Consider the following 144,179-nt stretch of genomic DNA (forward strand, 5'->3'; position numbering starts at 1 on the left):
AAAAGTTAGAAACTTAGAAACAAGAAAGCAAAAAGTATTTAGTGATTTTATAAGAATATATGCCATGTCTCAAGGAGTGATATAAACTTAAATATTTTAAATGTTTACATTCTGCTAATTTCTCTCTTTATTGGAGCAAAATAATCATAACGCTATTCTTTAAGAATACCCATAAATTCACCTCAAGAAAAACGGAAGATTTAAGCAAAGATTTAAATAATGTTGTTTACTAAAATATTATTTGTAAAAGTTAATGATAAAGAGAAAAATTAACAAACATTGATTACACTGTTATTTCCAAAGAAGTAAATATGTTGCAGTAATTAAAACTTGTGATTTTTCAAAGAAGTTTTGAGAAAATAAGAAATGCTTATGATATAATGTTAAATGGAAAATAATTTAAAAGTATGAATATATAACATAAATATTCCCATTTTAATTATTTCAATTACTTTAAAGAAAAAATGGAAAGAAGCAACAAGCATCTCAGGATCACATTATTAGGAATTACATGATAGTATTATTGCCCCAAAATACATAGGTTTTGTGTTTTTTTTGTGTGCTTTCAAATTTTTCAACAAAATAAGGCTTCACTTTCACAACTGTAGGAAAACAAAGGAATCTCTACATGTACATAAATTCCAGTTTTCAGTAATCCAAACGCTATTCAACCAACTTCTTAGTTGAATTAATAATACAGCATCAATACAGTATCCATTTTAAAATCCTCATAGTAAAAAAAAACAAAGCTATTTCTCAAACATTTTGAGGAATAAAGTTGGCTACTATGCTCTGCTATGTAGCTGAGAAGACAAACAAACAAACAAAATCCTAAAGCTCTTTCCTGGCAGCACTGCAAACTCCCAACATTAATGAGGGGAAAGTGGCACACATGTTTATTCATAGTGCTCAGATTGTGTCCTAGAGATTAAAGCACTTGCCCAGAGCAAAACTGAAAGTTATTCACCAATAGGGAAACAACTGTGGCCTCCTGAGTGCTAACTGAACCTTTTTCTTTGTAAAGGAAATCACATTTTAAGGGTGTACATCATTTCACTTCTTGCCCAACATTTAGCCATAAGGAATGGTTAAAATGTGAGACTGGACTTTAAATCTCATTAACTTTAGTAAGGGACAATTTTTTAAAGCTTTTCTTTGAATTTAAAATTAAACTTAACAGCCAGGTACATACATTATCGTAAGTGACGAGTTGTTATTAAAAACTTATGTATTAGGCTCTTAAATGACCTGACCTTACTGTGGTCATACCAACTTCGACAGAACACTATCCAAACCTTTCATGAAGTATTTGGGATAGCAGCCCTTACACCTGTTGATGTTATAAATTCTAACAAGCTAGATTTAAAACAGAGTAAATAAAAGAATAAAGAGTATATTTACAGAACCTTCAATTAATAATAGCTTCTTTCAATAGAACTATTCGTCCTCAGAAGGCACAGTCTTGAATTACTAAACATTTTTTATTCTTTTTTAAATTTTGGTAAATTTAATCACTTCATTTTCTAATTTTGTTTTCTGTTGCTTCTATTTTTGTGTATTCCTGTTTTCTGTATGCCCAACAGCAAAAATTGACAGCCTGAGCCGTGAATTTAGGCCCGCACAGAATTTCCTATAGGACGCAAGCATCAACATTTATAACTGAAAAAGTCGATTATACTTACATATCATGTAACTTATATGTAAAATAAAAATAATAAAATATGTTGCAAAAGAAACAAAAATAGATGTAAATACTGGTAAACTTTAAACTACAGATAAATTGCAAAGTTCTATGTAAAGTATCTAAATCCCTCCTTTTAACTGGGACATCTATTTGAGAAAACCTGTCTCCAGCTCCTCAAATATAATTTGCATTGTGGCTGCCTGAATTCACAGTTTTGAAGCAATCATATAATGCTCCTGTCACTGGCAGTGAAAATAAAGTGTATTTAAGCCTATATTTTTGAAGCACGTGAACTGTCCTAATGCCAATCTCCTAATATCCTCATGCCAGGAATATTTTACTTTTATGTTTTGGTTTCACTTACAGAGCCCACACTAAATGAAAGCTAACTAAACAAATATTTGGGAGTTCCTAGAACCTACTCTTTCCCAACTGTCTCTCTAACTGGACTACCCTGGCTCCTCAAATTCTACCATATTAGGTCTTTTTAAGTTAACCATTGCTCTGCATTAAAACATCACTGAATTTTATTGTTTTTCTAGTGTTCATAATATGCTTTTATTATTTTTATCTATAATTCTGTCTCTGATAATTTCCCCTAATTCATTCGGCATTGCTTTTTCCTCTTCCTGAAACAGTCTTTCCTCAGATGTCTACATTACTCATTCCCCACGAGTCAAGTGTTGACTCAAATATTCCTCCTTCAGTGTGGCCTTCTTGCACCATCCTATTTAAAATTGCAACTATCCTCTTCCCCTTTATTTTGCGCCACAGCACTCACCATCATCTAACACACTTCCTCGTTTCCTATTTATTTTGAAATTTATTCATCTCGGCCTACTCTAATTAAACTTCCCTGGGAGCACGGTGTTTGCGCTATTATTTTTTTATACTGTGACATACCCATCATATTGAACAGGGCTCAACACAGTGTAAGTGCTCTATAAATAATGGCCTAAATAAATGAATGAATTCTCCATTTTGTTTATTTGTGTCTTATCTCTTGTTATTTTCCTCAACTAGTCAGTCCATGAATGTGTTCATTTTATTACTCTTTCAATAAACCAGCACTTAGGATTTGTTATTCACTTTTTAAAATTATTTTTATCTAATTTGTTGATTTCTTTTCTTCACCTCTGTCTGTTTGGTAGGGAGGGAGATTTGTTCCTCCATTTTTCCATGCAAATCTAAGTACATACATTTTCCTTTTCCCAACCTTTGTGCTTTCATTCCTGTGCTATCATAAGTATACAGCTTTGTCTCTTAAGAACCTGTGGCAATAAATACTCTTAGCCTCATTCTTGACTGTAATTCAGCTGGCCATTCATCGCATAAAAAAAAATAGAAGTATAAATTATGTAACAGTTTTTTTAATGCCCTAGAAAACTGTGATCTGTGTTTTGATTCATTTTATTCATTATTTCTTTTTTCTTTTTTTGGTGAATGACTATTCAAATAGTGGTACCCAGTGAGTTAACAGCTGTAATCAGACTTGCATTTACTGCTGCTTTTAAAAAATTGATTTAACGGGGTTGAACTCATTTTACCACATTTGATTATTTAACTGTAGCTTTTCAGTCTATAGGTATAAAAGGTCAAATGCTAAATTTGAGTACTTAAAGTGAGGAGTAATTGAGGTTGTTATATCAAGAAAAGATTTAATGGTTGGTGATGACACAGTATTTACATGACTAATGTTGATTTTTTTTATTTTAAGATTTATTCACTAATACTCTATTGCCACAGGAGAGTTCTAGGGCTCGATATTATTCAGATGAAATGAAAACTTTGAACCTAATCAATTTTAAACTGTTCATTTGAATATCTATTATAAACTGTGTACAGTCACTGCCATAGTTGTAATTAACTTAGCTTTATGCTCAGTTTTAAGCTTTTTTATTTAATCAAAATATACCCATTTTATGTTTGCATGATGAAGAATATAAAATCTGTCTGTTGACAGTGGAATTTTGAAAGTAAACTGTTATTTTAAAACTTTTAAGTATAGAGTAAAAAAAAAATATGTCTTACAGAAAGGCAGCCAATAAAGCTGATTTCAGCATAAACATGAAAAGGCTTATGTGTTATTTATGTTAGGGATATTCATCATTGGATGCTGGTAAAAATCTATAGAGTTCATTTTCTTAATGTGACACTTTATATTAACTGAATCCTTTTCTTAAAGAAGGTAGGATTTCAGCCTGGTATAGAAAGAGGATTTTAGGTTCAAATAGGAACTTTTTGGGTCATGATTACAGCATTAAACTATCTGTATTTCCTCTGATTTTGAACCAAAGAAAATTATTAACCTTATGTAATGATATGGTTAGGCATATGAAGTATAAAAGTGAATTAGTACAGAAAATTAAAACTAATGTGAGCCTGTTATGAACTAAACATTTGTCCTCCTCCCTTCAAATTCATATGTTGAAATCCTAACCTCCAATGTGATGGTAGTGAGAGAAGGAGACGTTGGAGGTTATTAAGTCATAGGAGTAAAGTCCTCATGAATAGAATTAGTGCCTTGATAAAAGTAACCCAGAGAGCTCTGTCGCTCCCTTTCTACCATGTGAGAATACAAGAATGTAGAAGTCTGCAATGGGAAGGGAGCTCTCACCAGAATCCAACCATGCTGGCACCCCGATCTCAGACGTCCAGCCTCCAAAACTGCAAGAAGTAATTTTTTGTGGTTTGTAAGCCACCCACTCTACGGTACTTTGTTATAACAGACCAAACTGATTAAGACAGAGTCCTTGAATTTTGCAAATTCATTTCGTATTCAGATCATATAATTTCATTGCTAGAAATGAATATAGAATATACTCAACTAATCCCTCAATTTTAAAGATATAAAAGAAGACCAGCAAATGACCAGGGCGAAATTGCACAGAGAGGAGCCAGTTTTCCAGAGATGAAGGTCATGAAGTTTCCTGTCTAGACTCCATCATTTAACACTGAACTACCCTGAGGAAGCCACTTTTCCAAGTTTTTACATTAGTGAAAGAAAAACGTAGGTAAGATAAAGTGATTATGAAGATAAAATGAGTGGCAGACACTCTGTAAGTATTTAAATGTAACAACATTTTATGTATGAACTCATTTAATTTTTACAATAATCCTGGGAAGTAGGTAATATTAACTTCCCTGTTTTAGGTTAACAAACTAATGCATAGAGAAGAAACTAGCCCAAGATAATAGAGCTGGTAGGAAAGAGAGTCATGATTCAAATCGCAGCTGTCTGATTTCAAAGCCCAGGCTGTTTGCCACTATATACTCTGACCTACAAATTGGAGAAGTGTCTTAGCAAGAGAAATAACAAGAAGCCAGGTATATGTATTTTAATTGTGACTCTTGTTCTGTCCTTTGGACCGCAGCCTTTTCAACTTCAGGCTTATAATTTTCTCCCATGCCTTTCATTCTTTCTACTCTCCTAGCAATGATGTCTCACTTAGTTATTCTTTTAATGTTTTAATTGACAAATTATAATTGTACATAGTCATGGGGTACACAGTGATGTTTCAGTACATATAATGTAGGGTGATCAAATCAGGGTAATTAGCATATCCATCATTTCAAACATTGATCATTTTCTTGTGTTGGGAACATTCAATATACTCCTTCCAGCTATTTGCAACTATGTAATATATTATTGTTAACTATAGTCATCCTACAGTGGTATAGAACATTGAAACTTATTTCTCCAGCTAGCTGTAATTTCATATCCTTTAACAAATCTCTCCCTTCCCTCTCCCCTTCCCATCCTCTAGTATTCTCTGTTCTACTCTTTACTTCTATAGATCTCTCAAATCCTATCAACCCAAACCTGTGCCTCAGCATTTTCCACCACCATCACCCTTTCAAAACTACCTCCTTTTATGCTGGGAAAACGGCAAAAAAAAATTTCTTGAACCCATCAAGGACCCGAGGTCACAGCTAATCAAATAATCTGAATTCCAAAGACAAACAAGACACTACAAGGAAATATGAATGGTTCCTTCAGGAAGTGTAAAATCGTGTCAAGTAAACAAAGGTATGTTCAACCTCCACTGAAGAGTGAAGCACTGCAACTTAAGCAAAAATATGTCATCTGTTACAAAAAAATATAGCTGTCAGGCTATGAAGCTGGAATGGGTTGGGTTCCTATATAATAAGCGAACCTAAGCCCAACTCAATGCAAACAGTAAGATGGAATTTATGCTTAACCAATCAGAAGCTGCCAAACTAATCTCTTACTAGGGACTTTCCACTTTTATCAATCAAATATATTTTCATTTGCATTTTATAAAATTTTCCATTCTACCCTCCTCAATGGAGGGCTAAAGCATTTGAGGTTTGGTACTACCAGGCTCGTGACTAGTTTAATGCTCAAATAAACCCCTTAAAATTCCAATGTACCTAAGTTTATCTTTTAATACAATTTGTACACATAAGATTGGTAACATAAGAAAGCTGAATAACGACAAGTATTCACAGAGAAGTATGAGAGGTAGAAACCTCAGGTACTGCTTCTGGGCATGTAGGCAGAAATAGCTACACCAGAGATAAGTTGGCTGAACTTAGGAGGATAAAGAGTAAAGTAGAAATCATGGTTCCCAGAATATGCCCAAGAAATTTCAACAGGACCATAATAGGACATGTGTAAATATCCTCATAAAATTCTTGTTTGCTAAGAAGACAATTGATAGATGTCTATCACAGAGAGAATTACGAACATACAATAGCTTTTTACTCAAGTTAGATGGAATGGGTATAATATAAAACCTCAAATTTCAGTAAATCTTAAATGACTAATGTGTGAAAAAGTAAGACAGATAATAATATTTACCAATTCTTGACTTTCTCTCTTTTATAGTGCTTTAATTTCTGCTTGAATCTTTACAAAAACTGCTTTTCTTCATCCTAATAAGTTTTTGTTTGGCGGTTTCAAGGCATTTGTTCATGAACTAATTTCCAGAGTTAAATGTGTTAGCTCATTTATTTTTATTCATTTTTGTTTAATTTTGTTTAATAATGAAAGTTATTCAATGACTTATAATTTGCCTCTGGTTTTTGGTTTTGTCATAGTTTACATGTTTTAATACAAAATGTTGTAATAGAAATATTGTGTAATTGCAAATTAATTTCTTTTTTGACCATGAAATTATTTTGCAATATGTTTCATACTTCCACAGGGTAATAAAGAAGTAATTTTTAGTCTGTTGCTATTTTCCAGGTCTTTTACTGTAGTCAGACAACATATCAAATTCAAAAAATTCACTTCTTTAGATTTATTGGCTTGCTGAATGTGTGATTACTTTTAAAAATATATTTCATGGGCTTTTAAAAGAGGTGAATTCTTGTAAGAAACTGAAATTGGCATATACCATTAAGTCGAACAAATAGTTTAATATTATAATTCTCAATTTCTTATTTTCTTTTTTGATCCAATGAAAATCAAAAGTATTGCATTAAAGTTTAATATCCAGTTGCATTCCTGTTCCTTTCTTCTTATATTCTAGTAACTTATTATGAGAAAATAAAGTATACTTAGTAATTTATTATGTTTGTAATAGTTTATTTCCTCAATACTATGATTTTTCAAGAGTGATATTTTGATTAAAAATTGACTTTTTGTTATTATAAAAAATTGTTTTTGATCTAGTTTATTAATATTGGCCTATAACTCCTTGTAACATTCTGCTTTTTGTTTGGTGCTCTTCTTATTTTCATATTTCTATTTTTAATTTGTTTTATCACCTTATTTTAGGTTATTTACATTAACCAAATCATCACTAATGAAATGCATCTATTTTGCATTTGAAAAGAAAAATAATTTGCTTAAGTCAATATATTAATTACCCTAGAACCAAAAGGAGAAGAAATAGATACATTGATTTGAAACTCTCCTGTCTAACCAATAAAACACAGAAACTTAACCAACAAGCACATACAAACCCTAGATTGGATACTGTTTTCTGCTGAATATCAATAAATAAAGTGATAGATGGTTGCATTTCAAAGCTGATTACATGAAACTTATAAAGTCTGGATATCTACAAGGAACTTTTATCTACAAATAACCCTTCAAATCTTATTGTGCAGATGTAAATCTGATACCTAAATTTTTATTTCTCATCATGGATCAGCACATACATTCTTTGTTTCTCTGTTCAAAGACAAAGAATATTTTCAGACTCTAGCTCCTCATTAAAGTTCCCAAATTACTTTATGACTTAGAATCCTGCTTTTCACACTCTCTGATTAACCAAATCATATCTTAGAAACCCATCTTGCTACATGTGCTAATTATAAGTTCACAGACTCTGGTTCTAGTCATTATTTTATTAACCATCTTTGGAAAAGGACAGAGAGAGTGTGTGTGTGTGTAGTGATTATACTTTCTATGTTAGGAAAATGTAGGTTTATGATGTTATAATTGTTTACCTCTAGAGCTCTATAGTCTTAGACTTACTTTAGCCCCTTTTCATCATTACTGTACCTTAAACTAGATCTGCATAAATTTATCTCTTTTCTGTCTCTGAGGCTGGTTCTTCCATCTTATTTCTAAATACATAGCATGTATTAAATTTATTGCACCTCTTGAGATACTTCTTGATAATGCTTTTCTAAAAGTTGCTACTTATGCAATGTTCTATAATTTATATAAGCTCTACTACCACATACAATCAATTATTTCTAATATTACTACACAAATGTATGCATTTCTTTAAAGATTACCAATGCATAACAAATATATCCTAGCTCTCAGGCTGGAGTATCTTACTGACTTCAAATGAGACTTGATAAAACATGAGCAATATTTGCCCTCTTTTATTGACAATAAATCTAGATCCATGAAATTTTGTATACAATCCATAGTCTTCTTTCTTTCTTCTTTGTTTCTTTGTTTCTTCCTTTCTTTCTTTCTTTTTAGACAGGGTCTCACTCTTCCACCCAGGCTGGAGTGCAGTGGCACTATCATGGATCACCGAAACCTCGACCCCTTGGACTCAAGTGATCCTACCACCTCAGCCTCCTGAATAGCTGGGACTACAAGTGATTGCCATCATCCCCTGGATAATTTTTCAATTATTTGTAGAGATAAGGTCTTGCTATGTTGCCCAGGCTGGTCTTAAACGCCTGGGCTGAAGCGATCCTCTTGCCTCGGCCTCCCAAACTGCTGGGATTACAGGCCTGAGCCACATCACCCAGCCTACCACAGTCTTAGCGTCCACTGTTTTGGAATGAGTAGGCTCACAAAGCCAGCAGAGTCAGCGCTAAATTGTTTTAAAATAATAGTATGTTCTTTATCTCTATGCAGTTCCATACATTGGAAATGTTATTACCTAAATCATTGCTCTTGAATTATACCATGGCTACAAGCCTTCAGTTTGAGTAAACTGGGGAGGTGATATATAGCTTTCAATAAATTATTTCAGCTTTTTGTTTGTCTCAAAATATCATTACCTTCACTTTGAAAAATAATTTTTCTGGCTATAGAATGGTGGACTAACAGGTTTTTGTTTGTTTTCAATATTGTTCTACTGTCTTCTAACAAGAAGACTCTTGTAATTGAAATATTAGTTTCTCTGTATGTGTTTTAACCAAATCCCCCACTCTCTTTCTCCTCCACCCTTCTCCTCTCCTCTCAATATTTTATTTTGACTTTGATTTTTGGCAGTTTTTTCTCTTCTATAACTATGTATCTCACCAGCAGTATATGAAAATTCCATTTGCTCTGCCTTCTTGACAATACTTGATCTTGCCTAGGTATTTCATTTTAGTCATTCTTGTGGTTACATATAGATACCTCACATTGACTTTAATTTGCATTTCCATGATGACTAATGATATTGCACACTTTCTCATATGTTTGTTGCCTACTTGGAGATCATCTTTTGTAAAGTGCCTGTTCAAATGTTATTCTTCTCTTTTAGATTGACTGGAGTTTTCTTTGCAGAAATCATTTTTATATATCGTTTGCAAGTTCTTTGTGAGATATATGTACTGCATATGCATCCTCCAAATTTTTAGTTTGCCTTTCCTCTTTTAATGTTATCTTTTGGTGAACATAATTTAAATACAAAAATTTATCATTTTTCTTTTATGGGTAACATATTCTGTCTAGTTTGAGAAATATTTGCATAATGCATAGGCATAAAGATATCCACCTATGTTTTATTATAAAAGTTTTATTGTTTGATCTTTCACATTCAGATCTGAAATCGATTTTTGTAAAAGATGCAGGGAAAGTTTGTTTTTTGTCTGCATATAGATAGACATCTAATTGACTCAGCTTTGTTTATCAAAAAGACAATCTTTCATCATTGCCTCTTATAAAACAGGAGACTGTATTTATTTATATTGGTTTCTGGCCTCTTTATTCTATTTGTTTATTTTTTGCCAACATCATGCATGTTAATATCTACAGTTCTTAATGTCTTCATGTCTGACACGGTGAGTATTCTAGCTTTGTTCTTCCTGAAAGCCACCTTAGACACACTTGACCTCTTGTATTTCCTCATGATTTTTGAATCTATTTGTCAGTTTCCACAAGATATGATTACAAGTGTTTTTATACTTGTAGTTGCAGCTTTTACACAAGTTGCATTGAATGTCTAAATCACTGTGGAGGAAACTGACAACTTTATAACAGCAAAGCTTTTACTACACGAACATTGTATATTATTCCATTTAAGTAGGTCTTCTTCAGCCTCTCAGCAGCAATTTATTTGTAGTTCTCAATATCAACCTCTCAAACATTTTTATTCTGTTTATAGATACTTGGTATTTTATGTTCCTCACATGATATTATTTGTATATTTTATTTTCTATTTGCTTATTGATGGTATATAAAATATGGTGTGCATCCAGCATACTTTCTAAAATCACTCAATACTTTAAAGTTTGGAAATTCTTTAATAGTTCAGCAGTTTGAATCTTCTTCACACACTATTGTGTTATCTGTTTTGTAAATTGATTGTATTTCTTGCTTTCTAATATTTATACCTGATTGCGTAACAAGTTTTCTTATCCATCACTGGCTGGAAAATCCCATACATTATTGAATAGCAGAAGTGATAACAGATGTCCTAATTTTATTCTTGGCCTTAGGGAGAAATCTATTAATATTTTACCACTAAGTATGGAGTTGGCTGTAGGTTTGTTTTTAACTACTCTTTAGAAGGATTACTTCATTTATCTTTCTAAGAATTTTTATTATGAATGATTGTCAAATTTTCCAAATATATTTTTCTCCATCTGTTGATATGCTTATATACTTTTCTCCATTTTCTGTTGAAATTTGGAGTTACATTGATTGAGTTTCACCTTTTAATAAACTTTGAATTCCTAAAATAAAACCAACTTGGTCTTGATGCATTCAACTTTATATATATTGCTGAATTAATTTTTCTAAGATTCCTTTAGATTTTTGTATCCATAATCAAGAGATTTTGATCTGCAATTTTCCTTTCTTGTAACGACTTAAGTTTCAGTATCAGGTTATAGTACCCTCAAAAATGAATTTGGAAACTTTTTTCCTTTTCTGTTCTCTAGAAGATGTGTTGTTCCTTATATCTTTGATAGAATTCTCTTGCAATGCCATATGGTTTTCATTTGAGAAAGTTTATAAGTAACAGCTTAAATTTATTTTTAGAAAAACACAGGCTTATACTGGCTTTCTTGCATGATTTTAAGGTTCAGTTTTTTCAGAACTTTGCCCGTTTTATCTCAGTTGTCAAATGTATTGATTGATGTTGTTCAAAATCAGTTGATTGTCTTTTTGGGGAAGGAAGGGAGTTAAATTTTTCCTTTAAATAATTATGGCTTCACAAGAAGTTGCAAAAAAATGTACATAGAAGTCTCGTTGACTCTCACCCAGTTTCTCCCAATGGTAAAATTTTGCATATCCATAGCACAATATTAAAACCAGAAATTAACACAGATACAATCCACAGAGATTATTTGAATATTACCAGCTTTACATGCACTCATTTGTTCAAGAGTGAGAGAGAGAGAGTGTACGTGTGTGTGTGTGTGTGTGTGTGTGTGTACAACTTTGTCACACAGATTAGCATCACCATCACCACAATGGGGGTTGCAGAACTGTTTCATGATACAAAGCTTCCTTGTGCTACCTGTTTATAGCCATGCCTATCTCTCTTTCCCCAATTCTAACCATGGTGACCACTAATCTGTTCTCTATCTTTATAATTTTATGTCAAAAGTTAGATAAACTGAATTATATGCTGTGTAACCTTTTTAGATTGGCTATTTTCATTCAAAGATACATCTAAGTTATTGAGTGTTATCAATATTTTGTGTCTTTTATTGCTAAGTAATACTCTATTGTATGGAAGTATTGCAATTTGCATAACCATTCACCTATGACAGGGTATCTGAATTGTTTCCAGTTTTTGAGCTATTATCAATAAAGCTGCTATGAACATTTACATGCAGGTTTCTATGTGAATATCATTTTCGGTTTCTCTGAGATATATGCCTAAGAGTGTAATCGGCAGGTCATTAGGATAAGTTTATGTTTATTCTTATAGTACACTACCAAACTATTTTCTAGAATTCTGTACCATTTTATATGATTATCAGCAATTTATGAGTAATCTAGTTTCTCCACATCCTCACCAGTATTTGGTGGTATCACTATTTTAAATTTTTGTTATTTTAGCTATTCTAATAGATATGTAGTGATATCTCATTATTTTAGTTTCCATTTCCCTAGTGGCTAATAATGTGGAATATCGTTTCATGCAGTTATTTGGCATTTTTATATCTTTTTGGTGAACTGCCTGTTCATGTCTTTTGTATATTTTCTGATTGGATTGTTTTGTTTATTACTCTCAAATTTTCAGAGTTCTTTATATGTTATGGATACAAGTCCCTTGTCAGATATATGGTTTGTAAATATTTTCTCCAAGTATGTAGCTTGTGTTTTCATACTCTTACCAGGGTCTTTTATAGAGAAAAAGCTTGAATTTTTATGATATCCAATTTATCAGTTTTTTCTTTTTTAAATCATGCTTTTGGTGCCAACTCTAAAAGCTGCCTGGCCCTAAGTCTCAAAGTCTCTTTACTCCTCTCTTCTAAAAATGTTTTAGTTTTACATTTTACATTTAAGTCCATGATTCATTGTAAGTTAATGTTATAAGGTATATTTCTTAAGTCAAGCTTTTTTTTTTTTTTTTTTTTGCCATGTTGGAAAGGCTATCCTTTCATTCAACTGTTTGTGCACCTTTGTTAAAAATCATTTGGGCCTGGGTATGGTGGCTCATACCTGTAATCCTAGCACTCTGGGAGGCCAAGAAAGGAAGGCTGCTTGAGCCCAGGAGTTCGAGTCCAGCCTGGGCAAGATGGTGAAACTTTGTCTCTACAAAAAATTTTAAAACATAAAAAATATTAGCTGGGCACAGCAGTGCACACCTGTAGTCCCAGCTACTCAGGAGGATCACTTGAGCCCAGGAATTTTTTGTTGTTGTTGTTGTTAGATGAGTCTTGTTCCGCTGCCCAGGCTGGAGTGCAGTGGCACGATCTCGGCTCACTGCAACCTCCACCTCCCGGGTTCAAACAATTCTCTGCCTCAGCCTCCTGAGTGGCTGGGATTACAGGCGCCCGCCACCACACCCAGCTATTTTTTTTTTTTTTTTGTATTTTTAGTAGAGGCAGGGTTTCAGCATCTTGGCCAGGCTGGTCTTGAACTCCTGATCTCATGATCCACCCGCCTCGGCCTCCCAAAGTGCTGGGATTACAGGCGTGAGCCACGGCGCCCGGCCGAGCCCAGGAATTTAAGATGGTAGTGAGCTGTGATCACACCACTACACTCCAGCCTAGGCAATAAAGCAAGATCCATCTATTTGAAAACAAACAAACAAAAAGCCCATCATATTAGCAATATTTGTGAGGGACATTTATTATGTGTTCTTTATGCTCTTCCATTGATCTGTGTGTTGATCCCTCTGCCAGTATTACTTGATGCTGTTTTGATTATTTCAGCTCTATGGTATTTTTTCAATTCCAGCAGGATGTTTGCTCCCACTCTTTTATTCCTTTTTAATATTGTCTTAGGTATGTCACTTGCCTTTTCATATAAATTTTAGGCATCATGTATTGTCTTTTTAATGTCTGTAGGATCTATGATTATGTTCTCATTTTTATTCCTACTATCAGTAATTTGTTTCTTCTCTTTTGTTCTTTATTCATTTTAAATTTTGTATTATATTTAATATTTCAATAGACATATATGCTATATTAAATTAATACCTTAGTATTAATTATTTTTATTTATTTATGCCAAAGTTCATCCGTTTTATTTCTCTTTTTGGAGAACTAAACTTTGATTCTATTGGGTTACATATTCTTTTTAAAATTACTGATTTTACCTTTAGTACTTATTATTTCCTTTCTGCTTTCTTTGGGTTTTCTTTGCATGCCACTGATAGCCTCAGTTTATTGCTACATAAGACATCTCAAGTCTCTAATCCTAACTGGGCATACTATCCAGTTCCTGAGTTACCTGTGGTGGCTGCACAGTTGTCTTAGTTTTCTCCCATTATCTCAAGTAACTCAGTGCGAAACTTTCCTCGGCCCTAAAAAATAGATCCCAGCTTTTAAAATTATCATTATTTTTAAGTTTTCATTTTTTGGTGAGAGCTGTGACCAGGACTATTTTCACAGCCAAGACAGTCTCTACTTTTTGGCAAGGGTCAGTACACATTGGTTCCAATTTTCTTTGTAGGAGCTGAATTCCTGGCGATCTATGCTTATATTTGGTCATGTAGAACTCAGTTGGTTTTGCACTTCAGTGCACACTTACTGTTTTGCACTTCCATTTAGACTAGTCCACTGACATGATTTGTCATGGATTTCAGCCTTTATGTCTTCTTTAAATTTTCCAGTTTATCAGTCATTGCTGTGTGATAGAAGAGACAGGGTGGAAGGTCTGTCTCTTCTATACAAACCTTCAGTGTTTCCGGACCAACTACTTCAAAGGGTATTTTTGCAGTCACACAATCTTACGGGGAAAAATGAAGAGAAAAAAATAACTGTCAGAAATATTTTGAAGTTATTCCATATAAGTGGAGTCTGTGTTCCCAATATAATATCAGACTTAGAGGCAATATTTTAGGGGACAAAAACCACAATCTGTAGAAGCTGAGCCCTCTACATTGCAATATACATTCAGTGTGGCAGGGATTTTGCAGGAGGAAGATAAAAATTTTGTTAGTTCTATTATTTCTTAAATCTTTAATTTTGTTGATGTAGATCTTGCTGCCTGGTTCATTTCGGAAGCAAAAGGAAGAGGGCCCCTTTAATATTTAAGTCATAAAATAGAGCTCATTCATCCAGAAGTAGTGATGCAGAATGTGCAGTGGGAATGGCTATCAGGAAACGCAATGATATTACATTTATCCCTTTTAACAGATAATTCCGATCTACTTGACACAATTAGGGGAGAAATGAAAGTAAGTACAGGCTTAGAAATTCTATCAGTAAGATAAATGCTTTAAATGAAGATCAATTAAGAGCCAGGGAGAGCGCTCAAAACAAGCGTCGGGAAGCGGGCAGATTGATAGAATGAAAGCTATGAAAGTCACTAGGAAAAGTTAATAGGTTGGCAAAGAGAAGCAAGCCAATTATTTAGCCAAAAAGCTAAATAGTTGTGCTAAGAACAGAGTGACTCACTGAAGTACAGAATTCTTATTTCTTTTAATATTTTTCTGACTGTTTGTTTCTATTAATACTGGTTAGAGAGGAGGCAGATATACTCCTGGGAATAGGTAAGAGGATCTCTGGAGTAAACGATAGGAAGGAGGGCCACATATAGGTAGATTGAAAAATGGTTTGAACTACTATTTTAGACACATAAAATACTGAATGTGAAGTTCTGCAAAACATTAGTGACAGTTGAGAATATATTAAAAATATAATTGCAAAAATGATTGCTAACATTTTTAAGAATGAGAAATGACAATTCACTGTTAAATAAAATTATTTGCTAATTTTTCTCTAACTTATCACCAGAATGAACAAACGAACCTACTGTATATGTGAGTATAAACAAAAAATGCTCTGCCTGCTTAAGGTAAGATAGGCATTGTTCATATGACATATTTTTCAGATACCTAATCAACTTGCAGCAATTTACACCATATGAAAGGAAAGTGCTTTGGTGAATTTATAAAGCCCTCTAACTCCAAAACATTTGTATTTTTTCTTTATTGAGGTAGGCAAAGATTTGCGTTGCTCATAGCCATAATTTCAGGGCATATAGTGATCATTATCTGAGCAAAGTCACTATAATTTTTTACATAATTATTTATCACTTTTTATTCCCATACCCATATATTATCCAATGTACAGTGTTTTTTTGTTTGTTTTTTGTTTTGTGTTTTTTACTTTAAGTTCCAGGATACATGTGTAGAACGTGCAGGTTTGTTACATAGGTATATGTGTGCCACGGTGGCTTGCTGCACCTGTCTACCTGTCACATAGATTTTAAGCCCCACATGCATTAGCTATTTGTCCTGATGCTCTCCCTCCTCTTGCACCCCCCACCTCCAACAGGCCCTCATGTGTGTTGTTCCCCTCCCTGTGTCCATATGTTCTCAATGTTCAACTACTCCCACTAATGAATGAGAACATGCAGTGTTTGGTTTGCTGTTCCTGTGTTAGTTTGCTGGGGATGATGGCTTCCAGCTTCATCTATGACCCTGCAGAGGACATGATCTCATTCCTTTTTAAGGCTGCATAGTATTCCATGGTGTACATGTACCACATTTTCTTTATCCAGTCTATCAGTGATGGCCTTTTGGGTTGGTTCCATGTCTTTTCTATTGTGAATAATGCTGCAATAAACATACGTGTGCATGTGTCTTTATAATAGAATGATTTATATTCCTTTGGGTATATACCCAGTAATGGGATTGCTCAGTCAAATGGTATTTCTGGTTCTAGATCCTTAAGGAATCTCCACACTGTCTTCCACAATGGTTGAACTAATTTGCATTCCCACGACAGTGTAAAAGCATTCCTACTTCTCCACAGCCTCTCCAGCATCTGTTGTTTCTTGACTTTTTAATAATCGCCATTCACTGGCATGAGATTGTATCCAATTGTGGTTTTGATTTGCATTTCTCTAATGACCAGTGATGATGAGTATTTTTTCATATGTCTGTTGGCCACATAGATGTCTTCTTTTGAGAAGTGTCTGTTCATATCATTTGCCCACTTTTTGATGGGGTTGTTTTTTCTTGTAAATTCTGGATATTGGACCTTTATTGGATAGGTAGATTGCAAAAACTTTCTCTCATTTGGTAGGTTGCCTCTTCACTCTGATGTTAGTTTCTTTTGCTGTGCAGAAGCTCTTTAATTAGATTCCATCTGTCAATTTTAGCTTTTGTTGTAATTGCTTTTGGTGAATTCATCAAAAAATATTTGTCCATGGCTATGTCCTGAATAGTATTGCCTAGGTTTTCTTCTAGGGTTTTTATAATTTTGGGTTTTACAATTAGGTCTTTAATCCATCTTGAGTTAATTTTTGTATAAGGTGTAAGAAAGGGGTCCAGTTTCCGTTTTCTGCATATGGCTAGCCAGTTTTCCCAGCACCATTCATTAAATAGGAAATCCTTTCCCCATTGCTTATTTTTGTCAGATTTGTCAAAGATCAGATGGTTGACGATGTATGGTCTTACTTCTGAGGTCTCTATTCTGTTCCATTGCTGTTTTGGTTACTCTAGCCTTGTAGTATAGTTTGAAGTCAGGCAGTGTGATGCCTCCAGCTTTGTTCTTTTTGCTTAGGATTGTCTTGATTATGCGGGTCCTTTTTTGGTTCCATATGAAGTTTAAAGTAGTTTTGTTTTTTTTTTTCTAATTCTGTGAAGAATGCCCATGTTAGTTTGATGGGAATAGCCATGAATCTATAAATTACTTTGGACAGTACTGCCATTTTCATGATACTGATTCTTCCTATCCATGAGCATGGAATGTTTTTCTATTTGTTTGCGTCCTCTCTTACTTCCTTGAGAAGTGGTTTGTAGTTCTTCTTGAAGTGGTCATTCATGTCCCTTGTTAGCTCTATTCCTAGGTATTTTATTCTCTTTGTAGAAATTGTGAATGGAAGTTAATTCATGATTTGGCTCTTTGCTTCTCTATTGTTGGTTTATAGGAATGCTTGTGATTTTTGCACATTGATTTTGTATCCTGAGACTTTGCTGAAGTTGCTTATTAGCTTAAGGAGTTTTGGAGCTGAGATGATGGGTTTTCTAAATATGGTATCATGTCATCTGCAAACAGAGATATTTTGACTTCCTCTCTTTTCTTTTTTAATACCCTTTATTTCTTTCTCTTGCTTGCCCTGACTAGAAATTCCAATACTATGTTGAATAGGAGTGGTGAGAGACGGCATCCTTGTCTTGTGCCAGTTTTCAAAAGGAATGCTTCCAGCTTTTGGCCATTCAGTATATTAGCTGCAGGTTTGTCATAAACAGCGCTTATTATTTTGAGATATGTTTCATCAATACCTAGTTTACTGAAAGTTTTTAACATGAAGGAATGATGAATTTTATCAAAGGCCTTTTCTGCATCTATCAAGATAATCATGAGGTTTTTGTCATTGGTTATGTTAATGTGATTGATTTTATTGATTTGCATATGTTGAACCAGCCTTGCATCCCAGAAATGAGGCTGACTTGATCGTGGTGGATAAACTTTTGGATGTGCTGCTGGATTTGATTTGCCAGTATTTTACTGAGGATTTTTGCATCAATGTTCATAAGGGATATTGGCCTGAGGTTTCCTTTCTTTGTTGTGTCTCTGCCAGGTTTTGGTATCAGGATGATGCTGGCCTCAAAAAACGAGTTAAGGAGGAACCTCTCCCTTTCAAATGTTTGGAATAGTTTGTAAAGGAATGGTACCAGCTCCTCTTTGTAATGTCCAGTAGAATTCAGCTGTGAATCCATATGGTTCTGGGCTTTTTTTGGTTGGTAGGCTATTTATTGTTGTTGGTCTATTCAGTCTTCTTCCTGGTTCAGTCCTGGGAGGGTGTATGTGTCTAGGAATTTATCCATTTCTTCTAGATTTTTTAGTTTATTTGCATAGAGGTGTTTATAGTATTCTCTGATGGTAGTTTGTATTTCTGTGTGGTCAGCAGTGATATCCCGTCTGTCATTTTTTTATTGTGTCTATTTGATTCTTCTCTTTTCTTCTTATTTCTTGTCTTCTGCTAGATTTTGGATTGGTTTGCTCCTGCGTCTCTAGCTCTTTTCATTGTGACATTAGGGTGTCAATTTGAGATCTTTCTAGCTTTCTGATGTGGGCGTTTAGTGCTATAAATTTCCCTCTTAATACTGCTTTAGCTGCATTCCAGAGATTCTGGTACATTGTCTCTTTGTTCTCACTGGTTTCAAAGAACTTCTTGATTTCTGCCTTAATTTCATTATTTACCCAGGAGTCATTCAGGAGCAGGTTGTTCAATTTTCATGTAGTTGTGTGGTTTTGAGTGAGTTTCTTGATCTTGAGTTCTAATTTGATTGCACTGTGGTCTGAGAGACTGCTTGTTAAGATTTCATTTCTTTTGCATTTGCTGAGGAGTGTTTTACTCCCAACTATGTGGTTGATTTTAGAATAAGCACCACGCAGAACCGAGAAGAATGTATATTCTGTTGTTTGGAGGTAGAGAGTTCTATAGATATCTATTAGGTCCACTTGCTCCAGAGCTAAGTTCAAATCTTAAATATCCTTGTTAATTTTCTATCTAATTTTGATCTGTCTAATATTGACAGTGGGGTGTTAAAGTCTCACACTATTATTGTGGGGGAGTCTAAGTCTCTTTGTAGGTTTCTAATAACTTGTTTTATGAATCTAGGTGCTCCTGTTTGGATGCATATATATTTAGGATAGTTAGCTCTTCTTGTTGAATTGATCCCATTACCATTATGTAATCCCTTCTTTGTCTTGTTTGATCTTTGTTGGTTTAAAGTCTGTATTGCCAGAGACTAAGATTGCAAACCTTGCTTTTTTCTGCTTTCCATTTGCTTGATAAATTTTCCTCCCTCTCTTTATCTTGAGCCTATGTGTATCTTTGCACATGAGATGAGTCTCTTCAATACAGCACCTTTCTGTTTGTTCGTTTTCCTTCTAACAGACAGGACCCTCAGCTGCAGGTCTGTTGGAGTTTGCTAGAGGTCCACTCCAGGCTCTGTTTGCCTGGGTATCAGCAGCGGTGTCTGCAGAACCGTGGATTTTCGTGATCCGTGAATGCTGCTGTCTGATTGTTCCTCTGGAAGTTTTGTCTCAGAGGAGTACCCGGCCGTGTGAGGTGTCAGTCTGCCCCTACTGGGGGGTGCCTCCCAGTTAGGCTGCTCGGGGGTCAGGGGTCAGGGACCCACTTGAGGAGGCAGTCTGCCCGTTCTCAGATCTCCAGCTGCATGCTGGGAGAACCACTGCTCTCCTCAAAGCTGTCAGACAGGGACATTTAAGTCTGTAGAGGTTACTGCTGTCTTTTTGTTTGTCTGTGCCCTGCCCCCAGAGGTGGAGCCTACAGAGGCAGGCAGGCTTCCTTGAGCTGTGGTGGGCTCCACCCAGTTCAAGCTTCCTGGCTGCTTTGTTTACCTAAGCGAGCCTGTGCAATGGCGGGCACCCCTCCCCCAGCCTCGCTGCCACCTTGCAGTTTGATCTCAGACTGCTGCGCTAGCAATCAGTGAGACTCCGTGGACGTAGGACCCTCCGAGCCACGTGCGGGATATAATCTCCTGGTGCGCCGTTTCCTAAGCCCGTCGGAAAAGCGCAGTATTCGGGTGAGAGTGGCCTGATTTTCCAGGTGCCGTCTGTCACTCCTTTCCCTGACCAGGAAAGGGAACTCCCTGACCCCTTGTGCTTCCCGAGTGAGGCAATGCCTCGCCCTGCTTCTGCCGGCGCATGGTGCACTGCACCCACTGTCCTGCGCCCACTGTCTGGCACTCCCTAGTGAGTGAACCCGGTACCTCAGATGGAAATGCAGAAATCACCCGTCTTCTGCGTTGCTCACGCTGGGAGCTGTAGACCGGAGCTGTTCCTATTCGGCCATCTTGGCTCCTCCTGGTTCTTTACTCTTTATCCAATTTGCCAGTCTGTGTCTTTTAATTGGGGCATTTACCCCAGCAATGTAAAGTGTTGAATAAATATTTTTGTTTGTATGTAGTCTTCAAAAATATGTATGGTTGTTTTGTGGACACGTAAGTCATACCCGTATGAAGATATAGAACATTTCTATCACCCTAGAAAGTTAAATCATGCCCATATCACATCAATCCCACCCCCGCCCCCAAATCAACTACTGTTCTGCTTTCCATTATTTGCCTGTTGTAGAACTTTATAGAATCAAATCATGCATTATATATTTTTTTGCTTCTTGTTTCTTCCAGTCAGCATAATACCTGTGATATTCCTCTGTGTTGTGTTTGTATTAGTAGTTCCTCCTTTTAATCTGTGAATTCTATTCCACTTTAAGATTGCATTTTACTTTATCATCATTTCTATTTTATCCAGTTTGCATATTCCTTTGCTTGCTGATGCACCTGAGCTGTTTCCAGGTTTTGAATATGATGAACACATCTACCATGTAAATTGTTACACAAGGCTTTTTGCATCAACGTGATTTCATTTCTTTTAGATAAGTACCTAGAAGTGGGAATTCCTGGGTCATAGGGTAGGTGTATATTCAGTGTTATAAACAATCACAAAACCTTTAGGTTTTGTGATATTTTGTGCCTCTAATAAGAAAGGATGAGAATTACCCTTCCTCCACATTTTTCCCAACACACGGCATTATCACTCCTTTTAATTTTAGATATTTAAATAAGTGTGAAATGGTATCTCATTGTTTCAATTTAACTTCAGAACCTATGAAAAGTTTTACATTAAGTTTTAATGTAGGTGTCTGCTAATTCTAACAACTATACAAATTCTGAGTCAATTGATTAGTCTCCTTATATTGGTCTTGTTTTCTGGTTTCATTTTTCATGCCTAGTCATCACTGAATGGATACAAGACATCATGAATTTTACCTTGATAGTTACTGGATTTCAAAAATTCTTATAAGTATTCTTGAGGGTTTTTTCTGAAATTCATTTTAAATTACTGAGAAACTGTCTGATACTCTTGGGTGTTGCTTTTATGATTTTTAGTGGGTCTGGAGTGGTGCTCAGTGTACGGTTAATTATTACTCACTACTGACACAAGATACTCTGCATAGACTACCCAATGCCCTATGAATTATGAGCTATTAGGTCTAACTGTTGTGAATAGGCATTATTCCCACCCCTGTGTGAGTACCGGGCACCGACCCTTTTAGTTGTTTCAGAATTTTTTTTTTTTTTTTTGACCAGGCTGGGGCTCTTTTCTCTAATGTATGCACTGATAATATTCAGATGAATCCTTGAAGTTACTCTCCACAGATATTTGGGGTTCTTTCTGTGGGCAACTCCCTTTTTTGCTAGAGTTTGGACTTTTTCTTAGTGACCAGAGAATAGCAATGAACTGAAACAAAAACCATAACCCCCAAGTCTACCTATCCATGATCTGTAGTTCTCTTCCTTTTTTTATTGCTATTTCTTCCCCAATGACTCTTACACTGTTTGTAGGCCTAGACGTTTTGTTTGTGCATTTTTTTGTCTTTTGCTATTTTAATCCCAGGTTATGAGAGCCAGCTGGGTGTGGTGACTCACACCTATAATCCCAGCCCTTTGGAAGGCTAAGACGAGGAGATTGCCTGAGACCAGCAGTTTGAGAACGGCCTGGGCAATATAGAGAGACCCGGTTTCTACAAAAATAAAAAGTAATAATTAGTGGGTATGGTGGCATGCATCTGTAGTCCCAGCTACTTCAGAGGCTAAGGTAGGAGGATCACTTAAGCCCAGGAGTTTGAGGCTACAGTGAGCTATGATTTTGCCACTTAACTTCAACCTAGGCTACAAGGTAAGACCTATCTCTAAAAAAAGAGAGCTTGGCACCTTCCTCTCTCTCACTTTGGGACACTTACAAGGGTGAATATAAGGAAAGGGAGGTGTTAACAATTACTAATTCATCGTCATGTCATAAATCAAAAGTCTGGCAAGCTGGTTTTAACGGCAAAAATACATTCACACCTACTAGTCTACATTATCATTGGATAAAATCCTTATCGCTCATAAACACTAATCAACCCCAGCTACATATGTGAAATATAGCTTTGATCCTAATTCTTTTTCATTTTTTTTCTAATTTTCTGCTTAACAGAAGTTCAATAACTAAAGATGCCTCTATTTCTAAACAAAATATTCATTATAGTCTAAGATATGTTCAGACTTTTGAGAATTCTGACTGCCATATTGAGAGAAAATGTCCTTTTAATGTGCTATTAGAAAAGTTTATTTTCTACAATATACACTAAATAAAAGTATAAGGAATTTATATTTTATAGATATGATGAAGTATTATTTTCCTTACCTTAAAGCCATCTCTTAATTGTAGGATTATTTCAAATTAGAACATCTATTTAATGGCAGAAAACAGTCTTAAAACTTGGGATTTTGAAAATACTTCTCCAAATCTCTATTTCAAACTCCTATGAAAAGTTGTTTTATGTATCTTCCAAAGTATATTTGTTTTATGTTTTCTAAGAAGAAAGTATGATATATTTTAAAGTTTTCATAACCACCTAGATTTATTTAGTAACTTTTCTCTAAGAAATTAAAGTAGGCTTACTCTTGTAGATTTAACTCAAAAAAAAGTTCTAATAAATAGATGCAATGAGATATATTCTATTTTATTTTTATTTTATATATTATTTAGAGTTTTGAATTTTCATCCAGCAACATTCTGCCTGGCTGCCTCTTTGACTGTAAATCAGATCCCCTCAGACAGAGCATTGCTCCAATGAGGCCTTGAGAGTGCTCATAGGTACATTACTTACTGAATTGCACTCCAGCGTCCTGACAGAACAAAGCACTGGCAAGTGTAACATAAATTTCCACAAAGAAATAACTTCAGCAATAAACTCTATTTAGGGATAAGAAAGAAGAGAATAACAGGGCAAACTACATAAACGTCATCACAACACAGCACATTAGATGACATTTTTACAGCAACATATAAAAATTACCTTGTAGAATCTTGATAGGAACTTACAGCCAAACTTTCTTACAGGAACATAAAGCCTTCTTGATATCATGAAAATCTGTTGCAGTTCTTCTCAGGAAAGTGGCTTTTCAGGAACATTGTAATTCTGTTTTAATATGGATGTCAATGCTTTCAATTAATATTCACTATACCGAATAAGCAGGTCTAAACAATGTAATGAAATTAATTAATAGGTGATGAATTAAACCATTGATTAAACTTATTTGAAGAACAATTTTACTAAGTACATATAACGTTCTGACTTACATGATTGAACATATAGATTTAATAGGATAAAAATAAAATGCAATTTACTATCTCTACGTATGAAAAATAAATATATAACACAAATTTTGTTAGCTGAAACAAAGAAAAAATAATTCTTTTATAAAATAATCCTCCTGAATGAGAAACATATATACATAAACTGGGAAAAATTAAATATATATGAATACATCATTAAGCTGTAGAGACAGTGAAGAAACCACAGAGGGCTAAAATAACATGTAAACAGAAGCTGAGAAGCAAATGAAGTGTGTGAAATTCAGCTTTTATTCTGAAAACTTCTGCCAAATTTTGGGAGACTAAAGTTTCCCGTTCCCCAGGGAAACTTTATGCCAGGGAAACCCAGTTAAAGGAGTACCCCTACACTTTTGTGAGCTTTAGCTCCTGGAGCTAAACCAGGTTTTGACAGTGAAAGAGGAGAAGAGAAATGAAAAAGAAAGAAGAGAATTTAAAAATTCCTTCATGCTCCTTGCAAGGGGAAGAAAAAAGTAATCATTTTGAAATTTACCAAAGTATTCTGCTATTGATAAGGCCTGCCCCTAGAAAAAACTGCTTTCCCAGAGCCTAGACTACTGTTTTGTTTGGGGGCCTAACTAAACTGGGGGAAAGGGAATACCCAACTCTAGCCTTCTCTAGTTTTCCACACAGAAGAAGAAAAATACCCAACTCCAGTCCAATCTAGCTATTCTGTCCCACCTGGGGCCAGGGATGGGGGGAATCCATGGGAGAAGTGAGAAGCACATGTGAGGTTAACAGTCCAGAGGCATAAGCTCATTAAAACACTGAGACCTAATCAGGCAACTGTAGGACACTTTCCCTCCTCTCACACCTTATCACCTCATTCCTAAAGGCCTATTTATCCTGTTACCCAATACATCATGTCCAGCTATCAGGAAAAAATTACAAGGCAGACTAAAAGTCGCAAATATCGTTTGAAGAGCTAGAACAAGCATAAGAACCAAACTCATATGGCAGAGATGATGGAACTATCAGATGAGAAATTTCAAACAACTATGATTATTATGCTAAGGGCTGTATTGGATAAAGGAGATAACACATCATAACAGATGAACAATGTCAGCAGAAGTTCTAAGAAAGAATAAAAAAGAAATGCTAGAGATCAAAAACACACTAATAGAAACGAAGAATGCCTTTGATAGGATTACTATTAGACTGAACACAGCTGAGGAAAGAATTTCGGAACTTGAGAATACTCAACGAAAATTTCAAACACTAAAGAGCAAAGAGAAAAAAGGCTGAAAAAAGAACCCAAACAGTATTTAAGAACTGTGGAAGAACTACAAAAAGTGTAACATATGCAAACTAAGATGAAAGAGAAGAAAGCGAGGGAGAGAAAAGAAGAAATACTGGAAGCAATAATGGATGAAAATTCCCCCCAAATTAAAGTCAGACACCAAAGCACAGATGCAAGAAGCTCAGAGAACACCAAACAGGATAAATGGAAAAATAAAAAAACCCTAGCCATATTATACTTAAACTCAGAATATCAAAGACAAAAGACCTTGAAAGAAACCAGAGAAAACAAAACACCTTATTAAATAGGAGCAAAAATAAGAATCATATCCAATTACTTCTCAGAAACCATGCAAGCAAAAAGAGAATAAAGTAAAATATTTAATGTGTTAAGAGAAAAAAAATCCCAGCAACCTAGAATTCTTTGTCCTAAGAAATTACCCTTCAAAAGTGAAAGAGAAATAAACACTTCTTCAGACAACAAAATTTGAGGAAATTTGTAACCAATTTATTTGTATACATAAAATAAATGACAGCAATAATAAAATAATGAGGGTTATTTTATTACTATAAAGTACTCACAGTACTAAAGCAGCATTAAAGAGTGGATTTTAATGAATTGTAAATCTATATTGCTAACTCTAGGGCAACCACTTAAAAATAGGAAAAAAAATATAACTGTTATGCTAAGAAAGGAGATAAAATGGTATTAAATAAAATGCTCAATTAAAAGCATAAACGGAAGAAAAAGTAGAATTCAAAACTATGAATAAAGGACAAGGGTAACAAATAGAAAACACTAGCGAATACAGTAGATGTTATTCCAACTATGTCAATAATCACTTTAAACATCAGCGGTCTAAATATACCAATTAAAAGACAGAGATTGTCTGAGTGAATAAAAAAACAAGATCTAACCATATGCTGTTTACAAGAAGCACACTTTAAATATAAAGACACATGTATATTAAAAGTAACGGATTGAGAAAGATATATCATGCTAACATATCAAAAGAAATGAGGATCCAGACAATGGAATCTTATTCGGCACTAAAAATTGAGTAAGGTATTGAGCGATGAAAAGACTGCTTAGGGAGGAACCATAATGCACATTACAAAGGGAAAGAAGCCAATCTGAAAAACTGCATACTGTATGATTCCAACTAAACGACAGTCTGGAAAAGTTAAAACTTACAGAGACAGTGAAATGATCAGTGTTTGCCAGTGGTTGGGGAAGGAAGAAGAATAGGTGGAGCACAGAGGATTTTCAGGATGGTGAAACTACTCTCTTTAGTACTAATGCTATATATATGTCATTATCAACTTATCAACTTATCAAAACCCATAGAATGTTTAACACCAAGAGTCATATAAACCATGGACTTTGATAATGATGTCAATATAGATTCACTGACTGTAACAAATGTACCACTCTGGGGCAGGATTTTCATGATAGGGGAGGTTGTGTACAAGTGGGTGCAGGGGATATACAGGAAATTCATGTATCTTCCACTCAGTTTTGCTGGAACCTCAAACTGATGTAAAAAATAAAGTCTATTCAAAAAGTTAAAGGAAAAAGTTTTACTTCCAGACACAATGGTGTAACTGAATCAGACCAGCTATTCCCCCATAGTCAAAATAACTGGTTCTCACGTTCTCCCTCCCTCTCTGTCCTTCTATATTACTTTCTGCACAGGGATAGTGTTAGTGCCTTCTGGGATGGGAGAAAGGTCCTTCTGAAAGCTCAGAAGATTCAAAGAAGTCTGAGGAATCAAACTGGAGGAGGGATAAATTCACCCAGATAACACTACCCTTGGGGTATGGTGCCAGGTTCTCCAGCTAGGGCCCTGACTTTGACATCTCACAACTACATCTGTGCATTGAACAGTGTTGAAAGTTCACCTGCTCTGACTCTTAGACAAGGGTTTGGTCTTCAGCTTTTTCTGCTAATCTACTGCACGAGGTAAGGGCTTCTTTGTAAGCTGCCAAAGCACTCTGGCTCTCATGCTTAGTTTTCAATGACTTGCTAATTGAGCATGGCTTGCATTATCAAACCACTCCTCATGCCAACTATGCTAGTCAGGTTCTCCAGCAATGAGACATTGAGATAACATCAGATTTACAGAAGTTGCATTGACAAGTAACGTCTTAGAAAAAAACCAAACACCACATGTTGTCACTCACAGATGGAAACTGAACAATGAGAACACAGGGACACAGGAAGGGGAACATCACACACCGGGGCCTGTTGTGGGGTGGAGGGAGGGGGGAGGGATAGCATTAGGAGATATACCTAATGTTAAATGATGAGTTACTTGGTGCAGCGCACCAGCATGGCACATGAATACATATGTAACAAACCTGCACGTTGTGCACATGTACCCTAAAACTTAAAGTATAATAAAAAAAAAATAGATAAAGGAAAGGAGAAAGGCTTACGGAGAAGAACTCATCAGACGGTGATATAAGATCTCGCAAAGTATTGGCCAACACCACGGGAAGCTCTGGAACAAAGATTTGCTTTTAGAAGAGCCTCATATTGGGTTAAGGCATTGGCAAGAAGAAAGTAACCTCAACTCAAAACCTGAGGTAGACCCTAATGGAGCTAGCAGCTAGAGGCTGACAGCTAACCACACTCCTTGCTATGGGTAGAACCATTTCTTTACAAAGGATCTAAGATATTCTTTTCCATCTGACACAAACACTATCAAATAAGTAGACATAATGGACATTTGGACATAATGGACATATGGACATCTACAAATGGAATGAATATCTACAGATGGAATTCCATGTATTCTAAAGATACATGGAATATTTACTAAGATAGTCCACCTGCTGAGGCATAAAAGATGTCAAATTCAGAAGGACTGAAATCATATAGAATAATATTCCTGAACAAAAATGGAGTTAAACTGTGAAGTAACAGTAAAAAAAATCTTAAACTTGTAAAACTCAGATTATGGTAATTAGCATATCCATCATCTAAAATATTTATTATTTCTTTGGGAACAAATTTAAGGCATGGAGGCATTATCCTAAGTAAATTAAGACAGAAACAGAAAACCAAATATCGCATGTTCTCACTTATTGTAAGTAGAAGCTAAAAATTGGGTACTCGTGGGCATAAAGATGGCAATGATAAATACTGGGAACTACTAGAGGGAGACAAAGTGCGGGGACAAAGGTTAAAAAAATAATTCTTGGCCGGGTAGAGTGGCTCATGCCTGTAATCCCAGCACTTTAGGAGGCTGAAGCGGGCGGATCACCTGAGGTCAGGAATTCGAGACCAGCCTGGCCAACATGGTGAAACCCCGTCTCTTCTAAAATTACAAAAATTTGCTGGGCATGGTAGCAAGCACCTGTAATCCCAGCTACTCGGGAGGCTGAGGCGGGATAGGATAATTGCTTGACCCCAGGAGGGGGAGATTGCAGTGAGCCGAGATCACACCACTGCACTCCAGCCTGTGCGACAGAGCGTGCCTCTGTCTCAAAAAAGAAAACAAAAACAAACAAACAAACAAAAACGCCACCTAATTCTTGGGTACTATGCTCAGCACCTGGATGACGCAATCAACTGTGCTCCAAACCTCAGCATCACACCATATGCTTACATAATAAATACTTCCAAGCAACCGCTGATTCTAAAATAAAACTTAAAATTTATTTTTAACAATAATATGATAAAAATAAAATAAAACATGAATGTAAAAAGGGAGTTTATCATTTAAGAGGTAATCTAGCTTAATTTTTTATGAAAGTGTCTCTCTAGCCTATTATTAAGCACATACAGGATTGAGGAATTTATTCTCTAAAGTAGCCTGATTCATTTTGAGATGTTCTTTAATGGTTGGAAATTATTTTATGTTAAGTTAAATTTTCCCTCCCATTATTTCCACTTTTTATCCTAGTTCTCTCCTCCAGAACCTCTCAAAATCAATCCAAACCTTACTACACATGAGTCCTTAAAAATAATCAAAAAGAGTTATCAAATTCCTGATCCTTTCCTTCTGCAGATGAAACATTCTCAGCTCCTTCAGGTACCTTCTCATGTGATTTACAATGACCCAGAAATATTCTCATTCCTTGCCCTTCAACATTCTTCAATTTGATTAAAAGACCTCCAAAGGTGAGCTTTCCAGAAGAGAACACAATATCTTAGGTGAGGTCTTCCCAGTGTGGAATACAGAAGCCACATCCCACTCTCACAAAAATAAAATAAAATAAATTTAAAAGGCATGAAGGGCAGTCAGGAGTTAGCTTGGATAATTTCTTTGGTAGACATATGATTGATTACTTCTAATTATAACCTCCTTCTTGGGACTCATCAGGCCCTAAAACTGGCTAAATAGTTTTATGCCTTATGGCCTTTGCACAAGCTGTCCTGGTGAAACTAATATTTGTACTAAAAATACAAAAATTAGCCAGACGTGGTGGCGGGCACCAGTAATCCTAGCTACTTGGGAGGCTGAGGCAGGAGAATTGCTTGAACCCGGGAGGCGGAGGTTGCAGTGAGCCGAGATTGCGCCACTGCACTCCAGCCTGGGTGACAGAGGAAGACTGTCTCAGAAAAAAAAAAAAAAAAGAAAGAAAGAAGGATCTTACCGTACTCTTCATATTCACCATCCCAAAAAGGCTGTTACCTATCACTTTTTCCAGGGCAACCTTTTCACCATTATTCTCTGACCGAGTCTGATGTTTATTTTCTTCAGAAAAGTTACCAAAGATGCAATTATTAATTTGCTTGTTATCCTGTCTTTGTCTCTCCCACTAGAATATAAAGTAAAAGTTTGGTAAACAAACAAACAAAAAATTAAAAACTGCATCTGTTCAATTCGTTAATATCCTGCCAGCCTTTCGCACAGTGCATGCATAGTGTACAATTAACACCCAAAAATACTCGGTGAGTTAATAAATTAAAAAATGAAATGGTTACCAACAAGCTTTTGGTTTTGCGACTGGATACATAAGCCAAGACTAACATTACAAAAGGACAAGTATGTTGTGGGGGGAAAAAGAGAATCATGAAGGAGTCTAAGTTTTTTGGGGTCTGTCTAATGTCTAGATTAGAAATAAGGATCTGGATCTAGAAGCCACACCTAAAAAATAAATTTATATAGCAGGGTCACCAATCTATTTGACATAGTTAAAGTTGTAGGATTGATGAGGAAATAATCAGATGTTATAATAAAGAAATAAGAAACTAAGGGACACAGAATGAGAAATTAATGTCTAAGGAAATTAAAAGCAATCCGAGAGGTAGAAGTGGAACTACAGCCCAATAATTCCATTGTTTCAAGAAGACAGAAGTGACAGATACCGTCAGATGGCAATAGAAGAGACCTGAAAAATGTCTATGGGTTTTGAAATTTAGCAGTTATTAGTAACTTTTGAGAGAGAGTAGTTCAATGGTATTTTAGGAGCAGAAGCCCGAGAGTCATGCAGTAAACAGGTCAGAAAATAAAAGGGTAAATAAGAGCACTCTGTCAAGATGATTGATTGAATTGCATATAAGAAAATCAAGGTAGCAAGCAGAGAAGTACCCAAGGACAAAGAAGGTGTTTTTTTTTTTTTTAGTTTGTTTTTAGATGCAATAGATTTGTACATATTTATCACCTAAGGGAAAGAGCCACTGGAAAGGAAAGCATTAAAAATATAAAGAAAATGGGGACATTTGAAGAATGACTTATGTGTGATCACAGGAAGACAGCGGAATGAGTATTCATGAGTATAGGCATTAGGTATTAGGTAGGAGGCACCTGTACCTCCTGCTTGTGGGGAACTCTCATTGGTGCACAGAAGTTAAAAGAATGATAAATGTTTAAAGGCATTTATATCACAAAGATACAAAGACAGAGTAGACAAGTAAACTTATTCCTCAAAAGCACGGAGGCCCCCTTGGAGTTGGAGATCATTTACTTGTAGTGGCACAAAGTGGCACCAAAAAAATGCATGCCTATGTTATGTTCTCCATCACTGTTCCACTCACTTGGTAAAAGATAGTACAAAAAGATAAAAGGATTGACCTTGGGCTGGAAGTCTGTAAGGCAGATGGAGAAGAATAATTTGAGGCAGGAGGATTAAAGGATACTGCCTTTATAAAGATGGAAAGAGGCCTAGCAGTGTAATTTGACAGGATATGTGAAAAATAACAAATTAAAGGAGAGACCACAAAGCAAGTGGATTGCAGAGAGGGATAAAGGTCCATCTGAGATTTTTGAATATGGAGATGTCTAAACTATGTCCAAATCAAATACATAGTTGGATACTTGAGTCTGATATAAAGGAAGAAATACGGACTGGGGTTATAAGTTTGGCATTCATCAGCATTAAATAGTACTTAAATAGGTGAGAATGATATGATCACCTAGGGAGTAAACAAAGATAGCGGAGAAAGGAGAACCAAAGACTGAGCCCTGTGGCCCTGAAGCACCAAGACGTTGTAGAGATGAGAGAAGAAGGTTTAGAAGGAGTACAGCAGACAGAATTCTTAAATTCCTGTCTCCTGGTGTACAAACCCCAAATAATCCCCTCCCCTTGACTGTAGGTGGGACTTAATAACATAATTAGATCTTACTCCCATGATTAGGTTATATCTTATGGGAAAGATGTAATTAAGGTCCCTAATCAGTAGATTTAAATTACTAAAAAAGGAACTTATTCTGTATGGGCATGACCTAATCCAGCAAGGTATTTTATTATTTTACTTTGTTTTATTTTACTGAGAAAGGGTCTTGCTCTATCACTCAGGCTGGAGTACAGTAGCATGTTCACTGCTCACTGCAGCCTTGACCTCCCGGGCTCAGGTGATTCTCCCACCTCAGCCCCCTGAGGAGCTGGGACTATGGATGCATGTCAACATGCCTGCTTAATTTTTTATAATTTTTTCACAGAGACAAGAGTTTCACCATGTTACCTAGGCTGCTTTCAAACTCCTGGACTCAAGTGATCCACCTGCCTCAGCTTCCCAAAGTGCTGGGATTACAGGTGAGCCACTGTACCCCACTAAAATGTAAAATATTCTCTTCCTGGGCTTGAAGAATCCAACAGCCATGTTTTGAGAGGTTTTTGAGAGGGCCATGTAGCAAGGACCTGAAAACAGCCTTAGGAGTGGGAGTGACCCCGATCTAATAGCCAGCAAAACAACAGAGGCCTCAGTCTTAAAGCTGCAAGAAATGAGTTCTGACAATAATATGAATGAACCTCAAAGTGAATTCTTTTCCAGACAAACCTCTAGATGAGAAAATACCCCCGCCAACACTTTGATTTTACCCTTGTGAGACCCTGAGCCAGATTTTTGGTCAGCAGAAACTGTAAGATAACAAATGAGTATTATTTTAAGCCACAAAATTTGTGGCAACTTATGACATAGCAATGGGAAAACAACACTGAGAGTAATCATAGAAAACTACAAGTGCTGTTCTGGAAGCCAAATGATTAAAGAGGGAAGAATAATTGACTGTTGTCAAATGCTACTGACAAATGCAGTACAATGAGACCTGCATAGTAATAGTTGAATTTACTAAAGAGAAAAATTGTGGAATTATAGTGTAATTCAAGAGGAGATTTGCAGAAGTATAGAGGTGAAGCTCAAAGGAGACAAAAAAGTGGAGGGTTACCTAAGTTAGTAAATGAATAAAATTAAAATTTTCCAAGGATGTTCATTCTTCTGGAGTGTGGCATTTCTCACCAAATGTAAATTTAATACTTTGGGTTGCCTTCTTGTCTTCAAAAGAATAACCTCATCTTTCAGCACATCTAAATGATGAATAATTAAAAGGATCCTCTTGCCCTTGCAGCATTTCCAAAACAAGATAAAAATTGAGAGGCATCTGAACAACAAAATTTCCACAAAAATAATGTTTTCAATATAGTTCATACTTTGTGTGTTTTATAAATTCTCCCCAACACACCACACGCATGCATACACACACACACATAACTGTAAATTCTCCTACTTTTACAACTCTAATTATTCTGTACAGACAGCACAGAAAAGCAACTTGAAGATGAAGTGCAGAAAACTATCTTCAGATTAAGGAGTAATGTATTATTTCTATAGGCTATATTCAATTAACAGAACATTTAGCATAAGCAATTTTCAAACACATACACACACACACACGCACACGCACACACACCCCCCAACACAAACATAAGGTAAAATAGATTTATTGCAAAGACGTACAATCAACTACAACAGTGTAGTTAAAGGAATGCATCTTTCTGTAGTTACTAACCCAGCTGAAGCAAATGCATTTTTTCCTAAAGTAAGAATCATTTATTGTTAAATAACTATTGTTTATGTTTATCGAAAAACAATGCAGTGTAAAGCTAATATCTCTGTTCCTATTTCTTAGTTTATTTCTTTTGAAGATTGGTAAGGTGTAGAGATATTGATTTTACTCTCTAATAATCATTCCTTAAACTGTATTTCTGAATGCCATTACAACCCCAGGAAAAGAGAGCAAGAACAAGTTTAGTGCTCTGTTTGCCCATTTGTGTAGCACTAGTGGTACCAATTTCTGATAATGTGCCTACATTTATGGAGCAGCCGTTTGAGTTTTCAGCCTTGCTGGAATCATGTTTTAGTTATAAAAAGGCCATACCGATGAGTTTTACAGTGGGTATGCGTTCATGTGAATCTACCCTAGAAGAGCAAGCACTGTGTATCCACAGGAGTCTGGTGTTGAATCTAAAAAGAGAAGCAAATGGTATCTCAATTCTGAGAACTGTTTCTCACATCAAATTGCATTCACTTGAAAATAGTGAAAGTCGTTTTGGTGCATCTATTCCCGTGATTCAGTAAGGCACATGCTTTATCTTTTCATCATAAAAGGTGTAAACACTCTTATATGAGTTTCCTGGTTACTGAAAGAAGACACCAGTGAAGAGGTATTTATGCTAAAGTGAATATCCTCATTAACTTAGTCACTGATCTACTATTGTAAGAGGAAGTCTATGCTAGTTGCACAATAAATACATTATGATGGAACTTATATAAAATAAACTCTTGCCTTTTATTCATTTTTTGAATGACTGTTACCTCACCTTGGGAGAACAAAATACACTCTTTGTGTTGCTGTTGGCTGGTACAGAAAGTATTGGCATGAGTTAATCTACCATTGTTGTGGGTAGAAAAAAATACTCTTTTTCTCTGCTTGAATCCTAAGACTAGTTACAAGTTTTCACAACAAATAAGATGATATAAGAATAGTACTTGGCTTTTTATACAGTAAATTACACCAGTGACACGTAAAAGGTGTAGAGAAAAAAATATTCTCTGACACTGAAGAAATATTTATAGATTTATAGGCACTTGTATTAGTCAGAGTTCTACCAGATATAGACAGAGATGAGACAGAGATAGAGATAAAGATAGATAGAGATGATAGAGATAAAGAGAGATAGATGGAAAGAAGGAGGAAGACAGAAAGGGAGAGGGAGGGAGAGAGAAAAAAAGAGAGAGATTTCAAGGAATTGGCCTCCACAACTGTACGGGTGGCAAGTGCTAAATCTTTAGGGCAGGTTGACAAATTGGACAGTCTCCCGCAGGAGGTGACACTGTAATCTACACTCAGACTTTCTTCTTCCTCAAAGAAGCCTTGGTTTTGCTCTTAAGGCCATTCAACTGATTGGATGACGCCAACCCAGATTATCAAGGACAATCTCCTTTACTAAAAGTCAACTGATTACAGATGTTAACCACATTTACAAAACACTTTAGTTAGTGTTTAATTGAAAAACTGGGTACTACAGCTTAGCCATGATGATGAATAAAGCTGACCATCATAACATCCATGACTTAAAAGGCACTGGGCTAGCATAAAGAAGTCTAGATTGAGTAAGCCCTCCTGGGCCTTAGAAGCTGATAGAGAGAATCATGTTTGGAACATGACATAATAAAATTTGTTATAAAAACAGAGAGGAGTCTGAAAATCAGGCTGCATATGTAATACACATTATAAAGATATCATATGCCTAGTACAAAAATAACACAAACAGGGAAAGTTCTGAATGAAACCTACTACATACTAAATTACCATATGATATAAGAAGCATCATCAATCAACCCAAAAATTGTCGATTATTGAAGAAATTGGGCTGGGAAAATTGAGTACTAGGGAAAAAAATTGAGTTTGACACTGCTATCAAAAATTGGTTTGAATAGTTGTGAAAAGTTAAATGTGGAAATTCTGATAAAATGGCAATGTAGGAAAAGCATCTGACACTCATGACCAAACCCCCACTATAACTCCACCTTCCCCCGACCACCACCAATGCTTGGGGAAAACAAGTGAATATAAAAATAAGTAAAACCTTATATCAGCACTGAAAACTAGCAAACTTGTGATGCACTTTTACCAGTTTTGAAGAATTGTTGCTATATAAAGCACATGCGGTATCGAAATAAAAGAAAGAATAAGTTCAAGACAGCTCACTAGTAAATGCTCAGTGCTCAATCCACGATCAGAAAACCTTAACAGAAGATTTCAAGACCTTCTACCTCAGAAAGTTAGGAGCAACATTGAAACAACCATACTGTTATTTAAGGCTTTCACCTTCCCTGGGTGCCTACAGGAAAGCAGTTCAGACAAAATATATCTTATCATGTAAAGTAAGATAAGATAAACGAATAAGAAAACTGATAAATTAGATATAAAGGATATGTTAGAAAGTATAAACAAGTATTTTATAAAACTGTAAGCTAAGTGGCTCACACCTGTAATTCTAGCACTTTGGGAGACAGAGGTGGGAGGATTGCTGGAGTCCAGGAGTTTGAGACCAGCCTGGGCCACACGGTGAGACACCATCTCTACAAAATTAGAAAATTAGCCAGGAGCGGTGGCATGCACATGTATTCCCAGCTGCTCTGGAGGCTGAGGTGGGAGGATCACTTGACCCAAGGAGTTCAGAGTTGCAATGAGCTATGATCTCTTCTCAGGAGACCACCAAGAAACACATGAATTATTGGGGTAAAAGGACTATTTCAGGGAAATTCAGAAAACTAATGAGTTTTGCTTTTTGATTAAATTTGTTTGATGAATGGGCTCTGTGTTCAGAAACAGGAGCTCAGCAGGAGAGGCCATGAAGCAGTGAAGTGCTAGGAATGGGAACATACCTTGCTTGGGAGGCCAAAGGGGCACACACCACATCAGTGAAGATAGGAACAAAATACACCTGGGTCCCCAAAGGGCAAGAGGAACTTTGATGATATATGAGTTCCACACATTTAATATATGATGTGCCCACCCAAATTAAGGAAAAGTAAAGAAATGGATGAATTAATCAAAAATGTTTGCTTGGGATAAGTGGTTAACAAATCAGTTCATAATAATGATAATATTAAAACTGTTAGAACCCGAAACAATATACATAATAACTTCCATAATCATTGAGAATTTTATAAGAAAGCACGAACAACCTAGATGAGAGTACAGGGGAATATTTATGTAACCTTAGCCCTTCATTAAACAAAGGCATATCAGAAATTCTTCACAGATTTGATCAAAAAAATTATTAAAATCATAAGCTCAATCAAAAGGTAACAGGGAAAATTTATGGACTGATTTCTTCTGGCATTATTTTTAATTATTGATATCAAGCAAGATTTGTATAGCAAGAATATTAACTGTTTTCTGTAAAAACTGTAGCAATGAACATAAACAGTTAATTCCCAAGAAAACAGCCATAAAATAAACATAACTTTTGATCCAGTGACTACAGTTTTAATGTAAGAAATGATGAAGGATATAAACAAGGGGGTTGGCTGCAAAGATTTACAGTGCACCACTGTTTTCTCCTCCATTGGATACACTGCCCACTGTTCCCATGATGTAGTCACACTGAAAGCTCAGACTTCACCACTACCCAAAGTATCCCTGTAACCATAAACCACTTGTACCTTGAAAGCTATTGAAATCCAAATAAACTTTTAAAAAACATTGTTTTCAATGGCAAAATGTTATAAACAAATTAAATTATCTACTAAGACAGAAATAAGTGAATTATGGTCATAGAAAACTCAATAATCAAATTCTAGACATCTATTAAATTGAAGTTATTAAAGAATAGTTAATAAAACATTCGTCAAAATATATTAAATGGAAAAAGCATATCATCCTACCCAATCTGAATTTTATGAAAGACATTTCCTAAGTAGGATCCATGAATTTCTATGAAAAATGAGATTTAAGACTTTGTGGGGAGGAGCCAAGATGGCCGAATAGGAACCGCTCCTGTCTACAGCTCCCAGCGCGAGCGACACAGAAGACGGGTGATTTCTGCATTTCCATCTGAGGTACCGGGTTCATCTCACTAGGGAGTGCCAGACAGTGGGCGCAGGTCAGTGGGTGCGCGCACCGTGCGCCAGCCGAAGCAGGGCGAGGCATTGCCTCACTTGGGAAGCGCAAGGGGTCAGGGAGTTCCCTTTCTGAGTCAAAGAAAGGGGTGACGGACACACCTGGAAAATCGGGTCACTCCCACCAGAATACTGCGCTTTTCCGACAGCCTTAAAAAACGGCCCACCGCGAGATTATATCCCGCACCTGGCTCAGAGGGTCCTACGCCCACGGAGTCTCGCTGATTGCTAGCACAGCAGTCTGAGATCAAACTGCAAGGCTGCAGCGAGGCTGGGGGAGGGGCACCCGCCTTGATTAGGTAAACAAAGCAGCCCAGCCGGGAAGCTCAAACTGGGTGGAGCCCACCACAGCTCAAGGAGGCCTGCCTGCCTCTGTAGGCTCCACCTCTGGGGGCAGGGCACAGACAAAGAAAAAGACAGCAGTAACCTCTGCAGACTTAAATGTCCCTGTCTGACAGCTTTGAAGACAGCAGTGGTTCTCCCAGCACGCAGCTGGAGATCTGAGAACAGGCAGACTGCCTCCTCAAGTGGGTCCCTGACCCCCGAGCAGCCTAACTGGGAGGCACCCCCCAGCAGGGGCACACTGACACCTCACATGGCAGGGTACTCCAACAGACCTGCAGCTGAGGGTCCTGTCTGTTAGAAGGAAAACTAACAAACAGAAAGGACATCCACACCAAAAACCCATCTGTACATCACCATCATCAAAGACCAAAAGTAGATAAAACCACAAAGATGGGGAAAAAACAGAACAGAAAAACTGGAAACTCTAAAAAGCAGAGTGCCTCTCCTCCTCCAAAGGAACGCAGCTCCTCACCAGCAACGGAACAAAGCTGGATGGAGAATGACTTTGACGAGGTGAGAGAAGAAGGCTTCAGACGATCAAATTACTCTGAGCTATGGGAGGACATTCAAACCAAAGGCAAAGAAGTTGAAAACTTTGAAAAAAAATTAGAAGAATGTATAACTAGAATAACCAATACAGAGAAGTGCTTAAAGGAGCTGATGGAGCTGAAAACCAAGGCTCAAGAACTACGTGAAGAATGCAGAAGCCTCAGGAGCCGATGCGATCAACTGGAAGAAAGGGTATCAGTGATGGAAGATAAAATGAATGAAATGAAGCGAGAAGGGAAGTTTAGAGAAAAAAGAATAAAAAGAAATGAGCAAAGCCTCCAAGAAATATGGGACTATGTGAAAAGACCAAATCTACGTCTGATTGGTGTACCTGAAAGTGATGGGGAGAATGGAACCAAGTTGGAAAACACTCTGCAGTATATTATCCAGGAGAACTTTCCCAATCTAGCAAGGCAGGCCAACGTTCAGATTCAGGAAATACAGAGAACGCCACAAAGATACTCCTCGAGAAGAGCAACTCCAAGACACATAATTGTCAGATTCACCAAAGTTGAAATGAAGGAAAAAATGTTAAGGGCAGCCAGACAGAAAGGTCGGGTTACCCTCAAAGGGAAGCCCATCAGACTAACAGCGGATCTCTTGGCAGAAACCCTACAAGCCAGAAGAGAGTGGGGGCCAATATTCAACATTCTTAAAGGAAAGAGTTTTCAACCCAGAATTTCATATCCAGCCAAACTAAGCTTCCTAAGTGAAGGAGAAATAAAATACTTTACAGACAAGCAAATGCTGAGAGATTTTGTCACCACCAGGCCTGCCCTAAAAGAGCTCCTGAAGGAAGCACTAAACATGGAAGGGAACAACCAGTACCAGCTGCTGCAAAATCATGCCAAAATGTAAAGACCATCAAGACTAGGAAGAAACTGCATCAACTAACCAGCAAAAGAACCAGCTAACATCATAATGACAGGATCAAATTCACACATAACAGTATTAACTTTAAATGTAAATGGACTAAATGCTCCAATTAAAAGACACAGACTGGCAAGTTGGATAAAGAGTCAAGAAACCTCAGTGTGCTGTATTCAGGAAACCCATCTCACATGCAGAGACACATATAGGCTCAAAATAAAAGGATGGAGGAAGATCTACCAAGCAAATGGAAAACAAAAAAAGGCAGGGGTTGCAATCCTAGTCTCTGATAAAACAGACTTTAAACCAACAAAGATCAAAAGAGACAAAGAAGGCCATTACATAATGGTAAAGGGATCAATTCAACAAGAAGAGCTAACTATCCTAAATATATATGCACCCAATACAGGAGCACCCAGATTCATAAAGCAAGTCCTGAGTGACCTACAAAGAGACTTAGACTCCCACACATTAATAATGGGAGAATTTAACACCCCACTGTCAACATTAGACAGATCAACGAGACAGAAAGTCAACAAGGATACCCAGGAATTGAACTCAGCTCTGCACCAAGCGGACCTAATAGACATCTACAGAACTCTCCACCCCAAATCAACAGAATATACATTTTTTTCAGCACTGCACCACACCTATTCCAAAATTGACCACATACTTGGAAGTAAAGCTCTCCTCAGCAAATGTAAAAGAACAGAGATTATAACAAACTACCTCTCAGACCACAGTGCAATCAAACTAGAACTCAGGATTAAGAATCTCACTCAAAACCGCTCAACTACATGGAAACTGAACAACCTGCTCCTGAATGACTACTGGGTACATAATGGAATGAAGGCAGAAATAAAGATGTTCTTTGAAACCAACGAGAACAAAGACACAATATACCAGAATCTCTGGGACGCATTCAAAGCAGTGTGTAGAGGGAAATTTATAGCACTAAATGCCCACAAGAGAAAGCAGGAAAGATCCAAAATTGACACCCTAACATCACAATTAAAAGAACTAGAAAAGCAAGAGCAAACACATTCAAAAGCTAGCAGAAGGCAAGAAATAACTAAAATCAGAGCAGAACTGAAGGAAATAGAGACATAAAAAACCCTTCAAAAAATGAATGAATCCAGGAGCTGGTTTTTTGAAAGGATCAACAAAATTGATAGACCGCTAGCAAGACTAATAAAGAAAAAAAGAGAGAAGAATCAAATAGACACAATAAAAAATGATAAAGGGGATATCACCACCGATCCCACAGAAATACAAACTACCAGCAGAGAATACTACAAACACCTCTACACAAATAAACTAGAAAATCTAGAAGAAATGGATACATTCCTCGACACATAACACTCTCCCAAGACTAAACCAGGAAGAAGTTAAATCTCTGAATAGACCAATAACAGGATCTGAAATTGTGTCAATAATCAATAGCTTACCAACCAAAAAGAGTCCAGGACCAGATGGATTCACAGCCGAATTCTACCATAGGTATAAGGAGGAACTGGTACCATTCCTTCTGAAACTATTCCAATCAATAGAAAAAGAGGGAATCCTCCCTAACTCATTTTATGAGGCCAGCATCTTTCTGATACCAAAGGCGGGCAGAGACACAACCAAAAAAGAGAATTTTAGACCAATATCCTTGATGAACATTGATGCAAAAATCCTCAATAAAATACTGGCAAAACAAATCCAGCAGCACATCAAAAAGCTTATCCACCATGATCAAGTGGGCTTCATCCCTGGGATGCAAGGCTGGTTCAATATACACAAATCAATAAATGTAATCCAGCATATAAACAGAGCCAAAGACAAAAACCACATGATTATCTCAATAGATGCAGAAAAAGACTTTGACAAAATTCAACAAACCTTCGCGCTAAAAACTCTCAATAAATTAGGTATTGAAGGGACGTATTTCAAAATAATAAGAGCTATCTATGACAAACCCACAGCCAATATCATACTGAATGGGCAAAAACTGGAAGCATTCCCTTTGAAAACTGGCACATGAGAGGGATGCCCTCTCTCACCACTCCTATTCAACATAGTGTTGGAAGTTCTGGCCAGGGCAATTAGGCAGGAGAAGGAAATAAAGGGTATTCAATTAGGAAAAGAGGAAGTCAAATTGTCCCTGTTTGCAGATGACATGATTGTATATCCAGAAAACCCCATTGTCTCAGCCCAAAATCTCCTTAAGCTGATAAGCAACTTCAGCAAAGTCTCAGGATACAAAATCAATGTACAAAAATCACAAGCATTCTTATACACCAACAGCAGACAAACAGAGAGCCAAATCATGAGTGAAATCCCATTCACAATTGCTTCAAAGAGAATAAAATACCTAGGAATCCAACTTACAAGGGATGTGAAGGAACTCTTCAAGGAGAACTACAAACCACTGCTCAAGGAAATAAAAGAGGATACAAACAATGGAAGAACATTCCATGCTCATGGGTAGGAAGAATCAATATCACGAAAATGGCCATACTGCCCAAGGTAATTTACAGATTCAATGCCATCCCCATCAAGCTACCAATGACTTTCTTCACAGAATTGGAAAAAACTACTTTAAAGTTCATATGGAACCAAAAAAGAGCCGGCATCTCCAAGTCAATCCTAAGCCAAAAGAACAAAACTGGAGGCATCACACTACCTGACTTCAAACTATACTACAAGGCTACAGTAACCAAAACAGCATGGTACTGGTACCAAAACAGAGATATAGATCAATGGAACAGAACAGAGCCCTCAGAAATAACGCCACATGTCTACAACTATCTGATCTTTGACAAACCTGAGAAAAACAAGCAATGGGGAAAGGCTTCCCTATTTAATAAATGGTGCTGGGAAAACTGGCTAGCCATATGGAGAAAGCTGAAACTGGATCCCTTCCTTACATCTTATACAAAAATCAATTCAAGATGGATGAAAGACTTACATGTTAGACCTGAAACCATAAAAACCATAGAAGAAAACCTAGGCATTACCATTCAGGACATAGGCATGGGCAAGGATTTCATGTCCAAAACACCAAAAGCAATGGCAACAAAAGACAAAATTGACAAATGGGATCTAATTAAACTAAAGAGCTTCTGCACAGCAAAAGAAACTACCATCAGAGTGAACAGGCAACCTACAAAATGGGAGAAAATTTTCGCAACCTACTCATCTGACAAAGGGCTAATATCCAGAATCTACAATGAACTCAAATTTACAAGAAAAAAACAAACAACCCCATGAAAAAGTGGGTGAAGGACATGAACAGACACTTCTCAAAAGAAGACATTTATGCAGCCAAAAAACACATGAAAAAATGCTCACCATCACTGGCCATCAGAGAAATGCAAATCAAAACCACAATGAGATACCATCTCACACCAGTTAGAATGGCAATCATTAAAAAGTCAGGAAACGACAGGTGCTGGAGAGGATGTGGAGAACTAGGAACACTTTTACACTGTTGGTGGGACTGTGAACTAGTTCAACCATTGTGGAAGTCAGTGTGGCGATTCCTCAGGGATCTAGAACTGGAAACACCATTTGACCCAGCCATCCCATTACTGGGTATATACCCAAAGGCCTATAAATCATGCTGCTATAAAGACACATGCACACGTATGTTTATTGCGGCATTATTCACAATAGCAAAGACTTGTAACCAACCCAAATGTCCAACAATGATAAACTGGATTAAGAAAATGTGGCACATATACACCATGGAATACTATGCAGCCACAAAAAATGATGAGTTCATGTCCTTTGTAGGGACATGGATGAAATTGGAAATCATCATTCTCAGTAAACTATCGCAAGAAGAAAAAACCAAACACCGCATATTCTCACTCATAGGTGGGAATTGAACAATGAGATCACATGGACACAGGAAGGGGAATATCACACTCTGGGGACTGTTGTGGGGTGGGGGGAGGCGGGAGGGATAGCATTGGGAGATATACCTAATGCTAGATGACGAGTTAGTGGGTGCAGCACACCAGCATGGCACATGTATACATATGTAACTAACCTGCACAATGTGCACATGTACCCTAAAACTTAAAGTATAAAAAAAAAAAAAAAATCCAAAAATATAAAAAATAAAAAAAATTTTTTAAAAAGACTTTTTTATCTTTTTGCTTTTCTACGTATTATGTAATGAACATACAGTATGTAAATACACATTATTAATTATCTAATTATCTAATGACAAGAGGAAATAAGCTATTTTTGAAACCACCTTTCCAATTTATAAATTTTTCTTTTAATTGCATGCAATTAATATGTATTAGGTAAAGAGTAAAGAAATGATTAGAAAGTATTTTGCAAAAATGTATAGAGAACATTTGCAGAAAGCTAACAAATTGAGAGTCGTAGCTTCTTCCTAGAAAACTTGCCTTATTGTGTATAGAAGTCTGGACCATAATGAATCATATCCAGACCTCATGGGGAAATTCCATGTGGTTCAAAGAGCTATAATCAAAGAGGTAAGTCATTCACACACACACACACACAGTCTCTCACACACACAGACTCACACACATACACACACATATGCATACATATACACACATGTATACACCCAAAATACAATTATGGAGTAGAAAAGAGAAAACTGTGACAAAGTGTCCTGGCTTGGAGTTGGAATATACTCAGTTCTTGGTTTATTCTATGAAAGGAGCCCCCTTACCTGTTCTTTTTTGTTGTTCTGGACTTTACTATCCATGATAGTCTTCCTTGTCCATTTTCCTCAATGGTCACACATGCAGTAGACTTTCAAGTCACTTCTTGGCAACTGCTTTCTATTAATCTGGTTTTGAAGCTTAGCCATGGCTTCAGAAGTCAAGTAATGACAGGCTACTACAAGCCAGACTTTTCATTTCTTTGGCACCAACCCCTCAGAAGTTTCTGTTCTATTTGCCTCTAGTTGGTTACATATTCACGTTACCACAGCTGAAGTTTTCAAGTGGGATAACTTTTAAACCTGAAAACTCTGATCATTTATTTACTGGCCTCTGTGTTCTTACTACTCTTATCCCTTTCAATTTAGTGGCAGTCATTTTGACATGTCGTTTACAATAAGGAAAAAAGAATATCCCTTAGAAAAGTATTTGTTAGTTTCTGGATGGTGTCTGTGGTCTGTCAAAGAAAAATTCAGGGAAGCTGCTTGTGAGGAGTTTGGGCTTAGAAATCTTGTCTCCAGCGACACTATCTGTTCAGAGCCATCTCATACAAAGGCTTCATTTTGGAATAAAAGCAGTTGGTTTTTTCAACACTGGATTTTAAAACCCAGATGCTCCATTATTAGATTTCATTCTGTTGACAACCTTTTCATCTCAGTGAGCAAAATGATGTATTACAGCCCAAATACATTTCACTAATAGGACTTTACTATAAAAGGTAAAAATAACCAACATACATCAAATTTCTGCATTTTTCTTAACATGTGCTCTGTAGGCATACAAATTGACTTCCAAGGTGTCACAGATAATGGATTTGCCACACATACTGGTATGACATAGCAAGTGTCACCTGCTGGCAAACCTGCAATATCTGCACCCTTGCTATTGCCACCCGACCAATGAGACTATGCATCAAGTTTTAGGTTCTGTTAAGGCATCCCATTTCTAGACACTGTACTAAGGCTAGTGATTGTTCAAATATTGCTTTGGGCTCCTTAGGGAATCCTAAAACAAACAATGTTTACCTTAAACAAAATAGATGTCACAACAAGCCCAAGAAAGTAGGTCAAGTCTCCTCTGCTAAGCCCTCAGGGACACAGACAACTTCTGTCTTGTGTCCCTTTAATCTTCAAGAGAATCTTCTTCCATCTTTTGATTCAAGACAGTGGTTCCAGTTTCTACCCTGGGAATGGAGAACAAGACCGTATCACATGCTGTTAAAGCACAGCCCAAAATGTCATAGCTCATTTTCATTCAGATGTCATTGACCATAGTTTAGCCACATGTCCATACCCAGCTACATAGGAAGCTGGAAAATATAATCCTTAGCTGTGCTGAGTCCAAAAGTCTATGATGTATGAAAAAGGGTGAATGTATTGTGAGGAAAAAACTAGCAGTTTGTATCACTTACATAAGATGCATATTTAAGTAATCAAAATGATGAGTGCCCCAAAGGAAAACTTGGCAGACAGAAGCAAAAAACTCTAAAAAGAAGAAAGGTTATTAAACCATTTAAAAGTAAACCTACCTAGAGATCCAAGAATGCAACTGGAAACAGTGAACATATACATATTTCTATCAAATTTAGAATAGTCTAAAAAATTATAATACCTGTTGTCATCATGATTTCAGTGAGACGTACATCTCCATATTGTTAGAAGTGTGTCAATGCGAACAAACTGCAGGAAACAAATTGGTCATCTGTCTCAAGAGTGTTTACATTATGCAGTCCTTTTGCTTCAGCAATTTCATTTCTAGAAATCCACCTTAAGGTAACAATGATAGATGAGATAAAAGATTTTCATAAAAGAATGCTCACTGACACTGTATTTACAATTGCAAAAATTTAAAAATCTAAATGTCCTATAAAAGAGAATGACAACAATAATCATGATTGAGACACATACTAGAATAGTAATCAGCTGTTAAAAATCATGTTTCAATAGAATATTTGGCAAACTTCTCTAATGCAACACTCGAATAAAAGTAAAACTAGGATATGACATTATTTTATAAAATGGAGTCTAAACTGTGAGTGGGTATTAAATTTTATATCAAAATACCTCAAAATTATAAAGCAAATTGTATTTTTTATGATTTTTTGCATTTCCATGTTATCTACAGTGTATGTGTTTTAATTTAATATATCAGAAAGTCAATGATGTTATATTCAAAGTTATTCAGATGAAGATGACTATGTTCCTCAAAACTCAAAACTAAACCTCAGCAGATCATCAGGAAATCGTCTTCATTTGCTCAGTTCATAACTGACTCTAATAGCTGCTTGTTCATTTATATTTTCTTTACTTCTCTTTCTGCTGAACTTGTTAACTCAATAAATTGATAGATATTTGAAAAATGAGTTTCATATGAAAGAAAATTCCCTTACTCATCCTAATCTTTCTTTGGCTAATGTATTTTGTTATTCATTAGAGTCCTGCCCACATGCGTAGTGGCATAAATGTCTGCTCTTTGAGCTCAGTCAGAAATTAATACTTTTACCTTTATGCTGATTTTTCATAATATATGGAATGAGTTAATGGGCTCAAATTTTATTTTCACCAACTAAAATTATGGAGAAGAAAATTAAAGGCAAAAATATTGTTTAAATTGACTTGAAAAATATATTTTAAGTAATCACAGAATAGCAATGGTTAACCTTCTCTGATTGTGCCAGATACCACACTAACTGCTTAGCAGTTCTTGGCCTATTGTGTCCTCACATCAATTCTCTGAGGCAAGTGCTATGATTAGCTTCATTTTACAGGCGAGGAGTCTGAAGCACAAAGAGTTATATACTTGTCCAGGATTGCTCAGCAGTGAGGGGTGGAGTTGCAACCCAATCCAAGGCAATGTGGCTACAGTGTCTGCACATTTGGCCAGATCACAACACTGTCTCATCATATCAAGAACGATGATAGAATCACCCATAAGTTTTCAACAGCACAGCCTCTGGTAACAAGAGATAGTTATGTCCTCCCTTATTACAGCTAAAGAAAATAAATTGCTTCTATGTTGATACCATCAGAGACAGTTTCTCATTTTTACTTTTAGCAGACCTGCTGTGGTACATTTGATAACTCGGCAGAATCCAATAAAGGGAATGACAGAGGGAATATCAGATTCAGAACAGACATAGCTGGTCAGTGGTGAGAACAATAATAAAACATTTTATCACCTTGAGTAGTAAGCACTACATAACATCAGGATATGCATTCATGAATGTGTGTGTGTGTGTGTGTCATGTCTTGATATGCCATATATCTGTCCTTTGAAGTATCTTCTTCAATTCATCATCCAGATTCAAATTCAGACCTGCAAAAATGCTCTAGGCAAAAGGTGTCCTTTCAACTGATCTGTTTGTTATTGTAATGAGAGCACATTTTATGTGCATAGCCCAATATTTTAGAATTAAGAGCATATACAAAAAATGATACAATATTCAGTGAAGTGTTCATCAAATCCATCCAGCTGCACCAGAGGCAGCTTTTATGATTCTCAAAAGGAAAGTCGGATTCCTTGGAACAATAAAACAACTGCACTTATGTAACTGACATTTGATGAGGTGAGACAAATGTTCCTTCAGATTTCCAGAGCTGGCATATCCAAAGTAGCAGGTCAGTGTAGAGCAGTGTATGCATGTGTGCATGTTGTACATGCACATCAGCTACTGTTTGGTCTAATAATTGGAGCCCAGCTATTGTGCTGGATGATGCTCTGATCTAATTATTGCATTCTGCCATTTCAGGTAACTCTGACAAGCCATCCTGTGCATATGCCTCATGACTTTAATTGCAAGGAGCTGAAAATAAAGCTATTTCTCAAGTTTTTTGTGTCTTCAAGTGCCACAGCATCCAGCTCTCAGAACTCTTTACATTCCCTTTATACTCTATTTAGGGTTTCATTGAAATCTATTATATTTCACATCATACTGAGAGGGGAGCAATCAAGTTGTTTTGAAAGATATCAGCAAATATCTTGGACCAAATCCCAGAGGTAGTTTTAATGCTCCCAGGATCTTTTTAACATTAAACCCTATTGACCTAGGATCTAGCAATCACTCCTTTCACAGTGGCCAAAAAATATACATGTATCTGAGATCTGGGGGAAAAATAATGACTCAAAAATATGAAAAAAATAAAATTTTTAAAAATTATGTAATTTCTGCCAACACAGCACTGTGTCATCCTGTGAGCTACAACTCAATTATTAGTTACATATGCATTTTGTTTCATTTTGATGTTGATATATTTTAAAGAGTGAGAAATAATGTACAATTGTCATCATAAATTTAAAGAACCTAATTGCCTAAGCCCTATTTTAATTAATAGTAGGATTGTCACAATTCTTTACCCTGGTTCTCCAGATGTTCAAATGTATGAGTTAATCATTTAACATAAATGATATATATCATTATGGTCTGTTGAAGGTTGGCTAGTTTGGGTTAAAAATCAGCTTCTAAGTCTGGTCCCTACCACCAGTTACACCAGGGCAATTAGAAATAAGCAGTTATGAAAATTCTGCTACAAAACCAGAAGACTCTTTTGGCATGCTGAACTTTATCTTATATTCATAGCCAAAGGAGAAGCCTCTTTTTCATTAATAATTATCACTTTTGTTATAGCCCTGGTTCATAACCTTGGCTGCACATCAGAATCCCATATAGAGTTTTCAAAATTACATACACCCAGGCCTCACCCAACACCTCTGAATCAGAATCTCAGAGGAAGGCCCAGGAATTTATTTATATTATATATATATTTTTAAAAATTACAGGTGATTTAGATGTACTGCTGCTGTGGGAAGAAATAGCCTAACAAGTTAAAATGGGCAGATTTCACTGATGCCTTATCATCAAAATGAACTTCAGTGCGGCTGACGGTGTCGTTAATGGTGCAATGTGTCAAATTTGGTCATGTTTTCAAGTGCCATTTCTGGTTATGTTGCTGCCTTATTTTAAATGGACTGAGGTTTTTTGTAACTTCAGTTGCAGACAATATTTTCTGAGAGTGCACGAGAAATATCAATTTTCTGCAGAGATTATACCACCCCCTAACAGAGTGGAAAGCCACTATTTTACTTCTTTAATGCTGACAAGGCATCTAAAGGGAGACCATTTATCTTTCCTGATAGTTCAGGAAAGGAAAGACAAATGCACTGTCTCCTTACTGTATTATCAAAACCAAACAAACAAAAACCAAATTAACTCACCAAATTTGTGAAACAATGACACTTGTAATGAGAGCCTTTTGAGATAATAGAATAAAAATATTACCTGTTAAAATGTACACACTACACTTTGAACAGAATGACCGTTTATTCTCTTACATTCTATAACCTTAAGAACGATTTGCTTTCTCTTCATCTTCACTCTGTAAGAATGCTTACCAACAGACAAAAAGAAACTTCCCAAATTCCAACAGCAAAGTAACAACGCATTTGAAGAAAGGGAAAACAGTAACCTGACAACATTCAGTCTTTCCACTGATGACCCGACCCTTTCAAAGTTCGTCCAAAATAACAAGTCAAGAATCACTTGAGGTCAGGAGCTCAAGACCAGCCTGGCCAACATGGTGAAACCCCGTCTCTACTAAAAATACAAAAAATTAGCCGGCGTAGTGGAGCATACCTGTAATCCCAGCTACTTGGGAGGCTGAGGCAGGAGAATCGCTTGAACCGGGGAGGTGGAGGTTGCAGTGAGCCAAGACCGCACCACTGCACTCCAGACTGGGTGAAAAAGTGAGATTCCATCTCAAAAAAAAAATAATAAATAAATTTTAAAAATAAACCTTTTGTGTTAGGGTCCTGGGGCTCCTGAAACAAAGTACCACAAAAAGAATGGCTTAAAACATTAAAAAAAAAAGAAAAAAAAAACAGAAATGTAATCTCTCATTGTTCTGGAGGCCAGAAGTCCAAAATCTAGATGCCCACAAGGTTGGTTCCTTCTGGAGCCTCTGAGGGAGAAAGTTTGTTTCCTCCTGGCTTGTTTGCTGCTGACAAACTTTGGTGTTCCTTGGCCTACAGATGCATAATTTCAAACTCTGCCTCTGTCTTCACATGTGCATCTCTGACTCTTCCAGTTGCCTTCTTATAAGGACACTGGTTGCAGGATTTCAGACCCATCCTGATTCAGTGTGACTGCATATTAACTTGATCATATCTGCCAAAATCGTATTTCCAAATAACGTCACATTCACATAAGGTCCTGAAGGTTAGGACTTCAACGTATATTTTGGGGGAACATAATTCAATCCACAACACATGCTTTCATTAATTACACAGTTTTAAAAAATAACTTGCTAACTTTGAGTTTGAGTAAAATAACATTTCATTTACATCCTGAATTCAGCCCCATTCAAAACAGGCGATCTTGAGTAAGCTACTTAAGCCTGCTCAGCCTCAGTTGACTCATTTGAAGAAGACCAGCTCATAGAACTCTTATGAGGTCTAAATATGACAGTGTATATAATGCACATAATACTACTACTTATTGAGGGCTTATTATCTAATCCAAAAGTATTCTTTAAATGAACAAATTGACACACTAAAGATTTGAATGACTTCCTAATGGCACCAGAGCTAGGAGTGAAACACCTAAATCTAAATCCTAAATCTAGAATACTTTCCTAAATCTAGAATACTTTCCACTACATCATTTTGTGCTTATGAAATTATAAAAATACTGGATCATTTTTCCATTTATTTCTCAATGTTATCTATGTTAGTGAGCCTCAGTCAGAAGAATGACAACTTTAAAATTTGCTTTGCAATACAGGAAGCAAGCAGATATGCTATGTGTGATCTTCTTTCAATAAAGTTGCAAAGAAACACAAACCAAGTATTCACACATACACAGATACGATGCCTCTGAAATGGCACCTAAAAACAACATGTGTGTAGTGTGTGTGTGTGTATGTGTGTGTGTGTGTGCATACTTGGTTTCTGCCTCTTTGCAACTGTATTCTCTTCTACTTATAATGTGGTATCCTCATTTCTTCAGTTTTCTTCAGCTACAAGGAAGCCTGGGGCATCACCAGTCACAAGCTTGGTCAACTTCAATGGAGGCAGCCAGAATCAAAAATTTGACAGGGCTCAGTTAACCAACACTCTTTCACCAAGAAGGCATTTAAATTTGGTAACTGCAAGTATGGCAAGTATAACTCTGCCAGCTTTACTTATGCAGTAAGCTTAGTACCTTCAAATAAAGTGAAATTAACTCCATTACTAGACCAGGCAACTCAACTATTTCAGGTTTCACTAAACTACATTTAACTCTCACAGTGTCAACGTAGCTATAATCAATGTCAGCAGAAAAAATGATTTCGTTATGTTGTTAATATAAGAGCATTTTGAGCTAATCATATTATTTACTAATCAATTCAGCATTTCTTGGCTATTTTTGTCTTTTAATACTTGGTTTTAATCTTTAAAATTGCATTATGATCAATTAAAATAGCCTGATTTAATTTCATCTAGTTTTTTTTGAAAAAACATAATTGTCTTTAAAAGAACTGTTTTATTGTGTAAGTATATTTCTGCATTTCTAGATGTAATGGGAACTATTTACTCTAAAGGAATTAAGAGATTTATTGTCAAGAATTCTGCTGTGTCATAAACTAAAACATAAAATGGAAAATCACTGTGAACTTACTATGAAAAAGTGATAAACTTTGTTGTCTAATGCTATGATTCATAAAGCTTTACTCAAAATCCTCTAGCTCAATTTTAGAAATCTTATAATCAGTTTTTCTGTTTAAACCTATAATCACTTTCATTTTTCATGTCAGCAGTTTGTGACACTCAGAATTCCTTCCCAAGTATTTTAATTTCATCAAAAATATGTAACACAGAGAAGATCCCCTTCTACAGCATACAGGATAAGCTTTCTCAATGTTAGCAGGATTGTCCTGTCTTTTTCAGGTAAATCTTCTCAAAATGTAACTTACCTGATACTTATAAAAGGTATAAGCATTATTATAAAGGTAATAATTTCGATATTTTTGTATAACATGCAATAATCTGACATAGTTATTAGTACCACCAATTATTTTAAAAGATCTATGCATGAGGCAGGTTTTGTAGATAATTCAAAATCATATTCAAAAAGATTAAATGAATTAAGATTTAATTACCCAAATATTCTCAAAATGCCAGGCAGTATGATAGCTAGTATCTATTCCTCAAATCACCCACCTCAGTGATTCTAAAAGAAATAACCCCATAGGGAAATGGCACAAGAAACATCAATTTGATGTTCGAGACTTGGTTGATCTTGCCATTTATGCCCCTATAATTTCTATCTTCTTAAAAGCAAGAAAATTTTGTGCTTCAAACAGCATGAGTTCACTCTTATACAGGGGAGGGTAATTCAATATGTGGTTTTCTTCCAATTCAAAGCAAGGAGAGAGGACAATAAGAGGAACTTTGCAGTAAAGAAACCCAACAGACACTACTTCTGCCAGTTGATCAAGGTCAACATCAACGATCATAAGTCATGTCGATACTATGCATCCTTGATATAAGGAGATGAAAATGATGCTATATCTGTTCTTCTTTCCAATAACTATAGCACCAGTTTTATCATAAGAAAATAATCAGACAAATTCCAATATTGGGCAACCTATAGAACATCTAACCAGGATTCCTCAAAATTGTCAAGGGCATCAAAAACAAGAGTTGCCTAAGAAACTGTGACAGCTAAGACAAGCCTAAAGAGGCACGGCAACAAAACGTAACATGGTATCCTGAATGGGATCCTGGCACAGAAAAAGAATCACTAGGTAAAAAACTAAAGAAATCTGAATAAACTGTGGATGTATATGTTAATAACAATATACAAATACTGGTTCACTAATTGTAACAGATGACCCACACTAATGTAAGATGTTAATAATAGGGGAAAGTGCACATAGACTATATGAGAACCCTCTTTACTGGCTTCTTAATTTTTCTGTAAATCTAGAAATGTTCTAAGAAAGGAAGTCCATTAGAAAAATCCCAAAAGTCCACCCAGAAAAAAAAAAAAAAAAGACAAGTGAAAGCATAAAATGCATTCACATATTTTCAACAAAAAATCTACTGTGAATTAATAAGATCTCCTTAATCATCTGCAAAGAGAATATATTGATATTCTTTATCCATGCAGAGATTTTCTCTTTCTTTTTTTTTTTTTTTTTTTTTGAGACAGTCTTGCTCTATCACCCAGGCTGGAGTGCACTGGCACGATCTCTGCTCACTGCAAGCTCTGCCTCCCGGGTTCACGTCATTCTCCTGCCTCAGCCTCCCAAGTAGCTGGGACTACAGGCACATGCCACCACACCTGGCTAATTTTTTGTATTTTTAGTAGAGACGGGGTTTCACCGTGTTAGCCAGGATGATCTCAAGCTCCTGATCTCGTGATCCACCCACCTTGGCCTCCCAGTGTGCTGGGATTACAGGCATGAGCCACCGCGCCCAGCCTTCCCTTTCTGTCAAACAAACAATGAATACATGTGCAATGATATTCAGAAAGGCAATTTAGTTAGAAGAGGATACAAATCAAGAATTATGCAGAAAATATAGGCCAATGGGGCTAGTATCATTAGTAGTTTTAATTAGTAGTTTCTTGCTATTAACCTAGGTATGTCATCAGATGGGCTCCTTAATGAATTGGTCCTCTTTCTTGCTTTATGCCACTGGGCTCAACTGAATTTCCCTCTTAAAAATTTGCCAAAAACAAAAGCAACTGTCCATCACATGACACGTAAATGGGAGTACATACCTATTTCATTTAAGCAAAGGACACTTGTTAAAACACAACTATTTTTACATGTCAGCGAAGATGGCATTGCGAGTTGGCACACTGCTCTCAGCTTCTCATTACCACCCTTCTTGCTTGCTTGCTTGCTTTCTCTTTCTTCTTTTTAATGTAAAATTCTTTGCTGAAGCATAACAAACAAATGAGAAAGTTCAGCCCAATGGATTTTCAAAGTGAATACATCCACGAGATAAGCACCTAGAAACAGAGCATTACTGAACTCCTGTAGCCCCAGTGTGTCCCCTTCCAGACAGAAGCCTCCAATGGTAACCACTATCTCAAGATCTAAAAGAATTGGTTTGTTTTGCTTGTTTTTTGAAATACATATAAATGGAATCCTATGGTGCATATTTTTTGTGTGTGGGTCCTTTTACCCATTATTATGAATCCTATGGTGCATATTTTTTGTGTGTGGGTCCTTTTACCCATTATTATGTTTGTCAGCTTTATCCATGCCACTGCATTTTTTAAATTTTTCTATGATTGAATTATGCCATTGTATGAATACATAACAACTTACCCATTCTACTGGGTTGGGTTGTTTCCAGTTTAGCACTGTTGCAAGTAGTATTGCTATGACTGCGGCTATAATTGTCAGTTACCCTCTGGTTAACTTTGCTGCACCTTCATGGCCTAGAATCTCCAGGAAGGAAGTCAACTAAATATTTCCTGAAATCACAAGCCCATGTGTTTGTGCAAAATCACTTTTAAATTTCTGCACACCTGTAATGATGCCATTCAAAAAGGGCCAAGGCCACATTTTTCTCAGTCTACCTGGTAAGTGTTGAAACTGTTCCTCTAAGTGTAGGCAAGCAAAGAAGAAGGATGGTGGTATTGAAAACAGAAAGGGCTACACTTCAGGCAGGAGAGAAGCTCAGCATTAGCTGATGTCAATGCAGTGTAACAAGTGGGCATTTAATGTTATGGTATAATACAAGAAACCAACAGAGTCCTGAACAAAAATAAATTCCTGCTCTTGGACACTTTACCCAGCTATTGTCACACAATAACTTTGGACTAATTACTAGACCTGTTCCTTTGGTCTCTGATGACAAAGTTCCCCTTCAAGAGGATTTCCGCTGCTTTCCAGCCACTAAAAACTCTAGGTGGTAAGTGTATATGTGCATGTGTTGAAATCCTCATACTTGAAGTAGATCTTGTTAATTACTACATAATTGAGTTAATCCAATGTCGCAGCAAAATATCCTTCTGAATCCCAAATTGTCTGAGATACAAATATGTCACTGAACATCATCTGAAACTCTCCATGCCAAATTTGTTTACTGTGGCCCAGGCGAGAGTCTGTAAGGAATAATTTAAGCATATACAGACGGTCCCCAACTTAAGACGGTTCAATTTACAATTTTTCAACTTTACGATGGTGCAAAAGCAATATGCGTTCAGTAGAAACCATATTTCAAATACCCATACAACCCTTCTGTTTTTCACTTTCAGTATAATATTTAATAAATTATAGGAGATATTTAACACTTTATGATAAAATAGGCTTCACATTAGATGCTTTTGCCCAATGGTGAGCTAAGGTAAGTGTTCTGAGCATGCTTAAGGTAAGCTAAGCTTAGCTATGATGTCTGCTTAGGTGTATTAAACACATTTTTGACTTAATGATATTTTCAATTTACCATGGATTTACTGGGATATAACCCCATGGTAAGTCAAGGAACATCTATATATTTATTTTCAGCATATATTAATCATAATAGTATTTTAAGAGACATTTTACAAGAGAGATGAATTATAGATTCTGAGGCAATGACATGGCCATTAATAACCTCTGCTGACAAATAAATTCAGAAAACCCTTAGAAAAGAAGAAAGTTATTCTCCATAATTTCCTCTAATGTTGACTAAAGGAAAAGAAAGTAATCAAGGTACCAACTTTTTCTGAGTTGAAGTAAAATTGATCACAAGGTCTTTCATCTGTTTATACCCGAGGCTAAAGATTGCAATCAAGCTAAGAGGTTTCCTTTACAATAACGTGTAAAAAAGATGCTTTTGTAGAGAGAATTTAGTATAGCCTCAGAGTTGCAGATTTTTCTAAACCTCCATAGTAGGAACATCTCTGAGATAGAGACAACATTGGCCAAAATTTTAAGTCCTCAAACCTTTAGCCTACACATTACCTCCCTAAAAGGGGCCAAAGAATAAATGCAGAGGAGGTGAGTGGGCAGAGAGACATTTCTCAACACCAATCATGATTGGGCTCCAAATTCTTGTCTTCTCTCTCACTCTTGAGAGAGGACTGGATCAGATGGGTCAAGAATGCCATTTGCTCCTAGAGCACACATAAGGAAGATGAGACCAAGTTTTTGGATAATTAAATATTTTACCAAATGGGAAAGGCTTAGAAAATTACTAGCTGGTAATGAGCATGCAATAAACATGAGCTTTCATTTGTATCATTCCCTAGGCTCACTACCTGATCCTGACCCTATAGCTCTTAATATTCTGATGGTGATAAGAGGCATAAAAACATAAACCAATAAAAATAGTTTTCTCACTACAGCATTTCATTCTGTCATTTCTTTTGTGTCCTAACCTTAACCATATTTGGCTTCTAAAGTTGCAGAAAACTTCCCCAGGCTCATTTGACCATATCGATGTTACGGAGTTCTGGAGAAAGAATTCAGGGAGAAACGTGATTAAATAAGGGAGTGATCCCTGCAAAAGATGCCTAACAAATATCAAAACTTCCCCAGGATAATAGCCTCAATGTGTATTACGTATTGTGATTAACAGCTCTTAAAGTGGTGCAAGGAAGCAAAACCAAGGGGAAAGAACAAATCCCACCACAATGAAGAGAGGTATTTGGGCCATACAAACTCTTATAAAAGTCTGGTTCTCTACTCGAGAGTCTGAGGCAGAAGGATTGCTTGAGCCTAGGTGTTTGAGGTTACAGTGAGCTATGATCGTGCCACTGCACTCCAACCTGGGCAACAACACAGTGAGACTGTATCTCTAAAAAATTATAATAATAACATTAAAAAAAAAGTTCTATGAGCTGGGTTTAACATGTGCTACTCACAAAGTGCTTTCTGTAGTATAAGGATAAAACTACATCCTTAGACTCTTCAAGACAGAATGCTATTTATTTCCCATTTTCTGTCAACCCCAAGTTGCCCCCACAAAAATGGAGGATCTAAATGTCAGTTTAAAATGGGGCTTACAATGTGTATTCCATTCCTAATCACTTTTGTGAATTTGCTAAATAGTCCAATTAATTGGTTTTCTTCCAGATATTTTCTGGTTCTGCAATTCCATTTTGAATGTTTCTAACATACTTTGATACAAACCAATCAGCAATTAAGCCCATAGACAACAATAAAATAACTCCAGGAAAAAAAATAGGCATGGTTGGTGTTGGATATGAACAACAAACAATATGTGAACATAAGTAAATCATTAGGGAAAATCTTCATTTTCTCTGATATTTTCATTTTGATTTAATAGGCACAGAAAACATATGCTACAATTATGGAAGGTAATACATCAAATGAAAGATACATCACATGACACAATGAGCCTTTGGAGATGTGTGAAATAATAGCACAAGGCCCTGAAAACTTTAAAAATAGAGGCATTCTGAGTCTCTGCAAACCTTTGGAGAATTAAGAGAACCAAGTAAGGCAATTTATTACTTTCTACAGCTTACAATCGTAAGAGATTTAGGGAATGTACATTTATATGCTTCTTGTATAAGGTTGGTTAACACAGGAGATCACGGTATTTTCTTTACATTTCATTTCTGTAGAACTCTTGAAATTACATAGATTTGAATGCCAGAGGGAAAATAGAAGTTTCCATTGCATGTTTGATAAGAAGCATTTCAAGTTAAAGGTCAATGGTCAATGTTCTGATGAGTGGCCTACAAGCCCAAGCTTTTGCAAATAATGGCATGTGCTTTCCTTCTCCAAAAATAATGACAAGCAGATGAGAAGGGACTCCCAGATGGGGAGGCCAATTGAAGGGCAAATGAGCCTGTCCTGCACTTGAAAATCAGAGCATGTGACAGAGAGCAAGTAACACTTTTCAGAGCTCTAGTGGGCTGATTTGCATCCTAATAGCAACTCGAGACAAGCAATCCATTCTTTTAATATATATTATTTGTCTTTTGGGGCATAGGAGGCTATACTAAGAAACCATGAATTTCATTCCTCAAAAAGTTTACCATCAAAGAAAATTATAGGAAATAACAATTACTAGGTACCTAAATAAACAAACAAACAAAAAACAGCAAAAAAAGAGGCTCAAGAAAAATAAATTTGTTGGATCAAAATTTTACATATTAGAAAAATATATATTTGTGCAAATAGTAAACCCAATCTAATGTACAAAAACTTTAAAATATTAAGGACATCCAATTGGTAACACAATATGTTGCTATTAAAAATAATAGAGTACTTCTAGACTAACTATAACTTTGGTACAGGGATCTTACTGTTTCCTTCAAATCCCAATAAAAGTGATGAAAGAAAAATAAAATAGAGGAGTTATTGCAGAACATTGAACACAAAATCAAGGTGACATTCACGTGGCACAATCTTTGAGGTAGTTCCACATAAATTCCTAAAGATCTAGCAAATTCTTTGAAAATCATACATTTCCATAATGAATCCTGGGGGGACAGGAAGAATATGGAACTGAGAGCAAACAGTTCAAAACCTTGTTGACATCTGCTGTACTCAGAGGCACATGCTGTGAGATAGGAGTTCAGCAGACTCCGCAGATAAAACAGGATGCAGTAAAGAAGCTGGCCAAACCTCCCAAAACCAAGACAGCAAAAAAAGCCACCTCTGGTGGTCCTCACTGCTCATTATACCCTAATCATAATGCATTAGCATGCTAAAAGACACTCCCACCAGCACCACGACAGTTTACAAATGCCATGGCAACATCCAGAAGTTACTGTACGTGGTCTGAAAGGAAGAGGAACCCTCAGTTCCAGGAATTCCACACCCCATTCCTGGAAAACTCATGAATAATCCACCCCTTGTCTAGCATGTGACCAAGAAATAATCATAAAAATAGTCAACCAGCCTATGGAGTAGCCACCCTTTCATTCTTTCACGTCTTAATAATTTGCTCTCACCTACCTCTGTCTGCTTACTCTTGAATTCCTTCCTGTGCAAAGCGAAGAACCTATATGACTTCTCAAACTGAACCCCAACTTCGAGGTTCGCCCTGTGACACAACCATGTGAAATAAGAAGCCCAGTGGTGGAGCCTTTCCCTGACATGGTAGGCCGTCCTCCAGGATGATGGTGGACACCATCCTTGTCCGCTCACATTCTGCTGAGAATGAAGGCTCAGTAAAAAATTACATATGAAAGCTGGCCTTTGCCAAAGAAGCATAGCTGTCTACAGAGAACAAACTGTACTAAAATAAAGTCTGTTTATTTCCCCTTATCCCAGGCACTGGATCATAGAACTGATAACGTCACCTTTTATCAACAATTTCTTCTGTAAAACATACTAGAAAAGAATTTTAATAACATCCTTATGGACAGTGAGAGGACACAAACAAAGCTTCTGACTATGTTTCTGATGAATACCAGGCTGCAATGGTGTACCAACAAAATCCAATATCACACTTGGATTTTACTGTGCAAAGTTGAAGAAGCAAAAGAATATTACTTGGTATTGATCTTTCCTAAGAAAACAGAGGTAAATTATGATGTATTAATAAGTTTACAGTAAAATTCTATGAAAGATGAAGTACTTAAAATAGGGAAAAAGAAAAGATGATAAAATAGTAAAACAGAGCTGAATAAGACACAGAAAAAAATGTAAAAAATTAGAAATGCCATGAATAAAAGCAGGCTTACAGAAGCCAAAATACATCGGAAGGTTTCATCTAAGATATGAAATTAACCAATTTACTACAACTACCAGAATGCACTGGAATAAGACAGAGATGAAAACTGCAAGAGAAACTATGATAGGCTATTTGACATCACTGAAAAAGACACTGCAAAAAAATGAAATATATTTTTAAATATATGATATATATATTTTTAATACATCATATTTCATAAATATTATATAACCCCTGAGATGAAGGCTACAATCATCATATCTCAAAAAACTTACAACTTTCCAGAAACAAAATTTAAAAAATAGGGAAAAAAACCTAACATACCCTGGTAAATAAAACTTTAGCATCAAATCCAAAAAAAAGTCATACAAGCAACCATGCAGAAAAACAAAAGAAAAATATAAAAACTCGCCATAGACTCTTCTGCTTTATTATTTGTAAGAACACTATGAAACAAGACTACAGATTTGTGAGAAGCAAAACGTTATAAACAGAAATTCTAGAACAAACAAAAATGAATGTTTCACATATTATACAACAAAGCATTCTCAAATACCCTCATAAAGCAAACATATGTTACTTATCTTTAAAAAACAATTTAGAGACATATTCTAGGTAACCATGAGACAGATTGAAATCAGGAACTCAGGGATAGAGAAATCAAGGTGGAGAAAAGTTACCTGACAGTGACGTCTCATCACCTCCATACACAGCTAAGTCTAAATTGTTGTAAATGCCATTATTTAAAAAGAATGGAAACTGTATAAATAATTATTGAATAGTAAATACATACTACAAAATATTATATAATAAACTGGGAATATTTTGCAAAGTGCATAATGAAGATAGTATTTTATTTGTAAATATCTCTTACAAATTTTAAACATAAACACTACTGTTAAAACCAAAAATAACAAACGAAAACCACACACACACATAAACAGGCTAAATACCAAAAGAAAAACAAAGCCACATAACCATTTGTTTAAGAGATTTCTAAAGTTATAATTTTAATCATCTCATCTTGGAGTGTAACAAAAAGAGAACCAGCTATCAGCCTGTGTAGCAGGAATTTTCCGCAGAAAATTTGTATTACTTTCTCTTCCTAAAGAGACGTAACAGACAAAATTATTATGTTTAGGTTACATATTGAGCATATCTTATTTTTAAATATATAATAAACTATTATCATTGTGTACTTACCTGTAAGACTTGGCCAGAAGAATATTTGACTGAAATAAAAACAATTGAGCCAATTAGCATTTCCAGTTTCTACCTGGCAATTCTAAGGAAACAAACCAAAGAGAAGAGCCAATGCTGATGTAACAACATGGTAGAAATAGAACAGTCAAGAACACTGTTTATGGGAACGTAAATTAGTATAGCCATTATAGAAAGCAGTATGAAGGGTTCTCAAAAAACTACATATAGGGCCGGGCGCGGTCGCTCAGGCCTGTAATCCCAGCACTTTGGGAGGTTGAGGTGGGCGGATCACGAGGTCAGGAGATTGAGACCATCCTGGTTAACACGGTGAAACCCCGTCTCTACTAAAAATATAAAAAATTAGCCGGGCGTGCTGGCGGGCACCTGTAGTCCCAGCTACTCGGGAGGCTGAGGCAGGAGAATGGCGTGAACCCGAAAGTCAGAGCTTGCAGTGAGCCAAGATCGCGCCACTGCACTCCAGCCTGGGCGTCAGAGGGAGACCCCGTCTCAAAAAGAAAAAAAAAAAGAAAACTGCAAATAGAACTACTATATAATCCAGCAATCCCACTACGGATTATCCAAAGGAAAGGAACTCAATACATCAAAGGGATAGCTGCGCCCCATGTTTACTGCAGCACTATTCATAATAGCCAAGATATGGAATCAACATAAATGTCCATCAACAGACGGTGGATAAAGAAAATTGTGGTATACATACACAATGGAATACTGTTCTAAAAAAAGAATGAAATACTGTTATTCACAGCAACATGGATGAGTCATGTTATTAATTATTAATGACTTATTAAGTGAAATAAGTCAAGCACAGGAAGGTAAATACCACATGTTTTTTACTCATATGCGGCAGCTAAAAAACAATTGAACTCATGGAAGTGGAGAGTAGAACTGTAGGTATTCCAAGCTGGGAAGGGGAGGAGGGGAGGATAGGGAGAGGTTGGTTAACGGGCTACAAAATTGAAGCTGCACAGGAGGAATGAGCTCTGGTGTTCTGCAGCACTGTAAGATGAAGATGATTAACTGCAATTTATTGTATATTTTCAAAACGCTCCAAAAGAGGATTCTGAATATTCTCAACGCAAAGAAAAGAATGAATTCTTTGTGATAGAGATGCTAATTTCCCTGATTTGCTCATTATGCATTGTATACACATACGGAAATATCACTCTGTATGCCATAAATATGTACAATTATGACATGTCAACTAAAAATAAAAGGAACAAAATAGCAACACTTTTAAAAAATTTAAAAAAGAATCAGCCTTTTCTGACAGTGGCTAAGGAAAAGTCAACAACCTCAAACGGCTATAGGTAGGCAGATCTGCTAAAGTATAGATTTTCAGACATTTGCTAGGAAAACCAACCAACATTTCCCCCTAAGAAGTACCTGTGACCAAATCTCAGCCTCAGGAGGGCCCAAGAGAGGTCGTCAGGGCCATATCCCTTGCCAGACACACTCAAAGACAAGGTCCACACTGTGAGCCCTGGGATCATAAGTGGACAAAGGGGAATAAGGGATCGGTGGTACTAGGATTGACTTTTTTATTGTTTTCATTTTCTCCAATGAACATACATAATGTTTCTATTCAAAAAACAGAATAATATTTTTCAAATGGTTGTTGCAGATAATATGTGATATGGGCCACATTCATGACATAAGTGCTAAGTGTAAATTTTATTTACAACTCTGAGGAACAAAATAAGCTTGGAAGGGAATATTTAAAAACAAAATGACATGAACAGTAAGATTATGAATTATTAAGGTTTGTCCTCTAATGTCTAAACATTCCATAAGATGGTTATATGTTGTAATCATTTTAGATATTTTAAACATAATTGGAATCCAATCATTCTGCAACACATATATATTAAGACATATGTACCAGAATAGTACCATATCTTCTAGCCTTTAAACAGATTACAGGAGGATCAATGAATCTTAATATATATTAGAAGGCCTTTTTTGATTTGAAGCATTCACAAATAATAAAATAAACCTGGAGATTTAAAACGGAGGTGATTTCCAACAGAACATTTTTTTTTGGAACCCACTCCTTTTAGAAACTGTAGTAGTAATCATTGATTAATTATTGGCATTGCTGGAATTTTACAAGTGACAAATTTCACATCTAATCATGGACGACAGAATCTCCAAAGACTGGATATATTGCAACTAAAGCAATCAAACAAATACAAGTTATTTTGGATACAGCAAAGACCACAGAAAGACATTAATGAAATTTCAGTAATCCTTGCTAGGAGAGAAATTCACAAGGCCAGAGAACCCTAACTTCTGAAACTATTGTTCTTCAGAGCATTTGAAGAGCCCATTGTCAGAGAAATTGAAGTGGATCTGGCTTTTGATTTAAAATAAGTTCCTATCATGAACTGTCACTTCCAGGCATTCCAACCTCAGGCACATGATGAGCTGTGGATGGCAGAAGCTATAATCAGAGGTAAAGCAACTGGTGATAAAGTACAAGGTGCCATAAGTTTCAATATAAATCAATAGAGAAATTCCATCTCTATCCAGTTAAATCATTTCTAACTCTACTGTCTTACAGGAAATACAACCTGTGTCAAAAGAAAGGCAAAGTCAGAATCTACTGCTATAATTCCTATAATTTCTGTTTTCTTAACAGTGCTTCAGCAAACTCTTTTGGTGCTGTTATGTGAAAAGTATCTCCCCTTAACCCTGGGTGCAAGGGTAGAATCCCATTGTGTTGGCAGGTAAGAGCTCACAGCTGCTCTCTTCTCCAGGAATTGCCCTCAGCTGGCAAAATCTGCTTTACCACAGCCTCCTTAGTCATAGCCACCAGTTAATGACTGAGTGATTTTGGAGTACAAAAGGTCAACCACCTTGCCATTCATGCAGTGAATACTCTAAAGTTGCCAGCTCCCCATGCCCCACACACATACCCAGCTTCCATGTATCAGACCATGCCCAGCCTTCATCTGATACCACATCCTTGCCTGGCTCTTTCTCCTTCCCTTCTTCCCTCTCTTCTCTTTCCTTCTTCACTCCCTCCACTAAGGGATTTTTCCTGAAGATCACTTCCTCAGTAAATAAATCACTGTCACCTGAATTCCTATTTCAGGCACTGATTCTACAGAACCAACCTAAAACAGAACAAAAATGAAAATAAACATACTTAAAAATCAAATTAAATTTTAAGACTTAGGCTGCACAAATCTCTGGATATTCCATCAATGTGTATTTGACCTTCTTTATTCCTCTCCCGAAGAGAACTTCTCCAGTGTATCTTATTCCCCACTGCCTTTAAGACACTGACATCGGTTCAACAATTTTATGTTGACTTCCCAGGTATATATGACAATGCTTAAGACTATTGCTAAGCATAGCCTTAATGTTTGGAATAACATAATGACAGCAAGATTCAACTCCTAGCTCTAAAGAAAAAAAGAAAAAAGAAGATTCCACTCCTGACATACTCAGACTGCAGTTTTGTATCCAACAACTCTGAAATTAGTAATAGAAGAAAAGATACACTCTCTGCCCCTCAAATGTTTTTATCCTTTACAAAGCAGAAATGCAGAACGCCTTTGATGCCAAGTGTTACTTACCCTACACTGCCCTTCCTCACCTTTCTGTGGCTCCTAAACCACTTAACATGGTGTGTGGTGGCTCAGGCTTGTAATCCCAACACTGGGAGATAAGGCAGGATTGCTTGAGCCCAGGAGTTTGAGACCGGCCTGGGCAACGTAGCGAGACTCTGTCTCTACAAAAAAAATCAAAAAGTTAGTCAACCATGGTTGTGCGTGCCTGTGGTCCCAGCTACATGGGAAGCTGAGGCAGGGGGAGCACTTGAACCAAGGAGGTTGAGGCTGCAGTTAGCAGTTTTCACACCACTGCACTCAAGCCTGGGCAACAGAGAAAGACCTGTCTCAAAAAAAAAAAAAAGTGAGATAATTTGTTTTGATTTGCTTTAATTCCTCCTAATGAGAGTTTTAATTTCCATTTCAATCATTGGGGAAAAATTTTTTGAAAGCATCTGCTCTGTACCAGGGCCTGGAGATTAGGGTAATGAGAAAACAGACAAAATCCTTTTTTTTTTTTTTAAATGATGCTTACATTCTAACTGTGGAACACACACACACACACACACACTAAAACAAAACAAATTGTGTTATATCCAGACAATGGAATATAGTTCAGTACTAAAAAGAAATAAGCTATCAAGCCATGAATAGAGGAAACTTACATGCATGTTACTAAGTAAAAGAAGCCAATCAGAAAAAGCTACATACTGTATGATTCCAACAATGTTACATTCTGGAAAAGCTGAAACTATGGAGACAGTAAAAAAGATCAAGGATTGCCAGAATTTCGGAGGAAGAAGGAAGGAATAGGCAAAGCACAGAGGATTTTTAGGACAGTGAAACTGCTCTGTATGATCCTACAATGTTGGTGCATGTCGTACATTTGTCCAAACCCACAGAATATACAATACCAAGAGTGAGCCCTAATGTAAATTATGGACTCTGGATGATAATGTGTCAGTGTAGGTTCAGCAGTTGCAACAATGCACCAGTCTGGTGGCAGATGTTGATAACAGAAAAGGCTACACCTGTGTGAGGGCAGAGGCTATACGGGAGATCTCTGTACCTTCTGCTTAGTTTAGCTGTAAACCTAAAACTACTCTACAAAATAAAACCTACTTGAAAAAAAATACAGAATGTAAATAAAATTATAAATTCTAGTAAAGAAGAACATCCAAAAATAACTTTGTCTCTAAATTTTAATATAACATTTTAAACAAATTATTTTTTCCTCCATAAATTGCATTCTAGGCCAAGGAGCTTAGTAGTCCTTGAAATGTTTTAGTAAAATATAGATTGATCAAATATTTTAATATGACCTTATTTCCATTACAACTCAGAGAAGGGAAGAGTATATTCATCTAAAGAAAGTAATGGTTTCTCCAGTAAAATAAGTTGAATAATTTCATAATTTAACAGTGGCATTATTTGAAATAGCAAATACTTGATAAAAGATTTATCTATAAAACGCACACTTAAACTATAAAAATATTATTAGTATTTTTTGACAATTAGCTATTGTTCTGCAACAATTTCACTAATAAAAATTTCACTAGCAAAAATTAAAATGGCTATAAGTAGCTAAAAGGTGCAGACTGTGAAATCATTCCTCAATAGTGGTCACTTAAATGAACTGTTCTCTCAATGTAGATGGTAGGTTTACCCAACAGTTGCATTGCCCAATTATTTGCATACTAACAGTGTCTTGTGAACACTGCAGCATCCATCACAGCCTTTGTTTCATGATCCACATTGAGACTGTGCTTCCAACTGGACCACAGGAGTAATGGTAACTTTGAGATTACTTTGAAATTAACAACCAGATCTGAAAAAGGAATCACACACAGCTCTAGCTGCAAAAGAGACTGTAAACTCTATGAGATGGTACAATGCTTGAGGAAGATATGACATATCCCCAGCATAGAAGATACTAAATAAATGCCTATGGAATGAATGAATAAGCAAAAACAACATACACTTATATTGTGGAAGCTCGAATTTTATGCTCCTTCATGTTCCCAATTAACTCAGAAGGAATACTTCATGGAATCATAGAAAATTATTTCCCCAGTGATAAAGAAAACTAGGTTAAACTAGAAGGCATACTATAAGTCATTTTGTAACTTTAATATATATGTTAATGATTATTGACCAGAGTTTGAGATTAATAGGTCACACTTGCTGTAGCTGTAAAAATAAGTACTTTGTAAAATATGTAAGGTCTAAAATGTATTTAATAAAGGAATGTGTCTAATATAAATATTTTCAGGGATATTTTATTAAATAGATTTTTCTCACATCTTTCAATAAGGAGTTAGGCAAAAAACATACTATTCTATCTATCTATCTATCCACCTCACTCCTTTTCATTACTGAATCCCATATTTGTTCTGATTAAGTGGTAACATTGATTCTATAGCTGGTTTCCCTTCTTGACTATTTGAGGATCTCCTATAGTTCACTCTTGAGCACTTTGCAAGATATTGCTTAAATTCTCCTTCAGTCTAGCCAGTTTTATTCTGACCTTCTATACCTTCTAGATATTTATATTGTCTTTTCATGAACCTACATTTAAGTTTCACAGGTGTCTTTTTTTTCTTGGAATAGCTTCATTGACTTTGCCTGTCAGTTATGCTATGAAAACTTGCAACAGACTTTATATACTTAGTATACTCATACTTAAAAATTAAACTAATTATTTAACTAAGATTAAACATAAAATTTATTCTTTATCAAAAAATTAAAATAACAGAAAAAATAAAAATAAAATAGAAAAAAATTAGAACATGTGGAAAATACACCAAAAATATAAAAAATAAAAACATAATAAAAATGAAATTTATGCTCATCAAATGTACAGATTTCAGAAAGCTGGAAAGTAGAATAATATATTAGGTAGGTGCAAAGGTAATTGTGGCATTTAATGACAAAAACCACAATTACCTTTGTAAGAACCTAATAATAAAACCAAAATTAAATATCACTATGAGAGATTGGATCTCAAACTGAAAAGGTGAATTTAAAGTCCTGTATTTATGTTCAAAAAATAATTACATAAGTACAGAATGAGAAGATAGGTAACATAGCTAAAATTCACTTGGAAAAAACATAAAAGATTTAACTGTGAACTCACTAGGATCAATTTTAGGATGGGACAACTTGAAAACTAAATCCAGTCTAGCTGCATTGATAGAAGTCATATGAAAGTAAAATTCTACTGCATTCTAGTGCTTCTCAAGGTTTTCCCAAGAATATTTTCCATCTAAATACAACTTTTAAGAAAATATCACCAGTGGTGTTTTCAACCTTAACGCTTCATCAACTTGACTCACTGAACTGTGTACTGAAACTATTGGAGCTACTTAGGAGTGAGATAAAGTGCTCCACTGAGAAAATCCAAAGAGTGGGAAGTCAAGAATGAGACAGCAAGTAGAAAATGTGAAATCATTGGGGTGAAAAGGAAGACTCCACCAAAAGGCAATAAAATAGCATTCGCTCAAATACTGATGAAATGCTCTCCATTGTCCATATGCCAGCAGCTGAATGACACCAACACCATGCCATTATCTAAGTAATTGCACACATTTGTAATTCACAAAGAACTAAATGGATATCTGAATTTATCTTATTTTCGTCTGCCTTCTATTCGATTTGTCATTACAAGTATGTGAATTGTTATTGTTTGTGTAACTGCTCCTGATACATGAAACGTTAAGTAGTTAGCACCAAGAAGATCCTAACACATTTCAACATTACATCATGGCTGGTGGTGAAATGATATTGCATTTACTTTTTTTTAGAAAGATTGACTTATATAGTATGCATTTCAGTGAATCTGTTATTAATGATATTTTCAAACATTATATAATTATCTATTTCAAGAATCATAACCACTTCCCAGAAAATGGTTCTTCTATTCATTGAAGAACATATCAAGCATATTCTGCATATGTTGATATGTACTTGAGAGATAGGAGAAAAAAAGTACTATTTCTGTATCACATCTATTTACTGATTTGAAATACTATTATTATTATTATTGCCCAAATGTTTATTTTGCAATAATTATAACCACACTAACATCTACCCAACAACTAAAAAATGAATTCTTAGTCTTCTGTAAACACAATAAGCATCACACCATTTTAATAATTAAACTGAATGCCTTCTCTTTACATTTCTCCTACTTCTCCAAGTCATCTCAGCCCCAGCCACTCTCTAAGTAAAAAGAGGAGAAAGAAATAGCAGGTATTTGGGCAAGTAGGTTTTTTTACACTAACTAACATTGTTTCCCTCATAAAAGCAAGCTACAGATAATTCTTTCCTGTATTCTTAATTTCTCGGCACCGCTAGCAGTACTAGTTCAAAACCATGGTACAATATCAAATTCAAGTACGCTAATATCATAATAATGAGGATCCCTGTTAAAACATCACTGAACATTAGAATGTAATTTAATGGTTGAGTGGCTTCAAGAATTTAATCTCCTTCCTCAACATGGCACAAGAACTGCTGCTACTCTCAGCATAAAAGTCCAGCAGATGGTGGAAAGTCTAGTCTGATAAGTATAACAGGCTTCATCAAGTACAGAAGGATCTGTATGACTTAAATGTATTACACTTAAAGGTATTACACAAATAAAGTCACTATTTCCCTTCTTAGAAATGTCTTGTCCTGACTTTTCCAACTTTCCTTTTCTCCCAAAGGGAAAAATAAACAAAAATCCAAAGAGCCATGTTGGTTAAACATTCACATCATTCCTATTGCCATGAGTACACAGCTCAACACACACATGATTTTTAGGCATATATAAAGTGAGTCAAAAGGGAACAGACAAGAGAGATTGAGACTAACTTCCAGATATTTAATATAATTATTGGATCAATCCAGACAATAATAAAACTAATTTGATTCTTCACTGAATGATCTGAAGAAATTTCTCTTTGATATCATAATCTCTAAAGGAAAGAAATAATGAGAAATAGATCAGTGAAATTTAACACTGGATATCACAAGAATGTTATTGATTATACCTTCCACCAAAACATACAGAGCCTTTTTATGAGTATCCATGAGAAAAACTTCACTATGATTTTAGTACCAGAAACAGTTCTCATTTGAAACTTATGGACACCATGATTATTTCAACTGCTTATGTTTCTCTGTTTGTTCCAGCTACTGAAAGGTCCAAGCCAAAGTTTTGATCCCCTTCTTACAAATGAAAATGACTTTCTGTGATGCTTCTGTCCCCGAATCTTTCATTTGGCATTAGATTATCTTACTATTTCTTTCCCTATACCTCAGGTATGTCCAAAAGTCAACTCCAGTTCTCTAATTCTCTTTTTTAATGTATGGATCAAAGTTTAGGTATTACTCCATTTTGTGTTGCTATAAAGGAATACCTGAGGCTAGGTGATTTATGAAAAAAAAAAAGTGTTGTTTGTTTGGCTCATGATTCTGATGCCTAGAAAGTTCAAGAGTGGGCATTGGCATCTGGTGAGTGCCTCAGGCGTCTTCCACTCATGGCAGAAGCCTAAAGGAAGCCGGCATGTACAGATATCACATCACAAGAAATGTGGAATCCGCCCCATCACCAAAACATGCGGTTTGGAGGGGATAAACATCCAAACCATAGCAGTATGTACAAACAAGTAAATAGTACATTGGGATTCTTATTTTTTTTTAAAAGATAATCAGTATAATCCTTTAAAAGAAACAAGCTTTTCGCCGGCCGCGGTGGCTCACACCTGTAATCCCAGCACTTTGGGAGGCCGAGGCAGGCCGATCACGAGGTCAGGAGATCGAGACCATCTTGGCTAATACAGTGAAAACCCGTCTCTACTAAAAATGCAAAAAAAAAAAAAAAAAAAAAAATTAGCTGGGCGTGGTGGCGGGCACCTGTAGTCCCAGCTACTCGGGAGGCTGGGGCAGGAGAATGGCTTGAACCCGGGAGGTGGAGCTTGCTGTGAGCCGAGATCGCGCCACTGCACTCCAGCCTGGGCGACAGAGCAAGACTCCATCTCAAAAAAAAAAAAAAAGATACAAGCTTTTCCCAGTTCTACTTTCAGTGGAACGTCCTTTGGCTTTATGTGCAAAATTCATCAAGCAATACGAAAGAAAATATCTTCCAAGACAATTTTATAGACAATGAGCAGCCAGTTTTAAATGATTATTTCCTGTTTCAATCTTTGATTAACAGTTGAATTCTTTGATTTCAGAATATTCCCCTTAATTGAATTTTCTTCTACCATACTAATCTACAGATTCCCAGTCTTCCCTCTTGTTCCTTAACTGGTAGTTTTGGTGCGCTCAGCCCTTGGTCCATTCTCTTCTCTGTGTACTGTCTCTTCCTTGGATCACATCCAGTCTCATAGTTTTAGGTATCATCTATATGCTGGCCAGTCCCAAATTTGTATTGCCAGCCTAGACTACTCTCCCGATTTCAAGACTCATACATCTGACAGCTCAACATTGCCCCCTGAATGTCTAATAAACATTCCAAAGTCGAATTTCTAAAATCAGACTCATGATCTCATGATTTTCCTCCCAAACATGTTCCACTTATAGTCTTCCCTGTCTCATTTGATGGCAACACTATCCTTCCAGTTGTTCAGGCCAAAGCTCTGGAATTATCTTTGACTTTTTCTTTCCCGCCCTGTATCAAATCCATTCGACATTCTCTTGGATCTAGCTTTAAAATATTTCCAGAATCCAATAGATTCTCACCACTTTTCACTGCTACAAAGCCACCAACCTCTCTTACTTAAGGTTTACAGCACTAGGTCTTCTTTTTATATATATTTATTATACTTTAAGTTCTAGGGTACATGTGCACAATGTGCAGGTTTGTTACATGTGTATACCATGGTATCTCCACACTCTATTTTTCACATGGAAGCCAGACTGAGCCTTTTAAATCATCAGTTAAATCATGCCACTTCTCAACCCAAAACCATATAGTGATTCTCCATTCATTTGCAGTAAATCCAAAGTCCTTACAAGGTCCCACAAGACTCTACAACTACTGGCCCCTCCATTACTTCCCCGACTTCATCTCCACTTTCACCTCCCCAACGCTGCTCAGCCACACTGGCCTCCTTGTTGTGAGAACACACCAGGGCACTCTCCTCCTTGCCTTAAGGCCTGAGTTCTAAGCTGTTCTCTCTGACTGGAAAGCTCTTCTCCCAAATATCCTTTGGCAACATCCTCACCTGTTTCGAAATTTGTTAATAATTGTATCTGTTCAATGACTACTAATTCAATACTACATCCTTCTAAGCTCTTTCCCCACAATTTTCCAGCCCTCCTAATCCCCCTTACGCTTTAAAAAATTTTCTATATATCACTTATCACCTTCTACCATAAAACATAATTCACTCATGTATTATGTTTATTGCTTTTTGTCTTTATTCCCTTGCTAGCATGGGATACCCAGAAAGATAAGGATCTTTGTATGGGGCTCTGATATGCTCTGGACACATAGAACAGAGCCAGGAACATAGTAGGCTGGTAGGTGCTGATTATTTCTTGAATGAATTCATACAGGCTCATAATTCAATTCAAGGAAGATATTCCTGGGAGAACCAAAATAACAAAATATACTAATAAAATTGAGAAATTCTGGTTCCTGCCCTTTATCAAGTGAGTTTCCTGGATATCACTAACAAAAATAAGAAACATCAGTTCTACAGAACTTGTTTAATAAAAATACATTAATCACAAATTTTCTGAGAAGTTTACTTGTTTTGTTTTGTTTGTTTTGTTTTTGTTATTGTCTTAAGTGAATATATATATATATGTGTGTATATATATATATATCTCCTTTAAGTTCTGGGATACATGTGCAGAATGTACAGATTTGTTGCACAGGTATACACATGCCATGGTGGTTTGCTGTACCCATCAACCCGTCATCTACATTAGGTATTTGTCCTAATGCTATCCCACCCCTAGCCTCCCACCCTCCAACAGTCCCCACTGTGTGATGTTCCTCTCCCTGTGTCCATGTGTTTTCATTGTTCAACTCTCACTTATGAGTGGGAACATGCAGTGTTTGGTTTTCTGTTCCTGTGTTTGCTTGCCGAGAATGATGGAGAAATAGGAACGCTTTCACACTGTTGGTGGGAGTGTAAATTACTTCAACCATTGTGCAAGACAGTGTGGCGATTCCTCAAGGATCTAGAATCAGAAATACCATTTGACCCAGCAATCCCACTACTGGGGATATAACCAAAGGATTATAAATCATTCTACTACAAAGACACATGCACATGTATGCTTATTGCAGCACTTTTCACAATAGCAAAGACTTGGAACCAACTCAAATGTCCATCAATGATAGAATGAATAAAGAAAATGTGACACATATACACCATGGAATACTTTGCAGACATAAAACGATGAGTTCATATCCTTTGCAGGGACATGGATGAAGAGAAGTTTACTTCTAATACTCTGAGAACATGCTTTTCAACATAGAAACATCAGCTGTTTTTCAACGAAGTATGAGCCCCTAAGTTTCTAACTGGCAATGTCCTTCTCCATCTGCAGTTTGAAGTATTTGATTGGTATCAACTAAAGCAAAGCAACATTGGAACAGGCACTAGTGCATCATGATGAAGAAATGTCAGTTAAGAGTGGTGTTATAAGGAAATATTCAGCTGAGACAGCCTTGAGCACGGTTGAGACATAGGGGAGATCCTCGGCACAAGAGAACACAGAAGGCAGTGTTTTCAAGCATTCAGTCTTGAATACTGCTTCAAGACTTTTTGCGTCAGGAAAAGAGGTGCTTCAGACTAGTCTTTTTTAAAACTTTTCAGCCTCAAAAAGAGAAGTAAACTTTGTTACTGAAGAACTATTAACATGGATGTTAACATAAACATAAGCATATTTAAACCAGAATGAATAGACCAAAATCACTTTGCAAGAAGCTAAATTTACAAAGAACACATACTCTATACACTCAAGCTTTGCTTTTTTGTTTATTTGATCTATTTTCTATATTTGGCAGAAGAAACAGGAGGCAGGAGGCTGGAGTCTGGTACAGATTTTATTAGATGGAAGGAGCAGAGGTCAGGAAATTATACTCCTCAGTTCACAGAGAATATTGTCATCTTTAATCCTATTTTTTTTTCACCATTCCTCCTTCTCAATTCCTGTTTTCCTCCCCCACTCCCATAGTCAACCATTTTCATATATTCAACATATATCATTTTGCTTGATATGTTCTTATAAAATATATGGGCTTGGTTGGTTTTCATGTATTTTATTTTGTACAAATAGGGTTGTGTTATATATTTCAATTTGTTTCTTTTTTCTCAGAATTTTATTTTCAAATATGCTACGGTCTGAATGTTTGCATCCTCCCAAAATTAATACAATGTAACTAATCCCCGTCTGACAGTATTGAGGGATGGGGCTTTGGAGAAGTGATTAGATGAGATAAGTGTCATGATAAAAGAGACCCCAGAAACTAATTAGCCATCTCCACCATGGGAGGATGCAGTAAAAAGGCACCATTTATGATGAGTAGGCTCTCAGCAGACACTGCATTTGCTGGCACCTTTTATTGGATCTCCTACCCTCCAGAACTGGAAGAAATAAATTTCTGTTCTATATTAGCCATCCTATTTATAGCGTTTTGTCATAGAAGCCCAAAAGGACTAAGACCAAATATCTATCCGTATTTCCATGTGTATATCTAGTCCACTCCTGCTAACTGCTGCATAATACTCCAAGATGGACACATGCTTTACTGTTCATCCCTCTGTAACAGACATCCATTTTGTCTCCAACTATCTGTAGTTAAACACTGCAGTGAACATCCTCATACTTGTCCCCCTGTGGAGCTCTGGAGCTATATGACTTTGAGATATATATATATATACACACACACACACACACACACACACACGTATATGTATATACGTATATGTGTATATACATACACACACATATGTATACATGTATATATACACACGCACATATGTATATATGTATATACACACGCACATATGTATATATGTGTATACACACGCATATATGTATATATGTGTATACACACGCATATATGTATATATGTATATATACACACACATATGTATATATGTATATATACACACATATGTATATATGTATATATACACACACATATGTATATATGTATATATACACACATATGTATATATACACACACATATGTATATATGTATATATACACACACATATATGTATATATGTATATATACACACACATATATGTATATGTATATACACACACATATGTGTATATGTATATACACACACATATGTGTATATGTATATACACACATATGTGTATATGTATATATACACACACATATGTGTATATGTATATATACACACACATATGTGTATATATGTATATATACACACACATATGTGTATATATGTATATATACACACACATATGTGTATGTATGTATATATACACACACATATGTGTATGTATGTATATATACACACACGTGTGTATGTATGTATATATACACACACGTGTGTGTATGTATATATACACACACGTGTGTGTGTATGTATATATACACACACGTGTGTGTATATACACACACATATGTATATATGTATATACACACACATATGTATATATGTATATACACACACATATGTATATATGTATATACACACATATGTATATATGTATATACACACATATGTATATATGTATATACACACACATATGTATATATGTATATATACACACACATATGTATATATGTATATATACACACATATGTATATATGTATATACACACACATATATGTATATATGTATATACACACACATATATGTATATATGTATATATACACACATATATGTATATATGTATATACACACACATATATGTATATATGTATATATACACACATATATGTATATATGTATATACACACACATATATGTATATATGTATATATACACACACATGTATATATGTATATATACACACACATGTATATATGTATATATACACACACATGTATATATGTATATATATACACACACGTATATATGTATATACATACACACACATATGTATATATGTATATACATACACACACATATATATGTATAGTCTGACTTTTAATTATGTGTTTATGATTTATACATTGGATTATTTGCTTCCCCTTTTGTTGAGTTATTTACCTTTCTTTGATGGGAACAAAACTATTAAGGCATTTCCCTAAAGGCTCTTCTTATACCTTTTTAAGACACAAGTTTTCAACATTATAACTTTGCTAGAAACATACTAACTTAGCCATCAACATCACCTCACTGTGGATGGCAGCAAAGATGGATGAGGGAATCTGGTCTGTAAAGGAATGTATCCAATGCTTTAGGCTGGGCTGCAAACCACAAGCTTGAGAACTTCATGGCCACCTAAGCCAAGCAAATATCCTCATCCTTCAAATACATATATGTATATAGATTCAATATACTCCTACACCAAACAAGAACAAGATGAAATAGGTCTATTTAAGAACTTTCTGAATACTCTTCTTATATTAGAATGTGATTATGTATAGCAAAAAAACACTCTGAAATATACGCTCAGTCTCTAAAATCAGAAAAAAAAAATCAGGGGGGAAAACATGTTGTATATACTTCAATCAGGGCAGTTCCTTTAATACCAGTATCCAGGTCAATCCCATAAGAACAATGACAAGCCCCATATGAGACCTTGGCTAGGGTTCCCCTCCTGCCCTGGAATGTCCTTGGTACTCTCCTCGCCATTGCATCCACTCATCCAAATCTGACATTCAGGACCTAACCCATCTCCATGGAAAATTATTTCATTCTGCAGATTGCCATCCTTCAGCCATTCACATAGGTCTATTAACGGTTTTTAGTTTTATTTCCTTTAGTTATATTTAGCTTATGATCTTTTTTTTTTTGCTTTTATGAGATACATGGCCCTGAAAGACCATATATATCTTATAAATATGTCCAAATAGATATATGGCCTACCATCAGTAATCCTTAAAAGCTTGTCCTTTATATTAAAGTACTAATGGACAGTTAGCAAAAGTATTAGGGTATACACGTTATAGCCCAGCAGAAGTGTATAAATGTTAAAGTTTGTTCCTAGGGTCACTAATTTTGCCAGCTATAATTTTCATTAGTCTAGACCTGTTGACATTGGCAGTGATTTTGACAATTTGAACTTCTCCTTGCACATTATGGAACATATTAATTCCCTAATATCATCAGCTTCATAAAGTGGTACAATACGTTGTCTGCCCAACTGTTAAGAAGTTCTCGCTACTCTCAATAAGCTTGCATCTAGAAAGAATAATGCAATATAGATACTCATTAGAAATATATTGAATAATTTATTCCATACATGCGTGTATCCGTGAAAAAAATAACAGAAAATGTTACATGCCACAGGAATGCAATATTTAGAGAATTTTTTCAGAAAAAATATTTTGATTCTCCTAATATATTTAATAAGAAAGCATGCAATGATAATTCAAGGCATATTTGTATTTTTAAAACCTGAATATTACTGTGTGCCAAGTGATACTTGAAGAAATTAAAAACAACTTAATCCTCAGAATAATCCCATGACATAGGTAAATCTTCCCTTTTTGTGTTTGAGAAAGCTGAGATATAACCCCCTCAAAGTCTCAAAACTAGTTAGTAGCTGAGCAAGGATAGAAACCCAGACAGTCTGGCTCCAAAGGCTATGCTTTCAGCAACTATGCAATGTTGTCAATCTATCTGAGGTTTTATTTTTAAAATAAAAAATGGGAGGCTGAGGCAGGAGGATCATTTGAGGCCTGGAGTTCGAGACCAGCCTGGGCAACATAGAGGGACCCCTGTCTACAAAAGTTACAAAAATTATTAGGGTGTAGTGGCACTCACCTGTGGTCCCAGCTACTTGGGAGGCACAAATGGGAGGATTGCTTAAGTCCAGGAGTTCAAGATTATAGTGAGCTATGACTGTGCCAGGATTTCAAGGTCACAGTGAGCTATGACTGTGCACTCCAGCCTGGGTGACACGGCAAGACCCTGTCTCTAAATAAATAAATAAACAAAAATAAAATATGCAATGTAACCCAATGCTTAATACAGCCTTTTCACAAAATGTAATAAATGCATGTTTCTGACTATGCTGTGGGGATTTTTTCAGTTTTGAGACTCACATAGAAAATTTTACTGAGTTTTCTACAAGTGAAAAGTGGTTTTGAGGATTTAACAGCCCAGCCCTCTTAAAGTGCAAGAATTCTCTTAATTTCCCTCAACATGAGAGAATTCATGCATTAAAGGTAAACCAATTTCAGCTTGCATGATTAGGCAAATGCTATCAAAAATTCCTCTGAGCCTTGTTTTTTTCCTCGTATACTTCCAGTTTGTACACTGAGCATCTGCAAAATAATTTTACCCAAGAAGATACGTTCCACCTGATGATACCAAATTGAGATATTCTAAGAGAGGTTAATGCTTTAAAACCAGAGGAGGAGCAATACATTTAATCCCAAATAGAGCAGAAAATAATTATTTAAAGCCATCCCTATCAAACTAGCAAAACCATTATGTTACCTAATTAATCATATCTTCGCATTTGCACCCAGTATGTAAAATAGTCAGAAACAATTTACTGTATCCATCCATATTCTTTTTTGCTTTCAACAATTTAATTTTTCATTTCTGAAATACAAGTCAAAATACATTTTTGTTGCATAACATGCCCTAAAATAATTTTAAAAAAATAGCCCGTGTATCCACGTATTTTTTTGATGAGCTGTTTCCTCCATTCACACTCTTTATCTATGCTCTTTGGCTAGAAAATAATATTTGTTATGCCCAGCAGTCACCTCCACCCCATCCCAATCTTCCTTGTTAACAGATATCCAATTTTGTTGAGATGCCAACATGCTCAGGGAAGGGGCCCAGCTCCAAGGAATTATTCGTGATTGTCTCAACCTGTCACAAGCCTGCCCTCCCCTTCCGTGGACCGTTGTTGAAGCATACTTTGGTAGGAGGCTTGGTATCTCATTCTGGGCAGTGATATGTAACGAGAAATCTGCTAGGACCTTCCAGGACAGAATTTCTTCCCTGGAAGAAAAGAAAAATACAGAAACCTGATACCACTGAGCATCAAATCAGTTCTGAAACTGCCTGTCTCTGAACTTATATGAAATTGTAAGCCTTTATTACCAAAGCTGCATTTAGTGTGCTATTATATTACTTGTAGCCAAAAGGATCCTAATTTATATCTTATTTGGCTTGTTCTCCAATCCCCAAGGCCATTATCATAAGTATGTCCATGCTACTATATCCTAACAGCTACATTAGCAGAATTTCTCCTCATAGATACCTGATTCTCTTTGCTTTCTTTTACAGGCAAACTGCATTTATTTATGTGAAATATAATAATTAGAAGATAAAATAAATGTTGGAAAATTTTTGATGTCCAAAGTGTGATGATGACCACTATCGTCAATTCAGATTGATTAAACTGTTCCTGATAACAAGAAATCTAGCAAATATCCTGATTACGCACATTGAAGCTGTGGAAGAATTCAGAAATAAGATCATATTTTTTGTCAAGCACTTGCACGAATCCCTGTGAGCACACAATTTTCCTTGCCTGAATTCTGAAGCATACTTACCACCTGCAGATACTGAGAAAACTGACAAATAGCTTCTGACAAATAGGCAACTATTCTATAGCAAAATGACACTGGGAAACATCCACTGTGCCAAGTAGCATTTTATATTGAAGAAAATACACTAAATTTTCACATTGTAGGTCACGTTTATATACTTCATGATATCACTTTTGGGGAAAAGCTTTCCTCTTCCCTCTTTTATAATACCCTTGTAACAACCTCAATCAGAAAACCACGGGAAAACTAAACCATATGCAGTGACAATCTTAAATTAGAAAATTGTTCCCTAGCTAGACCTCTTACTGGGTTTGCTATGACTGTGCACTTCAATTTGAAGAGACAGCAATGGTCAAAGAAGACGGGCAGGATGCTATAATGAGCCCACGTTTCAGAAACAAAATGTCAGGAAGGAGAATACGAGGTCATTCAAACATGAAATAAGTATAGTTAGAATGTATATCAGAAAGGAAATGATGCATAACAGAATAGCAGGATAACATAGTTAGGATTCCAAAGAGATGAAAATGTTGGCTAAAATCCATAAAGCATAATTTATAAAATAAACAATATCTGAAGAAAGATGGGTTGCTAAAGGAGAAAACCACTTTGCAGTCAAAACACTCCTATTGCACGGCAGTAACCAGGCAGGAGTGAGCAGAGATTCAAAAGAGAATTTGACTGGGGCAAACACTTCACTGGACTCAATCCCCACTCTATCACTTGGGTATACAACTTCAGAAATTTAAAATACAGTACTCCAACAGAGACTTAATAAGAACTGAAATACTAAGATTGAGCCCTCAGGCTTAGACAACATTTATGTTACTGTCGCGGTAAGCCCCTCTCATAGATCCAGAAACATTAAACATTCATTAAAATCTTTCTGTCAATTGCCTACGTCTTCAAAGGGGATTTCATTTTTATTTTGAACAGATGGCGAGCCCATTGCAGGGCGTTCTTTATGACCAGAGCATAAACACTGTCTGATTAAATCGTTCACAAACCAATTAAAAACAGCATTTGCTTTAGTAAGTCATATCTGCAATGAGAGAGGGAACATGAGCAAACCTAGTCAATTAACTATCCGATCCCCTGAGGAAAATTTGACATAGGACGTGGGTTAATAGAAGAAATCAGGTACCTCCATGTAGCTATTTATAGCCATATAAGCTCTCAGTTAAAAGTGCAATTGGCCAGAAATGTTGGAAGTCCTTTCTCATACATGTATTGGAATTCTCCAATGATAAAGTCTTCAACACACATACACATACAAAGAAAACCCACTAATTTAGAAAATTTGATCCTATTACAGAAAGAAAAAATGATAAGCCAGTGTAGATATTACTCTGGCACAAGGCTAAGTTCCACTTAACTTGTAGCCAAAATATTGAAAACTTTCTCTCTAGTAAACAATAAAACACATGACTACCTTACATTACAGTCAGACCTCACCCAATATCATTGAGAAGTTCCTGGAAACTATGACTTTAAGGAAAATGCAATATAATGAAGCCAATTTTGCCATATACTGATATAAACAAGAATGAAGTTCCTAAGGCATATTTCTGGTCACAAAAACATCACCAAACTTCTACATGAAGATCCAAAACACTTGTAATATTAAACATTGAAAGAAATGTGAGCTACACATGCATTTAAGAAAGATTAATTGAAACGAGTAAGATAATTATTAACCCAATTTTTGGTGGCTCGACGAGTGATAGCAGTCATAGTGGTGGTGGGCAAAATCAAGGAATAAAATGTTTGTGACGTGAAAATTGTCAGGAGCACCTCCTTCCACTGTGCAGCTCAAAAACAAACAATCACAACTGGGGCAGCTTGCTGAGCACTTTGCACGGCATCGTTTATTGTTATGCACTTGTGTGACTATCATCTACTCGTAAAATTTTTATTTGACAATGTTTTTCAGGGCGTACGTTCATTCATTTTCCAGCCTGCTTATTCCAGTTCAGGGTCTCGGATGGCTGCAGCCTGTTCTGCAGTTCAGGACACACGTCAAGAACCAGCCCTGTCCAGGACTTCATCCCATGGCAGGACCACTCACACACTCATAGTCTGGCAGATGGGGACAACTTAGACAGCTGATTCACCTAATGGCACAGCTTTGGGATATGGGAGAAAACCTAGGCAGGCATGGGGAGAAAGTGCCAACTCCACACAGATGGTGGCCCCACCGGGAAGCAATTTTTTTTCTCATCAACCTTGTAAAGAAAAGACATGACATAGCGGGGCATGGTGGCTCACGCCTGCAATCCCAGCACTTTGGGAGGTCAAGGCTGGTGGATCACGAGGTCAAGAGATCGAGACCATCCTGGCCAACATGATGAAACCCTGTCTCTACTAAAAATACAAAAATTAGCTGGGCGTGGTGGCACACACCTGTAGTCCCAGCTACTTGGGGGGCTGAGGCAGGAGAATCGCTTGAACCCAGGAGGCAGAGGTTGCAATGAGCCGAGATCGCACCACTGCACTCCAGCCTGGCAATAGAGCAAAACTCTGTCTCAAAAAAAAAAAAAAGAAAGAAAGAAAGAAAAGAAAAGAAAATACATGACGTTATTTGAGGTCCTGCTATACATAATTTATTCTTCATAATGGCTTATTAGATAGGTACTATTACACAATTTTACAGATCAAAAAACTGTGCCTTCAGAAAAATAAATATTTTTGTCAGTGGGATGGTTCAAGTTCTTGACTTCAGCACACAAAAGAATTTGAGAATGAGTTTAAAGCAAGGGTAGGCAAAGAACTTTATTGTAAAGTGAAAGTACACTCTTGAGAGGCACAGGGAGCTGCTCAGAGGGAGAGACAGCAGCTAGTGCCTTCAGGGGAATTCCCTTTATAGGAGCTGTTCATTCACATTCATAAAATACCAATGAGGTCAAGTATGCAAAAGAAGACCTGTAGTTGGTGCATGTACTCAGCGTCTACAAGCTCTCATATGAATTGCATGTATCATTACCATACAAAATCTCCACCTAGGGGTGTGCATTTTTACTATTAAAATGAGGAAAAGGTCATACAAGCTAAACCTTGAGCCTAGCTGCACATGTGGGACCCTGGAGAAGTTCTGAGCCTCTCTCTGCAAGGCAAGAATTTGCAGCTAATAGCTTCCTGGGCTTTTGGTGCTGATTGGCTGGAGAATGAGAAAGCTATATCAAGAATAAGGACTTGGATGGGCATGGTGGCTCATGCTGTAATCCTAGCAGTTGGGGAGGCCAAGGCAGGAGAATTGCTTGAGCCCAGCAGTTTGAGACTAGCCTGGGCAACATGGCAAAAAATACAAAAATTAGCCAGGCATGGTGGTGCATGCTTGTAGTCCCAGCTACTCAGGAGGCTGAGGCCAGAGGATAGCTTGAACTTGGGAGATAGATGCTGCAGTGAGCTATGATCACACGACTGCACTCCAGCCTGGGCCACACAGTGGGACCCTGTCTCAAAAACAAACCAACCAACCAACCAACAAAAAAAAAACAAAAAGAAGAAGGGACTTTTGTTCTCTTTCCCGAGCCATGCTGGGTATTAGGAACTTGGAACCATCTGGCAATCCACTGGTCCACAGGGCTTCACAAAAGGGGACAAGTCAGTATGGCCTCCTAGCCTTACTTATTCTGCCTCAATGTTCTGACTCATATGTGACAGCTAAAAAGTAACTGAACTCAGAGAAGACAATTGTTATTATTAGAGGTTGGGAAGAGGGGAGGGGCAAACAGGGAGAGGTTGGTTAATGGATCAAAAAGCACGACTAGATAGGAGGAATAAGTTCTAGTGTTCTGTAACATTGTTGGATAAATATGGTTACCAATTAACTGTATAATTTCAAAAAGCTAGAAGACAGGATTTTATTCTGCTTTTTAGTTTTGTTTTGCTTTTTATTTCTTCGAAAAAAAATAAATGGGATACATGTGCAGAATGTGCAGGTTAGTTACATAGGTATACGTGTGCCATGGTGGTTTGCTGCACCTATTGACCCATCCTCTCAGGTCCCTTCCCTCACCCCCCACCTCCCAACAGGCCCTGGTGTGTGCTGTTCCCCTTGAAGAGAGGATTTTGAATGTTTACAACAAAAAGAAATTATACATGTGGAGATGAATATGCTAATTACCCTGATTTGATCATTACACATCATATACATATATCAAAATATCACTTTATTTCCCATAAATATGTACAGTTATTACATGCCAACTGAAAATTTTTTTTTAATTTAAACTGTGCCTTCATGAAGTTAAACAACTTTCTCAATATCACATAGCTAAATACATGGAAGAGCAAAAACTTGGCATTGTACCCGTAAGTTTTGATACCAGAAGACATGCTTGAAACTACTACCCGCTATTTCCTCTGTAAGACAGAACAGTTTTTCTAAACTCTTTTAGAGAAAATAAAATTAAAAGCGAAAACTTCCAATCTAACAGTTGCTAGAACTAATTATTTTCAGGCATTGCATATAAACAATTGAAGTACTCATCACAAATCATTCTCATTTCTTCATTAAAGCAAAATGAGGACGTCTGTGTAGTCCATATTACTATATGTACTTAAATAAAATGATTTTATAAATATTCTATAATTCAGATTAGTTAAAAGGATAGATTTTAAATATTCATATTTTAGGCTTTTCATGCCATACTACAAAATATGAGTTGGAAATAATACAAATATTAAAATGTAAATGAAAATCTAATATATCTGGAATTCAGCATCAAAAGGGCATGTATTATTGGTAACCTAACTGTGCCTGATCTTAGGTGGCTGACTAAGCATCACAAACATGAAAGAGTACCAAGTACCAAAAAAGTCACTGTTCCGGTGTGAAAGGAAATTAAATCTTGGGACCCCAAACTCATTAAGCCAAAGGGAAAAGTTAAGATGGAAACTGGGTCACACACACCTGCCTCCTGACAGAGCAGGAGCATCACCACCTTAGACAAACACTGCCATTTAGAAGTTTCCCTTGATCAAAAACTGCCTAAATCCAAAGGGCATCAGCCCCAATGGCTAAGGTCACCATGACCATAAACCACAAATGACATCTCCGATCAGAAACATTCCAACCCTAAGATAAACCCCTCCCCAACCAGAGACATGCCAGCCCTGCGATAACTTCCCTCCAGCCAGAGAGATGTCAGCCCCAAGATAACCTCCACTCCAACAAGAGACATTCCAATCCTGCAATAAACTTCTCCTCCACACAGAAACATCCCAAGCCTGTGATAAGTTCTCTCGCCCTGAACCTTTAAATACTCTTAGTCTGTAAGACAGAGTGCTCCTGATCAAAATTGGCCAGAAGCCCTTCTCAGGTTTATTCACCAAAATAAACCTGTCTTTGACTGTTGAGCTGCTTTTCGTCTTTCTTTCCTCTTTCTTTAACTCTTACACCTCCCCTTTTGTTTCCTAAATAAGATCTCTACGAGATGAAAAGTTACCCACCTTCCCCATATTTTGCCCACAAAGAAATTCCTGGTGAGCTCCAAGATCTTTACCCTAAAGTACTCTGTTAAAATTTCACCATGGAAATGTAAGTGGAGAGCTTATCTTTACAGATGCAGCCACACCCCCTGCCTATCTGATGCAAATACATATCTGACGGTTCTCCTGTCCCATTGTCTCTATGTTATCTTATGTTAAAATACAGATACCCTGCATTTTTCCTTGGCCACAATTGTCTATGTCATCTTATGTAAAAAAATGCAAATTCACTGAGCCAGACAAAGGCATGAACCACTATTTTCCCTACTCCCCTTCCAAATGAAAATTGTGTACATCTCAAAATCCTTCCCTTTCCCCTTTAAATTTGGAGCCCTCAAAATCATCTTCAGAGGAAAGCATAGACCTGGTTCCTGGCAGCACGTCCTTAACTTTGGCAAATAAACCTCCTAAAATGATTGAGACTTGTCTCGTCATTGTTCTCAATTGACTCGGGAAAGACAGAAATATTCAAGAAAACATTCTTATGATATGATTCATACTGGGAAACAATGCATGTGGAATTATATACTTTCTTAACAAATTGAGCAATTATAATTGTTTCAGCTTAGGCCCAAAAGTCCAAGACTTTTAGGGTAATTTTTTTTTAATGTTTGAATGGTCAAATATTACACATTTTCTCTAGTAAGCTTGATTAATCTCTGGCAGATTAAGGTACCACACAAAATTTCATCTTTTTTTTTTTTTTTTTTTTTTTTTGAGACAGGGTCTCATTTAGTCACCCAGGCTGGAGTGCAGTGGCATGATCATGGCTCACTGCAGCCTCAACCTCCTGGCCTCAAGCCATTCTGCCACCTCAGTCCCTCAAGTAGCTGGAATCACAAGCTTGTGCCACCACACCCAGCTAATTTTTTTATTTTTTGTAGAGATGAGGTCTCACTATGTTGTCCAAGCTGGTATTGAACTCCTACACTCAAGAGATCCTCCTGCCTCAGCTTCCCAAAGTGCTGAGATTACAGGCCTGAGCCACTATGCCTGGCCCAAAGTTTCATCTTTATGTGCAGCTGTAACTGGCACATTTATTTACTACTTTAAACATACTTAATGTTTATTCTGGTTAGGGGGATGATGACCACAAATTCATGAAGTTTATGATATTTTGCTAAAATTGTCTCACTATGGTGCATCTGAGAAAATGTCCTACCATATTAAATAAAAAGGCTACGTTTATATGCTATTACTGATATATATTACTAGAGAGTAGCAAAGAACTTTCAATCAAATTAAGGTTGAATTTAACACAATCTACTATTTCACGATCATGTCAAAGAAGACTTAGTTTGGACCCAGCCCTCTCACAGATTTCCTGCAGTGGCAGTTAACTAAACTAGGCAAATAAATTACTTAATTTAATTAAATCGCTACTGGGTCACTGTCAAGTTCATCACAGCTAAAAGAAAATAATTAAAAATGCAAAAAAATTGCATTTTTAAAAATGTGAGATGAATCCTAGCAATACAATGTTAAATGAGAGACAAGTCCAAATATTACACACAGCAAAATGCCTTTTAAAAAAGGTAAAAACAACAAAGAAGTACATATTTCTTTAGGAATACATACAAATGCAATAAAACCATATTAAAGGGGAAGAAAGAAATGGTGATCACAGAATCATTTGGGAAGAAGTAGAGATACCAGATGGTTGTGGGGGACCATATGCTTAGTTTGGTGCCTGTGTTCGTAGTGCTTATAATATTATTTTAAATAAAAATAAATAAATGTATGAATGAATAAAAGCAGGGAGCCATGCATAGAAAATGAGCCATGCATTGTCTCATGTAATAATGATTACAATTTTTCCAATTCTGTGCATTTGAGGTTCTTTAAAATCATATATGAATTTACCACCCCATTTAAATAATGGAGGGCAGCTAGAAAGACCCAGGTTAGTCTCCTGCCTCCAATGTTGACTTCTCCATTTCACTTACATATTTCTAATACATCCTCTCAAAATTTCTTCATTTAAAAAAGACCTGGTCAAGAGGCCCAATGATGCAAATGGGATTTTCCTTCTCCATCCTCTCATTAAACTGTTAGAGTAGGCAGCTAGTCAGACATAAGCAGAGCAGCAGAGGGCTCCCCCTGCAACTCAGACACAGAAGGAATGTCAGGCAACCATCAGGTGATGGTCAGAAGGTTGTTAACTGTCTCTTTAAAATAATAATTGGTCACATTCAGTGCCAGTGAAAGGCAGTTTCCCAATAAACAGAAATACCTGAAACTGACAATCAGCAGTTTCCCAAAAAGATCTTAAAAGTTGGGTAAGTGGGCTCAAGCATGCACATCAATGTGGTTTGGCTGCTGTGTCCCCACCCAAATCTCATTTTGCCTTGTAGCTCCCATAATCCCCACATGTCATGGGAGGGACCCAGTAATAGGTAAATGAATCATGGCAGTGGGTTTTCACTGGCTGTTCATGGCTATGAACACTATCATGGTTGTTCATGATAGTGAATAAGTCTCACGAGAACTGATGGATTTATAAAGGGCAGTTCCCCTGGACACACTCTCTTGCCTGCCACCATGTAAGAGGTGGCTTTGTTCATCCTTTGCCTTCTGTCATGATTGTGAGGCCTCTCCAGCCCTACAGAACTGTGCATCAATTAAACCTCTTTTCTGTATAAATTACCCAATCTCAGGTATGTCCTTACAGCAGTGTGAGAACAGACTAATACAAACATTAAGAGGCAGAATGGTGCAGTTTAACTGGTATATGACCTTCTAGGGACATTTGACTGGTAAGGGAAAAAACGCCTCAAGTAAGCATGCATACAACTCCAGTCAACGCTACGCATGCAGCCCCTCCCAAGTGCTAGCAGGCCACTGGGTATGTGAACAACCCACTCCAAGGATAAAATCAGGGGAGAAGGATTGCAAGACCATGGAAGTATGCCAACTTATAAAACCCCAAGTCAAAAGGTCAAACTGAACACTTGATCTCTCCAGTCGCCCACCTGGCCCTCTTCCAAGTATACTTCACATCGTTTTACTACTGCTCTAAAGTTTTGTAATAAACTTTCACTCCTACTCTAAAACTTGTCTCGGTCTCTCCTTCTGCCTTGTGCTGCTCAGATTCTTCCTTCTGAGAAAGCAAAAACTAAGGTTGATACAGACTCGTGTGGATTCACTACAGGGAACCTACTTTGGTGCCAAAGGACCCACGTATGTTCCGCTGCTTACAGAATCAGGCACTCCGGTTCATGCTAGACCTGGTCCTGGACTGCTTCCCTGGGGTTTGCACCTCCTCCTTCCTGACCAAGCCCTACTTACCTTGTAAGCACTAGCACATGGGCCACCACATTCACAAATTACCTAGTCTACAATCTGTTTTCACTCTATACCCCAGAGCATAGTATACATATTTTTATAAATGAACTTATCTACAGTAGTCTATTTCATCTTTTTAATTTAGCAAAAATCTATTGACTTCTATGAGTGAGGCAATAAGCAAGTTTGAGGGAAAAAAGGTACAAGGCCCTCAAATAATTTATTGTTTAGAATTATTTATATTTCTATTTCACTTTTCCTATTTGATAATAAAAGAGGCAGTATCAATACATTTCACATTTGTATGTTTCCTAGTGCTTATCACACAGAAGGTAATTAACAAATATTACTTTCAGATTTACCGATCTTATTTTCTTTAACTTCAGAGCCCACTAACCTAATAAATAACTCCCAAATTATACTACATTTTATAACTTTCCGATGATCATGTCTGAATAAATATTGCAACTCCTGAGTCTCTTCTATCTTCCAAACTCTGAAAAAGTTTTCTGCTAGCAGTAAGAGTTAAGAAGTTGAGTTAAGAATCACCATCCTAGGCAATTCTTGTCCTCTACCTCAGAGAAGAGAAACTGGGTCTGCTTCCCCGGGTGGCATGACTTAGTCCCTTTTTTTTTTTTTTGAGGCTGAGTCTCACTCTATCATACAGGTGGCTGGAGTGCAGTGGCTTGATCTCGGCTCACTGCAACCTCTGCCTCCTGGGTTCAAGCTATTCTCCTGCCTCAGCCTCCCAACTAGCTGGGATTACAGGTGCCTGCCACCACACCTAGCTAATTTTTGTATTTTTAGTAGACACAGGGTTTCACCATGTTGGCCAGGCTGGTCTTCGACTCCTAACCTCAGGTGATCCACCCACCTTGGCCTCCCAAAGTGCTGGGATTACAGTTGTGAGCCATCACACCCAGCCACCTTACTCCTTTTGGGCTACTATAACAAAATACCATAAACTGGGGAGCTCGTAAATGACAGAAGTTCATTTCTCATACTTCTAAAGAGGCTGTGAAGCCCAAGGTTAAGGTGCTGGTAGATTTGGTGTGTGGTGAGGGCCTATTTCCCGATTCATTGATGGTGCTTTCTTGCTATGTCTTTACATAGTCTCAGAGGAAAGAGTTTTCTGTGGCCTTTATATAAGGGCACTAATCCCATTCACAAGAGCTTTGCCCAAACAACCTAATCACCTCGTAAAGGCCCTGCCTCTCCACATCATTACAATGGTGATTAGGTTTCAACCTACAAATTTTGGAGGAACACAAACATGCAGACTACTACATGGCCAGAGACCATCCTGCATTTGATAGTTTTACATATATTGCCAGTGAGTCAAAACGGCGAAGGCATTTTGCACCTGCAAATATTGAATTTTTATCCCCAATGTTTTAAAAAATGCAACAAATTATACTGTGACCATATTTCCAAAAGTCAGAGATTTTCATTTATTACTGGGAAGACTATAACTATAGAACACTATGAATTATCCAGAAATAAGTAACCTCTGACTATGAGAACAAGACATGTCTCTTCAGTCTAGCACCAAGAAGTGATCAATGGCAAATGAAAATACAAAACTTATCTAGGGGTTGATCTACAAGCTCTAAAATTTAACATTGAGAAGAGAACACTCATAATACAAGAGAGAGACTGTATCAGCACCTGTATCCTTCACAACGTCTATTTTCTCTATCTTCTTTATCAATTAATCCCAATTTTATGAGCACACGAGGATTAGCACCAATGAAAAATACACATGTCTATTGCAGCTATGGGTAGCCACATGACACAGTTCTTAGAAATGAAATGAAAACAGAAATGTCCTGAGTGGAGCAACTTTTAGTTTGCAGTGAGCCAAGATTGGGCCACTGCACTTCTGCCTGGGTGACAGTATCTCAAAAACAAAACAAAACAAAACAAAGACTCTCATCTTTGTCTCTTGCCCTTCCCCTCTTCAATATACATGTGATATAGACATGATGCCTAAAGTTGGTGCACCATTTTGCAACCATTAAAGTCACACTCGGGCTGGAGGATGGGAAACTAGAAGAAGCCCTGGACTTCAGCCACTTTCTTGATCGGTCGTATTCGCTTCGCTTTGGGCTACCTAGCTCTTGACTTTGGTCATGTAAGAATGAAGGACTTTGTATGGTTAAGCCACTGTAGTACTTTTTCTTTCCTCAGCCAAAAGCAATTCCAACCAACACAACATCTCTGTTTATTAGTCACAACCAGGCTGGATTTTCTTCCTGTTCAGAAAATGAATAAAAAATGCAAACAAAGGTTGGAGATTGGAAATTTTTTCTTTAACATTAAAGAACCTAGCTTCAAGAATGGACTTCTTACAGAACACTACAGAAAATGCAATTTTAGAAATAGTCTTCTGTTCACAATAAAATTCATAGTGTAGACCTCTGAAATAAGAGCTAGCGAATGAGATAACATACTGACATGAAGAGAAATGTGGTTAGGAGGTGATATGGTTTGGCTGTGTCCCCTCCCAAATCTCATCTTGAATTGTAGTTCCCATATTCCCCATGTGTCATGGGAGGGACCTGGTGGGAGGTAGCTGAATCACGAAGCAGTTACTTCCATGCTGTTGTTGTGATAGTGAGTGAGTTCTCATGAGATCTGATGGTTTTACAAGGGGTGTTACCCCTTTTTCGCTCTGCACTCCTCCTTGCTGCCACTATGTGAAGAAGGATATGTTTGCTTCTTTTTCTGCCATGATTGTAAGTTTCCTGAGGCCTCCCCAGACATGCTGAACTGTGTGCATTAATTAAACAAACCTCTTTCCTTTAAAAATTACCCAGTCTCAAGTATGTCTTTTTAGCAGTGTGAGAATGGACTAATACAGGAGGTGAGTTGAAATTAAAAGGAAATAAATTAAAAGTAAAATGGTAAAATTAGTATCTTCATGAAATTAGAATTACTCAAAATTAGATTCACTGAAGAACAAAGCTAACACTGCTGAAAATTGAATAGTAATGTGTACATTTGAGCAGCTGCCTCCCGTATATGAGAAATGTGCAGAGATTAAAATGATGACAGAAGAAAAAGTAGACATGGTTGACAGAGAAATGATATGTAACATAATATGCATTCATGAAAAGAAACAGTTTTAACAGAAATTTAATAAATCTGAATTATAACAGGACAATATACTCCTACGCAAAAGAAAGGCTTGAGTCTATGGATGTGATTAACAGGAAACATTAATGACAACAGTAGCCTGAAATGATCCTGTTGAAATTCATAAATTCAAGGGTAAAGAAAAAAGCCAATGATTTGTTTTCAACTAGGCAGAAAAGTTTGCTGATAAAGAAAAAGATCTGACTAATGTCAGACTCCTCCATAGCAAGAAATTCCAAGAAGCAATTGGCAACATCCACAGAGTTTGAGGTAGCAAAAATTATAAACCAAGAAATCCATACATAACATGTTTCTTATGCACAAAGGTTAAAGGAAAACATCCAATATGCAATAACTCAAATATATATTAATACTATTTTTGAATATGAAAAATTTAAACATCAAATTTTAACCACTTAAAGGATAAATCAAAAGAATTAAATAATAAAGGCAGACCCAACAAAACTTCCTAATTATCAAACACATGCACAGAAATTTCAACACATACTTAATCATCATAACGTTATTTCTAACAAGTAAAAATTGGAAACATCCAAATGTTCAGATACACAAAATTAACTAAATGGATTATAGTACCGTAAATGATGGACTAAGATACAGCTGTTTAAAACCACATTCACAAAACAGTGAAAAATATAGAGAATCATCACAACACATTACTAAATGAAATAACAATAGCAATATATGCAGAGAGATTTTGTTACAAAAACACATGTATTTGGGTAGAAAAATATTAAATAAAATACAACAAAATGCTTACTCTGGCTTAAGATATGCTGATGTATTTTCTTCCAAATTTTCTGTCTTTTCTCTACCTAAATAAAAATAATACTTTTAATTTCCTCTCTCCCTTTTGGATGGATTTATAGTATATCAGCCCTAGTGCCTTCCTTCTGGCGCTGAAAGCTTCTCTCCACATGATTTTAGTAATGTTTGGAGTTTAGAAAGAATTTAGAATGTCATATTACTTATTAGGTACAATGATTATGTTATAATCTGTTTTATTACAACTGACAAATTCACAAATCAAATTTGCCATTTTGCCTATAAGAAGAAAATATTGGGCAATATATGTTTTCATAACGTTCCTTAAAAACCAAAACTTCAGAATGTGAGCATCTGTTTTCAATATGCACACTATTCAGTAGTGCTTTTAGTTTTTAATGTAAAGCCATAAATATTTTGGAACTGTAAATTTGCCTCCAGTCTTTTATGATCTCACTTTAGCTTTCCAGTTTTGCTGAATTTTACTTAACTGATTTACATCTTTTTTAGACCTAATATAGACTCATTTTTAAGAAATATATAGTAGAAATGATAGACATTTTTCAGTAAGCATTGCACTTTTCTAGAATACACAGAGCTATGGGTTTAACTGAAGACAAAAATATCATTTTATTTTTGTTCAGATGTTTTCTACAGTGATAAAAATTTTCATGGTGAAGCTCAGCACAGTACTAGCCTTTGGCAGTTAACTAGGGAGATGAGGCTGTCAGCTCAAAGAATTATAGGAACTTGAAAAAATAGATTGTTTATGTTATCTTCTGGAGGTTAGTTTATGGGCTCCTGAGTCCTTAACAACCCCAAGACACGTAGAAATTCACAGTGAGAGCCTCAAGCAGACTCAGGTATCACTGATTGTTGCTTCCACCTTTGCTCCCCGATTTGCCATGGGGTTTGCCCAGCAGTTGGTGAGAATCTTTTGACTAAAGCCAAGATGAAGCATCCAGAGTTTGACATTCTAATTCCTGCTCTGCCCCTGGCTTGCCAACGATCTCTGATAAGACACTTATCTTGTCTGTGCCTAAAGCAGCCTGCAAAGTGAGAATAATATTTGATCCGAAATCTCTAGGACACTATGATGGTTAACGAATACTTTACTGTGAAGCCAAGAAGTAGCGTAGCTATGCTTGAAGTTCTCAGTATATTCAAATAAACTTTTTAAAATCCTAGGTATCATGACTTTCTCATACTCAGTTACCCACAGTAAAAATGAGGAGGAAATAAATCAAAGAGGAAGAGAGTCCTTAATAAGCAGAACCACATGTTAATATTCTAGATCAACAAATTCCTACTAAACCTTATTGTATAAAAGTTATTTCACTTCATCCATGGGTAAGCTTGCTTTCATTTGATCAGATGTAAAATTTATTTTAATTTTATACAAATTTAACACACTAACATTTGCATTAGTTTGTGATATTTTTTGGTATCAACTTTGTTGTTGCAGTAGCTTAATCTTGAATGGGACAATGAATTAATTAATATAATTCCATAACCTTACCACGGTATCCCTTTATTCTAAAGTATCCCCCTTATCAGTGGTTATATTGATGTAGTTCCTCAATCAACAATTGTTCTTGGCTGGGCACAGTGGCTCATGCCTGTAATCCCAGCACTTTGGGAGGCCAAGGCAGGCAAATCACTTGAGTCCAGGAGTTCAAGACCAGGCTGGGCAACATGGCAAAATTTCATGTTATCTACTAAGCATACAGAAACTAGCCAGTATGCTGGTGCGTGCCTGCAATCCCAGCTACTCAGGAAGCTGAGATGGGAGGATCCCTTGAGCACAGGAGGTTGAGGCTACAGTGAGCAGTGATTGTGCCACTGCACGCCAGCCTCGGCAACAGAGTGAGAATATGTCTCTAAATAAAGAAAATTAAAAACAAAAACAAAACAAAATTGTCCTTCTAAAGAAGTCATGTACTATTAAGAATATATATTCCCCTATGTATTTTTTCTTTAGTTTCTCATAGAAACATAGTCAGCTGTACATTACATTACAGCAAATACCATAGCTGACAAAAAAAAATAAAGTTCACAAACACAAAATCAGAACACTATATTTTCATTGACAACTTAGCACAGAGAGGTTTAATTTCTTTATTTGAAATTGAGGATAATAAGAATAGTTATCACATAGAACTGTAACAAATATTAAAAGCGCTAATCTTTCAAAGTTATTTATTACCACAATGTCTACCAGACAATAAGTAATCAATAAATGTTATCAATTACTATTATTCTATTTCAAGAATACACAGCAGACTAGTCGTGCTTAAGTTCTGGCTCTTTAATAAGTAAAATTCAAATATTTCTCTAATAAGTAAAATTCAAAATTATTTGTATTTTCAACTACTTTAGAAAACTAATGATATAATATTTCTAAATTCCTTGATTTAATTTGAAAACAAATTTTTAAAAGACAGTTATCTACAATATTTTGATTACTATTAATATTATTTTCTTTTTTTAAGAAGGAGTCTCCTTCTGTCGTCCAGGCTGGAGTGCAGTGGCATGATCTCGGCTCACTGCAACCTCCGTGATTCTCCTGCCTCAGCCTCCCAAGTACCTGAGACTACAGGCGCCCACAACCATGCCCGGCTAATGCTCATATTTTTAGTGGAGATGGGGTTTTGCCATGTTGGCCAGGCTGGTCTCAAACTCCTGACCTCGCGATCCACCCACCTCGGCCTCCCAAAGTGCTGGGATTACAGGCATGAGCCATCTTGTTCAATGTTCATTTTTGTATACAGATTCTATGATATGGGGATACAACGACCTCAAATACATTGTTATTCCCTACAGGAAATATACATCTGGGTTTGTCTGTTACTGTGCCTAGCACATAATGAACACTCAATACATAATATCTACTATTATGAATTCTTTAATATTTAAACAGATATCATAAACTGCCTAGTGTAATTAAGTGCCAAATACATATTACAGATGGTGAGAGAGATGATCTACAGACATTCGTTCAAGGAAGACTTTGGGCAGAATTAAATTTGAGCTCTTCCTCATTTAATAGGCAGGAAGGATTCTGTGCATTATTTTGTGCTATATTACACTATTTTACATCATATTGTATTATGTATATATTGTATTATATATAAACATACATGCCATAGTGACATAATCTATACAATAATTATCTCAAGACCTGCCCCCACGTTTACCACTATTTTTTAAATTCAGAAAAAACATAAAAATATAAAAATTTAAGACATAATCACACACCCAATTTCTCAGCAGTGCAAAAACAAAAGCAATTAGATAATAAGTAGGTCTTCTGTACATTTCACAAGAAAAGAAAGATAAAAATCTAGGGCAGAGCAAATTGTCAAGAAGGAGAGGACAACTAAACTGGCAACAGAACTTGGATACCACCTGTTACTCACTGCTATAGTTTGGATGTTTGTCCCTGTAAACCTCAAGTTGATATTTGATCCCCAATGTTGGAGACAGAGTCTAATGGGAGGTGCTTGAGTGATGGGGGAGGATCCCTCCTGAATAGACTGATCTCCCCCCCTAGATCAGGCAGGGATGAGTAATTTCTTGCTCTATTAGTTCCCTCCAGAGCTGGTTGTTAAAAATAGCCTGGGACCTCCCCTACCCCTCTCTGGCTTCCTCTCTTGCCATGTAATCCCTGCACAGCTTGCTTCCTTTTGCACTCTGCCTTGAGTGAAAGCAGCCCACCTTCAGGCTTTCACCAGATGCCCAATAGTCCAGCCAGCAGAATTGTGAGCCAAATAAATCTCTTTTCTTTATAAATTCCCCAGCCTCTGGTATTCCTTTATAGCACCACTAAGCAGACTAAGACGCTCACACTGTGTTTTCTTGTCTTGGTCTTCTGCGCTTGACTCAAGAAAATGGAAAGAGCTACTCAAACATGTTGAGAGATCACTCCCAAACCCAGCCTTCATTTCTTCCATACCTGAATATTATTTCCTTAAACACTGAACCTGCCTTGTCCCACCCGAACACTGTTCAAGTGAAAACAAATTACAACCTTGTTCCAGCCACCACCTCATCTACCATCTCTATGATGATATTTAATTCAACAACATTTTTGAACACTTAATATTTAAAAAGTGTTGAAGAAACATACCTAAGACACCGATGACCATGACTTTAAGAAAGAGCTATGGAAAGAAGTATAAGTAGGTCTTCTGTACATTTCACAAGAAAAGAAAGATAAAAATCTAGGGCAGGGCAAATTGTCAAGGAGAGGACAACTAAACTGGCAATAGAACCTGGATACCACCTGTTACTCACTGCTATAGTTTGGATGTTTGTCCCTGTAAACCTCACATTGATATTTGATCCCCAATGTTGGAGATGGAGCCTAATGGGAGTAAGCATCTTAAAATCTGTGATGGGAGGAGAACACAGACCAGGAAGGACCATGTATCTATAAGTAATGCCCATGTATTTTTTGACCTGTAAAGGGAATGAGTACCAAAATAGATACAGGAAATAACTTTCACCCTGAACGACCTTTCTACTGGGGAGAAGATACTTTCAAATATTTAACAGAGTACAAAACAAAAGATGATGTGTGCAACATCCCTTAATTTCTAGAAAGCATGGAGGCCTTGTATGGCTCTGCATCCCAGCATATAACAGTGTTCAGAGATTGGAATGCATTAGTTATTCAGTGCATATTTTTTGAATGAATGAGTAAAAAGTATAGTTAGTAGAAGGAGGAAAGAAAAATATTCCCTTCACCTATTCATTTCATCAAGCCTTTCTTGAATTCCTATGTTTACAGTTCAGGGTCAGATTATTTGGGGATACACAGATTAATCAAAAAAGAATCCTACCTTTACAATGTCAAATTTAGCAGTCATAGTCGCTAAACGAAGTGAAAATTTGCAGGACCAAACAATATTTAGTTGACAAGGAAAAAGGGAAGAAAAGACAAGTACACTATTGAAGACTGCCCACAGCTCTAGGTGAGCCTCTATACCAGCTCTTCAGAAACCATTCTGGAGCTCCAAGAGCAAGACTATCATGTCTCCAAAAAGATGAGGAAACAGTCTAACAGAACTGAATCATTACATAGAAATTCTATGACGAGCTGCTCACATTAATGTTGATGCAATTGAATGAAATGGAATGTAAACTATGAAAATTTTTCATAAATAATAAAGATAAATAAATGTTTTTAAAAATCTTAAGAACCAACTCTGTATAGGACAAACATTTTCCTCTACCTAAAAATAAAAATATTCCATTTCAAGATGGCAGACTTTATACCTGTGCTTCTGTCTCTTCCTTCTGCAATCTTGATAAAATCACGATAAGAGCACAACAAAGCTATAATTTAAGAACAATAAAGAGAAAGGAATGGCATAATTCAACCAAGTTCCAGAAGATTGAAAGTATTTCATGCAGGAGTCAGAAAAAAAGCAGTATCCTATAGCAATGGAGACCACCAGCCTGCTCATCGGAAACCTCAGAAAGATCTGGGCATCAGCTACATGATCTAACAGACCATGACAGTAAGAAACTGAGCATGAGAGCCTGGGTTAAAGGTCTCTATAAAAGATTTTTAACCAATACTGACTTAAATTTATTGCATGCAGAGTGCCAGGAGCCAAACATTCATACTCCAGGGAGAAATAAACAGCCTTTGCTAATAATTATATAAGAGTAGAATGAATTATCTGCAGACATCTAGGACAGCTAAAACTAGTATTGACACTCATTGAGGTCCTCTGCATTTTGGCATTAGTGCTCTGGAATTCAGACCAGCTCCCAGTCTGCTCTCACTAGAACAAAGCCTGGCCGACCACTAGCCCCCCACATACCCAGAAATCCCCGTCAGGCTCTCTACTGAGTCTCCCTTTCTATGGACGAAATAAATCCCATTGTTGCAAGTACCGCAGTTATGCTGGTATCACCAAAATCTATGTCACAATGCCTGTTTCATATGCTTCTCAAAACTCAAAAAGCAAAGAACTTTTACCACCCACCAAATCTCTTCCCCACTCTATTCTATTTTAGTAAATAAAATGGCAAAACCAGCCACTCAACTGCTCAAGCCAAAACCAGTGAGTTTTTCCTCATTCCAAAGGCAAGTTCTGTCAACTCTGACCCCAAAATCTATCCCACACCAAACCAACTTTCCTTGCTCCACTGAAACCACTACAATTCAAACCAATGTAATTTTTTACCTAGATTCCCACAACTAACTTCCCTACCACTATCCCTGGCTTTCATTCTGATTTTCTACAATGGCGTGTCTGTTGAGAAGCCAGAGTTTTCTTTTTAAAATGTAAATTAAAACTTGTTAGGCCAGGCGCAGTAGTTCAAGTCTGTAATCCCAGAACTTTAGGAGGCTGAGGCAGGAGGATCATTTGAGGCCGGGAATTTGAGACCAGCCTGGGCAACAGAGTAAGACCCAGTCTACACAAAAAATGAAAATGAAAATAAAGTAGCAAGGTGTGATGGCCATGTCTTTAGTCCCAGCTACTCAGGAGGCTGAGATGGGGATCACTTGAGCCCAGGAGTTCAAGGCTGCAGTGAGCCATGTTAGCATCACTTTACTCCAGCTTGGGTGATAGAGTGAGGCCTCATCTCTAAAACTGAAAAAAAAAAAAATTGTTATGCCCCTGGAGTCCATCCAACAGAATTTTTCTTTGTCACTCGAAATGAAACCCAAATCCTTTCCCAAAGCCATAGGTGTTACTGTCCCTGCCACCTTCCCTTACTTCATCTCAGGTCATTGTCCTCTTTCTCATACTACTATAAACACGATAGTCTTGGGTTCATTAGAGATTTCCGAAGACTACTCTGACCTCACGACATTTGGAAGTGTTCTTCTTTCTGCCCAGTATTTTTTCATTTGGGTCTCGGTTTCCTTAGAGAAGTCTTTCCTGACTGCCCAGACTCTCTATCCCATGGAAAACTCCCATAGTTGCAATTGCCTTTATGTTACAGCTATATATACTTAGTATGCTTATTTTTATTTGCATACTAATACTCATATATTATCATTCTCTTGCTCAAGGATACAAGTTCCAGGAGCACGGTTGTCTCTTTTGTTTACCACAGTGTCTGTACTGATACACAATGAGAGCTAAAAAGTCTTCGCTGAATAATTATTTGAATATGTCATAAAGTGGGGGGAAAAAAGTCCAATATAAACAAAAGTAAAAACAACCCTAGGAAAAAAAAAAAAAAAACTACCAAACTAATTGCCTAGCAAAACCATGACTTTTAGAGTATTGTCATTGTTTACTCAGGGGATTTTGAGAATAAAATGGAATCATCAGAAAGCAAAGTTCACAGAAATGGGAAAGATAATTTCAAAACTATTAATTTAATAGCGTTAGAAGGTAAAATCAAGGCACCATGGAAATGTGCTATCAAAAAATAAGAGATAGAAAATAAGAAAGAAAAGATAAAGGACACAGACAATTTCTCCAGGAGGTATGAGATTCAATGAATGGAAATTCCCAAAAGAGAAACAGAGAAAATGGAGAGAAAGGAAGCATATTAGTGAGTTCAGGCTGCCAAAACAGAATCCCACAGTTATGGGATTTATTTGAACAACAGAAATTTGTTTTTTCGCAGCTGTGGAGGCTTGAAACCCAAGATCTAGATGCCAGTAGGTTTGGTTTCTGGTGAGGCCTCTTATCCTGACTTGCAGATGGCTACCTTCACACTCTGTCTTCACATGGCCTTTCTCTATATGTCCACAGAGAGGGAGAACAAGCTATGATGTCTCTGCTTGTATCAGGACACCAATCCTATTAGATTAGGGCCCCACCCTTATGACCTCATTTAATCTTATTTATCTCAATAAAGGCCTTATCTCTAAATATAGTCAGAGAAGGGGTTATGGCTTCACCATATGACTTTGAAGGAGACAACACTTCAGTCCATAACAGGAAGTGAATCATTTTTTAATGCATGCAAGAAATTTAACAAAAGTTAAAAAGAGACATAAATTTTAAAATTTAAACAACTTAGCGAATGCCATGTAGGTTTTTTTTAAGTTCTACATCTCATAGTAAAATTTAAGAACAGGATAAGGAGAATATGTTCTCATCTTCCATAAGACATTGAGTAGGAAGTTAAAACAAGTCACATACAAAGGAACAAGAATTATACTTAAATTTAATGTTTAAGTATAATCACTGGGTATCATAAGACAATGAAGAAAAAATTCATTTTCAACCTAAAATTGTCTACCTAGCTAAAATTATAAATTACACAGGTAAAGTAATATTTCATTTTCAGGTATAACAAGGGCACCTAAATTTTACATTTTACACACTTTACTTAGAAAGTCGGTTGAGGATACCACCCAGCCAAGTGAGGAGCAAACCAAACAGTATCAGGAAAAGAAAGATCAGTAGTGAAGTCAAAGCAAAAGACAATAAAGGGGAGAACATTAACAGTGGTGCAGCAGGTGGATAGAAATCAATCCATACAGGAAGAACAGAAGAAAAGAAGACTTCAGAAGAGAGGTCCTAGGGTTAAAGAGGAGTGCCATAGATGAGACAGGTTAGAAGAGATTAAAAATTAGAAAAGAGATAGAATGAACTTTTAAAGGCACAAGAATTAGAAATTTCAGGGAAAAATTAACAAAGTTTAAAACTGGGCTGGGAGTCGTGGCCCACGCCTGTAATACCAGCACTTTGGGAGGCTAAGATGGGTGAATCACTTGAGGTCAGGAGTTCAAGACCAGCCTGGCCAACACAGTGAAACCCTGTCTCTACTAAAAAATACAAAAATTAGCAGGGTGTAGGGGTGGGCACCTGTAATCCCAGCTACTTGGGAGGCTGAGGCAGGAGAATCACTTGAACCTGGGAGGCGGAGGTTGCAGTGAGCTGAGACCACACCATTGTACTCCAGCTTGGGCAACAAGAGCAAAACTCTGTCTCAAAAATTAAAGAATAAAAATAAATACAAACTGTATGAGAGAACATATGATTAAGGCATAATATTTAATTCCACAGAGAACAATTTTCATGAGTTCACAGTATTACAAATAAAAATAAAATTAAGATAAAATATTTTATAAATAAAGATCAAAGGTATGCAGAGACTAGGAGAATAATACATGCAACACGCAGAAAAAAGAATTTATGCCCAAGGAACAAATACAGATCTAGATATAAATGACAAACAACTCAATAGAAAAATAGGAAGGGCATAATGAGGTAATTTATGAAGAGGAAATGCCAGTAAACATTTGAAAAGTTGCTCATTCTCACTTCCAGCCTAAGAAATGCAAATCAAACTAGCTAGGAGAGATCTTCTTTTTATCCATAATATTAGCAAAAATAAAATTTTATAACATCTAGAACTGGCCAATAGACGTGGAAATGGGTGCTCACATGCAATGTTGATGCAAGAATGAAGTATTATGAGCTTTCAATCCAATAGTATCTGCCAATAAGTAAATGCACATACCCTCTGCCCCAGTAATTCCCCTTTCAGAGTTAATTCAACGGATATAAAAGCATTAGTATATAAGAATATCTGTACATTACTATCTACTAAAGCAAAAAAGTATATAGTATACAGTAACAGAAACAAGACCATTACCCAAAAATCCATACTCTGTCTCAAAAAAAGTATAATTGAATATAGCCTATCTATCTATAAAATAGACTATTAAGCAGCTATTTTTAAAAAATGAATTAGATGAGTGGTTTGAAAGGGTATTTATTGCAGATTATTAAATTGAAGAAAGCAAATTTTTAAAAGATAAATTCGAAGAAGCAAATTTCAAACAAGCAAATGACAGAATTTAATTTGTAAAACTTAAAAATAAATTTTTGAAATTCAAAGAAGCATATGGAGTAGGACCCTAATTCTGACAGAAATAGAAAAGCATATGTGTATGTTTACATACATCTCTATGCTATGTGTGTGTTTATGTGTGCATATATATATTAACATGTATTAGTAAGCATATTTAATAGCACATAGAAAAATGTGGAAATATGTACATGAAACTATCAGCAATAGTAACCTTGAGGCTGGGGAGACAAAAAGAAATTCTTTATACACCTCTGTAGTTTTCTCTAATTACAAGAAAAGTATAATTATTCTATTTTTAAATTTTAATCAAATTAAATAAAAATAAAAAGATAAGCAAAATATTTTTTAAAGACAAGGAACAAAAAGGAAGAATCAATTATGGAACTAAATACTACTTAAAGAATAGTGGGAAAAAGTCTCCACAATGAGTCATTTGTATTTCAGAAGAACTCATGGGCAACGTGAAATCAATAAAATAAGACACTCACTAAAAGGATAAGACAAAAGAATGAAGGGGAAAAACAAGATTGCAAAGTTTTTTTTTTTTTTAAAGAGAAACTGGATAAAAACACTCTAACAAAAATAATAAATAAATAAAAATAGCAGAAAACAACATATGGGGCCAAATATTGAATTAGAGGACAAACGAACGCAGAGAGTAAAGACAGACACTACTAATCGCTTAGAAGAGAGTTAGTAGGTAGATCAGACAAATAATATGGATCCAGCAAAAGAAAATCAGTTGTTCTTCCTTCTGGGGAATTCTTGTGTTCTATTCTATAAATGGAATAGGGAAAACAGTTCATTTTTATATATCACAAGAAAATTTCCATGAGGAGCAAGGGAAAAAATGGGTCCACCAATTAAATAAGCCTACGATGTTTGAGAAAATGAACTGATTATGAGAAAGAATTATCAAAACTGAGACATGGGCCGGGCACCGTGGCTCATGCCTGTAATCCCAGCACTGTGGGAGGCCAGGAGTTTAAGACCATCCTGGCCAACACGGTGAAATCCCGTCTCTACTAAAAACACAAAAATTAGCCGGACATGGTGGCGCACACCTGTAGTCCCAGCTACTCAGGAGGCTGAGGCAGGAGAATGGCTTGAACCCAGGAGGCAGAGATTGCAGTGAGCCGAGATCGCACCATTGCACTCCAGCCTGGGCAACAGAGAGAGACTCTTGTCTCGATAATAACAATAATAATCAAATTACTGCTTGATATTGTAGATAACTTTCTTTTAAAATTTGTTTCCAAATTAAATCAGGAATCTTAGAAATATTATATCATTAGTTTTCTGCTTATAAAAAGCAAGACTCCGTCTCAAAAAAAAAAAAAAAAAAAACTGAGACATGTCCTGGAAATTTTTCTGAAATTCACAACTGAATTAGTTCAACAGGAATTTTTAGTCAGGAAAAGCAGAAAGGAGAAAGAAAGGAGAAGGAAAAAGCAAGGAAAAAAGGGAAGAAAGAAAAGAGGGAGGGAGTAAGAGAGAGAATCAGGCATGAATATAGTGAGTACAAGTGAGGAGAAAGTTTGATTGTAAGAAAGTGAGAGTGAGTGGTTTCCATCATCACCCTTCCTACCAGATCTCTTATAAAACCTGCCCTGAGAACTGGGAGTTGCAAAGCATGTAACGCTTGCCTGAAATAATTGGGTAGGTGAATTACAGGCATTTGTATTTTAACTGTGAATAAAGCTTTAAATCACTGAAGAGAAAGTTAATGGGGAAAATATCAGACGATGAGGGGTTAGTGGAAAAAGTATTTGAGAAGTTTAAGCAGTCTGAAACATTCATATAGAAGCTAGTATTAACCTTCTCAAAAGAAAAAAAAGTTAAAATTTTTCTTTCACATACTGTATTCTTTTCTTTCCCACCCTACTGCTTTTTGAGACCAAAACCAGAAATCTGGTCAAAAAGTTGAGACCAAAACCAGAAATCTGGTCAAAAAGTTGCAAAAGCACTTGCAACTGTCATCAAGAAGAGTATACAAAGTTTCCAAGTCCAAAGAAAGACTTTCTAGCTTCTGATATTTAGGATTTGAGAAGACCCTGAAAATTAAATATCCTCTCAAAACAAATAAAAACAAAGAAACATCCCTGCCAAATCCTAATTTTCTATTAAATTCCTGTATCACTTGGCTTACCTGATTTGCTCATTCCAGTACTTATTCATATTCAGTCTCACATATTACATGATGGCATAAATAAACATAAATGTGGTACCCCTTTTACCTGTGGGGTTTTGTTACCAAGTTTAGCCTGGCTGGCACTAAATGCTAAGGACCACAAAGAAAGTTGAAATCATGAGTCCAGAACTTGTCTTAGAAGCCTCAGGAAGCAAGGAATTCTATTTGCAAGTACAGTTAAGGAGTAGAGAAGTCTGTCTAAACCTAGCTGGCAAATAAACACTGATGGGGATTTAATGGAAAAAGAAAGCAAAGAAGTTTCCATAACAAATACAGACTGTCATAAGCTGCCTTACTTCTTTTATGTAATCTGGAAGGAATATAAATGTATAAAAATGCAAATAAACAACTAAATACATTTTTAAATGAAATGCCATCAGCAAGAGGTTGCAGATAATTGAATCAAATTGTACCTCAGAGATTGTTCTTTTGTCTGAACAATATAATCACTACAAACATATTTCAGTGAAATGAAAAGATTATTGAAGTAATATTAAAAGTCACCAGCACACATTAGAAACCCACACGTTTCTAACAAATGAGATGTATTTAAAGTTGAACTTAAACCTATAATATCAAGCAAGAAATAATGAAAAGCCATTGATCTGAATAAACTATGATTTTCTAGATCAGAGTGCAACTACTTACGTGCAATGAAAGTAATTCCAGGTCATGCCATGATCCTATAAAAATTTGTCGTCTGTGATATTGGATTTTGCTTTTGACTCTAAAAGGTCAGAAGAAGAGCAGAAAAGCTATGGTTCTAGTTTATCCATAAATCATTTTGTATTCATGGAGGTACTGCTTCATTGCAAAGAGAACTGCCTAGAAACCAGATTGAAAATGTCTATGAATTGAGTAGGTTCCAGATGGGCAGTGAGCTGCACAGTGACCACACATTTCAAAACTTTGAAAAAAAGAAAAAATAGATATATATACATTTCAAAGTTAGTTGAGATGAAGACACTTTTCAAAGTTCTGCATTTTTACAGATTCAGAACTGCTGTCATCAACCATGAATCACTTTCTCATGTTAAACTCTTAAAAAATCATTACCAGTCATCAAAGCCATATTTTAATAGAGATGAGGTAGGATCATGTATTATTTCTTATTACCTGCCTTCTAGAAATTCTACATAGGTTCAATACCCCCTGCTATGGCGATACAGTACTACTCTTTCTTTCCACAAAGCATATTAAAACACACATACACACACACACACATGCGCAAACGCATACAACCTATGAGTTTACAGTCATTCCCATGGCCATTTCAGACTTTGTCACTAGCAATAACAGCATTTTCTTTACAATCTCAATGTCAAGATTCCTACTGTTTTATTACCACCTTGGGTCTTTCTAGCTCACTTCCTCTAGCACCCCAATTCACACAATCCTTAGAATTCACCAGCACTTCCAATCCATTATCCTCACCACCATGATATTTTGAACACCCCCTACATTCTACATCCCTGTTTTATTTTTATTGTTATTATTTATTGAGACAAGGTCTGGTGACGTTGCCCAGGCTGGTCTCGAACTCCTGGGCACAAGCAATCCTCCCGCCTTGGCCTCCCAAATTGCTGGAATTACAGGCATGAGCCACTGTGCCCTCTTTATTACAGGCATGAGCCACTGTGCCCTCTTTACTCAGGAAAAATTCCACCAGCAATTATTATCATCAAATTGTCGCATACACCTTAGATTACTTTACTCCTCTTTTTCCTTGTCTTTCTCTGGCAAAATCACATACCAGTTAAATCCAACTCTCTGCTTACTCTCTCACCTGCACATGGGTGGATGAATCCAGATAAAGAAAAACCCTCATTTAAGTTGCTTTATATTCATGACCATAAACCAAGCCTTTAATGCTTTCTGGAAACCACATTACACTTTTTCTTTTCCATTCATACTCCACTCTCTCAAGACGACTATCTCCCATCATCAAACCTTCAACACTTTCTCCTCATTTCATTCTCAGCAGACAATCTGGCTTCCTACTTTATTCAATCAGAAAAGAACTCCCACAATCTATGGACCCTCCAACCAGCATCTTCACCCATTCTGCCTTCCCACCTTTTCCCTGAGATTAAAGATTCCCTTTCCTTTCCAAAGAGACTTATTGGAATTGTACACTATAACCCATCCCCTTTAACTGATATGAGGTTAGCACTTAGATGATTCTTTCCTCTCTTTGCTATACCATCAATTTGTCCTCACTACTGGATTATTTCTATTAGTTTATATTCTATTAATGCTCAGTCTTTAAAAATAAATCTTGATGTCATTTCTTTCACTAGATAGTACCACATTTCTTTGCTTTCCTTTGCTCCAAAGCTCCTCAAGAGACATCTTTATCCCTGGTCTCCAATTTCTCTCTTAAACCTACTGTAAAACCTCAGGCCTCAGTCTTTAGTCCCATCTCTATCTGCATTTCTTTCCTTGACAATCTCATCTGTCTCATGACTATAATTCTCATGTACCTGCAGATAACTCCCAAATGTATAATTTGTATCTCCAGTCTGGACATCTCTCCCAAATTCCAGGCTTATTTTTCCATTGCCCACTCAACATCCATGTTATGACCTGAATATTCGTGTCCCTCCCAAAATCCATTTGGTGAAGCCCTAACCCCCAGTGAGTCTGTGTTTGGAGATGGGGTCTCTAAGGAAGTAATTAAGGTTAATAAGGTCATACAAGTGAGACCCTGATACATAGGAATAGAGTCCTTATAAGAAGAGACATCATAATCCCAGCACTTTGGGAGGCCAAGGCAAGCAGATCACAAAGTCCAGAGATCGAGACCATCCTGGCCAACATGGTGAAACCCCATTTCTACCAAAAATACAAAAATTAGCTTGGTGTGGTGGCGCATGCCTGTAGTCCCAGCTACTTGGGAGGCTGAGGCAGGAGAATCACTTGAACCAGGGAGGCGTAGGTTGCAATGAGCAGAGATCATGCCGCTGAACTCCAGCCTGGGTGAACAGAACAAGACACCATATAAAAAAAATTAAAAAAAAATAAAGAAGAAGAAGAGACATCAGAGAGCTTGCTTGCTCTCTGTGTAGTCCAGAGGAAAGGCTGTGTAAGAACACAGCAAGAATCATCTGAACTTGTAAATATGTTACCTCAGCTGGTGTTATGGTTTGGCTCTATGTCCCTACCCAAATCTCATCTTGAATTGTAATCCTCACAGGTGGAGGGAGGGACTTGGTGGGAGGTGATTGGATCATGAAGGTGGTTTCTCCCACGCTGTTCTCATGATAGTGAGGGAGTTCTCAGGAGATCTGATGGGTTGCTTTGTTTGCTTGCTTGTTTGTTGGCTTGTTTGTTTGTTTGTTTGTTTTGGAAGAGAGTCTCACTCTGGCACCCAGGCTGGAGTGCAGTGGCACAGTCTCAGCTCACTGAAACCTCTACCTCCTGGGTTCAAGCAATTCTCCTGTCTCAGCCTTCCCAGTAGTTGGGATCACAGGCACAGGTCACCATGCCTGGCTAATTTTTGTATTTTTAGTAGAGACGGGGTTTCACCATGTTGGCTAGGCTGGTCTCGAGCTCCTGGTTCAAGCGATCCACCTGCCTTGTCCTCCCAAAGTTCTGGGATTACAGGTGTGAGCCACCACACTAGGCTGAGATCTGATGGTTTTAAAACTGGCAATTTCCCCTGTGCTTTTTCTCTCTCCTGCCCATGTAAGATGTGCCTTGCTTACCTTCACTTTCCGCCATGATTATGAGTTTCTTGAGGCCTCCCCAGCCATGCGGAACTGTGAGGCAATTAAACCTCTTTTCTTTTTAAATTACCCAGTCTCCGGTAGAATCTTTATAGCAGTGTGAAAACAGACTAATACACCTGGCAGAAAGGACTTTGCCAATGCAATTAGAGGGAGATAATCCTGAATTATCCTAGGGGACCAATCTAGTCACATGAAATCTTAAAAATGGATAACTTCTGCTGGCTGCAGGAAGATAGAGAGATGCAGCAGAAGAGCAGACAGGAGAGAGGAGGCATGAGATCAACATGCTGTAAATGGCTTTGAAGACACGGAGGTCCATAAGTCAAGAAACTTGGGCAGTTATGAAAGATGAGAATGACTCCTGGCTGAAAGTGAGCAAGAAAACAGAAACTTCAGTCCTACAACCACCTAGGATTGAATTCTGCTAAAACCTGAATAAGCCTAAAAGCAGATTCTCCCCGATAGCTTTCAGCTTGCAGCTTTGTGGCATCCACAGCAGATAAACCAGCTGAGCCTACCAAATGTTCAGCCTAAAGAATTGTGAGATCATAAATGTTGTTGTTTTAGGCCACTAAATTTATGGCCATTTGTTATGGCAGCTAGTGATAACTAACAAGTCCTAAACAGCTGCCTCTGAGCTCTTATGTTTTGCACACATTGTTAATGCTTCTCAGAAACCACAATTCATCCCAGTGGGAAAAGGAATAGGTAGGAATTTGTCTCTGATGGACCCAGGCCCCTTCCGAGAGGAAGGCCAAGTCTGTACCTACTCCGGGCTTCTGTCCTTTGAGTCGTTACTGCGCCATGTTTTGTAAGACTTACATTATCTGCCTTGACATATATAAGTCAACCCTGTGTATTACTGCACAAACCAATAAGAGTGAGTCATTCTCTACACATTCACACATTCGTTTAGTTTTCCAGGAAGTCTCAAATTTAAAAAAAAGAAAAAAAGTCCTCGTGATATTTTTGGCCAGGTGGGGTGGCTCATGGCTGTAATCCCAGCACTTCGGGAGGCTGAGGCAAGTGGATTGTTTGAGCATAGGAATTCGAGACCAACCTAGGCAACAAGGCAAAACCCTGTCTCTACAAAAAATAAAAAAATAAATAAATAAATAAAAAGAAATACAAAAATGAGCTGGGAATGTTGACAGGCATCTATAGTCCAGCTACTTAGGAGGATGAGGTGGGAGGATCACTTGAGTCTGGGAAGTTGATGCTGCAGTGAGCTGTGATTGTGCCACTGTACTCCAGGCTGGGCAACAGAGTGAGCACCTGTCTCAAAAAAAAGTGGTGGGGGGTGGCGATTTGGAAAAATTATATAATTTACTATATGTCTGGCACTGCACAAATTTCTTACATGTATTATTATTTTCAAATCTTCATAATAGTTCCATAAGACAAGACGATCAGGACTTCCTATCTAACCCTTAGAGTGAAGGTGAGAAACCCCACTACTCTGTGAACAGAATTCTGTCCAAACATGCTTCATATCTCCAGCATATTAACTAGTCTTTTTTGGATGCGTTCTTAGTCCAAATTGGTATAACAACTTAAACTTTAAATGAGTATTCACCTCCTTTTGTTGTTTCAAGTCTCTTATTAAAGGTCAAATTTGATCGACGTGAGCAAAGACCAACAAAAGATAGTGAGGTGGGGATCAGATGAAGACTCAGCCCTGGAGTTTCCCCTCTGTTGCTCAACCCCTGAACTTATTCTGCTTCCAATTTAAAAGTATTAAATCTCTAGATAATCTTTTGAATGGCTTCCAGTCACTGAAATATGTTGTATAGCTTCCATAGAAGTGTAACATTGATTATAAGTAAGATTTGTGAAACATCAAGTAGCATTAGATTCTCAAATTTAAAATGAAGATTCACATTCCACAAGGCTGTTTGAGATAGCCTTATCAAATCAGCTGATTTGACTCCAGGTAGGTCTGCCACAGAATTATTATGAATAGATAGCTAACTTGGGAGAACTTTCACGGTCTGGTCAGCAACTTGTGCAACTTTCTAACAGCTTTAACTCATACCCTGATCACTACAGCTTTGAGACAGCGTGCCAATAAGAATAAAAGGTTCCAATATTAATAAAATAATATGAATAATAGCTTTAATTTTTAACACTTGTTAGAATGCTAGGCAGGTACAATTCACTAAACAGTGACTTATTCAACAAATATTAATTAGGATTCGAAAAACGAGTACAGAGTTGAACTCTGCAGCTACTCTCCTTTAGGCTACCATTTTTAACTAAATGACCTTGGCCATAATATTCAAATTCCTATCTGTAAAACAGGGTAAAAATAATACCTATCCCACAAGTTGTGAGAGGCAAATGAGTTTGTGCACCTAAATCCCTTAGAAGAGGGCCTATCACAGAGTGAGTTCTCAATATGTCCTAGTTGTTATTGCGCATGACAGCTACATTCCACGTGGTTACTGGGCCCTGCAAATATGATGGTGATCAAGATATCCATGTTTCCTTACCTCGATAAAGCCTACATTCCTATGGGGAAATAAAACACAAACAAGAAAGCAATCGATGTTTAAAGGTAAGTTTATATTGCACTAAAGAAAATAAGCATGGTGGTTAGATTGGCAATAGCTAGGTGTGTACAAGTGAGATGAAGGAGTAAGGAAGACCATCATTTGAGGTGGGCCCAGCAGAGGAGAAAGAGCCACACATAATGAGAACTGGAGATAGATTAAAAAAGAAAAAATTCCAGGCAGAAGGGGCAACTACAAAAGCCTAGAGAAAATTAAATAAAAGAGCCAGGATCTCTTAAATCCTTTCAGGCCAAGAAAAAGAGTTCAGATTTTATTCTAACCACAAAAGGAAAATGCTGAATTATTTTAATTGAGAAAGTAAATAATCTGATCTGTTTTTTTAATCTTGATTTTCTCCATTTCTTACCCACTTGCACAGAAATTTACTTGCACAGGTGTAGAGCTTAAAATGGGAAGTACTGAAGTATATTAGGAAGATTCTCAACAGACAGCACTGGGAGTGAGATATTTCTGGAATATATCTAGGAAAGGTGAGTTTTCCTGATACCTTCTCCCCAAATATTCTGAAGAATATCAGTTTTGAGATTTTTTTTATTTAATTAGGAGAAAGAAAATTCTGATACAACACAAGAGAGTTTAGTAAGTGGAACAAAGTTCAAAATGAGGAAAGAGGAGAAAAAAATGAGTAAGCTCCCTTAGTAAAAAGTATTACTATAACAACTCATTTTTAGTAGACATCTTGAGTGCAATTTTACTTCTCTTTTCCAGAAATAAAATTCTGTGCAAGAAATGGAGAAAATCAAGAGAGAAAGAGAAAGACTAGTAGGAAATTATCGCAGTGTTCCAGGTAAGAGATGATTGACAACTGGGCTAAGATAATGGCAACAGATATGAAAACAAGTAAATAGAATCATAGTATGGCTTGGAAGTAAAAACAAAAATAAACAATAATGACAAAATAAACCTGTGAAATAAGCATCATCGTTATCTTAATTATGTATATATATATATATATATATATATATATATATATGAAGAAGGCTTATAGAATTTAAAAACTCAGCCAAAAAGCAACTGGAGTTCAAGCACCAGGAATTTCTGACTGCCATTTAGACGTTAGGATAAGAAGTGTGGTTGTGAGAAAAATAAGCATTCACTTTAATGCTTCCTATGTCAGCATGTCTAGAGTCAAACTGAACACCATGAAATGTTTTGTAAGCATGCATCTGTTGAGTATTTGCTATACGGAGCATCTTCAGGTTTCTTTTATTTAAGTCTTGCAAGTTGTCAGAGATTTTTGTTTTCATTCTTTTCCTTTCTGCCTTTCTTTTAGTCTCTTAAGACATGCTCTGAAAGGAAGCACTGCAGGAAAACTTGTTACTGTTTGGATTTTTACTTGAAAAACGGTTGTTTGTTTTTATTGCTATATTTTCCAAAAGGTGGATTGCTTTCTCAAATGTGTGAACTTCCACTTGAGAAAGAGGAGTTGAACTCTTTCCTCCAACCCTTCAAAAGAATCAGAATTCCAGGATTATTATTTTGCCATGTGCTGATTTGCACCTGACGTGAGATTATTGTTGCAAGGAGCAAACCTTCCAAAAGAAAAAGTTATTTCAGTGCTGCCAACATTCCCAGTCTCCCTAACGAAGCAATCAGCTTTCAGAATTTGGACTGCAACTCCCTAAACACACTGTCACCCCCAAATTCTCTTAAACTTTATGACTGTCCACCGTTGTAGAGCTCAGAATGGGAAGTACTGAAGTATGTTAGGAAGGTTCTCAATGGACAGCACTGGAAATGAGATCTTTCTGGAATATATTTAGGTAAGGTAAGTGAGTTTTCCTGATAACTTCTCTCCAAATATTCTGAAGAACATGAGTTTTGAGGGGGTTTTTTTTTAATTTAATTAGGAGAAGAACGCTAATACAACACAAGAGAGTTTAGTAAGTGGGACAAAGCTCAAAATGAGGAAAGAGAAGAAAAAATGAGTAAGTTCCTTTAGTAAAAAGTATTACCATAACAACTCATTCCTCATAGACATCTTGAGTGCAAGTTTACTCCTCTTGTCTAGAAACATCTCTAAAAGTAATGTTATCAGAGAGCAATTCTTTAGGCTGACAGCATTTTACATATTTCATATTGAAATTGATTGGTCTTTCTACCTTAGCAAAACATTTGTAGAAGAAAGTTGACAAGGAAGAAACAGAAGAGAGGATGTGAAATAATTCATAAATATTCACAATCTATCTGTTAAATTTCCTACAGTCCCTCAATTTTCCCAGCTTCATCCACTTTTCATTTCCTGAGTCAAGAAAAGATTGAAGTCTTGGAAATGAGGGAAAGTAAAATGACAGAAAAACATGGACCCAGAATTAAGACTAAAATTAAAGACAGTAGTGAACTGCACCTAATAGAAAGAAGCCCTTAGCCCCACAAACGGTATAATGAACTTGAGCTCACTTTTAGGATTGAAAAGGGTGCATATTTTTTCTATGTGTTGTCAAACCCCACCATAAACTCACACAGGGTTTACTTTGCATGGCTATAGTGCAAAGTCATGTTTAAGTTCTTCATCTCAACGTTCTCCATTAACATGAAAGGATTTGGCAATGGTTGTAATTACTAGAGTGTCCCAAATAAGATGGGTCACTGACAAGGCTTCGCTGCAGCTTTGGGATGCTCCAACTTTCATTACAAATTCCTTTAAACTCTTCATAATGGGGGGTGTATTTACATAAGAGGCCTACAAATAATTGTTTTTTAATTAATTTTTTTTGAGTAAGTGTCTCACTCTGCTGCCCAGGCTGGAGTGCAGTGGCAGGATCATGGCTCATTACAGACTCAAACTCCTAGGCTTAAGTGATCCTCCTGCCCTAGCCTCCTAAGTAGCTTGAACTATAGGCACACACCACCATGCTGAGCTAACTTTCTGTATTTTTGTAGAGACAAGGTCTTGCTATGCTACCCATGCTGTTCTCGAACTCCTAGGCTCAAGCTGTCTTCCTGCCCAGGCCTCCAAAATGCTGGGATTACAGGCCTGAGCCACCACACCTGGCCTAAATAATTATTTAAAGCGGCCGGGCGCGATGGCTCACGCCTGTAATCCCAGCACTTTGGGAGGCCGAGGCGGGCGGATCACGAGGTCAGGAGATCGAGACCATCCTGGCTAACACGGTGAAACCCCGTCTCTACTAAAAATACAAAAAAATTAGCCGGGCGTGGTAGCGGGCGCCTGTAGTCCCAGCTACTCGGGAGGCTGAGGCAGGAGAATGGCGTGAACCCGGGAGGCGGAGCTTGCAGTGAGCCGAGATCGCGCCACTGCACTCCAGCCTGGGCGACAGAGCGAGACTCCGTCTCAAAAAAAAAAAAAAAAAAAAAAAAAAAAAAAAATAATAATTATTTAAAGCTTACCATCAAGCCTGTACAGACAACTGTGGAACATTTTGACTCAGTCTTTATTTCTACCTGATTGGCAAATAGAACATTTTCAGTGGAAATGAGGGGACAGGATTAGAAAAGAAATGGCTCCCTGATCTCCTGTCCCTGGTGCTTCTGTCCCCACCATTACAATTAGCACAGAGCTGGTCACCTCTGTATCTAGTAGTATGCTGTTAAGTGTTTAACAACCATCTCTCCCAAAATAAAACAGCCTTGATCTGTAGCACTTGACAATTTCTTGGTCTACATATTCCCAACATGGCCAATTTCAAGCTCCCAACATGGTATCACTGAACATGGAGTTGATAAAAGGTATGCAGTCAGCTCTGGTCAACCATCATGAACACTCCAGCACACCACTGACAGTGTCTTCTTTGGAAACAGGGAGAATGAGGATGACAGTGAATATAAAGATAAGAAGGCCAAATTGTTAGCCACCACAGTGCTTGCTGTTATCATTTTGCAACCATGCTTACACAAATGCAACCTTCATGTATTACGGAATGAAACCTTTAACACCTAGATAATGCCTACATAGTGCATAATGAAAGTTCACAGGAATAGAAATTCATTTCAGTAGCTCACGTTTATATTTGCATCTTTTGTTAGCATGCTATAAATTATCTATTATGAAAAAGTGTTGACATCTATATGAGATCAAGATAGAGTATGTTCTATCTATCATCCTAAAAGAGAGAAATTTCCAGTTCTTGATGTGAGCTGATGTTTTGTCTCTCATAACATAGTTAATACTTGAATGCAAAAGATCACATAACAGAATTCACTGTAAGAATAATTAGTGAAAAAAGTATTAAATATCTACTATTGACTTCTTTTACAACTACAACTGCAATACAAAAAGTCCATCCCTTGTTAAACAAATACAATTGTAACACAAAAAGTTCAGAGCGCCTGAACACTTCACCTGATACCCTTCACCTAATAGTGACAGTTCTCCTGTCCTGTTGAAGAAAGCAAGTCTAATCCTGAACAAAACTGAGATATTGCAACTTGCAGACAATTCATGTTCAATTACCACTGAGTGTCATGATGTGTCTTCTCCAGGAGCAAAGAGTTCCCTTTACTTGACTCAGAGATCAATTTCCTATGCCAAATAGGAGAAGTAAAATTGTTCATGAAAGCATATTCACTGAACCGCTCATCTGATCTGAAAATGCATGTTCCTCTCTTGGTTTAAAAAGTAAAAGGCATAGAAAATTTATTTTTGTGAAGTGACAACACTACGTGACATTTTAATAATTCTAATGCTAGCATCGAAGAAGCCTAAACAGTGTAGATCAATGCATCATTAATGGTTTTATTCCACTCTTCAGATCTTTCTGTCAATGCTATAGTGTCTAGCCACATATGGTTATTCAAATTTAAATCAGCTAAAATTAAATAAAATTTAAAATGTATTTCTTAGTCTCACTAGACACATTTCAAACACTCAGTAGCCACATGTGATGAGTGGCTACCATAGTGGACAAATGCAGGTATAGAACGTTTCAGTCATCACAGAAAGTTCTATTGGACAGCACTGACTAAGGTACTCAGACATCATTACACCAGCAAACCAGAAAATGAAGGGAAGACAAAAACATTGAAACTGCCATTTGCCTTAACCCATTGCTATGTTCTTATAGAAATGAGTTTGGTCCAGGAGCGTCTTTTGAATTGTTGGATGATAGGGCACCTTAATCTGAAACCGATTATCCTTGAGTGAACATGCAACCTTTCTCTTGCATATATAATTATAATAGGGAGAACTGGAAAAAGCATTTATTAAGTTTATGCTTAGCATAATAATTCCCAAGCATCATATGTGCCCACAGGAGAAATAAAATCTGGCTGCCCAAAATTGATTCCTTCCTCTTATTTTTCAATTCTCCTTGACCCTAATATAATAGAAATCTTTACAATAAGCAGTGTTTTAGTCCCTGGGAGGAAAGCCCTCAATCCCTTTGCAGCCCAGATGTTTCTCTGCTGAATCCTGACTCTACAAGCTGGATGTTAAAGCAAGTTCAGAGAGCCTCCTCTCTTGGGTCTATTAATGAAGCAGAATTTTCCTTCTTTGACAGGCAAGGGCTAATTATTGTCCTTGAGTAAAAAAAAATTCACTCGCTGCCCCCTGAAAAAAAAGCAAAATTCATATTTAAAGCCAGCAGTTTCCAAATTAAATTTCACAGAACCTCAGATTGATTAATTTCCAAATCAAGTTGCTGAAGCAACAACTCTGTCCTCAGGCATAATCCGCGTTTTTTCAATATAGTGGTTATCACAGTAGTAGAGGTATCAGCAAAACTAATGTTATGGAGGCTAAAACATAATGTTTTGTAATTATATATCTGCCTGTCAGAGGTGCCTTGGGTTGAATAATCTCTTGATGATAGAAAATAGATTTGACGGCACACAAAATAGCAGAAAATATCTTGCATGCACCTGCCTGATTGTTCTAGATAAGCTAAGCAGAAAACAACAAATAGCAGTCTATCTTTTTTTGTTGCTGTTGTTCTGTTTGTTTTTTTGAGACCAAGTCTCACTCTGTCACTCAGACTGGAGTGCAGTGGCTTGATCTCACCTCACTGCAGCCTCTACCTCACTGCAACCTCCGCCTCCCAGGTTCAAGCAATTCTCCTGCCTCAGCCTCCTGAGTAGCTGGGACTACAAGCACATGCCACCACACCCGGCTAATAAAACAACACGTAGCCGTCTATCTTGACACATAGGGTTAGAAAATGACATTTCTTTAAAAAACAAACAAACGAAAAACTACACAAAAGTACTATTGTCTCATATAAAAAGCCTCGTCAGATTTATTTTTCTGCTCATCTTTTTTCTATTTTTCTATCTTATGTCACTACCACCCAGTCATTTTTCACTGATTCTCTTTTTTTGACAGTCACTCATTTGCCCTTATCTAGAGGCTAGGCAGCATCACAGCCAGAATCTGAAAATGCCGGTTCACAATGAGATTTCCAAAAAAATATTTCTCCCAATCTCAAAAGGTTCTACCCAAGATATTATCATGAATGTGTCAGCCATTTAAAAAAATAGATTAGGAAGAATTTCACAATAGTTCATTGTTTACTTTAGTTGAACTGGTGGGGGAACCACGGGGGATTTGAGTCATACTTTCTTTTAATATTTTCTTTTTTCTTTTCCTGTGTTAACTTTTGTATCTCACATTTCTTAGTTATTTTCCTCTGCTTCCTTTTTCTAATTTAATCCTATTTGTTCTCATAGAATTAGGGGAGCTGAGCACTTTCTAAGGAAATCCTAGAATGCAGAGTTAATTTTATACTTATTACTACATTTTCACCACAAAAAAAATCATGAGCACACATTATAGGGTACATTTTTAAAAACAATTCGATTTTCTCCCTGATTATCATTTGCCTGGGCACCCTGAATGCAGTTCACTCGCCTGTGGGAGTTTGCAGGTTGGTAGTTGATATGGTTTGGCTGTGTACCCACCCAAATCTCATCTTGAACTGTAGCTTCCTTAATTCCCATGTGTTGTGGGAGGGACCCAGTGGGAGACAAGTGAATCACGGGGGCGGTTTCCCCCATACTGTTCTTGTGATAGTGAATAAGTCTCACGAGATCTGATGATTTTATAAGGGATTTCCCCTTTCTTTTCGCTCTCATTCCCTCTTGTCTGCTGCCATGTGTCTTGTGTCTTTCACCATGATTGTGAGGCCTCCCCTGCCGTGTGGAACTGTGAGTCCATTAAACCTCTTTTTCTTTATAAGTTACCCAGTCTCGGGTATGTCTTTATCAGCAGTGTGAAAACGGACTAATACAGCAGTGAAATGAGGTTTTTTCACCTCATGGAAAATAGACATTGTATGACCCATCAGTTTCCTGTTATTTTAACCTTCACTAGGGTCATGAAAAAACTCAGAGCAAGTTGTATTTCTTCTCTCCTACTTGCTCTGTCATCTGTAGCATTAAGCTGAGGTAAAAAGGCACCTTCTTCTCATTAATCATTGTAATTTAAGGAATAATTTTATTGCTGTGAATGTTTTGGGCCGCATGCCCATTTCAAAGTTGAAGATGTTAAGCCGACCCATTTTCTCATAAGATGTATGTTTCTGCATCTTCAACCAATATTCCTTAGTCTGCTAAAATACATTAGAAAGTAGGAAAGATAAATAGACTCGCATAGCTGTTTTGAGGTAGCAGATTGAACCATAAGGCATATAGAAGTTATAGTTTTATGTTTGCTTATACTATAATAAATAACTTCAAAAATAGACAAATGCTTTGCAAAATAAAATTGTAGCATAAACCAGAAGGCTAGAAATACAAAATACTGAATGATCAAGTCAAAATAGAAACCTCACTTTGCTTAGTGACCAAACCTGATTCAGAATAAAGCAATTATGCAAGGTATAGGAACATCAGGTGAAAATGCCTCTAAATAAATATAATGCAGCATTTGTTTCACAAATATTTGAAATTTCAATATAATAGGACACAAATTAAAATGGCTTCATTACAGAAATTCTAGCCCTGTTTGCCTTTTTGCAAAAAAAAAAAAAAAGAATAATTATATTCTATCTTTAAATAGATGGTAAACACCACAAGCAGGGTGTGTGTGTGTGTGTGTTATTCACTAATGTATGTCTGGCATATAGAAGGTTTACAATAAATAGCTGTTGCATAGATTTTATAAAAGAGTTTCCTGTATATGATCTCATATGATTTCACCTGATCCAGCAGTCTTAATGTATAGACACTAGTCATATGTGTTAGCCTATAGGCACAGACTAAAGAGTGCAGTACCCATCTGTGTCTGTCTACTTGATAGACACCAAATCTGTCAGTATTCGTTGGATGGTGATGCCTTCTCCAAAGATTTGGTCAGACTCAATTCAGCCGCCTCCGTTCACTACCGCAACACCATATTTTATTTTATTTTTACTTATTGATTTTTATTTCTATTTTTTTAGAGACAGGGTCTTACTCTGTCAGCCAGGTTGGAGTGCAGTGGCACCATCATAGCTCACTGCCACCTCGAACTTCTGGGCTCAAGCCTCAGGCCTCCCAGAGTGTGAGCCACCACTCTCAGCTCATATTTTATTTTCTTAATAATTTTTACAATTAGAAGAAATTATATTATTCAGCTACACATTTACTTGTTTATTGTTTCTCCCATCCCACTAAAATGTAACTTCCATGAACAAAGGGTCCTTGTCTGTCTTAGACCCTAAGGAAGTACCTCATACCCAGTAGACACTGCAAGATTTCTATGTATAAATGAATCAGTGGGTCAGCCATCTACTTGGAATTATTTGTCTGGATTATCTTTTGTTCAATTATTCTCTCTCTTTGCATACTTTACTTGAGTGGCACAACTGTTTGTCTGTTTTTGTTTGTATGCTTGTGGCTTTTCTTTTTCTCTCTTTCCTCCCCTGTGATGTGGATTTCCTCCTTGGTGCACGGGTGAGGCACCCTCGAAGACCTAGCAGGATCATGGTAGAATCTAAGAAAAAACAACCATGAATTGAATGGCTTAAGCTAGCTCTTCTCTATTATCTCAAAAAAGGAATGTTGTTTCTGCCTTGTATTCATCTTCATGTTTCCTCTAATCTCATCAGAGAGGTAAGACCACAGGAGTCAAGAATAAGGAAATATGTGCCACATTTTCTTTATCCAGTCTATCATTGATGGATATTTGGGTTGGTTCCAAGTCTTTGCTGTTGTGAATAGCACCCCAATAAACACATATGTGCATGTGTCTTTATAGAATTATATATAATCCTTTGGGCATATAGCCAGTAATGGGATTACCAGGTCAAATGGTATTTCTAGTTCTAGATCCTTGAGGAATCGCCACACTGTCTTCCGCAATGGTTGAACTAATTTACACTCCTACTAACAGTGTAAAAGCATTCCTATTTCTCCACATACACCATGGAATACTGTACAGCCATAAAAAAGGATGAGTTCATACCCTTTGCAGGAACATCGATGAATCTGGAAACCATCATTCTCAGCAAACTAACACAAGAACAGAAAACCAAACACCGCCATGTTCTCACTTATAAGTGGGAGTTAAACAATGAGAACACATGGACACAGGGAAGGGAACACCACACACCAAGGCCTGTGGGGGGATGGGGGGCAAGGGGAGGGAGAGCATTAGGAGAAATACCTAATGTAGGGGACGGGTTGATGGGTGCAGCAAACCACCATGGCACGTGTATACCTATGTAAAAAAACTGCACGAAATAAGGAGGCCAGCGGGCACATCTAAGCCTTCAGCTAGGCAAGAAAATGACCTTTGGAGTCTCACATTCATTCTGTTCCTTCTGTTTACCATAATAAGATACAGCACAGGGTTTTTTTTTGTTTTTTGTTTTTTGTTTTTTGAGTCGGAGTCTCGCTCTGTTGCCCAGGCTGCAGTGCAGTAGCACAATCTCAGCTCACTGCAACCTCCACCTCCCCAGGTTCAAGCAATTCTCCTGCCTCAGCCTCCCAAAGAGCTGGGATTATGGGCACATGCCACCATGCCCAGCTATTTTTTTGTATTTTTAGTAGAGATGGGATTTCACCATATTGGCCAGGCTGGTCTTGAACTCCTGGTCTCAAGCGATCTGCCCTCCTTGGCCTCCCAAAGTACTGGGATTACAGGTGTGAGCCACCATGCCCAGCCAACACAGGGTAACACGGTCAAATCCTCAGCAGGCAATACTAGCATGTACGTTTGCCTTAACCGTCCTTTGCATCACAGTTATTCCTTGGCAACCCATGTGACAAAAAGCAGCTGGCAAGTTATTCAAATCGCTGCATTACACAGTCACCTATCAAAACTAACAGCACAGACATTACAGATGAGGAAACAGCCTCAGAGTAGTCATGAGACAGGACTGCTCTTCCCCCTACATCCTGTTTCAATTACTTTTCACTCACTGAGAACGTGAAAAATAAAATGAATGTTTTAATACACATTTTCATTATTATTTATTCCTTGGTTGGGTGGCAAACTGTTAAGGTAAATTGATTGTAAGACAACCAGGCAATGCTAAAGACATAAACCAGCCTTAACATTTAAATAATAGGAACATCCTATGACCACCTCGACTCATTGATTTGTCATGTTCACTTATTGCTTCTTTTTCTCCTTCCATGCAGTTTTCTGGAAAGACTGAAAAGTTTTTGTTCTCATTTTCTTCAATATGGCAGTAATCTTAAATCTTAAAGCAATAAAAATAGCCATTATAAATTCAAGGAAAGAGTTGGAATATTTTTTTATAAAAATCTGACTATGTCCTCTCACTCAAGTCACTTAAGGAGTTATTTGTACAGCTCCTGCTGCTATTGAAAGTAGCCAGAGCTCTAATTCAAGTAATATCCTTTCTTCTTCAATTCCGCATACTTCCTCACCCCTGTGGGTCAGCACTTTGTTCAGTATTTGTGACTGGATTACTGGTCTTTCCCCAACAACTACTATTTTTCTTCCATTTCTGGGTTTCTTCTCTTCTCACGTTATGAAAGCCATACTTTTGTACTTAGCTTTTACACTTTCGAGAACATTCGGTCTTTAAAAGCAAGAACACTGTCTTAGCTATCTTTTGATCTCCAACAGTGATTGTCTTTACAAATGGAAGCAATGGTGAATATGCAACGATTATCCTTTCCTCTTTGCTCTACTCATCCCCAATAATTTAATATGTTTGTGATAATTAGATTTGCATTGAAAATGGAAATTTAGAGAAAACTTTAGGCTAATAATGGACATTGTCCTCTAATTGGACATTAGCTGTAACAAGTCTAGGCTAGATCCTAAGGAATTAACCAAACACCCTAAGCACTTTCATCTTCAATCCTATTACATTTAAATGGGTATCTAGGTCTTTTGAAATTTTAATCACCTAGAAAGCTGCTGTTAGTTTCCTAGAGCCTGCTGGGTGAAATTATTATCCCACAGCATTTGTACTGTAAGTCCTAGACGCTCTTGGAGAAATAGCACCACATAACTTTCTCTTCCCTTACAGTCAAAAGTGGTAAAATCTCCAAAGAGATGACTCAAAGACTGGTCAAGGAACTATATCAGTAAACACAGTAATCACACGAGTTTGTCAAGATGAAAAATTGGCTCCTTATGTGAAACCAAACAGCTTTTTTTTCTGTGTCACCATTCCAGGCGAAAAAGAGAATGATAGCTTTGTACAGGGTGGGTAGAGAGGGTCTTGTTCTGGGTTCTGATATATAGGCTTAAAATTTAAGGGGAGGAATTTAGTTTTGGCAGGAAAAAGTTCTCAAATGTAACAGTTATTTGACACTGGAATGTAATATAAAAGAAAATCACAGGTTGCTTCCATAGGATTGTAGATTTTTAAATGTACTGAATCCTCTGAGGGCTACTAGGAGCAAAGAAATAGCATCTTAAAGAGGAGACCTGTGATTCTATAAATGTATTTAAATACAATGAAGAGTTTGCTAACACTAGTGATTTTCAAAGAGTGGAACAAGTAATTGGAAAAGTAAAGAATATCATTCTAAAGGTTTAAACACAAAAAGATGTATACTTCAATTAGACATGGTTTCTAAAATTAATTCAGTATTCAAAAATGTAATCCCAAACATAAGTATCTCTGGAGTCAACAACGTCAATTAACACTTTACACTCACAGAATACCTGGCACTAAGTAAAACATTCCCAAAATAAAGTGTTTGCCCTCTCTGCATTCACATTCGGCACGGGATGGTACAACCTGAATATTACAAAGAGTCACTCTGAATCCATTTTAAAGTTTGAATTATAAATCAGTTGTAGAGTCAGAATTATACAACTTTAGGGGAGAAACATGAGTCACTACGGTTGTAAATCAGAATTATACAACTTCTGGGGAGAAACATTGGTCACTATCTCATACAACTAAGATTCTTTTTTTCTCATTTTTGTTTTTTAAATAGCTGTCTTCTTTTTAAGAAGAAAAAAAAACCATACACTCATTAACTTTCTCAATGTCTGTCATGGTCACATTTTAAGAGATGGAGAAAAACAATCCAAATCATTTAGCGTACCACAAGCGAATTAATCCACCTTTCTCAGAGATAGTTGGGATATTTTCATCCCAGTGTTACTAATCAATGACAAAGCCTACTCTGGAGAGGAAAGACTCTAATTTAAATGCAAGCAGCATGTGAAGCTCTTCTTTTTTATTATTATTTCAAGTAAATTGTTTCATTAAAAACCTCAGGAAGGAGATGGCTTCCTGTGCTTGTACAGAGAAAAGTGCCCGGGACAGATAAATAAGTCAGCAGAGCCCAAATTAACTTGCTTCATTATCTCATCCACTCACCTACACAGAAGAATCTACCTTTCTGGATCTCTCCCTTCCTCCGCGCTCTCTCCCGACGTCATTGCTTCCCATCCGGGAGAAAAGACTAGAGAACAAGTTTCAGTTCACTCTCTCTGAACACTTTCCTGGAGACGGCTCTAACTTTGACTATTATGCACTTCAAATGTTATGCAGCAGCAGCTGCCGGGCATCATGTCGGGGCAATATTTAAATATTATGCCTACCAGCTGTGTTTTCTTAAATAGTACCTTTAAACGTCAGTGGCTGTGTTTGTGATAGACTATACAAGGCATGGAATATGCATTGCAAAATCATTTTCTCCTCTAGAGATTTAACAGTTCCAAAAATGACTTTACATCGGTAAGAAAAGTTTGCCTTTCTTCAACGCTTCCCCCATGTATAACTGAGTTAATGAGTGTTCCTTGCTTGCAGCTATCTTTCCAAAGGCAGGCACCAAATATGAAAAAACATTCATCAGTGAAACTTTAAGCAAGAGAATAAGCCAATGCATTGAAACCTGGGTAATGGGTTCCGGATGACTGAAGTTGAACAAGAGTCGCAGTCAGGACTGGGGGCCATTATGATAACTATAAATAGAAGTAAGGTTAGCGCTACTGGCTCTTTGATCATTTTTCAGTCTATAGCTCACAAACTCCTGTCGTTAAAAATTCTAAGAATTACTATGCAATTGAGCAGGCAATGAATGTTTTTTAATACACAGGGTTTTTTTGTAGAATGTGTACCTGAACCACTCTTTTTAGGTAATTCTGGAAACTATATGCAAAAAAAAAATTTTTAACCGAAATTAGAAAATATTATCACAAAATAGTGGCTCGTGTACAGGATTCTCTGAATCCAAATGATCCCAAACCACATCACAAAACAGTTAAATTAGTGTAAAAATTTATGTAGGAAGACAGATTGTTATTTCCACACTGTAATAGACAGAGTGACTCATTCCCCTAAGGGTAAGCTTGCATCCTGCTACATTTTTCAAATGTTATAAAGGTAACTTATCTGTAGTCCATATTGTCTCCAAAAGTAACAGTCAGGGTAGCAATACTGCAGATAAGCAAGAATAGGACAATTGGACAAGACCAGGGGCTTAAGTCTTGTCACCTGTTATCTAGAATTGGTCTGGCTTTGACGTATTAAATTCTCATTCTACCACATCTTTTAATTTCTAGGTCTACTGTCTCCTCTATTTTCTTGGATCCTTTTCAAACCCATCCTGCCTTCATATTCTATACTAATTACTTAGATTCTATTATCCATCATGCATCACTTTGTTCACACTTTGTCAATATTTTCAACTTTTTTGAGCCAGTGTTCTTCCTTCTCTCCAAAGTTTCTATTACTTGTTAAATTAGAGAGATACTAGAACAAGCTAGTGATTACTTAAAACATGAATATTTCATGTTTATTCAATCTTTCCATAACCCTTGTTTAGAATACACTTTAGCCACTCCAGAATTTTGCAATTCTTCTGTACCCTGAGAATATACATTTGCATTTTTACCTTTTTTTCAATTTTCTCTTTGCTGGCAGTTAAAGATTAATTTTTCCCTTTGCTCTAATAGCCTTGTGCGTTTGATGTTGGTGGCTAATAAATTCATAATGCTAGTGATCTTAGACATATCTAAGTATCTTTTGGTCTTCAAAGTGCTAATAATTGAACTTCCAACACGGTTAAGTGTAGAGGATACACCCTCAGGCTCTGACAGCAATTCCAAATATCATCAGACAACTGAGAACTCTTGTGCTGAGTGACCTGGGATTTCTTAAGCAGATTCAGCTGAACCTTACAATATTTAAGGGACACCCAGAAAGACGATAATTCCGCTACAGGAAGCGGGAATGCCAACAATCATAAATTGGCAACATAATGCAGAAAAGGACAGCTGAGTTTTTGCTAATGCCAAGGCAGAAGCAGTAGAGGGTTGACTGACACTAAGAAGATTATCTCTGGATTTTCAATACAGCAGGCAAATGAATATTGCAGATAAACACACTATCAACTTTATTCTTACAACCCTGATATTGACTTTAATCTTGACCTTGGAATGGCTTCTCTGTACACACAAAGCCTGTTTGAAATGACATTTTTTTAAGGTGAAACAATAATTTATCTAGTGATGAACTTTTATTTAGATGTTTACAGCTGGCCAGCCAACTAAGTGCTTTACATACATCTTGTCTGATTTAATCCTTACAGCAACATGATGAGCTCACTATGAACTCCCATAATTTACAGACAGGGAAACTGAGGCTTGGTGCAGAATCAATCCAATATGAGGGCCTGAGCAATTATATCCCATTCCTAGACTGCACCCCAGTAGTTTGTGTTTCAGTATTCTGGCTTCCTATAGTTAACAATCTGGACAATTACCGATAATTATAAAAAACAATGGCTGATAATTATAAAAAGCAGGTACTAAAAACAGTGCAGAGCAAATGACAGTGGGTAATTGACAGGATTCAGGGTATAAGAAAAAAGAAAAGCACAATTCACCGCAAGTTCTAGCCTTCTCTATGGGAAAAGCAGGCCACTGACTATGTAGTGATCTTTATGACCTTGAAGCTTTCTTTAGCCAGAAATTGAAGGTCTTTGTCTCCAGTCTTCTTTAGAGCCAGGCATTCTTATCCTTAACTACTTTAAGGGCTTTTTTAAGGACACATGTATATTAACTAGGCTGTTACGTTTTCAAGGAAGCAAAACACATTAATTAAGTGAAGGAATTAATTCATCTACTCCAGATCATTACTATCTCTTTTTCTTTTTTTTTTTTTTTTGAGATGGAGTCTCACTCTGTTGTCCAGGCTGGAGTGCAGTGGCACAATCTCGGCTAACTGCAACCTCCGCCTCCAAGGTTCAGGCAATTCTCCTGCCTCAGTCTCCCGAGCAGCTGGGATTACAGGCCTGTGCCACCAAGCCCAGCTAATATTTGTATTTTTAGTAGAGAAGGGGTTTCACCATGTTGGCTAGGCTGGTCTCGAACTCCTGACCTCAAGTGATCCACCTGCCTCGGCCTCCCAAAGTGCTGGGATTACAGGCACGAGCCACCATGCCCGTCCATCTCTTTTCAATTAATAGAGACACACATATAAAGATTTCTGTGAAGAGACGTTTTACACTTCACTTATTCAAGTCCTAGATCCGTTCCCATCACTTCAGTAAAGCTCTTTTGCCAAGGTGACCTGGTGGTTATTTTTAGTTCTTATCTTATTCTCTACAGTATTCTCCATTGGACATCTTTCTCCATTTGAAGTAGTCCCTTTCTTTGGATATGAGCGCATTACTCTCTCCTCCTTTCCTCGTTCTCTGACTCTCACAGCTCCCTCTCTCTGCAAGCTACTCTTCTTTTACTGATCCATCAAGTGTTGGAGTTTCTAGGGGCTCTGTTCCAAGCGTCTTCTCTTCACACTCTACATATTCAGTCTGGGCACCTCACTCACTCATGCAGTTTCAGTTTCCATATTTATGCAGACAACCCTGAAATCTCTATCTTCAGCTCAGAATTCTGCACAGAAGTTCAGGCCTATATATCAAAATGTATACCAGCTCTCTTAGACACCCTGCAGACACCTTAAATTCCATAATTCGCAAAATCCAGTTGTCTTTCTCCAACTGAAAAACCTGTTCATTTTCTGTATCTCAGTAACCTGGGTGTCACAGTCCTCATCCCCCATATCCTATCAACCACCATCTCCTGTATATTCTACGTCTTAAGCACATCATTACCCTCTGTCCTCCTTATCGCTCATTTAATGCCAGATGCCATCTCTCCTCTGGATTATACAACCAACTACAGAAGGTCTTCATGCTTCTTGGTCCCATAGATAGGACCTGCCATGTTGCCCAGGCTGGTCTCAAACTCCCGACCACGAGCAATCCTCCCACCTCAGCCTCCCAGAGCACTGGGATTACAGGCATAAGCCTCCTCACCTGGCTTCACTCTACTATTAATAACCTCAAATTTGCATGCTGCTCTTTACTGCTATTAATAAGCATTAAAGGCTTGCAGTTGGTGTCTTCTCACAAGGCTCTTCTTCTACTTCTTAGAAATAGAATAACAAATTCTACATTGCCTTCAATTTTCAAGTTAGATGCTACATCCATAGCAAAGTTTCTTCTAACTCCAGGATCTGGATAGCCTACTCCCGCTGTGTGCTGCCAACATTCCTAATGTCTCCGGAATTGGTGGGTTCTTGGTTTCACTGACTTCAAGAATGAAGCCACAGACCCTCGTGGTGAGTGTTACAGTTCTTAAAGGTGATGTGTCCAGAGTTTGCTCCTTCTGATGTTCAGGCATGTTCAGCGTTTCTTCCTTCTGGTGGGTTCGTGGTCTCGCTGGCTTCAGGAGTGAACCTGAAGACCTTCACAGTGAGTGTCACAGCTCTTAAGGCGGCACGTCTGGAGCTGTTCATTCCTCCCATCCGGAGTTGTTCACTCCTCCCGGGGGGTTTGTGGTCTTGCTGGCCTCAGGAGTGAAGCTGCAGACCTTCACGGTGAGTGTTACAGCTCATAAAAGCAGTGCACACCCCAAGAGTGAGCAACAGCAAGATTTATTGCAAAGACCAAAAGAACAGAGCTCCCACAGTGGGGAAGGGGACCTGAGCAGGTTGCCACTGCTGGCTTGGGCAGCCTGCTTTTATTCCCTCATCTGGCCCCACCCACATCCTGCTGATTGGTCCATTTTACAGAGAGCTGACTGGTCCATTTTACAGAGAGCTGATTGGTCCATTTTGACAGGGTGCTGATTGGTGTGTTTACAATCCCTGAGCTAGACACAAAAGTTCTCCAAGTCCCCACTAGATTAGCTAGACACAGAGCACTGAATGGTGCATTCACAAACCCTGAGCTAGACACAGGGTGCTGATTGGTACATTTACAAACCTTGAGCTAGACACAGAGTGCTGATTGCTGCATTCACAATCCCTTGGCTACACATAAAGGTTCTCCAAGTCCCCACCAGATCAGCTAGACACAGAGCACTGATTGATGCATTTACAAACCTTGAGCTAGACACAGAGTGCTTATTGGTGTATTTACAATCCCTTAGCTAGACCTAAAGGTTCTCCAAGTCCCCACTAGACTCAGGAGCCCAGCTGGCGTCACCTAGTGGATCCCACACCAGGGCTGCAGGAGGAGCTGCCCCCTAGTCCCATGCCCTGCACCCGCACTCCTCAGCCCTTGGGTGGTCGATGGGACGGGGCGCCACGGAGCAGGGGGCAGTGCTCCTCAAGGAGGCTCCAGCTGCACAGGAGCCCACCACAGCCGGGAGGCTCAGGCATGGTGGGCTGCAGGTCCTGAACCCTGCCCCACGGGGAGGCAGCTGAGGCCCAAGGCCAGCACTGCTGGGGGACCCGGTGCACCCTTTGCAGCTGCTGGCCTGGGTGCTAAGCCCCTCACTGCCCAGGCCGGCGGCAGCCAGCTGCTCCCAGTGTGGGCCGCCGAGCCCACACCCACCTGGAACTCGAGCTGGCCTGCAACGGCTGCGCAGCCCCGGTTCCCACCCATGCTTCTCCCTCCACACCTCCCTGCAAGCTGAGGGAGCCAGCTCCGGCCTTGGCCAGCCCAGAGAGGGGCTCCCTCAGTGTAGCGGTGGGCTGAAGTTCTCCTCAAGCGCCACCAGAGTGGGCGCCAAGGCCGAGGAGGTGCTGAGAACCAGCGAGGGCTGCCAGCACGCTGTCACCTCTCACTAATACTTATTCCTCTCCATGTAGTACCTTAATTGCTTAATGCTACATGAATGAGAGGAACGAATGAGATGCTAGTGCCGTAAATTTTCAACATTTAAAGTACTTAAGACAGAGAAGTGACTAGCTGATATGGTGGATAGGGGAGTTATACTGAAGCTGCATTTAAATAGCAGGCATAATGTTTCTGCTTCTATTTATTGTTTATTTGGTATGCATTTGGAGGGGTTCATTATTACTATGAGAGTAAATTGGGTCTATGAGGGTCTAAAATTTCTCACAAGCCACCCATTAGTATCACTAATGAAATAAACCAGTGGTTTGCAAACATTTTTTATTTAAGCTTCTATCAGTAAATAATATGAGCATGTACCTTTAATGTGTGGATTTTATAATTTATAGATTATACACATGTACTTATATATAATATACCTTTTAAACATTCTCAGAAACAAAGTTTTAAAAAATTTTAAGATAAATGGAGATTCTAAATTTTTCTATACCTTGGTCGACCATCTATTGATTTCTGTTTAAAGATCATCTTTACAAATGGTTTGTTTTTCATTTCTGTGAGTACCTGGTAGGTGTATATATTTATGCGGTACATGAGATATCCTGATACAAGCATGCAATGCATAATAATCACATCAGGGTAAATGGGGTACCCATCCCCTCAAGCATTTGTCCTTTGTGTTACAATCCAATTGTACACTTTTAGTTGTTTTTAAAGTACAATTAAATTATTACTGACTATAGTCACCCTGGTGTGCTATCAAATACTAGGTCTTATTCATTAAAAATGGGTTTTGAAGACAGGAAATGTATTAGGTTGGTTAGCTGCTATAACAACATCAAAGATGGGTCTAGCACAGAGCTCAGGATATAGTAAGCACCCAGTAGTTATCAAGCGATTGAAAGATGGAAAGTTTGCGCTAAAGAGTAGAGTAGCTTATGGAATGCGGTCTAACCACCAGTGGGATGCATGAACACTCACAAGATAACTCCTTCAAGGAAAATTTCTCAAAAACATATAAGAAAAAGCGCTTGCTCGCCAAGATGGAAAAGACAACCATACATAGACAAACACTCCATCATTTCCTTTTAAATCTAAGCAGCTTTTTGATGGGTTTTGTAAAACTAATTTCAAACATTTTCAACGACTCTCAAAATAGTTGTGACTATTAATAAGGTTTGAGGGAGAGAGATAAGAATAGATTCATTTTCATAAACAAAATTATCACTGTATTTGTGAATACTATTTTACTTCAAATATTTTCCTTGAAGATTTCTATCTTAAGTGGTTTTTAGAACTAAGCTATGCCAAAATTCTGCATCTGTGATGTCAGAAAATATTACCCATTGTTCTGGCCAGATAAGGGCAAAGTACAATTTCAAAGACATACTGAAAATGGTGGCCAAGGTTTTACAGTTTGTCAGAAGTTAGCTGGAAAAAGAAAAAAACATTATTGCCAGCCACAGTGGCTCATGACTGTAGTTTCAGCACTTTGGGAGGCCAAGGCGAGAGGATCGTTTGAGGCCAGGAGTTCAAGACCAGCCTGGGCAACATAGCAAGACCCTGTCTCTCCAAAACCAAACAAACAAACAAAAAACGTTTTAAAATTATCTGGACATGGTAACATGTACCTGCAGTCCCAGCTACTTTGGAGACTGAGGCAGGAGGACCACTTGAGCCCAGGAGTTCAAGGCTGCAGTGAGTCACGATCATGCCACCCAGCCTGGATGACAGAGTGAGACCCTGCCTCTAAAAGAAATAATCATTCTTTTTTGTATGCACCTCACCTCCCAATAATAGTATTTAATACCTCAAGATAAGCAAACAACATGGTGTTCATACGCCTTGAGAGAAAGGACTGTAACTAACAGAGTCTCGTCGAGTTCAGAGAGTGGTAGATTGTATGAGTTAAAGGAATTTTTACAGGTCACAGGCAAACACAAGTGCTATAGCTTGAATTCTGAGGCTTTGATTTAGACGCATTTGGCTGTTTTTCTCAAGGTGACAGAAAAAAAAAGTCATGCATTCCTACTCTTTTCTGATTCTTGAAGACAAAACCTGGCCTGGCCTGGGAAGCTGAAATATCTGATGAGTTTGATTTCTTCCCTACAAAATGTTCATGAAACATTTGATCTTCTGATTCATTCTATTCGTTTTTAATAGCTTTAAACATACAATAAGTTTTAGGTGTACAATTCATTGGCTGCTAGGAAGTGTACAGAGCTGTGCAACCATCACTACAATCCAATTTTAAAACATCTCCATCACTCCAGAAAGGAACGCCATGTCTGTCTGCAGGCACTCCTTATGACCACTCCAACTCCCAGATTACCATTAATCTACTTTCTGTCACTATCAATTTACCTTTTCTGGACTTTTCCTTTAAATGGAATTCTACAATATGTGGTCTTTTGTGTCTGGCTGATTCTACTTAGCACCATGTTTTTGAGGTTCATAGATGCTGCAGCGTGTGTCAGTACTCCATGCCTTTCCATTGGCCAATAGTATTGTGTTGTGTGGTTATACAATTTTTTGTTTATCTACTCATCAGCTAATGGACATTTGAGATCTTTCCATTTTCTGGCTAATATAAATAAAACTGTGAATGAACATTTACATACAAGTCTTCGTGTGAATATATAATTTTATTTTTCTTAGGTAGCTAGAATTGAAATTGCTGGGTCCTATGGTATATTTACATTTAACATTTTAAGACACTGCCAAACTTTTCCCAAGCAGCTACACCATCATTCTACCTTAAATTTCCTGAGTACCAGGTAAATGATAATCATGGTGTTTTGAACAAGACTAAATTTGCTAACCAAAATAGAACATAAATTTCTGCCAGCTCTTAGCTCTTACCAGTTAATATACTACCATCATTCTATCATTTCATATTATCCCATCTATTGCTAAAGTGATATAATCTGATAAGCAAAATTGATCTGTAGAGACGCTAAAATTAAATGCTAGTTACTTGGAACTATTTGGAGATTCAAATTCAAATGGGCCATTAAAAGTTACCTTTCTTTTTTTTGTAAATCTGCTTAAAAAACCCCAGAAGCATTCATATCACTCCTACATTTCTTTCGAAAATTTCCATCAACATGGTAAAGAGATCGAGACTAATAAGTACAATTATATGACACAGAGATCCTTCAGCAAGCCATCTCTGTAAAGAGGCAGAAGGGAGTCCTTCGATCTAGTCTTTAGAGCAGAGTGACATTTCTGTGAAAAACAATATTTTATGTCAGACTGTTGCTTGAGTAGTCCATGAAGGATAAAGAAACAAGGAAACTAAACACTGTTCACAGATCAACAAATGTCTTTTCTCCTCAAGTGAATTCTGCATTGTCAAACTCAGCAAAGCCAAGATATAACCATGACGTTAAACAGAGTTCTTAATACCAGGACTGAAGCATTCAGCTTTTCACAAAGAGAGAAATCTAAATTTCACTTATATTTTTTTAAAAGAAAATCTACATTGAATGGAAGAGCAAGGCCTCCCCCTAGTGGATAGTTCAAAAATTTTGTTTTTTACAGTCTCATTTGGCATTTATATGGTAAAATGTCATAATGGATATACAGAGTGAACGACAAAACAGAAATGTCGCTAATTAGCTCTCACTTACTAACGAAGCCAGTTAAAACTTGAAAATAATTTCACAATCTTTCAGGGAGACAGGGAAAGGTACAGTCACCAATAATACATTTAGAAATAAATGTAGGCAATAAAAGAAAGTGAGACGAGGCAAACTTTTAAAGGTATGAAGAACATTTAGCTAGACGATTAAAAATTTGTGTGTATAAAAAATCCTCAAGACCACATGAATTACCATATTGATGTTCCTCAGTTTCAGGCAATCAATGGGGTTATTTTCCACCATCAGCTCTGTAGATAGCACAGATTTTTCTTCTTTTTTTTTCAGACAGACTCTTGCTCTGTTGCCCAGTCTAGAGTGAGCAAGCAGCCTCTCACTAGAGTTCACTGCAGCCTCGAGTTCCTGGGCTCAAGTAATCCTCCTGCCTCAGCCCGCCAGAGCGCTGGTATTACAGATGTGAACCACTGCATCTGGCCAAGTGTGCTTTTAAATCATGTCACTTTACAAAGCAATTATAGGATTCTTATAACCATATATAATAATTTCCAAATTGTATGGCTACTATAAGTTGATTAAAAGTCTAGAGAACAACAGATTTGAGGCTTATAATTGTACTGTAATGCATGCTTTATTCATTAGGATCTCAGCACGTAGGCAGACATTAAACAAAACTTATGCTAACATTTGAGGACTCACTGTATTCTAGGCACTGGTAAGGGTTTGATATAAATTATCTTCTATAATCCCCAAAACAATCCTATTCTTCCCCCTTGGTACGGATGAAGAAATTGTGCCTTCACCACAGAAATAGCAGAGCTGGAATTTGTTCCAGGAAGTCAGACTCCAGAGGCCACGTTCTTAAGCTCTGAATGAAAACAGAAAAAAGCACAATAAAAAGTGAACGCACATTGAGAAATGTGCGTTCACTTTATATTGTACTGTTTTTAAGAAGAAAGCGTATACTGTTCTAATTTATATTACTTATTTGCTAATTTTCAAGAAATTTCAAACTTCCCAATTCAGTGTTAGAACTGAAGTGAGAATCAGAAGCCCTGAGCTCTTTTTCCGTCTCTACCACCCCTTTGGCATCAGACCAGTTTTTGACCTTTCTAATAAAATGACCTGTATCCTTCTGATATGGTTTGGCTCTGTATCCCCACCCAAATCACGTCTTGTATCTCCCAAATTCCCATGTGTTGTGGGAGGAACCCTGTGGGAGATAATGGCATCATGGGGGCGGGTCTTTCCCGTGCTGTTCTCCTGATGGTGAATAAGTCTCACGAGATCTGATGGCTTTAAAAACGGGAATTTTCCTGTGCAAGCTCTCTTCTCTTGTCTGCCACCACGTGAGACATGCCTTTCACCTTCCGCCATGATTGTGAGGCCTCCCCAGCCACGTGGAACTCTAAGTCCATTAAACCTCTTTCTTTTGTAAAGTGCCCAGCCCGGGGTATGTCTTTATCAGCAGCGTGAAAACAGACCTTGTCTAGTGCTCTTGGTATTGAAGCCTTATGGTGCTGTATTGAAGTCAATGGGGATATAATAGGTCATCCCTAAGTGGATATGTTCCTCATGCCCACTGCAAGGCAACCATAACAGAGTATAAAACATGAGCCCAAACTTCCATGTATAAAAGAAATGCACTTGAGAGAGCATGAAGATCATTTGGTTCAACATCCCTGTCTCTGTATTTCCTTTGCCTTATAATATCGTTGACTAGGACTCAGTGTTTCCCCACAGCGGTGCTTTTAGCCTTTGACGCAATTCTTGGTTGTTGAGGATTATCCCATGATTGGAAGATAGTTAACATCTTTGGCCCCACCTTCAAAATGCTACTAGAGCGCTGCACATTTTCAAACACATCCCTAGGAAAAAACAGTAAAACCTTTTGTCAAAAACCATGCGAAAACTCCTAGAATCTTTATCTCTCACTCAGCCCAGAGATTGTCAACAATAGAGAAACATCACAGAAGACAAAAAACCCACAGGCACTTTGAGTCCACCAGTCAACAGCCTATACTGATTGCTGGTGGGGTTCCCTGTATCCAGCGAGGAAGACAGAATGCAAAGCCAAGAAAGGTACATGAAATGTGTGGTAGTGGTTCCTGTTGTGATCAAGCAGATTTAGAGATTGGCATTGAAAATATAGAACTATGATTTATGATCCTCAACATGAAAATGATCATTGATGCGACACAGAAAAATACAAAACAGGATTGACGGCCACAATGTGTATATGTGTTGTGAGTGTAAAGGGTAGAATATTTCAGACTCTCTGTGTTAACCAAAAATAAAATTATTTTCTTGTTTTTCTGTAACTCAACCTCAATTTGAACACACTATTTCACATAATAACAGAAATTTGGTCTAATCATTCAAAACAAACTCCAAGGTTTTCTCAGTCATTTCTTATGTAATCTCAATATTCTCTCTCTTTCATTCCTTTTCCATTTGTGGAGGTGAGAGGCTAATAATAGTAATAATTATAACAATAGCTAAAATATTAAGCTACTATTAACTTCTTAAGGTGCAATCCCTCCCTCACACCACTCCCTGCTTTCTCATCCCCAGACAGCTGATCTTCTTTCTATCGTGATAGATTAGTCTGCATTTTTATATGTAATTTTATATAAATTGAATCATACCATATGTACTCTTTTTGTTTGGCTTCATTCACTCAACATAATTTTTTTGAGATTCATTCATATTGTTGCTTGTATTAATAATTCATTCCTTTTTATTGTGTGAATATACCTCATTCCATTAAACAGGTAATGGAAATTTTGGTTGTTTCCAGTTTGTAACCATCACAAATAGAGTCTCTGTGAATATTAAGGTACAACCTGTTTGGTGGACATCTGTTTCCACTTTCCTTCTACTCTTCCTAGAAGTGGAATGCAGGGGTCATAACGGTAGGTGTTCATACATCTTTCTAAGAAAATGCCAAACTGTTTTCCAAAGTGATTTTATTATTTTACATTCACACCAGTAATGTATAAGAGTTTACAGTCCCTCCAGCAAACTAACAAGGAACAGAAAACCAAACACCACATGTTTTCACTCATAAGCGGGAGTTGAACGATGAGAACATATGGACACACGGAGGGGTACATCACACACCGGGGCCTATCAGGCGGTTGGGGGCAAGGGTAGGGAAAACATTAGGACAAATACCTAATGCATGTGGGGCTTAAAACCTAGATCATGGGTTGACAGGTGCAGCAAACCACCATGGCACAGGTATACCTATGTAACAAACCTGCACGTTCTGCATATGTATCCCAGAACTTAAAGTAAAATTAAAAATAAAAAAGTTTACAGCCCCCCAATATGTAATATGCTCAGACTTTTAAAATTTCTGTCATTTCAGTGGGTGAGTAGTGATAACTCATTGTGGTGTAATTTTCATTTCCCTAGTGACTAATGATCTTAAGCCTCTTTTGATGTGTTTATTTATCATCTGTATAACTCCTTTGATAAAACATCTGTTTGGATATCTTGCCCATTTTCTACTATGCTATTTCTTTTTATTAGACATTTTTATGTTCTAATTACAAGTTATTTATCAGATTCATGTTTGCAATATTTTTCCTGGTTTATTTGCTTAACAGAATAAACTGTTTTAGATGGTAATGCACAATATTAATTTTTTTCTCTTATGGATTGTGTTTCTGGTGTTGTATGTAAGAAATATTTTCCAAGGCCAAGACCACTAAAGTTTTCTCCTATGTTATCCTCTAGAAGTCCTATACTTTTGGCATGTTTTTTTCTTTTTTTTGAGACAGAGTCTCACTCTGTCACCCAGGCTGGAGTTCAATGGCGAGATCTCGGCTCACTGCAACCTCCGCCTCCCGGATTCAAGCAATTCTCCTGCCTCAGCCTCCTTAGTAGCTGGGATTACAGGCATGCGCCACCATGCTCGGCTAATTTTTGTATTTTTAGTTGAGACAGGGTTTCACCATGTTGGCCAGGCTGGTCTCAGACTCCTGACCTCAGGTGATCTGCCCGCCTCAGCCTCCCAAAGTGCTGGGATTACAGGCATGAGCCACCACACCCAGCAATTTTAGGGTTTATATTTAAGTCTATGAACCATTTCAATGTAATTTTTGTTGATATTGGGAGGTAAGAGTTGAGTATTGGGTTTCTGCATGTGGCTACGTGATTGTTCCCAAACCATTTGTTGAAAAGATTATACTTTTCCCATTAAACGCATTCCACTTACCTATTTTTCTATCCTTACACCAAAATCACACTCTCTTGCTCACTGCAGATTTATATGCTAAGTTTTAAAATCAGTTAATGAAGACCTCCAAGTTTCTTCTTTTTCAAAGTTGTTTTGGAATTTCTACGTCCTTTGCATTTCTATATAAATGTTAGAATAATGTTGTTAATTGCCTGAAAAAAAGGCTTTCTAAGGTTTTGGTTATCATTGTGTTACACATGTAGATCATTTGGGGGATAATTAATAATAACATTGAAACTTATGATCCAAACACAGTATATTCTCCAATTATTTAGGCCTTCTTTAAGTTATCTTAGCAATGATCGGTAGTTTTCCAAGTATGGGTCTTGAGAATCTTTCGTTAAGGGTATTCGTCGTTATGCTTTTTTTTTTTTTTTTTTTTTTTTTTTTTTTTTTTTTTTTGAGACTGAGTCTCGCTCTTTCGCCCAGGCCGGACTGCAGCGGCACTGTCTCGACTTACTGCAAGCTCTGCCTCCCGGGTTCACGCCATTCTCCTGCCTCAGCCTCCCAAGTAGCTGGGACTACAGGCGCCCGCCACCACACCCGGCTAATTTTTTGTATTTTTAGTAGAGACGGGGTTTCACCATGTTAGCCAAGATGGTCTCGATCTCCCGATCTCGTGATCCGCCTGCCTCGGCCTCCCAAAGTGCTGGGATTACAGGCGTGAGCCACCGCGCCTGGCCTCCAATGCTGTTTTTAATGTACTTTTTAAATTTATATTCCTAATTGTTTGCCACCCATATATACAAATACAATTTAATTTTGTATTTGTATCTTGTCATCTCTAGATATAATTGGTTTTACGTCTTCCTTTTTTATCGGCATGACTTTTGTTTGTTTTTCTTGCCTATTGCATTGGATAGAACCTCTAGTACAATAACTGAGCAAAAGCAATTAAAGCAGACATCCTTATTTTCTTTCTGTCCTTACAAAGAAAGCATTAAGTCTTTCACCATTAAGTTTGATGTTAACTGTAGGTTTCTCACAGATACCCTCTATTAAGGTTAACACAGCTTCTTTCTCTGCTAATTGTTTTTTTCAGAAATGAATGTTGGGTTTTGCCAAAGCTTCTTCCACATCTACTGAGGTGATCATATGGTTCTTTTGTAATCTGTTAATGTGGTGAATTACATAGGTTGATTTTCAGTGTGAAACCAACTCTGCAGTCTTGGATGAATTCTACTGGATCATTATGTGATATCTTTTTAAAATACTGTTAGGTTTGGCTGGGCGTTGTGGCTCACACCTGTAATCCCAACAGTTTGGGAGGCCAAGGTGGGTGGATCACTTGAGGCCAGGAGTCTGAGACCAGTCTGGCCAACATGGTGAAACCCCATCTCCACTAAAAATACAAAAATTAACTAGTGCCCAACTGTAATCCCAACTACTTGGGAGACTGAGGCAGAAGAACTGCTTGAATCCGGGAGGCTGAGGTTGCAACGAGCCAAGATCGCCACTGCACACCAGCCTGGGCAACAGAGCGAGACTCTGTCTCAAAAAAAAAAAAAAAAAGAATTGTTGGGTTCAATTTACTACACTTTTTGCAAAATTTGTGCGTCCATCTTTATTTAGCCATTGGTTTGTAGTTCCCTAGAAATTTCTTTGGGAAGATTTTCTGGAAAAGGTTGTACTGAATTGGTACTATTTATTTGACATGATTAACACATATTCACATATTTTAACTCTTAATCTCCATGAAAACAATATGAAGCAGACCATTATCATCATTTTACACAGTGATTAATTCACTTGCCCAAGGGTCATAACTTAAAAATCATGGGGCCAGAATTAAAACTTTGTCAGTCTAACAAAGACGCACTACTTCACTATACTAATTTCAATTACAGTCAAAATGAAATCAATACCTTTAATATATAAGTAGTATATAATTGGCAATCTCATTTAAGCTTCATTGTTCATAGACTGAGATCTTGGCAGAAAGAGTGGAGGACCTTTGCTAAGGATACAACTAGTTCTTTGGAAATAACAGTATCTAACAGCATGTTAAAATAGGAAACTTCTTGCCCCAGCTTTTGGTGAGGTCCCCAAAGGCTCAGAAACAAAATTAAAGGTTCAAATTTGCAAAAATGATGTTTAAAAACGGTTTTTATGAGCCTTAGTTAACAATCAGTCAAGGGTTGGTAGTAGAAGAGGCTGAAATATGTGAAAGCTGGATAACTGAGGCATTCTCCCACCTACTCCTCTTTGCCATAAGTCTAAAAAGAGGAGATTCGAGAAGACCACCGGTAGAGCTACCTATTGTGTGAGAAGCAAAGAAGCTGGTGTCTGACTCAAGGCTGACTAGAGCAAATGCAAAAATCCATCCTGTGAGCTGCTTGCAATGTCAGGACAAGAAAAGCACAGCAAAGAAGGCAGCTATTCTTTCATAATTTAGATGGGCAATGATGCACGAGTTGCCTGAGAGAAAAATGGATGTTCAAGAAGAAGTTCAACAGGTCAAAGTCCCCTGAAGAGCTCATTCCCAAAAAATAAAAATAAGAAACAAAACAAACAGCCAGGGTAAGGGGACCTAAGCAAAAAGAAGCTATGGGTGGTACCTTTGGGTGTTGATGCCTATTGTGAGACCTCGATTCTTTTCTTCTTAGTTTGAAATAATTTAAACAAGCAACACACAGGAAAAGAGATGCAACATAGAGTAATTTATTGCAAAGGAAAAAAAATATTTTGAAAATTAAGTGCAGAAAAGGCCATACACACTGAGAGGGGAGTCAGAGTGACCTGCCCGTGAGGATGAGACAGCAAAGACTGGCACTAGGGAGACTCCCTTTATGGGAATCTTACGTAATTATCCATGAGCAAGTGGGAAGAGGTGTCTGGGTGGTCCTCTGGGCACACATGCACAGTAGCTGTACATGCCTGTTCATATGTCACGTGTCTCATTAGCATCTTAAATCTCCACCCAGGGTGTGTGTTTTTTAGTATTATAGTGAGCACAGGGTGAGTCTGAGGACAGATAAAATCAAAGTGCACATGCTCCCTACCGGGGAAATTCCCTACTGGAGATAGCTTTGCTTGAATGAGCTGGACTACAATGCAAATGTGGGGGTTTATTGTTTTGACTGTATGGTCACCATGGTGGATGCATCCCAAGGACATGGCTATTTCCATGACTACCTATCCTGCCCCACAGAGGCTCTGAGGATGAATCACAAGAAGTTAGCTGGAGAGTGAATCTCCCACATGAGAGGATTGGAGCAGAGGGCAGCCAAGAACTCATCCTGCAAAAAAAAATCCTATTTGAACATCCATCATTCTCAAAGAAAAAAAAACGATGGTATATCTACTACGTATGCTTCATTTAAAATTTTTGAATTATTATCCATAAGTATGATTGGTCATAGGAGGGTTGTGTGTGTGTGTGTGTGTGTGTGTGTGTGTGTGTCTTTGTTAGGTTTTGATAATGCTTTTATGTTGGCTTTGTACAAGGAATTTTCTGTTGTGGCCCAAGTAATAATGTTTTCTTCCAGTCTTACCATCTTAGATGAGACTTAAAGAGGCCCAGAGAACAGCCTGTGTTCTTGGTAAAACCACCTTTCCTACTCACTCTCACCTACAAACCCCTACAGCATTCTCAATGACCACAGTAAAGTAACTTACAGGCCATTGACAAAAAGGAGTCTATTATATGGAACATATAATCACTGTTCCCTCGTTGCTCCTGAGAACCCAACATTATGCCTTCATTCCATTCACCTCAACAATCCAATCTTATCAAGCACACTGCTCTACCAGATTTTTAACCTCCTAACACTTTGTACATCCACAATCTAAATCCAATACCCCACCTCTCCCAAATCCCCTATATTCCTTCTCTGAAACTCATATTCATCAGTGTAGTCTATAATATCTTCAGCCTCTTCTCTGAGCATTATTCGTCCTTCTTCATGAACGCAGTCTGTCTTCTATGGACTCTGATATTCTGTAACTCTTTCAAGTAGAGGTGATTTTTTTCTCCATACTATATGTGCCACCAAACCTAAAGGTAGATTAGATGTCAGACTTTTTCCTCCTTGCTACATCCAAACATCTTACCCCCTACTTCTTAAAACCCCCTTGATAATTCAGAGCACATGCCATCAGAACATGACACGCTTAATGTACTGAGAACTGTAGCACTCAGCGCGTGACTTTCTTTCAACTGCTATCATCAACTTAGGTAAGTCGCTATGCCTGTAGAGTCAACACCTTGCCCCTCCAGTTTCTTGACCTCTTTGCTTTCAATAATTTTCTTCTACATCCTGCCTCTTCCACCAACAACTACATCATCTTCAATATCTGGATTTTGATCACCCCTGTCTCTGACAATTACTTCCTCTGATGACTTCCAATTAAGTTGGAATTATGATCACTGGAATTATGGAATGGATATGGAATTATAATAATTCCAATAAGCTTCACTCCTATTACTCAAGGTAATGTCAAACTCACTGTATCTGTCAATCCACTAAGCTGGCCACTTTTTTATGCTACAACACACATCTCACGCCCTCCCTTCCCTCCTTACCCAGCTTAGATCCCATGACCTACCATTATAATGACTACCACACATACCCTCAGCCCCTTCATCCACTTTTTCTTCTTTACACTCATCTAACAAAACATCAACCCTAACTAAATTCAATTCCAAGTACAACTCTAAGTTCTACATGTTTATTAATCTCTTAATTGATTGGATTTCTACATTAAGTACTTTTTCCAGGAAGAATCATGGATGTCGTATTCCCTAGGTCCTTGCATTTTCAAGATCATCCATCTGTAATCTTCACACCTGAACTGAAACGAGCCAGGTATAAATATTCTTATTGATATTTTCTTTCTCTCTCAACAGTCTAGATACTCTTCCACTGTCCTCTGGCACTGAAAGGTTGTGTGGAAAAGTTCTGAAACCAGTCTGATGTTTAGTTCATTGTTTAGTTCATTTTTTCCCTTGAATCCTGAATATTTAATTATCCCTAAGAATCAGTAACTTTGCCTTATGTAGATTGATATTTATGGAACGTGGTGCGCCTTTCCATTTTCAGATGTTAAAACTTACTAATTTCTTTATAGTGGAAAAGCTGAGAGGTGGTTGTTTTCTCATTATATCTTGGAATATTTTTCGGTGTTTTTTTTAAATCCAGAAGAGGTTAATTGTTTTTTATATTGACCATGTTTTCAGTAAATTCTTTCATGCTTTATCTTTTTTCTTTGCATTATCCGAGTTATTTCCAGCCTGTTTGTCACTGGTTTAATTTTCAACAATGCCTACCTCACTATTTTATATTAGTTCCAATATTATGTCTTTTTATACTCAATTCATTTCCCTAGTTCTCCCATACTATTCTCTTGTCTGTTATCTTTTCATCTTTGAGTTTTGGTTTTATATAGTCTATACACTTTATAATTTCTTTAAAAATGCAAAGCATTAGTTGTGAATGTTTTTCTTTTGTTTTCTAGGGCGTGTTCTCATTTAGAGTACTACGCATGAGAAGGTCATTTATTTCATTTTTTAAATAATCATAGGAACTTCTCATAGTTGTTATCCTGTCTCTTCTCATGTCACTCATATTAGACAAGGCAGCTCTTCTCTTTGCCCATGTGTGAGCTCTCCTTGAATCTCTTCTTATCTGCGATCTAAGAGTGTTGTCTTACCTTCAGATGGTCAACGTGAAGACTGGGTATTGGTAGGTCACACTCACTCTGCTCTTTGTTTATCTGAGATTGAGAAGCTAGAGAGAGGAAGCTATGGGCAGTTAGGAAGAAGTTGGTCTCTTCTCTATTTTCCTATTGATTTTATAAAATCCTGTTCTGTATTTTGTTTTTTCTAGTGAAATGTTGACTTCTCTCCTTAATTCAGAGTGAGCTGCTGAATCTTCCCTCTACAAAATATCACTCATTCTTACTAGGCTTTATTCCTCTTTCAACTGAATATTGAGCTTCTAAGTTCAAATGGGAGTCTTTCAGGCTAGCCATTAACCTTTTCCTGTTCTGTAAATGCCAAGATAAAATATTATGAGAGATTAAATTATTAAATCTAGTTAGATTTTTTTATAATGAAAATACAAGCTGGAAAATTGGAGAATGCTGTACAACCCTTCCAAACTTCAACATGTTCATAAGCTCAACTTCCTTAAATTGATATTAATATTGTCATTTCTTACTAACAAGGACTGCAGATAAGCTTTAGGGACTCTTTTTTCCTTTCTTTCTTTTTATTTCAACCTGTTGACATATAGGCAACATGTCCACTACACCATGATTTTAAGTGCTCCTTTCAAATTCATATCTAGCCCTTCTTCCTAACCCATTGTGGGGGTAAAAAGTTGCTGAGTTCAAAGTCCTAACATCCTAAAGGACTTCTTTCTAACTTAAGTGCCATAAAAGTTCTTATCAAAGAATATATGGATTTACGCTATCAAAGGCTTCCATAGAAACCTCTAATTCGACTCAAATGAAAAGTTTAGTCCTTTTAAAATGAAAACATTAAAGCAATAAGGTGAAAGCATCACTTCCATTGATTTAGTAACCAGTGACTTCTAAGTGACCTTTAAATTTGAATCTCTTTTAAAAACCAGAAACAGGCCGGGCACGGTGGTTCACACCTATAATCCTAGCACTGTGGGAGGCCAAGGCGGGCAGATCACGAGGTTAGGAGATCAAGACCATCCTGGCTAACACAGCAAAACCCCGTCTCTACTAAAAATAAAAAAAACTAACCGGGGTTGGTGGTGGGTGCCTGTAGTCCCAGCTACTCAGGAGGCTGAGGCAGGAGAATGGTGTGAACCTGGGAGGCGGAGCTTGCAGCAAGTCGAGATCGCGCCACTGCACTCCGGCCTGGGCAACAGAGCGAGACTTTGTCTCAAAACAAAAAATAAATAAAAATAAAAACCAGAAACATACTGGCAAATTCCGGTAGTCTACCTTTATATGGACACAGTATTCTCACTTCAAATCCAGGAGGGCCAAAAGAAAACTCATATTCTCCCTGTTGAACTGGTGTCTTTTTCTGATTCGTCATCTATAACATTTCTGCCATTATATTACACAATAAAGCTTAACAATCGTCTTTATTTCTCCCTTTATCAAAGAGTTCATTGGTTAATCAGTCACTCAGTTCTAAAGATTTTTCTCCACCTTGGGAATTAAATCATATTTCTTCCTGTCCATTCACACACACATACTACTGAGAAATGCGAGCCCAGGTTACTTTTCTCCCAATCTCCCAAGCTATCTTAATAACAGCCAATCTCCTCATGATTAGGCGCTCACTTTGCCATCCCAATTAAAGTTTTGACCATGTCACCACCAACTTAAAAAACCTTCCATGGTTCTCCAATACCTTCTCAACCTCCTTTTGTTGTTTCAATATCCCCCACGATCTGGTCCAATCTCCCTGTCAACATCATCTCACAAAAGTATACACAGTCAAGCCACAATGCTTTATTCACTATTCTCCAACCACGTTTCATGTCTTTCATGATGACACTTCTTCTGTCGCGGCTCCTGTGTTTATTGCCACACTATTCACAGTAGGAAAGATATGAATCAACACGTGTGTTCATCAGGCCGGGCGCGGTGGCTCATGCCTGTAATCCCAGCACTTTGGGAGGCTGAGACGGGCGGCTCACGAGGTCAGGAGATCGAGACCATCCTGGCCAAGATGGTGAAACCCC

This window comes from Pan troglodytes, chromosome 7 (genome assembly GCF_028858775.2).
Source record: "Pan troglodytes isolate AG18354 chromosome 7, NHGRI_mPanTro3-v2.0_pri, whole genome shotgun sequence".
Taxonomy (NCBI): domain Eukaryota; kingdom Metazoa; phylum Chordata; class Mammalia; order Primates; family Hominidae; genus Pan; species Pan troglodytes.